This window comes from Theobroma cacao, chromosome 2 (assembly GCF_000208745.1).
Source record: "Theobroma cacao cultivar B97-61/B2 chromosome 2, Criollo_cocoa_genome_V2, whole genome shotgun sequence".
NCBI classification, from domain to species: domain Eukaryota; kingdom Viridiplantae; phylum Streptophyta; class Magnoliopsida; order Malvales; family Malvaceae; genus Theobroma; species Theobroma cacao.
In genome coordinates this window covers 8349246-8471141 of record NC_030851.1, presented here as the reverse complement: position 1 = coordinate 8471141, position 121896 = coordinate 8349246, and the positions used below count along the sequence as shown (strand labels likewise).

General features: G+C 35.6%; 21 protein-coding genes, 1 long non-coding RNA gene, 1 other non-coding gene and 2 pseudogenes across 28 annotated transcripts; 13 read left to right on the top strand and 12 right to left on the bottom strand.

The window, feature by feature from the left end:
* Positions 360 to 5321, top strand: LOC18608498 (serine carboxypeptidase-like 35). The gene is made up of 8 exons (XM_007043224.2): positions 360 to 815; positions 2265 to 2372; positions 2505 to 2693; positions 2835 to 2923; positions 3055 to 3336; positions 3434 to 3570; positions 4766 to 4858; positions 4941 to 5321. Exons 1-8 carry the CDS (start codon positions 542 to 544, stop codon positions 5197 to 5199), a joined length of 1431 nt encoding a protein of 476 aa, XP_007043286.2. The 5' UTR covers positions 360 to 541; the 3' UTR covers positions 5200 to 5321.
* On the top strand, positions 7463 to 10428 carry LOC18608497. The gene is made up of 4 exons (XM_007043223.2): positions 7463 to 7595; positions 7786 to 7880; positions 7985 to 8244; positions 9101 to 10428. Exons 1-4 carry the CDS (start codon positions 7566 to 7568, stop codon positions 9910 to 9912), a joined length of 1197 nt encoding a protein of 398 aa, XP_007043285.2. The 5' UTR covers positions 7463 to 7565; the 3' UTR covers positions 9913 to 10428.
* On the top strand, positions 12487 to 15327 carry LOC18608496 (serine carboxypeptidase-like 34). Its single transcript, XM_018114878.1, has 10 exons — positions 12487 to 12766; positions 13172 to 13276; positions 13464 to 13553; positions 13667 to 13759; positions 13849 to 13937; positions 14036 to 14317; positions 14393 to 14532; positions 14674 to 14769; positions 14876 to 14981; positions 15178 to 15327. The coding sequence occupies exons 1-10, from the start codon at positions 12487 to 12489 to the stop codon at positions 15325 to 15327; spliced, it is 1431 nt and encodes a 476-aa protein (XP_017970367.1).
* Positions 16600 to 19069, top strand: LOC18608495 (annotated as a pseudogene).
* On the top strand, positions 21195 to 25600 carry LOC18608494 (serine carboxypeptidase-like 34). The gene is made up of 10 exons (XM_007043219.2): positions 21195 to 21646; positions 22683 to 22790; positions 22965 to 23060; positions 23144 to 23236; positions 23412 to 23500; positions 23950 to 24240; positions 24362 to 24498; positions 24704 to 24796; positions 25050 to 25155; positions 25253 to 25600. The coding sequence occupies exons 1-10, from the start codon at positions 21346 to 21348 to the stop codon at positions 25400 to 25402; spliced, it is 1464 nt and encodes a 487-aa protein (XP_007043281.2). The 5' UTR covers positions 21195 to 21345; the 3' UTR covers positions 25403 to 25600.
* Positions 26434 to 26506, bottom strand: TRNAE-CUC. Its single transcript has one exon. It is a non-coding gene; the product is annotated as a tRNA-Glu (tRNA).
* LOC18608493 (porphobilinogen deaminase, chloroplastic) lies at positions 27393 to 30796 on the bottom strand. Its single transcript, XM_007043217.2, has 5 exons — positions 30384 to 30796; positions 29221 to 29626; positions 28684 to 28890; positions 27857 to 28034; positions 27393 to 27744 (listed from the first exon to the last, which is right to left on the bottom strand). Exons 1-5 carry the CDS (start codon positions 30593 to 30595, stop codon positions 27632 to 27634), a joined length of 1116 nt encoding a protein of 371 aa, XP_007043279.2. The 5' UTR covers positions 30596 to 30796; the 3' UTR covers positions 27393 to 27631.
* On the bottom strand, positions 33185 to 34042 carry LOC18608491 (nicotinamidase 3). The gene has a single exon (XM_007043215.2). It carries the CDS (start codon positions 34002 to 34004, stop codon positions 33384 to 33386), a length of 621 nt encoding a protein of 206 aa, XP_007043277.2. The 5' UTR covers positions 34005 to 34042; the 3' UTR covers positions 33185 to 33383.
* Positions 34290 to 38870, top strand: LOC18608490 (thioredoxin-like protein YLS8). 2 transcript variants are annotated; one of them, XM_018115824.1, is made up of 2 exons: positions 34290 to 34517; positions 38294 to 38870. In XM_018115824.1, exons 1-2 carry the CDS (start codon positions 34398 to 34400, stop codon positions 38600 to 38602), a joined length of 429 nt encoding a protein of 142 aa, XP_017971313.1. In that variant the 5' UTR covers positions 34290 to 34397; the 3' UTR covers positions 38603 to 38870. The 2 variants fall into 2 exon arrangements, with proteins under 2 accessions (XP_017971313.1, XP_007043276.1); XM_007043214.2 differs by lacking the exon at positions 34290 to 34517 and adding an exon at positions 35482 to 35778.
* LOC18608489 (LRR receptor-like serine/threonine-protein kinase GSO2) lies at positions 39336 to 41426 on the bottom strand. Its single transcript, XM_007043212.2, has 2 exons — positions 41150 to 41426; positions 39336 to 41065 (listed from the first exon to the last, which is right to left on the bottom strand). The coding sequence occupies exons 1-2, from the start codon at positions 41424 to 41426 to the stop codon at positions 39336 to 39338; spliced, it is 2007 nt and encodes a 668-aa protein (XP_007043274.2).
* LOC18608488 (LRR receptor-like serine/threonine-protein kinase GSO1) lies at positions 42299 to 44490 on the top strand. The gene is made up of 2 exons (XM_018114877.1): positions 42299 to 42611; positions 42710 to 44490. Exons 1-2 carry the CDS (start codon positions 42299 to 42301, stop codon positions 44488 to 44490), a joined length of 2094 nt encoding a protein of 697 aa, XP_017970366.1.
* Positions 44827 to 46923, bottom strand: LOC18608487. Its single transcript, XM_007043210.2, has 4 exons — positions 46444 to 46923; positions 46086 to 46342; positions 45661 to 45844; positions 44827 to 45563 (listed from the first exon to the last, which is right to left on the bottom strand). Exons 1-4 carry the CDS (start codon positions 46798 to 46800, stop codon positions 44940 to 44942), a joined length of 1422 nt encoding a protein of 473 aa, XP_007043272.2. The 5' UTR covers positions 46801 to 46923; the 3' UTR covers positions 44827 to 44939.
* Positions 46920 to 48817, top strand: LOC18608486 (annotated as a pseudogene).
* Positions 49940 to 54452, top strand: LOC18608485 (probable succinyl-CoA ligase [ADP-forming] subunit alpha, mitochondrial). The gene is made up of 7 exons (XM_018115798.1): positions 49940 to 50345; positions 50701 to 50910; positions 51191 to 51361; positions 52103 to 52226; positions 52552 to 52613; positions 53711 to 53792; positions 54070 to 54452. The coding sequence occupies exons 1-7, from the start codon at positions 50079 to 50081 to the stop codon at positions 54207 to 54209; spliced, it is 1056 nt and encodes a 351-aa protein (XP_017971287.1). The 5' UTR covers positions 49940 to 50078; the 3' UTR covers positions 54210 to 54452.
* LOC18608484 (lysine-specific demethylase JMJ25) lies at positions 55086 to 68432 on the top strand. 3 transcript variants are annotated; one of them, XM_018115733.1, is made up of 15 exons: positions 55086 to 56726; positions 56833 to 56948; positions 57289 to 57388; positions 57484 to 57628; positions 58392 to 58455; positions 58567 to 59320; positions 59789 to 60118; positions 63575 to 63632; positions 63721 to 63800; positions 63926 to 64426; positions 65183 to 65255; positions 65344 to 65429; positions 66386 to 66505; positions 67213 to 67274; positions 68051 to 68432. In XM_018115733.1, exons 1-15 carry the CDS (start codon positions 55659 to 55661, stop codon positions 68076 to 68078), a joined length of 3585 nt encoding a protein of 1194 aa, XP_017971222.1. In that variant the 5' UTR covers positions 55086 to 55658; the 3' UTR covers positions 68079 to 68432. The 3 variants fall into 3 exon arrangements, with proteins under 3 accessions (XP_017971222.1, XP_017971223.1, XP_007043268.2); XM_018115734.1 differs by lacking the exon at positions 67213 to 67274 and having other exon boundaries at positions 68051 to 68425; XM_007043206.2 differs by lacking the exons at positions 63575 to 63632; positions 63721 to 63800.
* LOC18608483 (protein TRANSPARENT TESTA 16) lies at positions 71330 to 75223 on the top strand. Of its 2 annotated transcripts, XM_007043203.2 has the most exons (8): positions 71330 to 71443; positions 71771 to 71990; positions 73342 to 73408; positions 73499 to 73663; positions 73901 to 73942; positions 74047 to 74088; positions 74284 to 74494; positions 74897 to 75223. In XM_007043203.2, the coding sequence occupies exons 2-7, from the start codon at positions 71803 to 71805 to the stop codon at positions 74479 to 74481; spliced, it is 702 nt and encodes a 233-aa protein (XP_007043265.2). In that variant the 5' UTR covers positions 71330 to 71443; positions 71771 to 71802; the 3' UTR covers positions 74482 to 74494; positions 74897 to 75223. The 2 variants fall into 2 exon arrangements, with proteins under 2 accessions (XP_007043265.2, XP_017971303.1); XM_018115814.1 differs by lacking the exon at positions 71330 to 71443 and having other exon boundaries at positions 71652 to 71990.
* Positions 75490 to 77306, bottom strand: LOC18608482 (pentatricopeptide repeat-containing protein At5g08305). The gene has a single exon (XM_007043202.2). The coding sequence runs from the start codon at positions 77145 to 77147 to the stop codon at positions 75555 to 75557; it is 1593 nt and encodes a 530-aa protein (XP_007043264.2). The 5' UTR covers positions 77148 to 77306; the 3' UTR covers positions 75490 to 75554.
* LOC18608481 (E3 ubiquitin ligase BIG BROTHER-related) lies at positions 77451 to 81224 on the bottom strand. 2 transcript variants are annotated; one of them, XM_018115802.1, is made up of 7 exons: positions 80752 to 81224; positions 80281 to 80635; positions 80151 to 80191; positions 78400 to 78441; positions 78203 to 78324; positions 78018 to 78126; positions 77518 to 77754 (listed from the first exon to the last, which is right to left on the bottom strand). In XM_018115802.1, exons 1-7 carry the CDS (start codon positions 80953 to 80955, stop codon positions 77713 to 77715), a joined length of 915 nt encoding a protein of 304 aa, XP_017971291.1. In that variant the 5' UTR covers positions 80956 to 81224; the 3' UTR covers positions 77518 to 77712. The 2 variants fall into 2 exon arrangements, with proteins under 2 accessions (XP_017971290.1, XP_017971291.1); XM_018115801.1 differs by having other exon boundaries at positions 77451 to 77754; positions 78203 to 78441; positions 80752 to 80955.
* LOC108660629 lies at positions 82068 to 83042 on the bottom strand. Its single transcript, XM_018114876.1, is given in 5 exon segments — positions 82068 to 82246; positions 82249 to 82320; positions 82467 to 82539; positions 82542 to 82744; positions 82838 to 83042. Coding segments are annotated over 5 exon segments (732 nt in total).
* Positions 96499 to 99719, bottom strand: LOC18608480 (putative pentatricopeptide repeat-containing protein At5g08310, mitochondrial). Its single transcript, XM_018115749.1, has one exon. It carries the CDS (start codon positions 99649 to 99651, stop codon positions 97099 to 97101), a length of 2553 nt encoding a protein of 850 aa, XP_017971238.1. The 5' UTR covers positions 99652 to 99719; the 3' UTR covers positions 96499 to 97098.
* On the bottom strand, positions 108090 to 109972 carry LOC18608478 (sugar transport protein 11). Its single transcript, XM_007043198.2, has 3 exons — positions 109525 to 109972; positions 108830 to 109429; positions 108090 to 108720 (listed from the first exon to the last, which is right to left on the bottom strand). Exons 1-3 carry the CDS (start codon positions 109900 to 109902, stop codon positions 108340 to 108342), a joined length of 1359 nt encoding a protein of 452 aa, XP_007043260.2. The 5' UTR covers positions 109903 to 109972; the 3' UTR covers positions 108090 to 108339.
* LOC18608477 (sugar transport protein 4) lies at positions 112365 to 114246 on the top strand. The gene is made up of 4 exons (XM_018114875.1): positions 112365 to 112497; positions 112628 to 112953; positions 113047 to 113676; positions 113791 to 114246. Exons 1-4 carry the CDS (start codon positions 112365 to 112367, stop codon positions 114244 to 114246), a joined length of 1545 nt encoding a protein of 514 aa, XP_017970364.1.
* LOC108660949 lies at positions 116555 to 117587 on the bottom strand. The gene is made up of 2 exons (XR_001926715.1): positions 117330 to 117587; positions 116555 to 117260 (listed from the first exon to the last, which is right to left on the bottom strand). It is a non-coding gene; the product is annotated as an uncharacterized LOC108660949 (long non-coding RNA).
* LOC18608476 (sugar transport protein 10) lies at positions 117258 to 119378 on the top strand. Its single transcript, XM_018115769.1, has 4 exons — positions 117258 to 117481; positions 117598 to 117923; positions 118020 to 118649; positions 118756 to 119378. Exons 1-4 carry the CDS (start codon positions 117346 to 117348, stop codon positions 119215 to 119217), a joined length of 1554 nt encoding a protein of 517 aa, XP_017971258.1. The 5' UTR covers positions 117258 to 117345; the 3' UTR covers positions 119218 to 119378.
* On the bottom strand, positions 119900 to 120970 carry LOC18608475 (thioredoxin X, chloroplastic). Its single transcript, XM_007043194.2, has 2 exons — positions 120504 to 120970; positions 119900 to 120353 (listed from the first exon to the last, which is right to left on the bottom strand). Exons 1-2 carry the CDS (start codon positions 120837 to 120839, stop codon positions 120147 to 120149), a joined length of 543 nt encoding a protein of 180 aa, XP_007043256.1. The 5' UTR covers positions 120840 to 120970; the 3' UTR covers positions 119900 to 120146.

The window sequence follows — 121896 nt, the reverse complement described above, 5'->3', positions numbered from 1 at the left end:
TCTAACCAGCTAGCTAATACTGTTGCTTCATCTTCATCGTTTCATATATATATATATATATAAATATATATATATATATATATATATATGTAGATGATATAACTCAAACAATGCATTTTTCAATTAGTAATTACTCAATTAAACCGAATGTTAATCATTCAACCATGGCTTTCACTGCCCTCACTCAAAAGAAATATTTAAAAGAAATTAATACCATTAGTAAATAAAAATAAAAAAGTGAAAAAGACAAAAGGAAAAAGAAGAAAAAAAAGGGTAGACAATAGTTGTATAGTATTATTGTACCAACCAAACATAAATAATTAGTGCTGCCCAGGGCAACATGCTAATGGGCTCAGGATCTTTTCACCATGCCGCTCCCAATTACATTCCTATTCCTATATAAAAAGCCCACGCCCTTTTTCTACTGTCTCCACCCGCAACCTCTTTGGTTTTTTTCTTCTCTGTTTCTTTTTTACTACTCCCAGTCTCTCTTCATTCCTTCCCTGGCTTGCTGGTGCCAAGCAAGCAAGCAAAGGTTTCAATGGCAAAGCTAAGCACCCGCTTTTTCCTATGCTATCTTCTACTCATTCTCGTTCCCATCTTCGCCCAAAGCAGACAACCTTACGGTGAAGAAGAAGTGCGGCAGAAAGAGGTTGACAGAGTCACGAACTTGCCTGGACAGCCACCCGTGAACTTTAGGCACTATGCAGGGTACGTGAAACTCCGACCTCAAAACCAGAAAGCCTTGTTCTACTGGTTTTTTGAAGCCCAAGATGGAGCCGCTCTCAAGCCACTTGTTCTTTGGCTCAATGGAGGTTGGCATCTTCTCTTTTTATACCTCTTCAAACTTCTGTTAGTTATATCTGTTTCTCTTTTTCCATAATTCACTTGCTTTAGTCGAATTTGAGCTAGTTAATTTATTTTTTCCTTTTTATTAATGATAATAAAAGACACTTAGTGGGTGCAAAGAGTCAAAAACAAAAACGAGAACAGAAATCGAAGTACATTTGTCCCGTAAAGGACTTTGATAGGAGCAGAAGAGCAGAGTGCTCAGAAATTTTTTTCGCAGTAAAAGAGGAGAATATTTGCTGTCATCACTTTTTAACGGCTAAGTGAAGAGAAAAAAAGGCAAATTTCTATTAAGGGAATGGATGTGTAACTCTGTACACTGACCACTGCACTGTTTTTCCAAGGCTATAATCATTCATTCATTACTCTGCCTAATTACGAAGTAACAACTCAAAATCATTTCTTTGCTTTGGGTTTTGACCCATACTTGCATATCTTCTTTTCCTTTGGGTATTTCTCTATTTATTTATTTATTTCAGACTTTCAGTTTCTCAATTGGTCACATCAGTGAAGATTTTTCCCTTTCAAAATTGGGCATGATTTTCATTGATTAGATTTTTTTTTTCTTTTACTGAATGACGGTAAGATCAACCTATTCGAGTTTATTATCAACAACTACTGCCAAGTACGGAGAAGCTAGGTCACAAAGTTCAATAAACTACTGCCAAAATTTTCCCAATCAGTGCCAGTGCCGCCTAAGTCAATTTAATTTTTAGAAAAAGCGCAACTTAGTACACCAATACAAGTTTGAATTTGCCAATTTCAAAGACTATAGTAGCATGGGCAACAGGGCATTGGACGCACATCCGTTACTTACTTGGACCCTACCTATTGCCAGGCCACACAAGCCCTCCACCTTTTGAGACGTTGACTGGATAGGCATCTAATGTGTTTGCATCAAGAAATATGAACCGTCGGATCAACGTACCTTATGCTTTTTATCATTCCTTCTTCTGCCCCTTCCATGGCCAGACCCTTCTTCCTTTCTGTGAAATTGCTTCTTGTCTTTTTGTCTGAAGAGAACAAATTCGGGGACCCATGCGTGCAACATGTGACTGACAATGCTGTCGTGTACAAAAATTCTCGTGGGGAACTTTGGGACCCAACTGGCCAACTCTAATGCATTGCCCAACGACTGTGACAATCACTTTAATTTTGTTTTCTTTTCAAAAGCACAGTTATGATAGTTTGAAAATCCAACATATATATGTTACTTTTTCCTTTTTGGCTGGGAAGAAACATCCCTTGCTTTTCACACGGCTCATCAGTAGTTTCTTGTAGGTTAATTGAATTCGAATCAATCAAAATTTGACATAGTTTAAAATGGTTATTAATTTATTTATACTTCCCTATAAAATTGTATCCTTTTTATGGCAAGATACGATTGATATCCAAATTGACAATGTTGTAATTAGGACCTGGCTGCTCATCAGTGGCCTATGGAGCTGCACAAGAACTTGGTCCATTCCTTGTTCGAAGCAAAGGAACTCGGCTTACCTTTAACAAATTCTCTTGGAACAAAGGTAGCCAATTTGCGAATTTGTCATTCAATATTCTCCATCCTCTTAGTAGCAATATGTATGTATATTTATATATGTACATATATCTTCTCTTTCTCTATTCAAATGCTCACTCCTCATCATTGCTATGGTTAGTTGCAAATATGCTGTTTTTGGAGGCACCAGTTGGCGTTGGATTTTCGTATACCAACAATTCTGAAGATTTACGTACACTTGGTGATCAAATTACAGCTGCTGACTCTTACTCATTCTTAATTAATTGGTTCAAAAGGTTTCCAAACTTCAAATCCCATGATTTTTACATTGCTGGAGAGAGCTATGCTGGTATGGTACCACCTTTTCACTTTCTGAGAAATGTCCTGTCATTTTCAGTAGATTACTGGTATCCGCTATATTAATATTTTTGTTGACTCTTTAGCATACGTGAACATGCACTTCATTTCTCTTTTCCTCTGCCTCTGTCAGGTCACTATGTTCCCCAGCTGGCTGAACTCATTTATGAGAAACACAAAGGATCTAGCAAAGACTCGTATATTAATCTCAAGGGATTCATGGTATAAAATGTCCATGTATAATTGTATATGTTCTTGTTCTGCTGGTAATTGAATGCTATTTGTGAGCTTGAAATATTTCAAGATGAACCCGTAAGAAATGAACTGCAATGTTTCTTTTGGTTAAAACCCAGATTGGAAATGCTGCCATCAATGATCAAACAGACACCTTAGGCCTCGTTGATTATGCTTGGAGTCATGCGATCATCTCAGACCAACTTTACAATAAGATAAACAAGGACTGTGGTTTTAAACAAAGTAGTAACCAAACAGCCGACTGCGCTCAACATTTGGGAGGGTTCATGGAAGCTTATTCTGACATTGACATATACAGCATCTACACTCCTGTTTGCCTTAATTCTCCCGGAAGAACCTATCCTAAACTCCTAGTTGCTCCTCGTCTCCTAACACAACATGTAAGTCCCAAAACATTTTGTTATCTTGTGGATATATTTGTATGTATATGTGGTTTTGTCTATGCAAGCTTTTGCTAATTTTCTTCTTTTTAATTAGGACCTCTGGCACAAGCTACCATCAGGCTACGATCCATGCACAGAAGACTACGTGGAGAAATATTTCAACCAAAAAGATGTTCAGACTGCCCTGCATGCTAATGTCACCAAGCTTCCTTATCCCTACACTACATGCAGGTAAAACTAAACTACACATCATTCCTTTTTTACTCAATCTATACATGTTACTATGGAAGTAATCTGGTTTACAGTTTCTTAGTTTGCTTTCAGAAATATGTCAAATTAATCTCCAGTACATGGAAATTCCAAAATTAATGCTACTGTAGAAAGTTAGCATTATAGATATAGTATTTAATACTCGCTCTGCTTAATTTATGTAAAAAACAAAAATGGCTCCGCCGTTGTTTACACTGAGAGAGAGGGAATGGTAGCCAGAGAATCCAGGAACTATCGAGCATTTAATGTGAGCATGTGTCAGATCATCGAAGTAGAGCTTTCTTTCTGTTACACTGCCACAAAATTTAAATGAAAGACAGGACAGCAATAGGATTTTTGACCTTTCCTTTTCACTTTCGTTTATGGCACCCAAACTACTCCTTTCAATCATTCAAGCAGTTACATGGTAAAGGAAAGCATCAAAAAACACAACAAAGAGAAATGCCAGGGCATAAAGTTATACGTGTGGTCAATTGGGAGGGTAGAATTTCCGAATTTTACCTTGGGTTTTCCTTGCTCTTTATCCCAAAATTTTGGCACCCTCAGCATTTTTATTTGACATTTTGGGTAGTAACAATGCCTCTTGAACTCCTATCAAACTTGACATTTTATTCAATTACCCGTTACTCTATTTATATCTAGACCCAAAGTTGGGAAGATTATGACACCAGAAACTTTTTTGTTCACTTACTTTCTTCTTGGGGCACTTTTATTTATTTATTTATATTGATATTATAGCATATCCCCAATATTGCAACTTGCTAACAACTAAACAATCATCTCACAAATAAATTCATGCCCAGCATTGACATTGAATGTCTCAACTGGGTACCATCTAGCAGACCCCAGCAATAATATCAAAGTAATAGATTCCTTAAGGCAGAGGCCAATATAATTGTATATTTAAAGGTTCTTCAGCTCAAGCTGTTTATGGCTTCATTTGAATGGTCCCGAAGCTCTATGACTATCTACGTGGTCCATCATCCATGTCGCAGTAATCACTGAAATGCTTTCATATGGAGACTGGAGTACCTTTCTTTTGTTTTTCTTTATGTCTCCTCTTGAACACAGGCAGTAGCATGCATGGTTGGTCTTGTATGTATATATATAAAGAGAGAAAGTATTAACTTTTCTATTGCTAAATATATATTCGCAGTGGTGCAATCAGGGATTGGAATGACTCTCCCGATACAGTGTTGCCCACCATTCAAAAACTCCTAAAAGCTGGCTTGCGTATTTGGATTTACAGGTACATGTACAAACATATTCTTTCTGCTTCTAAAATTTAATCAAGTTTTGGTGTGATCTTACATATAATTACTATGTTGCAGTGGGGATACTGATGGGAGGGTGCCAGTGACATCAACGAGGTACAGCATAAACAAAATGGGGTTGAAAGTAAAAGAAGAGTGGAGGGCATGGTTCCATAAAAGCCAAGTGGCTGGATGGGTAGAGACCTACGAAGGAGGCCTGACGTTAGCCACGGTACGCGGTGCGGGCCATCAAGTCCCGGTCTTCGCTCCTGATCAGTCCCTTTCTCTCTTCACCCATTTTCTCAATGCCAACACCTTGCCATCTTCACGCTTCTAGCTACCTCGCTCCTGTTACTGCTGCTTAGACTATAGCCAATAGGGCAGTATCCATTATATGTTCAACAAAGTTTGGACAGTTCTATAAGAATTTTTAGCTAGTAATTTTCTGCCTTCACTACAGCTTTCTAAATGAATTTCTCTCTCTCTCTCTCTCTCTATATATATATATATATATATATATATATATACATATATCTTGCCTTACATCAAACACAAGATCAAGTAAGCCTAGAATCTAGACGGTTCGATTTTTCCTCTTTTTGGGTGAATAATTTAAAGAAAAAAAAGGAAATCAATTAAATGAATAAAAATATTTAAAATAATGTAAGGCATTGTTCCATCGCTTTCTTGAATCCTGATCCAGGGTGGGCAGATCCTGTCTTCCAGAACAGGGTAGACAGTGCCAAGTGCAATGCCATTTTTTAGCAAGCTGCTGCCTAAAGCGATTGAGGGGATTTCAGAATAGTAATTTCTAATATTGAAAAATGTGTAGCCTTATCCAAATAATGAGAATGTTTCCCCAAAGCCAAACTTCTATGACACAAATTGCATGCATATTATTGTCATGCGTGATACAGCAAAGTATTTTCTCATGAACAATCCCAAAGCAATGAGGTTATTTTAACATTGGGAAACTTCATCACCTCAAAAGATACCAAAGATAGTGACACTACTCTATTGCAATTGTCGAGCATGTTATCTATTGGCTATCGGGTTGGCTAACCCTTGTCTCTTTTTCGGATTTTTATGCATTTGTTATTCCTCTTGCCTACCCGGCTGAAGCTTTTCCTTGGCTAATGTCATCATCTTATCATTTCATTTTTCTTCATGTTCACCTGTATATCTTGTGGTGGCATGATAAACTTTCTCAATTTCTTAATTTCAATTACCAAATGACCATATAATATGTACTCCTTGTAGAAGGGGAATTTTTTTAATTCAATTACAAGATACCATATGTCTTAAATTAGTAGATTGAAAAAAATTTTCAAAAACGAATCATTATCATCATTTGAACTTGAAGACATAATTTAAATTAATCATATAATTAATTATTTGTCTAATGAAATGTTCTTTCTTCATTCACTTATGAATGTCTTCTCTTCCCTTCTTGCTTCTTTTTTTTTCATTGCTTTTCTCTTTCTGTTTTGAGAATACTCTTCTTATTGTGGAAGTGAAACACCTATAGATCTAGCTTTTGTCGTTTCACCATTCTCTACTAGCTCTTCAAAGAAAGAAACTTCAACATACCTCACCTCATGTCACTTGAATGGTGTTCTAAAGGTTGGAATGAGTATTTTCTTACCCTTTCAATAACTTTTGATGTATTAGTGACGTGAGGAAGAAATGATGTTATGCGTGTGTAAGAACTTGTTCCTTATGAGGACATGATAAGCACCTATACAATGAATATGCTTAGTTTTTCCTTTTTAAGTAATCAACGATGCAATAAACATGTTGGAGGAGGGATGTGGGGGCATCTCTATTAATTTTGATATGGTATATAGTGTTAATCTTCATTCATGATAATATACACACACACTTAAATGAAGAAAATTATGAAGATCATCAACAAATGCTTGTAATAATAAACCAATTTTTCTTTGTTCAATTCTCTCTTACAAAGGTACAAAGGTAACATTACATTTTTATACAAAGATTTTAACGTTTGATAGAAATAAATTTTATAAGATAGGTTTGAAATTCCAGCAAAAAGTATATACATGAAATTAAGTCACTCATTATAGATCTTTTAAATAAAATTAATTAATCTTTAATTGATCAAAGTAAACATAAAAGGTATATTAATACTTTTGTAAAAGAGAAAGATTATGCAAACTAAAACAACTTTGACTTTAATATCTCTTATGGAGGTTTCAAATCCATGAAGAGTTAAATAATTTCAAATATCACTTGTTACGGATTTATATTTTTAACTTAAAAAATATATACATTAAAAAAACTTTTATTTATAAATCCAAAACTATCTCATCTTTTTTCAATGGAATCCGTGACACTTGTGTATGGTTAATTTAAATTTTAATTTTAATTGTTGAATATTAATGGAGATTTACTTACAATTGGATGCAGGTGAATTGACCATAACAAATCTGTAAAAGAAGCCCTGAGCCTATGGCAAGCCCAAGCTTCCTTAATGAAGCAGAAAAGCCATGTCATCGGACCCAGCAGAATCCAACCCAAAGAAAGCGCAAACCTAAAGGCCCCAAAAGTGGTAAGGGGGACTTTCTCCGTTTCGACATTTTTCTGCTTTCGCGTTTCAAATCCGGAAACGGTGCACAGTCAAGGAAGCCGAGCAAAAGCTTAAGAGTCTCAGAGGGAGTTTTGTTGGCAGCTGCTTTCTCAATGTCTTTTCTTTTTAACAAATTCCAAGATGTAAGTTCTTTTTCTCTCCTACTATCAATTCGTTACCTTCTCCATTTCAGCGATCTTTCATTTTAGGACCTCAAGTAGCTTAACAGATTGCATTCAAGTTATGTATGACTTTGGGTAACAATGAATCAACGGTGGAGTTCAATTGAGGCCATTTTATGCGTAAAATAGGTGTTCTGCATTGTTGTTGCAGGCTGTGAGAGCCCTTGCAAAGAGTCCCACTTTTGCTAGGGACCCAAGGAAACTCCAATTTGAAGCCGACATCAATCGCCTTTTCATGTACACCAGGTTGGTGGTCTCCGATACCTATACCCCTTTTCTCATTCCTTGTCATTTTAGTCCTATATGTTGATTGGTTGAAAATTTTAAATTGTTGTTTGTGCAATATTCAGTTTCAATCGTTTGGGGAAGAATGCGGATGAGGCAGATGCAGAGGAGATCATTGACATGGCTAGTAAAGCCTCTGTTGCTGACCAACAGAAGCAAGTTCAAGAAAACGTTCACTTTCAAGTTCAAAACTTCTGCACTGCTATGGATGAAATTCTTCTTCCTGATATCAGTGAGCCACAGAAATCGCAATCAGATGCTACACCTTCCCGAAGTGGTCTTAGCTTTGCTGTTGGAAGGAATGGCCCACCTTCTAAACATCCTGGTTGGTAGATTTCTGGTTTATCTGTTTTCTGAGTTTTCACGCTATATGGTTTGTAAATTATTTGAGTCTTATGGAGTAATCAAGCTATATTTTCAAGGAAATTGGGCTTTAACTGTTTTTGGCAGTTGCTTTGCTCTACATCACATTGTATTGCAGCTGTAATTTGATTATTTTGATTTGGAAGTTAAAACGTGAATTAGTTTTAAACCTTCACTGCAACTTTTCATATGGCTACTGAGGTGCATGATATTGCAGCTGTCAAGGAAATTGGGCTTTCACTGTTTTTAGCAGTTACTTTGCTCTACATCACATTGTATTGCAGTGGTAATTTGATGATTTTGATTCGAAAATTAAAATGTAATTAGTTTTAGACCTTCAACGTCTTTATCAGTTGCAATGCAATTTTTGATATGGCAGCCTTCACTGAGGTCCATGTAGGTAGTAGTCAGTGCTCATAGTCATAGAAATACAATTTTTTTTTCTGTGTTTCTTTTGCGATAAGGCTTTGTTTGTTAGTTGTTGTTTTAAGATAATTGTGATGGGTACAAAATAAGTAGATTATGCATTGATCTAGAACTATTATGAACAGATAATTGCTAGAATATATGATACTAATGAATTGCAGAAAACTGAGCTAAACTTTATTATTGTTGCTAAGTTTGTGATAGATCTGTACAAAAATGAAACAGCAACAATTAGTTGGAATATGAATCTTTTCATCCTTCACTTGACTTTGATCATATATGCCTTTGGTCCCTAACTTCTATTTTCTACCAGTAATAGTGGAGTTAAATGGAAGACCCTGCCACTGATAATCTCCTTCTCAGCCCTAACTATTGATGATTTTTCAGTGCAGCTGTTCCTGAGACAAGGCCATTAAAACGCACTGAACTCTCACAGAGGTTGAAGGATTCCATTGGCTACACGCTTGATGTCAAACCATCTCAAATACCCCACAATGAAGCTGGACAAGGTTTATTTTTGAATGGTGAAGCTAATGTTGGAGCCGTCATTGCAATGTACCCTGGTGTTATATACTCCCCAGCTAGTTACCGATACATTCCTGGATACCCAAGAGTTGATGCGCAAAACACATATCTGATCACAAGATATGATGGGACTGTAATAAATGCCCAACCATGGGGTTATGGGGGTGAAACACGTGAATTGTGGGATGGCTCAACAATGCTAGATTTGAGGCCCAATGCAGAAGTGACAGAGAAAGGTTTGGACCGGTTCTGGAGAGTGCTTAGTAATCCTTTGAATAACTCACAAGTGGGGAGTGGTGGTGAGATTTTGGAGCGTAGAAACCCTCTAGCTTTGGCTCATTTTGCCAATCACCCTGCTAAAGGAATGGTCCCAAATGTGATGGTTTGCCCTTACGACTTCCCACTGAATGAAAAAGACATGAGAGCTTATATTCCAAATGTATCATTTGGAAATACAGAAGAAGCAAATATGAGGAGATTTGGCAGCTTTTGGTTCAGATCATGGGGTTCGAGAAATAGTGGGTCAGATGCTCCTGTTTTAAAGACACTTGTTCTGGTGGCTACTATGGCACTTTGTGATGAAGAAGTGCTGCTGAACTACAGGTTAAGCAACTCAAAGCGAAGACCATTGTGGTATACTCCTGTGGATGAAGAGGAGGATAGAAGGAGATGGAGCTAAATTAACAGAGCTGAGGTATTGAAGGTTAGACAGCTGAAGGAAAGACCAGTCATTGAAGATTGGATAGAATTGTTTTGAACCATTGAAGATTGGACAACTTTGAATGCATGTGCAATGCAGTCCTGGAAAGGAATTTTTCTTCGATTTTTATTACAATCCCTTGAGAAACTGAATCCTTAGCCTAAGTTAAGGTAGTTATGATGTAAAGCTGTATAATGCTGTACCCGTTTGTTATCATATTTAGGGAGGATAGAAGAGCCAAGGTGCGGACTGATTTTGGTAACTATACTTTTAAATCAAATTATGAGTCAATAGAAAAAAAAACGAAAGAAAAGAAAGGGAAATATTCCCCGTTTTCTGGTATCAGACCGGAAAGGGCTTTGTTGAGACAGTGAAAGTAAATGTTTCACGTCAAATGAAGGTTGTTGCTTTGCATCCAGTGCAGTGCATTGTAGTTCAGTAGTTGTAGAACTTCACTTTGATGGAGGAGATATATCAAGTTCTCTTGTGGCCTCAGATTCTTTGTTTGCCCGGTTTTGAGTACTGTAATAAACAGGAACTACTTGGTGATTCCGCCATATTTTCCTTTTCTATTTAGATGGTGATCGATATGGAAACTCTTTTTGTGGTGCAAAAGTAAAAAGTTATCTGTTGTTTTACAAATTTACAAGGATTTGCATTATTTGCAGTCGACCGTAGAGAAAACAAAGAAACTATTGAATGATTGAAGAGAACACAAACCGGTTTTACCAAGTCCTCAACCATTTTCCGGTTCCTATTCCTGTATTATTCCAAGCTGAGGTTGCATCTGCAATAAAGCCAAAAGAAAAAAACATGAAATTCTGGGTTATGATGTCCATACGTCCAATGGTTTCCCTTTGTCCAGCTCTTAAAAGCCAAATGGATTTTTCAGCGTTACCGAGCTACCATTACAGCTTCCACTAGTTAATTACATTTGATAAATAACTTTGCCGGCTTCATTGGCAGCGTAGCAACATAGCCAAAAACACTGTTTCTCTCAAAAGCTTTCGTTAATATCTAAATTTTCGAATCCTCTGAGCACCATTATGATGGGAAATGAAAATTCTGATTAAAGTGACTTGGCAATTGTATAATACAAGCAAATAACCAAAAGTGTCACTATCTTGCTAGTTAATTATTGTTCCAAGTATTTAAAATGATGATCAAATATATGATTTGTTGGTTCCGACAATATCATAGTAACGAGTAGTGCTAGCTTATGCACGAACAAGGCACAATCTTTTACTTGTTCAATCCTTCAGTGCCGTCCAAGTACAGTACAGGGATTGCTTGTTCTTTGTTGGAAGAAAACTTTCATTTTCCATCACTATTGTTTCCAACTCACGAGTCTTGACTGGTGGCTAACTGACAGGAGATGAGAGAGTGAGGGAAGTGGAAATTGGAAAGACTTGTACAGGATGCGACAATAAGAGTGCATATAACTCACAGAAGAAATTCTTTTCCCTTTGCTCCAAAATCAGGCAGGACTATATTGCTCACACCTCTGTTTTAAAGCAATATATAACATGTTATGTCCAATTATGGACATGAAATTTTCTGTAAGGTGTCATATAGGACATTTTCAATAATTGTGAGACACAATTTTATGTTAAAAATGGAAAAGAAAAAAGAGTTCTTTAAATAAAGTGGACAATTAGTTCATAGTTATGCATTTAGAAAAAAAAAAAAAAAAGGTTCATAGTTGGACTTAAGTGCAAAATGAACCATGAATAGATTTTTTAAGTCTTGGTTGATCTTGAAATTAATTAAATTAATCATTTACAATTAATATATTATAAAGATAATTGACACTTGGACTTGTTGAAAAACCAACAATTATGTTTGTTAGAGACATACAAAAACAACAAATAACGATCTCTCATTCCTTTTTCGATATTTTCTAAATTTCTTTTATATTATTTTGTTGCAAAATATTTTTATAAAAGTTCGATAATCTTATCATACACCAATAGATGCTCAATGGTAATTTTGTTTTGTATTCTTGAGATTTATCTCTTGCAATCCTTTTACTTATTATAAGTAAAGACAAATAAAATCCTAAAGACGGTAACATTTGATACAGTCTTGAAACCATTTCATTATTTTACAATCATGTGCTCTAACATATCATTAATCCAATAGTGCTGATTAAAGAGACTTGATTACTATTAAGTTATGAGAAGGGAGGTACAGCAATCAATGCTCTTAGGATATATCTCCAGTACTCTTAACCATTGTTCTTAGGATTTTATATCTGATGCATATGACAATAACAGTAAATCAAGAATAAGATTATGTAAGATGAATCATTGGTTATCATGTTTTTATTTAATCATGAGAGTGAAAGGCAAACTAGCATATTAAGTGAAAGGTTGCATCTCTAATATCTAACAGATACGATCTTGCAGGCTTTGGTTACATTAACTGATGTTTTACACTAAACATCACATCAAATTTTGAAACTACCCTTTTGTCATGAACCTCTGATCTTTCCCTATATAAAGGATTGGCATTAAAACCCTCCCGACAGCCAGATCGTGAACCATCATAACAATGGCCTTATCAAAATTTGCCCTGTGCCTTTGGCTTTGTACTAGCATGTTTCTTGTCTGCACACAAATCTTCTCATTGGAACTTGACCCCCAAACTAGGGCACTTCAAGAGGCTGACCGGGTTATATCGCTTCCCAGCCAGCCTCCGATGCAAGTGCTGTTTCAGCAATATTCAGGGTACGTGACGGTTGATAAGAGTAATGAGAAGGCTCTTTTCTATTGGTTTTTTGAAGCCACCAGCAAGCCAGCACAAAAACCCCTTATTTTGTGGCTTAATGGAGGTATTGTACATTATTATACGGGATTAATTTGTTTTAGCCCTCTCCTGGTTTATTTGGAATTTCCTTTATATGTTTTGTGTTTGAGAGAATGCTTGGTTTTGCTGAAAATGAGACCTAATTAAGTGAATTTAATTAACTTGTGGCATTCTAAGTATACAAGTATAATAAAAAAATTTTCATTTATTATCAATTCGTTTTAAATTGCAATAATTCAATATGATGTCAAAACAGGTAAGGTCCTGATTCCTTGCTCTAAAACATATGACAAATTTATTATCCCAATGTGTAATGAGGAGTATTAAAATATTGATAAAAGAAATAACATATTAATTAAATTGAATATTATTGACATGTAAAAATAATTAATTTTAAATTGAATATTCATTCTTAAATTTAATTTTGCAGGTCCAGGATGTTCTTCTGTTGGATCCGGAGCGGCACAAGAGATTGGACCGTTTTTAGTAAAAGAAGGCCCAACGCTTAAATTTAACAAATACGCTTGGAACAAAGGCATGTATCTCATTGTATTTAGTTATTCTTATAATATCCCCTTTAATTTGAAGTTAAAATAAGAAATTAAGTGCTATGAAGAAAGAAAGAATGCAAGTTCTAACCCTCCTGAGCACCATATTTCAGTTCATGGCACAAAAGTGAGCAATGCCTAATCCCTTGTCGTTTCATGTTGTATCATGAACAGCTGCAAATTTGTTATTCTTGGATTCTCCTGCTGGTGTTGGATTTTCATATTCAAACAAGAGTCTTAATGTTCAAGGAGACAACATTACAGGTATACATATGTTCGAGGAGAATTGATATATGGAATCCTTTTTCCCTTTTGTTTGAAGCAATGCTCACCCTGGCTGTGCTTTCTCTTTGTTTTAACCCTCCAATGGTCTCTAGCTCTGGACTCGTACGCATTTCTCCAAAACTGGTTCAAGAGGTTTCCACAATACAAATCCCACGAATTCTACATTGCAGGTGAAAGCTATGCAGGTAATGCTAATTACGTATTGTCAGGATTCTTAAGATTTTCTTTATTTCGGTTCAACCTTTTTCACCCTCTCTTTCCCCTGTTTTGTCAGGGCACTATGTACCCCAACTTGCTGATGTAATATTTGATGAGAACAAAAAATCAGCCAAAGAAAATTACATTAATCTCAAAGGTTTCATAGTAAGTTGTGTCTTATCCAACTTTTACTTTATAGAATTGTGGGTGATTGATTCGTTAATTTTCTTAACCTCCAAATCTAATGGACTTGATGCCCGCAGATTGGGAATCCATTTTTGGACTATGAAACCGACCGAAGGGGAATGTATGACTATGCATGGGGACATGGACTCATCTCCGACGCTCTTTACCAGTCAATCAAAGCCAAATGCGATTTTAGCAGTCAAATCCTAACTCAAGAATGCTGGGATCAAATATTCAAGTACAATTCATTGTACGAAATGATCGATATGTTTAGCTTGTACACTCCAACCTGCGCCTTGAATGCCCCCTCTTCCTCTGGAAAAAAACTTGCAGCCCGTTCTAATACCGTACGTGTTTCGGTTTTTCTCAATTGAAACTCATCATTTCAATTGCTTGGAGGGTTTTTAAATCAAATCTTTTTTCTTGGATGCCAGGGACTTTTCCATATGATACCAAGTGCAGGCCATGATCCATGTACAGCAAACTATGCAACAAAATACTTTAATCGTCCGGATGTTCAACAAGCATTGCATGCAAATGTAACCAATATATCTCGTCCGTATATCCTCTGCAAGTTGGTTCACTCACTCAACCCTCTAAATTTTTATCTTCATTTCAATTTTTTATGATCATCGATTGTCGTTTGTGAAAATTCCTTCTATTTTTTTGTTTGTGTAAGGATTCTGATCCCTTGTTCTGTGAAACTTTGTCCCAGTTCTGAGGTGGGTAATGCATGGAAGAACTCAACCTTTTCACTTCTTCCAACTATTACAAAGCTCATCAATGGAGGCCTTCGTGTATGGCTCTTTAGGTAATAACCATATACATAGCATTTCGTTTGAACATGGATGTACTGTACTATACATAATGAAAATGATTTAATCTTTCTTGTCCTGTGTTTTTTCCCCTGAATTTAGTGGAGACACGGATGGTAGACTTCCGGTAACCTCAACAAGGTACACATTGAATAAGCTTGGACTAAACATAATTGAAGATTGGACGCCTTGGTACAGCCATAGGGAGGTAATCCATTTCCAAATTTAACTCATTGACATAGCAATATCAATGCTAATGGAAGCATTATGATCATTGCTCATTTGAAATTATAGTGTGTTGAACAGTTGCATAGCTAGGAGCAATAAACTTGTTCTAATTTTCATTTAATCCTTCGCTCTTTTTATTCCTAAGTGTTGTGTTGGGTATAATACATGTGTTACAGGTTGGAGGATGGACTGTTACATATGAAGGATTAACTTTCATAACTGTCAGAGGAGCAGGCCACCAAGTTCCCATGTTTGCTCCGCAGCAATCTCTTCAAATCATCACACACTTCCTGGCCAACAAGAAGCTGCCATCTCTTGCTTTTTAATCTGCACAAACCATGTCTAGTTGGGTCTTTCCGTTGAATTTCGTTAGCAGTAACTTTGATAGGTGTACTTTATGTAGAGGAAGACTCTTGCTTTAATCATTGTTGATCAAAGGTTTCAGTTTTCAAAGCGTTGATGCAGTGCTCTGATCGCTTTTCTATTCGTTTCTTTCTTTTTCTCTTTATTTCATAAACGCACTATTGGCCTAATTGTCTTTTAGACCACAACCAACCTAATGTATCAAACTCGGGTGAGAACAAAAACTGTCATCACTGAAGCATGAACAAGCATCCGAATCACAAAGCAGTTGTTCTATACTTCTTTGTGGATAAAAGATTGCTGGACAGGAATTTGGGAGAGGGAGAAGGCCTAATTGAGCTCTATTATTGGGCCCCTAGACATAGAAATGGCCCCAAATGGTAGGGTTGATCCAATTTTTTAAGACTTTCAAGCACAAATAGTGTATGTGAAGATCCAACCATTAATTTATCATTCTGAATTAAAAGAAATGTGCATATCCAATTCTCATTTTTTTCTGAACAAAAGAAAAAAGGGGTCCTTACTCCCTAGCAATCGTAGAGCTGCCCTCTCCGTCTCGCTCATAGAAGCCAACAATGCCAAATGTATTCTTTGGGTATTAGGAGTACATTTGTACATGTTGGTCATTGCATCTTGCTTTAAATTTGCCGGCTTCCCCCGCAGCAAATGAAGCCAAAAACATTTCTCTCTCTCTCTCTCTCCCTCTAAAGCTTCTCTTATTGTCTAGAGTTTCAGAGCACTAATTTGATAACCAAGGAATATTCTAATTCGGCTAGAAGCAAATTAAAAAGAAATATTGACCTGTGGACTCCTTAATTCGCCGTCCAAGTGGATGAATTTTTGAATGTACCTTCATTTTCGTCATCTTGTTTCCAATTTTCTCCTTTTTTTTTTTGTTTTTGTTTCTGTGGCAAAATGTTCCAAAAATTATATATAAATGAATGAATATTATAAAATTGAAATTAAATTAAAAGATGTAGAGCAGCAATGATAGGCCATGAATTTTTATCTCATTCTTGTCTCCACCCCTGCATTATCTAGCAGGCATTGTTTACATCAATGTTGAGTTGGATTGTAAACACATCACATCAAATTTTTGAATCCATCTTCTTGTCACCAACCTATGATCTTTTTTCTATATAAGGGTTTGGCACTTAAACCCTCTTGACAGCGAGAGTGAACACCGTCATAAAAATGGCCTTACCTAATCTTGCTTTGTGCCTTTCCCTATGTATATGTGTGCTGTGCTGTGCTCAGGAGTATTCTCAAGGGAACTTGACCCCGAAATTAAGGCTCACGAAGAGGCTGACCGTATTATATCACTTCCCAGCCACCCTCCAGTGATGTTTGAGCAGTAAGCAGGGTATGCGACTGTTGATGAGAGTTACGGCAAGGCTCTTTTCTACTGGTTTTTTGAAGCCACTCGCAAGCCTGCAAAGAAACCTCTCATTTTATGGCTCCATGGAGGTATATGTATTAGTAATAAATATATTGAGTATAAGATTGAATTATTTTATAATTTACTCTCCTGTTGTAGCAGCAGGCAATTGTTTTCTGGATCAACGAGCGATCTATTGTATGTGATGTTGTTTTTCAGGTCCCTGGTGTTCTTCTATTGCATACGGGAAGGCACAGGAGCTCGGACCATTTTGGGTGAAAGAAGGTCCAACATAAAAAATTCAACAGATACTCTTTGAACAAAGGCATGGCTTCTTGCATTCAACTTCTTCTTCTTAATCAATATAGTTAGTTCCCTTTAACTTCAACTGTATCTCATCTCAGCACATGAACATATAGTTCATGGGATGCTATACTCTTGCTAAGCACAATTTAAAATTGCAGTTGGCACAATCTGCGGATTATATACCTAACTCTTAATGTTTCATGTTGTAATTATGAGCCGCTGCAAATTTGTTGTTCTTGGATTCTCCTGCTGGTGTAGGATTTTCATATTCAAATAAGACTCTTGATTTTCAAGGGGATAACAGTACTGGTAAACATGTGGAGAAATGATATATAGCGTATATAGGATACTTTCTTTGCGGATAAGCTGATCACGCTTTAATTTTCTTGTTTTATCGTCGACCTCCATTGTTTTCCAGCCCTGGATTCATTCACATTTCTCCAAAACTGGTTCAAGAGGTTTCCACAGTACAAGTCCTCCGAATTCTACATTGCAGGGGAAAGCTATGCCGGTAGCTCATGCATATAATAATTATGAACTGTTGTCTTTTTCTCCGTTGTTGTTGCCGTTTGACTTAGTCCCCCTCTTTTCCCATGTTTATGGACACTATGTACCCCAGCTTGCTGAGGATATATTTGATGAGAACAAAAAATCGACCAAGGAAAATTATATAAATCTCAAAGGTTTCATAGTAAGTGTATTACTTATTTGTATTTAGCAAAGTGATGGGTCCTGGATCAACCTTGAATCTTATACACATATGCAGATAGGGAATGCACTTATGGACGAGGAAACAGATCAAATTGGGATGATCGATTATGCATGGGGACATGCACTCATCTCTGACGCCCTGTACAAAGCCATCAAGGTCAAGTGCAATTTCAGCACACCCAACCTAACTGATGAATGCCGGAATGAAATGCTCAAGTACTTCCAATTGTACCAACTCATCGACATGTATAGCTTAAATTCTCCAATTTGTACAGTGGATCCTCCCTTTGCTGCCGAAGCTCTAATGTCCCGAATCAATAGTGCAGCCCTTTCCAACATTGTATGTGTTAATTAATCTTCATTATTAATTACTATTTCATGTTGCTTTCAGGGTTCTGAATTTGAAAAATTCTTCAATCTTTCTCTTTGATTGACAGGGGATTTTGGACAAGATACCAAGTGCAGGCACCTACGATCCATGTACGACGAATCACGTCATGACATATATATTTTAACCATCCAGATGTTCAACAAGCATTGCATGCTAATGTAACCAAAATACCAGCGCCATGGCTCCCTAGCAAGCTGCGTCCCTTCAACATTTTCGTTCTCACACTTAATTTCTATACGACTGATCATTTGATTTTGTTATATATCTTGAATTAAATAATTTATCATTTTTCTCTCTTCAGCTCTGATGTTAATAATGCATGGAAAGATTGGCGCTTTTCGCTTCTTCCAGTCCTCAAAAACGTCATTGATGGAGGCATTCGTGTGTGGATTTATAGGCAACTAATAATTTGTAAAAAATCATCATATTTAATATGAAAACGTTACTATAAATATTATTTTAACGAATCTTAAAACAGTATTTTAAAAACATTCATTAGCAAATCTCATAAATCTATAGTAATGGTATATGTATTTCTTTCTTTCTTGTGATCTGAAAATTATTGAAGATTGGACTCCTTGGAACAACCATAAAGAGGTAAGTAATTACCCATTTAAAAAAAAAAATTAACACTTTGATATATATAGTAGTGTTGAGGCATGCACGCATGCATGCATATAATAGAAGCACGTATTTAAGGTAAACAAGATCTTATTTGAGAGTAAATGAGGATGCGCAGGTTGGAGGTTGGACAATTAGATATGAAGGATTGAGCTCCATCACAGTAAGAGAAGCAGGCTACCATGCAAGTTCCGACCTATGCTCCTCAACGTTCTCTTCAATCCCAACGAGAAGCTGCCATCCGTTGCTTTTTAGTCAGCTTATGACTCTTCATTCAAAAATTTACGTTGCTTTTTAAAAAGTCAGATACTCAAATTAGCTTGTGCTTTTAGGCCTTAATTTAAACATGGTTCCTTGATCTAACACAAAATTTGTGCAGATCTGAGCCTATTTACTTGCCTTATCATGCCCTTTTACATGCTCCAGCCCGACCCCTAATTCTTTTAAAATGGCCAAAAAGAGGGGAAATGGGATAAATAAATGTGGGAAACAACAAAATGGAAGTGGGTAAAATCCTTTCTTCAATGAGGAAAATTTATTAACAAAAGAAACCTGGTGCATGATTACACGCTTTGCACGTGAAAATTAATTATTAAGATGTTTTTCAAAGTTATATATAATTTTAAAATGTAAATAAGTAATTTATTAATTTAGAAGTGATTTAATAAGTACAAATTTTTTGGTACAATTGATAATTGCAACATTAAAAGTAGACATATATCGAAAATTATAAGAAGTTCAGTTCCATAAAAAATTCACATCTAACTCAATTACTAATTAAACATTTTCATTAATTAATGAAATCGTGATGGAATAACGTTAGATAATTTGCCTGTCAATTAAATTCACTTCACGTTTTGAATAGATTATTACTCATAATATTCTTCTCAATCCATAACTCTTTAATTGTTGAATTTAATAAGGACTTAATGTTTTAATTGTTTAAATTAAATCAACGAAAAGCTAATAATGAATTTATATAAATGTAACGTATATATTTACTTTTTTATTAAATTTAGAAGAAAGGGGATTCAAACCCTAATCTTAATAAATTATGCACCAACTAATAAACTAAATACTCGGATACTGTGTACATACTTTTTATAACAAGAAAATATAGAAATATATATAACCAAACTTGATATGCCCTCCTTGATGCTCATATATCTTTCATTTGGTAATAACTCTTTCCATTTAATTTTGGATTCTACAATTTTAGTCCAACTTCTACATATTTTGTTCATTCACCACTTGAAAATAAGCACAAATAAGTAGTAAAAATCTAGTAGGATTAGAATTGCATTAGAATGCCATGACATTTAGAGACTAATCAAACCCTAGTTTTGGATAATATATACTACTAATAAACTCTAACTTCACACTTATTTGATGAATTTTAGGGGTTATCCAACGAATAATTAGAATTAGAACAAAAATGTTTAAGATAGAGTTATCCAAACAAACATTATCTAAAAAAAAATATTTTGATGACAACAATTCAATGTAATTTAAACTTTTTTTATCTTGAAAATAGATCTTATCTAATTAGAAATTATAATAAAAAATTAATTTAAAAATATAATGAATAAATATATCTATTTTCATCAATTAAAAATTTTATAAACATTTGTGTTTATATGTATATTGTGGAATTATGGATATGATATAGACCATAAATTATTGATAGATTATAGATTAGAATAACTCTCACTTTAGTTTTATTTAGGTTATTCATATATATCGGCTTTTATATTATGTCGTTCATAATATTACATTTATATCTCATTATTTATCAATAAAGTTATTCATTAATTTAGGTAATCTTTATCGAATATTTACTTTGTTTTGTTTTTTTTATTTATTCAGTAAAAACAACTTACATTTTACAAATATAATTTCGACCAACAAAAATTAAAAATGTATACATTTATGTTAATTTTTCTTTTAATTTGGAAAATCGAATTTTGTTATTTTTTCAATAAAAATATCATATATATACCATTGAACTTAAAGCTTCGAATGCATTAAAAGATTATTAGAAGTCGTTTTCTTTTAATTTGCATTAAAAAAGTATTCTTTCCAAGTTTATAAAAATTGCAAAATATATATTGCAAAAATTGAAATGAAGAGTTCAATGTACATATATATTATATTGCCATATTTAGTTTTAGCTTCTAAGAAAACGGGAGAGCCTGAAAGGTTAACACAGTGGCGAAAGGCTGTCAAAAGTTTGAAACAGAAGCCATTGACCGGCCGTGGCTTTCCTCCTTCACTCCCATCCATTTAGGCGCTTTTCATAAATCTCCTAAATTCCCGTCTAAGCGACTAATATTTAGGCACGCATGCATTTATACTTCACTTCTTGAAAAGCGGAATAATTAATAACAAATACCCAAAAGATACTGCCTAATAAATCATTTCAAATTAATATCTATATCTGATTACAGATGACTCCTATCTGTCGTTGAACACTTGAATATCTTCCTCTATATATACACACTCCTTCACACAACATAGCACAGATAAATATAAATATATCCAGCAAGAGATCAAGTACTGGCCGAGGAGTCTCCAATGGCTTCCAATGCAGCTGCTTCTTTGACCTTTCTTTTTCTTTTGCTCAGTGTTAACCTGGCTATAGCCAGAGTAAGTGTTGCTGACTGTTTTTCGAATGGTACGGAGTTGAGCCAAGAGGTTTTGGCTCGACAAGAAGCCGACAGGGTCACCAAGCTTCCAGGTCAACCTCCGGTGGAGTTCAAGCACTATGCAGGCTACGTTACTGTGAATGAGAGTCATGGAAGAGCCCTGTTCTATTGGTTTTTTGAAGCCTCGAGCAAACCAGAGAAAAAGCCTCTCCTCCTCTGGCTCAATGGAGGTAACTCTTAAATCCCAGAGTTCTCCTGGAATTTGCTTTGGATTTCAATTATTGTCTCTTCCAGTTTTGCTCCTATTCTGAACATCTGACGCAGATATATTTTGTTTATCATTAATTAGTTACCCAAGTAGGTGGGAAAAATAAAATCAAGTTGCCTATGCGTTATCGTTGGTTTTTGCATTTATCACCACTCCTTGGCCCATAACTTTCTTTCACACCATTGCTGCATGAAAATATCTTTTTTATTTTTTCTCTTATCTTCACATTGGTCAGAATTGTCATCTTCAGCCTTTTTCCTACGGTTTTGTCCCTTCTTCTGTTTGGAAGAAAGTTGTTTTTCCCCTTTTCCTTTTCTATGCTAACTAATCGAGTAGTATTATTCCTTCATTTATTTGGATTTTTTTTCCTTCCGAATTTGTCAATTTCTATTCAACTTTTCCATCCACTCAAGATTGTATTCGTATTGAGCTAGAATGAATTAAAGCAACATGCGTAGTTGGCTAAGTTCAAAATTGCAATAAAATAATGAGAAGAATATGTAGGTGTAACCCCCACGTCTTTCCACAAGCTGTCAAACCAAATAATCATGGATTTCGTGAATGTCGAGTAGATTCAACAACCCTGTAATAACAATCGTGACTTCTCCCAATTTAAGGCCACCAATATTGGTTTACTTGTTCGTCTTCTAGCACCCACAACTTATTGCTCTTTGTCATCTCATAATGATTGTTTCAATATTTTATTTTATTTTTATGAGAGTGTAGTTTAAACAGTATTATTGCTACCCACTGAATAAATTTGTGCATGTATGGAATGTAAAGTAAGTATTGAATTCTTTCATTAAATGAGTCAAAAAGTATGGAAAAGATATTCCATTGTTTGACCGAAGATAGTTTTTTAAAGTTAAAAATTGATAACCTTAATGCACAGAATTTGGTGCATGCACGTGCGTATGTTGGAAACTGTAAATTCGTTGACATAATAGCTAGATATGTTAAAGCAGATCAACTTTTTTCTTTTTTTTTTTTGGTCCAAGGTCCTGGATGTTCATCAGTTGGATATGGAGAAGCAGAGGAGCTGGGGCCTTTCTTCCCTCAGAATGACACAAAAACGCTAAAGCTCAACCCCCATAGATGGAACAAAGGTATACATTCACATGCCATTTAGTGCCAAGTTAATTCACATCAGATCAACCCAGTTTGACAGTGGTTTCAATCATTTGAGACATGAAAATAGTTTATGTTGTTTAATAAAATTATAATCAGAAGAGAGAAAAAAAAATCAGAACTAATTTCTATGCTCTTGTTTTCTCATCCAGCTGCCAACTTACTGTTTGTTGAATCTCCCTTTGGTGTTGGGTTTTCTTATACCAACACTAGCAATGATTTCAATACACTTGGTGATGCAATCACAGGTAAATCTTATCCTTTTAACGCAACAAAGTTTCTAAGATAATCTCCTATCTTGATCACTCCCTTTTTTTTCTTGGATGATTAGCTAAGGATTCATATGCATTTCTTATCAACTGGTTCAAAAGATTCCCACAGTTCAAATCCCATGACTTCTACATTTCTGGAGAAAGCTATGCTGGTATGACAAAGTTGCCCTACGCAGCTATTTTGCCTTGCGCAGTTTATTTCTCTATTCTCTTTTACTTTCTTAGTTTTTCTATGATTCTTTCGGCCTCCGTTGTGTGATTCCATCTCCATTAGTTCCAATACTTCCTTCACTAAAATGTTTATAAGGTTTTTAATGAATTATTCAGGGCACTATGTTCCACAGCTAGCCGAGGTTATTTTTGACAGCAACAAGAAGGCTTCCAAGGAAGATCACATAAATCTAAAGGGATTTGCTGTAAGGGTTTAATTGCACTAGCATTCTATTCAGTAATTAGAATCTTTTGGATACGTTCAGCATGCCTTTTGTTATGCACAATCCATCTGTCATTTGATAGCTTGCCTTTTGCCTTACTTTTTGACTACAAAAGAAGATTTGACTTTTAATATATACGCTACTTGACTCTTTTGTTGTGGTTAATCATTAATTACTTGTTTACTAGTATTTTCTTTTATTTAGCTTAAACCTTAATCTACAGAACTTGGGGTTTCCCAGCTTTTGCTTGATTAACAAAGCTACAGCCTTTTACAGGCTTTCAAAAATCATTTCTGTTCTACCGATGGAAGCATGAATAAAACATTTCCGATGGAGATTAACTGTCTGATTGTTGATTCTGGCAATTCTATTAAATAAAGAATGTATAAAGTTATGCTTAACAACCTAGTTCGCCTTCAACTTTGATGCAGATTGGGAATGCACTGTTGGACGACGTAACAAATAGTAGAGGAATGATAGAGTATGCGTGGGATCATGCAGTCATATCTGATCGAGTTTACGACAATATAATAAGCAAATGTAACTTCAGCGTGGAAGAGTTATCTGATGATTGCAACGACGCGTTCGATGAATACTATGCTGTGTACAGACTCATTGACATGTACAGCTTGTATACTCCCACCTGTGTAGATAGTAACTCCAGCAGTAGCAGACAACGACATTTGATTAAAGGCATCTCTCCTCAGATGTTGTCTAAATTTGTAAGTTCTTCACAGAATTTGGTGGATTTCCAGCAAAGAAATCAGCATTAATTGCTTGTAATATGTCCCAATTCAAATTCAAGCTATCTAGTCTAAACCAGTTAAAATGATTTTTGTGCAGGATGGGTGGCACAAGAGACTAGCAGGATACGACCCTTGTATATCAGACTACACAGAGGTTTACTTGAATAGGCCTGATGTTCAAGCAGCACTTCACGTCAATGTTACCAAAAAGTCCCATAAATGGACTCATTGCAGGTATTAAATCCATTTCTATTTACCCAGAAATCAAATTTAAGCCTTAAGTTTTGTGGGAGCATTGTGTGCAGAGCTGCCCCTTTTCTATTGAGGAGCTGATCTTGTCCACTATTAGTGAAGATTGATGAGTGATTTGGACATAATCAACATTAATCATGTGAAAGTACACTCAGTATGATGTTTTTTTCTTTTGGGGTGTGTACAGTAACGCTATCTTAATTTGGAACGATTCACCAGCATCTATGCTTCCTACAATTAAAAAGCTTGCAGCTGGAGGCATTCGCATATGGGTTTACAGGTAAATTCTTAGCAATAGCCATTTTAAACTTAAAAGCCACAAATTTCCATAAATTCAACTAGGCAACTTGTTGAAGAGATCTTATGGCCAATCATCTTGTGAGACTCCCCATTTTGGTCTCTATAACTCCCACGTCTGGGTCATATAAACCATAAACTACACGAGATTAAATAATTTACAAAGTTTGAATTTTTCTTAAATTGAACTGACAATTTGATTCCGTATGTTGTATGGAAAAAATGTGTATTTGCAGTGGAGATACTGACGGGAGAGTTCCAGTTACCGCAACTAGATATGCCCTGAAAAAGCTTGGGTTAAAAACAGTTAAAGAATGGACAGCTTGGTACACCAGCAAACAGGTTATGCTTTGTCCTCTGTCGTTCTACACTCTCAGGTGTTTTTTCACATGATGATAAAGTTAAAAGAAAATTTGGTTTTTGCATTCCAATTTCACAGGTTGGTGGGTGGACGATTGAGTATGATGGGCTTACATTTGTCACCATTAGAGGAGCTGGTCATGAAGTTCCATCTTTTAAACCCAAGGAGGCTCTTCAGCTAATTGAGCATTTCATGGCCAACAAGAAATTGCCCCAAAAACCCTTTTAGTCATTATTGCAATGTATTTTCCTTGCAAGGAACTGTTTTTTTTTATTTTAAAAATTTTGATCAGTTATTTTGTTACAAAACAATAGCTGCAGCAGCACATCTGTTAAGATACTTGGCATGAAATTTGTACAGCATTGATTCTTCTATTGCTATGATCAGATTGAAACATCAAAGTAATAATAAACAGATTAGACTGAATTGTAGCTCCCGCAAGTCCTATCATGCAATAAGTGAGTAATTTAACAGACTTGCTAACAAGAACCCAGAAGTTGATTGGTTGATAAATTAAATCTGTATGCAAACAACTTTGAATAGAAGATGAAACTTTATCTAAATTTTCTTTTGGTAATTGTTGATTAGATCTCTTAGTCCATGAATTTTTTATTTTAGGATATATGAAAGTCTAAGTTTTGCTCATTAGATGTCTATGCTCATAAGTTCTCTTTGATAAAGATAAAAAGTTTTATCAGAAAAATTTTATTTGATAAAGATGAGAAGTTTTTTTCAAAAAAGTTAAAATGTTTCACAGCTCAATATAAAAAATTGTGTTGATCAATGTAAAATGTCTTACGCTGAAAAAACGTAAAATATTGATAAATGTGTTGTCCTCTCTCTTATGAGATTGATCTCATAAACCAATAAAACATCCTTAATTTTTTCTTCATCACTCTCTCTTATTTTCATTCACTTAACAAACTTAACAATTTAACAAAAAAAAATATATAAAAAGGGTTAAATATTATTTATATATATTAATTTTTTTTTAGATATCTTTTATAATTGATGAATGTTGATATTTTTACAATATTATAATAAAAAGATTTAAAAAATCAGTCATGAAAAATATTTTCTATATGATGATCCACTGAATATTTTTGACTATTTATCAAAACAAAAAAAAAAGTTACATTTTTTTAAAAAAATGAGTATATTTTTTATTATTTATCAAAATAAGAACCAGTGTTAAATTTTTCACTGGAAAGATTTTTTTTATTTATTGGTTATCAGATAGAACCTGAAATAAAATTATTTTCCGTTGCCGGGACTTGAACCCGGGTCTCTCGGGTGAGAGCCGAGTATCCTAACCAACTAGACTACAACGGATGCTGAAAGTAAGGAATTCATAATTCGTTAAACAGCAAAGTTAGCTTGACGCTCATGCATTCCCACCTTAGAAAAATAACCTTTACTGCACCATCAAAACGAGCTAGGAATTTTAGGTTATTCAGTGGACACATGACATAAAGTCATTTGGAAATTGAATGGAACATTTGAGTTGCAGACCCATATGTGTTCTGTAATGGAGGCACAAACAAAAATAAAGCAACCATCCGCTGATTTAAGCAGGTATGCATTAACAAATGGCTTCAGACTATACAAAACTCCACATCTTTCCACTTCAGCTTGAGCTTGCTTTTTCTCCTCTCTTGGCTTCTATTTCTGTCACAGATATATATCCCACCACATTTGACACCACCTCATACACTATAATGCAATGCTATATATTCTCTTTCTACCAAAAAAGTGCAATATATTCTCAGTTCTCCATATGATGCCTATGTATTATGCATTGCTTACACATCATTCTAGCCACTAATTCCACAAGATGTACCAGCTTCACATTTACCAGGCAATGTAGACAAGTTCTGAGCATATTGTCAGGCTTCTGAAACAGCCCATCTGTTTGGAAACTACAATCCATCTAGTGTATGATCTAAGTAACAAGAATATACTTCAATTGTACAGTAGAATATTGCAACTCCATTTGGTTGATACTTTTATTTTTTTCTTCTTTCAAAAAAAAAAAGAATACAAATTAAAAAGAGAAAAACAAAAGATAAAAAGCAAAAGGTGAATAGGAAAAGACAAAAGTATTGACTGCATGGAACTTGAAGAAACTCACAGAAATCAGCAGTAAAATATCCATAGCTATGGTGTATATATGCTCGTCTATTGTTAACTAGCCCATGCGTGCTCATGTGCACAGAGATAAGTTGACAGAATTTTTCTGCTTTTCATTAATATAAAATTATACAAAAAGATCTAACCTTCTCACATCATTGATCAAAAATTTATCTTCTAACTCACACAATTAACAAAACAATTGCTATTCCTAGAATTACAACAAACAAAGGCTCAAGAGAATGAATAAACTTGATGGACAAATCCTAAAAGTTAAACCAAAGGCCTTGAGCTTTCCTCTTCTACCCCACATTATTGTTAAATTACTCAAAAATCAAAGAACCCTGGACCTGCCCTAGAAAGAAGTTCCTTCCCAGCATCCTTCCCCATCATTACCATATCTTCAAAAGCATATTGGCCTTTTCTAGAAGTTTCAAGCACTGAAATAAAGAGAGGGAGAGAAGAAATGACAAAGTTACAAGGAAAAACAAACAATCATAGCAGAAAGAAAAAAATACAGATTTTGAAAATGTTTGAGTGCAACGGACATACCTCTTTTTCCATCAGGAGAAGCCACCAATCCTTTAAATACGCAATTACCATCCTCATCCTTGTAAGCATTGCCAGCAATAGGTGTACGGCAAGATCCATCCAATGTCTCCAGAAAGGCCCTCTCACATGCAACAGTCAGTCGTGTTTCCTCATGATTTAATGAGGCTAGGTAATTAGCCTATAAATTAGAACCAACCAAATCAAAGGAAGAAAAACGATAGGAGATCAAATGAGATTTTCAAAAACCACTACTTAAGTGATTGTTCAAATACAAATAAAATTTTCATGATTACATCAAAAATGGAAGACGTAAATCACTGGGAAAATTTAATTCGTAAACAGATCCAGAACTTATTCAATTGGGTAAAAGACGCTTTAGATGAGCATCTGAGCCAAGGCCCAGATAGGCTGTGTAAAATTAACAGCAGGTTCATCTAATCTACAATGAAATAAAAAACTCTTGCATCAGTATTTTCTGTTCTACAACATTATGTACCTCAAGCTTCTGATTTTCTGGTTCTACAGCATTTCTATTCTCAATTATCAGGTCTTAAAATTCAATTTAATCTCTTCCAACGGAGGAAAAATCAATTTGGCCCACACTTTCATCAAATATAAAATTTTTTGAGCCAAATGGTTTTCTTCTTTTTTTTTTTTGTTTCCCATAAATTTTGTTATTTAGTTTTGATGCCATCACTTGTTAGCCGGATAATCATGAGTTCCGTCTTTGCTCTGTTATTAAGCTCTGTGGGCAGAGGTCACAAAATAACTCCAGGATGTGATGGAAATTTTAGGTCAGGCATTAATCGAGTAAAGGTAAAACATACCATTTTTTCATCATTGCTTCGACATGCAATTCCAATTGCACCCTGGGCAACAGCTGGAAGCATTTCATCAATTGAAAGAACAGAAGTCACATTTTCTGTCATGCTCAAGCGTCTGAGTCCAGCTAATGCCAGTAAAGTTGCTTGGACCACCCCTTCATTAAGTTTTCTTAATCGTGTTTGTACATTGCCTCGGAAATTCTCCTCCACCTTCAAAAGGGACAAACTATAAGTATTAATAAGAAGCAGCAGAAATTTATACAACTAATTCAGAATAAAAATTAAGCAATTTGTATGTTTGAATTCTAAGACAACATCCTTCATTCACCATAGCTGCAACATTTACACTTTAAATGCAATGCAGCACTACTATAGCCTACTTTTTAGAAACAGGATCATTTTCACATTTCAAGGCAATTGTTGGTCACAAGATAAAAGATAACTTACAGACAGAAAGTTAGATTTCTAATAAAGTGTATCTTAAATAACTCTGCTAATTTTTCTAACAATATATTAAAATGACAAAGCAAAGTAACTTACCTTGAGCGATGGATATCTGTGGAGTATTTGTGACTTTCTTCTGAGTGATGCAGTACCAACAACACTCCCAGCAGGAAGCTCAGCCAAGGAAGATGCACTCAAGGAAATAAATGCATCACGAACATCCTCACGCGGAAGGTTGCAAGGTAGAATTGTCTTCTCCGGTAAATAAGTAGGAACATCCTTCATTGAGTGGACAGCAATGTCAATATCACCATTTATTAAAGCCTCATCTATTTCTTTTGTGAACAAGCCTTTCCCACCAATGTCTGCAAGTGGCTGACTCAGTATCTTATCACCAGTTGTTTTTATTATAACAATTTTAATAGCCCCTTCTTCAGCTAGTTCCGGATGGGAAGCCATAAGTTTGTCACGTGTCTCATGAGCTTGAGCGAGTGCTAATGGGCTGTCCTACACATTAAAAGAACATAAATAGCCAGAAGAGGTTCAAGATATCTTTCACAAAACGTAAAAAAGTTGTCAAGTTAAAACCGATGAATACAACAACATCATAACAATCTGAATTGAATTGTAGCAATCTTAAAATGATAAATTATCAGCCAAATGAACTAAGACCATCTATTCACTTGAATGCCCTGAGAAAGACATGAAATATCTTAAAAGAACAACTGAAACTAACAAATGTTCAATAACAAAAACGTCAATGACTGATGGAATGAATCAGAGTCGAGCTACATTTATACATCAAAATGAACATTAAGGAGGAAGTAAGCATGCATAACACTACAAAAACTACGCAAATTAGATTAGGTCTTTACATAATAAGCCAAGATCAAAGCTAGATTTTACATAACCAATTAAGCCCAGAAGAAAACCACCGAACTATTCAACAAATTCAAAATGAACATTAAGGAGGAAGTAAGCATGTCTAACACTACAAAAACTACGCAACTTAGATTAGTTCTTTACACAATTAGCCAAAATCAAAGCTAGATTTTACATAACAAGTTAAACCCAGAAGAAAACCACCCAAGTATTCAACAAATTCTTTTTTTTAATAAAAAGGACCACTTTGCAGCATCTTAAGCCAAACTCATTTCAATTCAACAAACAAAGGCATCATTGATCCACATTATGAAGCAACAATTCAGAGGCACATTTAAAAAAGAAAAGAGAAAGAAAAAACAAAGCGAAGAAAGGACCTTCCTCTAGTGCCAATTCTGAGAAGAGCAACTTCAGTCTTGGCAACAGAAGCTTTTATAACCCCAAAACTCTGCTTCTTCTTAGAATCAGGAAGAGCTCTAGTGTTGAGATGTTGGAGAGGGAAGCCAAGTACAGAGACCGAGCCACCACCACAAAAATGGACTAGGCCGCCGCCGTGGGTTGTACAGAAAGAAGAAGAAAGCATCTCCATTGGCAGTTAGAGAAGTCAATAGAGGAAGGAAGGAAGGAAGGAGGGGGAGAGAAGAAGAAGAAGAAGAAATTGAAAGTGAGACAGACAGATTGAATTGGCTTCGAAGGGATTGTTTGTTATTGTCTGTTAAAAAATAAGAGAGTTGGGTGAGAGTAGATATTGGATAGGATATTGGGATTACAAAGATTTTGATCCGCTACGGTTTGCTTCCCCTACAGTTCTTTACAAGTTCTTTTGACTTTTTCATTTTTTATTTTCAGCCCCTAAGAGAAAGTAAATTTTGGCAGGCGGTATATTTTTAGGCTCTTTTTTTATTTTCTTTTGTATTAGTGTGGTTTTACCTAAGCATACACAGAACAAAATACTTGATGCATCCCCTCTATTCAAAATGAAAACCGAAGAAGATGGGATCTGTCGACCCATCCTTTCAGGCCCATCTCCTGTCTGAACTGCTTGGCAACCCAGTCTGCAGCCTTCTTAGCTTAGCGCTACGCTCCACCAGAGATAGCTTTGCCTCCTGGTCCATGGATCCGGTTCTTCAATTCCTCAAAAGTCCTCTAGTGTAAGGGCTTACCTTCTTTAGATGCTTTCCTTATTTTTTCCTCCCTTACTTCTGGGGAACAATTTTTGAGTCAGACTCAAAAATTACTTTGTCATACTTGTACAGGACAACTAAGAAGGCTCCTCCTTTTAATGCCAAAGCTTTATCCCTTATCAAATCCCTTCCTTCCAATAAGCTACGCCATCCCCGCAAGGCCATCGCCCCTCTTCTTGCCCCCAAGACTGATCAAAGAGGAAAACATAGCCCTTCGACAGCTTTAGCCCACAATTGCTCTGGATCCTTTAACAACCTTCAGCACTGGTTAGCTAGTAGAGCCTTTTTGAAGGGAACCAAGTCCTTTAATCCCATACCACCATCCTTCTTTGCCTTTGTAAGACTGTTCCAACTCTTCCAATGAATGCTGCCATCTTGTTCCTTCCGTCAACACCAAATATTTCCACGGCTGGGTTGAGTCTGCGCATATCTTCTTAGGCAAGCTGAAGCAAGCCATAGTATATGTTGGTATTACACATGCCACTGCCTTGATCTAAGCTTCTCTTCCTCCATAAGATCAAAGTAGATGTTTTTGAAGCATTCGATCTCTTACATAAGCCATAGCTTACTTTCTGATTTCCCCTAGAAGGAGGAAGAAATACCAAGATAAGTCCCCTGCTTTCTGCTACCTGAATTTTCTGCTTTTGGGATACCAAGGCACTTTGCTATGTCCTTTCTTTTCTAGCCTTCTGTATTGGCACTAAATACAATGCTGGACTTCTCTAGATTCAATATTTGCCCTGATGCCTTGCTATGTTCCTGTACAATACTCAACATTCTTTGACAAGTCAAGACCTTTAATGTTGTGATTTTGAATTTCAATAAGGACCATTCTAGAAATGACATTAACAGCAAAAAGAAACAAATATGGAGAGAGAGGATCAGCTTGCCTAAAATCTATAGAAGGAAGAAATTAACTGGAAGGCTTGTGATTTATGATCAAGAATAAGACACAGTTGTCACATATAAGCATAACAGCCTTTAAAAAATTCCCACTCAACCCTATGTGCCTTATTCATATCCACCGTCATGGCAATGTCATTCTTCCTTCCTTTCTTTTCAGTCTCAGATAGTGGAATACCTCTTGCGATACCACTATGTTATCGTGAATCTATCTTTCCCAAACAAAAGCACATTAATTCTGTTATCAAATTTCCCAGGAAAGGTTTCATTCTGTTCACCATCGCTTTGGGGATCAGTTTATAGGTAACGTTGCAAAACTGTGAACACTTTCAGGGGCTTTGGTCTTTGGAATCACCACAATTTCCTTCAAAAATTGTGCCACTATGAAAAAAGCTTTAACAGCTTTCAGAACATCTTCCTTCACTACCTTCCCGAATATTTTTGAAAGAAAAACCATTAAATCCATCAGGGCCCGAGCCCTTATACTAAGGACTGCCTCAAATATTTGTTTTTCAGTCATTTCCATAGTCAGGTTTTCATTCACCTCCTTAGTAACTGAGCTTGGGACATAGCTTACTACATTTCACCAATCTCTGTGACCATTGGATTGAAACAGACCCTTGTAAAATTGAACAAAACTTCCAATAATCTCGCTCTCCTCATCAATCCATTCCCCATTCTCATCTTTCAAGCGTAGAATCTTATTAAATTGTCTTCTCTGCCTAGTCACTTGGTGAAAAAACTGTGTTTTGATCCCCAAAAGTTAACCAATTCAGCCTTGATCTTTGAAAGATCAACCAATATTGCTCTTCTCTCTCACGAACCTCCCTTAATCTTTTTTTTTTTTTGTCCAAGTTCTTGTCCAGTGCCAAAAGGAATCGTCCCGCCCTGCGCTAATGTTGGACAAACTTGAGGGTTTGATTGGGATATCATATGCTCCAATTTGATGCACGTCTTCAAGATAAAAGAACAAAGCTTTATGCTTATTACGCTTTAACATTAAAGTGCCCTTTCAGCCAATGTTTTATTTCGTTTTGAAAAAAAAAATTCAGCAGAAGTAGTCATTCTTATGAATTATGACAAACCAAAACTCGAGTTAAAAAAATCATCATTCAAACAAAATACACCTAACAAAAGACATAGATATAAGAAAAGACAGGGAAAAAAAATTAAGGAAGATTACAGAAGTGAAACCGATTGTTTTGCCACAAAAAAAAAAAAAAAAAAAAAAAAAGAAAATGAAACCGGCTATTATACAATTTCTTGGTCATGGGAAACAAAGTCACTTTGTCAGTTTATCTCATTCCCAAAAAGCCCCTGCTGAAGCCCCTTGCAGTCGACGAGGTAAGCAAACCCGTAAGCCATGTTCTTCAAAGTAGCCTCATGCAACTCCAAATCCGAGGTAGCCGTAGCATCCGTTGAGAAAAACACCCTAAACCCTTTCACAAACGCTTCACGAGCCGTCGTTTCGCAACACAGATTCGTCATCACACCGGTAACTACAACCTCCTCCACTCCTTTCTCCAGCAACATCTCCTGCAGGCGCGTGTTCTGGAACGCACTGTACGTGTTTTTCTCCACCACCTCGTTGGCTCTGGCTAGCTGTCCGATCTCCGGGATTAGCTCGGAATCAACGGTGCCGTCAAAGATGAGATCGTTGTCCCACCACTCCCCGAGCATGCCGTAGTCCGCAGGGGACTTGTGGCAGTGGCGAGTGAAGAAAACGGGGATTGAAGCTTGTCGGCAGAGGTTGATGGTGGTGATTGCATTGTTGAGAATAGGTTTGGCCATAGAGGAAAAATAGTTTTGCATGTCGATTACTAATAGAGCAGATGTTTTGGGGTTTGGGTCTCGCTTTCTGATTTCGTATTTCTTGTATGAGGAGCATTTTAAGGAGGACGCCATTGACATATGGAAAAATTTGATCTAAAGAAGAGGAAGGGGGGGCCGGGGGGGGAGGGAAGGGGGGAAGCAGTGTCTTCGCTTCTTTGTCACTTCAAATAACATTTTGATAAAAGAAATACATTATTTAACTAATAAAACAAAACTGGGGACCGGGCTCAGAAGTGATCAATAAGTTAGACATGTGGCACCATTTTAGTGGCGGGTAGCTTCATTTGCAGTCTGCACTGCCGAAGACTCAGGACCTTTCCAGAGCCTTCATCGCCATCCTATAAATAATTGAACTATTAGCAGTAGTGAGACACATCCTTCAACCTTGCCCTGTTAGATTGCCGTTGGGCCACAAGGGAAAAGAAGTTAAAAAAAACTTAAACGCGAAAGAGAGAGAGTGGGGGAGAAGAGATGTCTTACTTGTTACCGCACCTGCACTCAGGGTGGGCTGTCGATCAAGCCATCCTGGCCGAGGAAGAACGTGTTGTCATCATCCGTTTCGGCCATGATTGGGACGACACCTGCATGCAGGTAGGCACCCCAGAAGATTCTAAACACGTTTATTTTTCCTAAATCATGTGACAAAATTAATTTCTCTTAGCAGTATTCTGGGTTTTGATAATTTTTACCTTTGTTGATGTGGCATTTTTGTGACTGGAATTCAAGATATAACAGGCCTGCATGCGTTTCTGTAAGTCACGCTTGTGTTGGTTCTTCAAGTTGTTTTTATTGCGGAATTCAGATGAAAGATTCTTCAAGGTGTTTTTATTGCAGAATTCAGATGAATAAATAGAGATAAATATTGTAGGCATTTCTATTGTTACTTTAATTTGGTGCATACATTATCGTTGGAATTCTTGCTGATGCCAAATTGCGAAAACAAGAGATGAGGTGGGGTGGGTGTTGGTGTATAAATATAAATTTTTTTACCACAAATGCAGCACGTCTTTTGGTTAGAAATGTGAGGCGGTGATATATAATTTTATTTTTAGGGTTTTAGCCTCATATAAAGTTGGATTTAAGTTTTGATAGGTGGGATTTGGTATTAAAGTAGATTTAATTTTTTATTTATGTGAAATTTGTACAAGAGATAAACGAATATATATATTAATATAAGAGTTTTTTTTTATTCTTTATGAGCACAATGTCAATATAACGAGATGGATAAAATATCAAGGATGGGTTTTGAAAATCTTTTATCACTTATTAAATATGTTCTTTAATTAAGAATGAATTCGTAGTTTATAAATTTATTTAAATTTTATTTTTAAAATTTAAAATTGCATGAATTGAGTTTAAATTCAGAATTCCAACAAGTGAAAATTACAAATGTTAAAACTTTCTTAATTAATTACTTTTTTTTTTCTAATTATCTTCATTCATAACCCTGGTGGACTGATATCTCCTGCAATAAGGTTTATGGTAAACATATTGTGCTTGCCCATTCGAGAAGATCCAAACGCTGCGTTTTGATAGGTTTTATTCGTAATTTTAGTTAGCAAATATGCTCGATTGCGCCGGCTTGCGTGTCAACGCATTGGGCTAACTCTACCGACATTTCAAAATGTTTGGTTTATAAACTAGGGTTTCAGACCCAAAATTAGAGGGCAAAAGCATTTCATCGGTGAAAAGGAAATTTAGATTTTGGAGAGAGAGGGGAAACGAAGTAACGATGTCGTATCTGCTACCACATCTGCACTCCGGATGGGCTGTAGATCAGGCCATCCTGGCGGAGGAAGAGCGTCTCGTTGTCATCCGATTCGGCCACGACTGGGACGAAACCTGCATGCAGGTACACTGCATCGTTCTCCTCTCTGTCAATCGCTTTTAATTCGAATTGTTCTTTAATTAGGGAAATTTCCTACTATTTCTGGATCTTTCTTGTTCAGAGAAAAACAAGTGCCATTTTTATTTTTGATTTCAGTTTCATTACTAGAATTAGAAAAAGTATTCAATAAATCCTATGTTCCCTATATGTTTGAAAATTTTCATCGAATTTAGTATGATTGGAATTCGATGAGAATTGACTCTGCTAGTGAACTGATTGTTTCTAGTATTTTGTGATAGGCAATTAGTCAAGTTGGATATTGTTTAACAAAATTTTAGTCAAGCACAAGACTTTCACAGGTGCGATAGGTCTTTCTACCATACTAGTAGGATGGATACCTTCAATTGCTTTAATTTGCCCTTTTAAACCTTTGTTAAATTTTAAACAACGGCCTTGCATTGGTCTTCAATCGCCTGGTGCTGCTAGTGAGCACCCTTCTTTGCTTTCTTTGAAATGTGGTAACAGAGATGACTTTGTTAGGGAAAGATGCTTGAAAAGTGCACATCTCTTTGCTGTCGTTCTCCTGCTTATGCAAAATGTACTGTTCTTAGTTCTTAAAATATGTCTGCTGCCGCTGTTATGTTTATTAAGTTGAAAGAACCTTTAAATTGAAAAAAGCCCGGTTTTATTTTTTTTAATTTTGTTAGGTGAACTTGTGCATAGTGGCCATTAAGCTAATTTCTTTTAAGAGTTTTTTTTTTTTTATGTAGAATGTTAGATATTTATCAAGTAGCTTTTCTTGCATTTTTCCCCAATTTTAATCTCTCTCTCATGAATTGAATTACACGAGAATTTCAATGCAACATAAATCATTTTATAAATAAATTAATTCTTAGTTATGGTTAGATCAAATAAAAAATATTTTGACATAAAACCAAAATTGATATTATCATTTGACATTTCAATATGAACATGGCTTGAAGTTGAACTGTCATCTTCTCATTGAGCAAATGGTTTAGTTGAGTAGGAAGTTAGAATCTTCTCTAAGTTAGCAAAAAGGAAAGATAGATAGAGCTTTTGATAATGACTCACTGTTTTTCCGTCATCTTATTGAGCCCAATGGTTTAGCTGAGTAGATAGTTAGCATCCTTTTCAAGTGAGCAAAAAGGAATGACACAGAGCTTTTGATAATGACTTACTGGTTTATATTCTGAAGCATTGTTTCAATCACCAAATTAAAATTTCCACCCCTTCACTGAAATGTATGACAATGAAGTAGTCACTAAGTTCTATTTTCACTTACCAGTAACTTACTAGCTTTCTCTTCAATTTGTTTGTGCCCTCTGGTCAAATACTTAAAGACTGAACTTACATTAATTTACTTGGATGAGAGTTACATTTTGTGGCTGTTTTTTTTTTTTTCTTTGGATAAGCCAAATTTGTATTACCCAAAGAAGCAGTAAAATCGCTACAAGTAGAACAAACTGTGAAGACAACAATAATACAGGCAGCATGCTGTGAAGATAACATTCTACAAACTAATCAAACATAGAACTGTTCGGCCCCCATGTAATGCATAGGTCCCTATAAACAGATTCTGAAGCAATATTCTTCATGTCACAAAGTCTCAAACGAACAGCATCTGCAATGCTGTCATAAATCTGTGAGCGGGTTCTTGCATTGAGCCCATATACCCTGTTGTTTCTCCCTCGAAAGATGATATGCATAAACAGTCCAGGCTACATGCAAAATGACAGTTATGAGTGTTTTCGCTTTTAACCTTCTAACTGCCTATTGCAGCTTTCTCTCCTGGCTGCAACTTGTCAGCAAATTTTACGGGGCAGCAGCGCCTGCTGCCAAATGTTGTTAGAATAATTTCATGTAATAAACAAGTGATACTCTAGTGTCCAGCTCTTGTTGGTAAAACATACAATTCCCGCTGACGGACATCCCCTATGAAAGAAGCCTATCTTAGTAGGAAGTCTAGCAAGCACAGCCAGCCAAGCAATCAAAGCATGCTTGGGATTATAAAATTCAAACCATATAAGCCTGTGCCAATCAAACTTCACAATCTCATTCTAGACATCTCCCATTATTCTGCTTAATGAATCTAGAAGCAACTTGTCTAAGTTGCAGTAATTTTTTCCTGCTCAAGCTGCACCCTTGGGAAATGGGGACCTGCTATAAATTTATTCCCTTGTGTAATAATGGCTTTAAATGGATTTTTTTGGTTGTGCCTGTTGACATGATAGAGAATAGGTTTTTTGTTTTGCTAATATTCAGGTTACCTTTAGATGTGTGTAAGTGTGTGCATGGCCTTTTATTAGATTTTTTTATAGCATTCTGCCCTTTGTTTTTTTTTTTCCTTCTTCGGAGACCTGCATATCAGGAAATTGCATTTTGTGTCATTATTTATTTATTTATTCAATATGAAATGAATGCTTTGCTATTGACTTGCTTCTTCTTCCTCTGGAATGAAAAGAGTGTTATTGTTATACTTAATTTGTGGTCAATTAGTTAATTTGATTTGTGTTTTCAGATGGATGAAGTGCTTGCTTCAGTTGCCGAAACGATAAAGAACTTTGCTGTGATTTATCTTGTGGACATAACAGAAGTGCCTGATTTTAACACAATGTATGAGCTGTACGATCCTTCCACGGTCATGTTCTTCTTCAGAAACAAGCATATTATGATTGATCTTGGCACTGGAAATAACAACAAGATTAACTGGGCTCTCAAGGACAAGCAGGAGTTCATAGACATTGTTGAGACTGTATACCGTGGGGCAAGGAAGGGTCGTGGTCTAGTAATTGCTCCAAAAGATTACTCTACTAAGTACCGCTACTGAGTATTCTTGCAAGCTGTAGTGGATCAGATAGATATATGATCTACTTTTGCAAACTTGATGCAGAGTATTTCATTAGAAATTATCTGGATGTGAATGTCATTGGCAATGATTGCATGTATTTGGAAGATGAAAATTTGAAGCATTTCTTGTGTTTGTGATGCATGTTACCGGTATAGCATCTTGTGCTTGTACTACAGACATTCGAGCGCTGCACTGCTACCGAAAGGTATGGTATGTGAAAGCATGAAATTAAATATCAATTCTAATATATATTAGTTCCCATAAGAAACAAAAAACAGATGATTGTTGGTTGTAATCTCTGAGAATTATTATCATTTTTTCAAAGAAAGTCATGGCCAATTGTATGCTAAAATAAGAATGAAATCCTTCTAATCTATTTTGTGAATTTCAATCTCAAGTGATTGAAGCAACAATATATAGAAATTTATCATTAATTCACCTTTCCACAAAAAAAAACTCTATGTACAGACCATGTTCATTCCACGTAACAAACGTATTTAGACCTAGTCATAGCATTTACACATTTAAAATTTTAAGATTATGAATGAAACTGAGATGTTAATAAAAAGCAGTGGACTATCGGTGAATTCAATAATTAACAAATATTCACATGCATATCATTAGTAGTATATCACGGATAAATTTAAAAATAAATAGCATGTATAACAAGATGCAAAACATTGTCTCCATGGAGGCCCAACCAATTTTTATTCTATGGAAAGAGAATGAAATTTATAACAAGAATAAAAACAATGCAATGAAACAGGAAACTGCACGTGGTGGCCGTATTTGACAAGACATAGGATGGTTTCTGTGTATGTGCACCACATTTCCTTTCAAGTGGGATGCCACAAAGACCGGGATTGCCTACATAACTGTCATTCGCAAACGTATCAAACTGTTTTCCTTGTGGTATCGCGCCTGATAGGTTGTTCAAAGAAACGTCGAAAAACGAAAGGAATGAAAGAGCAGTTAATTCTTGGGATAATTCACCAAAGAGCTTGTTATGGGAAAGATCCAACGCTTCCAGCGCTTCTAAGTTTCCCAGGGATGCCGGTATTTGACCCGTGAGAAGATTATGGGACATATTCAACACTATGATTGCTTTCAGTTGTGTAATTTGGAGGGGAATTGAACCAGTCAATCTATTGCAGGACAAATCTAAACAGGTCATAATATAAAGATGGTATGATATCATTTCAGCACCCCTCTGATCCACCGCTGTCCAAGAAGTGATGTTGTCAATGCATTCGGGAATGTTACCAGAAAGATAGTTGTTAGAAAGGTCTAATAAACTCAAACGTCTCATTCGGCACAGTTGCTGCGGTATTTGCCCTTGCAAACGGTTCCCTCTAAGAATGAGTACTCTTAATTGAGGGAATGCGGACGATTGTGAGAAACTCCTCGACAGGCTATCTTGGAAGTTCCCGGTGAAGTCATTCCTGCCAAGATCTAGTACCATAAGCTTGGGCAAACTTGAATTTTTGAGAAGTGCGTCTCCTCCCAAGTTGTTGTTGCTCAAACACAAATACTCAAGGGAACTCATATTACTTGTCATAAGGTAGGGAATCTCTCCACGTAATTTGTTGCCTGATAACTTCAGAACGAGAAATCGTTTGAATCTACCGAAGGATGGGGGTATGCCACCTCTGAAGACATTTAAGGATGCGTCTAGGACAAGCAACTCTGGAAAAATCACGTTGATATCTTCAGGTAATGGCCCGTAGAAGCTATTGTTGGAGATGTCTAGCGAAGTAAGCTGTGAACTCAAGTTCCGAAAGGTCTTAGGGAATGGCCCACTCACACTGTTGCCTCCAATCCGTAATTCTGAAATGGTATTCTTCATCAGCCAAGAAGGAAATTTCTCTATGATTAAATTGTCCGATAGATCTAGGAACTCCAGCTGGTTCTGTGTGGAGAGGAAGCTGGGGATATTTCGTAGGTTACAACCAGCTAAATTCAGCACAGTTATGTTGAGAGATGGGAACCAAGTCGGGGACTCTGTTTCCAGTTTCAAGTGGGCATTGTCTGAAATGTCAAGCTGACGGAGCCTTGACAAATTGGCAAAAATGGAAAACGAAACCCTGCCTTTGAATTGATTTCTAGAGATTGTAAGTGTCTCAATATTTGTTAGGTTGTGGACTAGAAAGGAAGGAAAGGAACCACTGAATTGATTGTCAGAGAGGTCTAGACATTTGAGTGAAGTCATATTACTCAACCATGTAAAAATGTTATCTTGGAGATGGTTATCATACAGGATTAGTTCCGTTAAGGTCAGGCTATCACAGAAGCATTCTGAAATATGACCTAGTAACCTGTTTTTGGACAAATCTAAGGAATAAAGAGAAGGCAATGCCCCCTTCCCCCAGCAGAGATACGAAGCGTTTTCTATTAAGTTGTCATGCAGATTCAGCTTTTGAAGGTGCTTGAGTTTTTGAAGCTCTGCAAAGTGCAGACCATAAAATTAGTACATACATATTGAGAAAGTTCCAATTATAAGTCATAGAGTGAAGTATCAGTGTTTACCATCAAGTGAAGTGAATCCCTTGATACGATTCCCTGGCAGTTCAAGTTCTTTCAAGCCCTTAAACTGCGCAAATAGGGTAGCATTTGGATACCAATTTTCAAGCAAGCTTTGATCCCTTTGGTAGTGAAAGAAGATGCGTCTGATACGAGCGGTGGATGCATCGCATTCAACACCCTCCCACTGGCAACAATCTTCTCCGTACCAGCTTGAGAAAGCAGTTCCCTCTGGGCTGTTTATTGAAGCTTTAATTTGTAGGAGAGCATCCTTTTCTTCCATCATGCAACCTCGGCAATTAAGGACTATACACAGAAGCAAGAGTAATAAGAAGCACCTATAGACGACAGTGATCTCCATGATGAGAATGAAATTGTTGAACATCCTAAGCAGGCACAATCTCTCTTTGAATTTTAATAAACAGACTTGCTCTTTCTTCTCGCCAACTAAAGTTTCTCGTGTTTATGAAGTCAATTGCGCTAGCTATTTGCTCTAACACTGAACTTCTGGCTGTCTGTGTCAGATGGAGATGGTCAAGAGAGGAAAGTGAAGAAAACGGAAACAAGAAGTTAGAAAAATATGTCCCTTTGAACCAGAAGAAGAACGCGTTTTTCCATCCAATCAACACTGAAAATTGGTCTACTGCAAAATAGGAGGTAATTGCTGGACCTGTGAGTTCGACTTGGGATATTAACAATTCCACGTAAATTTATTACAACCAAAGGGACAACAGCAAAGAAATTCACTTGACTAAGGGAAATTTCCCGTGCATTTTGTCAGATTGTATCATAATCAGAAGGGTCAATAGCAAAGGTTTAACTTTTGACTTGGGAAGTTTTTCTCGGAAGTGATCTACGACAGCTGTTATTGGAGTATGAAAGTAGGACTAGAAATTTTGTCTTGATTTGAGAAAGGAGTAGAAGTTTTAGTTCCTGGACTGTTGTTTGAACAATTAGGGTGCTTTCCAAATTTCTTTAGTCACAAGTTTTCCATAGAGCTAGGCACATTCAATAAGGTTCCGTATGCGTAATAATACAGAGTTGGAACTTCCTAAAAGAGAAAACAAGTTACTGATTTTTGTTGTTAGAATAATTTGGCATGTCAATATGAACAATTTCTCACCTGATAGTGGCATTTTGTTTTTGTTTATGACGATGATAATCTGTTGCAACCTTGGATGCAGCCTAGGTTGTTTGGATGAGGAGAAGAGGGCTCTTCAGGACATAAGAGAATCTATGGGCTATGCATGTGAATATTTTTATCCAGACAGACACTCCGTTGACTGTTGCAGGTGGGATGGGGTTCATTGTAGCCCCACAAGCTCTCATGTGATCAGAATTTTCTTTTACCATGAGAAGCAAGATGACGATCAATGGTTTCCAGATATGAGTTTGTTTTCTCAACTCAAGCAATTGCAGGAATTGCATCTCGAAGGGAATCATATTGGTGGACTGACAAATCCCGAAGGTGAGGTTTTCAGTCCTGCTTTAGTTTAAGTCTTTGCTGCCGTTGAATTAATAGCTATTTATGATAATTTCTTAAGACTATCTTGGCTTGTCATGCAGCAATCTGTGAACTCGTTTACTTAGAATCGCTGGATCTTTCAGATAACTCAATTGAAGATGTTGTGCCAACCTGTTGGGGCAATATGCCATCACTCAGAGCTCTGAAATTGTCAAAGAACCGATTTCAGGGAAACCTTACCTCCTTTCTTGCTAATCTATCAAATATTGAGTTAATTGGCGTTTCCCATAACCCATTTGAAGGCCTGCTGCCATTTTCCATTTTTGCAAATTTTACGAAACTTAGTCATCTAGATCTTTCGTACAATTACCAATTAGAAGTTGAAACTGAAACTACAATTTGGCATCCTTCTTTCCAAGTGCAACATTTGTTTTTGGCAGGATGCAACCTCAATCGTCAGAGTGGTCACATAATTCCTAGATTCCTTTCTACCCAACATAAGTTGCAAAACCTAGATTTATCCAGCAACTTACTGGTTGGAAACTTCCCCACTTGGATGCTTCATAATGTTTCTTCTGTATTAAGCCTGAGAGGCAATTCCTTCGTTGGTCAATTTCCTCTAGGCCGCCAAAATAAATCTACACTTACTAGCCTAGATATCTCTGACAATCATTTGGATGGGCACCTGCCTACAAATATCATTCTAGTCCTCCCTGAGCTGTATAAATTCAATGCATCCTCCAATCAATTTTCTGGTAATATTCTCCCTTCTTTAGGTGAGCTGAAAAATCTACAAAGCTTGGACTTGTCTAACAATCTCCTCTCCGGAGTAGTCCCAGTTGGTCTGACCCAGAATTCCCCATTATGGTACTTGAATCTGTCAAACAATAGTTTGCATGGCGAGCCGCTTCCAGAAAATTGCGGTATGCCGAAACTGACATGGTTGCTGCTTCACAATAATCTCTTTGTGGGGAATATGCCAGCTTGCTTGTCAAACTGTTCGTCTTTGAAGCTGATAGATGTACGACATAACCAACTGTCAGGGACCATCTCAAATCTACCAGTTTTCATGCAATTAGGAGCACTTCTTCTAGGAGCAAATCAGTTCAGAGGACATCTTCCCAAGCAATTATGCCAAATGCAAATGTTGCAGTTCTTAGATTTCTCAAAAAATAAATTTTCAGGGAATATTCCTTCTTGCCTCAATAACAATTCAGTCTGGAGAAAGAAGTTCCAAGCAAACTCATGGGTTCCAATTGATTTCACCACCAAGGGGAATTCATATTCGTACCAAGGTATCCCCCTTACTCTCATGACTGGGATTGATTTTTCAGTTAATGAATTGGCTGGCGCCATTCCATACGAGATTGGTGAATTATCAGAACTGCACTCTTTGAACCTGTCACAAAACCTATTAACAGGTCATATTCCAACATCCTTCAAAAATCTCACCAATTTGGAGAGTCTGGATCTCTCCCACAACAACCTAACAGGACAGATACCTCCTGAAATTGTCCAGATCAATACTCTCTCAACTTTTTCTGTTGCCTTCAACAACCTCTCAGGAAGGATCCCATTTAATGAACAACTTTCAACATTCTCTGAAAGTAGCTTCCAAGGCAACCAAAAACTCTGCGGAGATCAATTACTAAGAAAATGCTCAGGAAATGACAACGAAGATGACGGAGGAAAAGAAAATCCAAATGAAAGAGCAGAGGACAGCGTCCTGGATAATCACTTGTTGTTCTATTCACTAGTGTTTATATCATATGCTGTCGGATTCTGGAGTGTCATTGCACCACTTTGCATCAGTTCAAACTGGCGAAGAAAATACTTTGCCACAGTAGACGGATGGATTGAATATCTTTCTGACAAGTTATGATCCTTACTTTGCACCAAATGTTGTTCCAAATTACAGTATCTGGAACTCCTCAATAATGAAATACATTTCTTTTTTGTATATCTGATATCTTGATTAAAATTTACCCTGGCCATCACTCTGCCTAGAACCACAGCGATTATGGTTAGCTTTGGAGTTTGAATGGTTTTTTCAGAAGACTCAGATTGAGCAGGGATCTCTATTCTTTCTTCTCCTTATTGGAGACTGATTTTGTTCTGATCTTTCTATTCTTTTACCATTCACATTAAAGATGAACAAGGAATGAAAAGTTAACTACAGGTTTCGGTGCTGGCTGAGTAAAAATTGTATACAAATCAATAATTATAAACTTTTTATTTAGCTATGAAATTTTGTCATTATGCAAATGAACTTCACATCCATTTTATATACTATAAATCAATGAAAGTTTCCTCCTGTTCAGTGTAACTTTCTCACCTATTCCTAATAGTTTCTATTACCTCCACCACTGCAGATCCGATCAAATACCATGTAATTCCTGCTAAAATAACCTGTAGCCAAGAGCTATTAACCATTGTTAGTGCCAAAGAACCGCCTATATGTTCTGTTATTTCACCAACCACTCTGTCTCCAACTTGTTGCCGAACTATAACAGCAGCAATTATTGCGGCCACCATTGGAATTCCCCATTCGACCGGGTTTCTCTTCCTCCTATCTTTATAAAATATTTTGTCGTCTGTTTCCTTCCTCTCATTAGTTTGCAAAGGCTTTGATGAAACTTTAGAGCTAGAGCTGTTATGAATTGAAGCTGGAAGAGCTTGTCTTGATGGCATCCAATACTCATCGTGATGCAAATAACTTGATGGGATACGAGTTCCAACGGTTCTTGAACTCTCTCTTGCTTGTTTTCTAGCAGCAGCAGCATCGCGGAGCTTGTTAATGTTTGGTGCTGATGACTTTGGAGGAACATGTGTCAAGCTAAGTTGAGATTCTGCTACTGGTGTTCCTGCATTGGGTGACTGCCAGTACCACCAGTTTGAAATTGATTTGATCGCATGAATTGCTGACATCCTTGCTTCTCTACGGAGGTCTGCCTCCTGAAATTCACTTGCAGAGTTACTTGTGGCATTTGACAGCAAAATCGATTCAAAAAGATTCATTACTTTAAGAGATAGTATCTATTTAGGCCCATACCTTGGATTCTTTGGTAGCAGCTTTGTCTATGGCATCAACAAATCTCGTTTGAAATTTCTTCACATCAACAAATATGTTTGAAACACGTGCTCCCACGGTGTTGCCTACACCAACTCTAACATTGCCTCGCGGTTGCTTGGACATTAAAAATTCCAGCGCTGCGAGGTCCGACCTCTCCACAATGCTGTTGTTTAATTAGTTCAGAGAAACAACAACGAAAACTGAAAACTGCATTTGAAAAAGCTTTAACAGAAAAGAGAATTAATGAACAAATACATGTTAATCCATATCAATCCCATGAGGTAACAATAGTGCCACTTTCATTGTCAATTATCTTTCTTATAAGTACTAAAACTTAGAATAACTGCAAAATTTTGGAGGCAGAGTAAATAGATAAATTCATATTCTAAAAGCAAGATCCTTACGAAATGCAATCAACAGGGCAAGCTTCTATCGCCTCCAGGATTTTGTGTTCAGAATCAGCCCATTGAGCCACAACTCGTGCTCTTCCATATAGAGATTCAATAGCAAACGTCTTTTCCGCAAACAAGGCACATTTTAAGCAACCAACGCACTTGACTTCATCTACAAACACTGCTCGTTGCTCACTTTCTGATCCACGCCACACTGAATATAAAGGTTTCCCTGTATAGCCCCTCAGCTCTGCCATCTTTGCTTGTTCCTGCACTTCACATCGATCCCCAATCAATTATTTATCAAGAAAACTATGTCGCATTAAAATAGGCAAGATGTGAAGAAAAAGCCGCAAATTAAGTAATTAACCTTGTCATAAGCCAAACGTGAACCTGGATCAGATAAAACTGAATAAGCTTCATTAAGAATGATGGCCATGTCATGCCCTGCTGGCCCAGCAATGTCAGGGTGGCAGCGCTTTTGTAAAGCGCGATAAGCTGTTTTAATCTGTGAATGATTTGAGGAACTATCGATGCCTAGAAGATCATAAAGATCAAAATCCATGATGGAAGAAGATGGCGAAGCTGAAGCTTTGCATGTAAAGGAGTGATGATATATTGGCAACTTCTTAGAAGTTGAGGTGCTGAAAGTGTAAGGTTTTGGGGTTGAGCTTTTGGTTATGATTGAAGTTGCAGGTGTGTATAAAGGGAGGCATGTTGCAGTCATTTTTCTTTTTGTTTTCCTCTCCAAAGAAGAAGGATAAGAGAGAAAGATGAAGATTGTATCCGAAAAAGAGAAGATATTTGTGCGCAGAGGTAGAGAGGATAAGATATTTTTGGTCTGAAATGTCAACGTTAGAAGTTTCAAAATCTCCAATGTTGTTGGGACTTCTAAAAGTGCAAGGGATCCTCTTCGGTTGCCAGTTTAACACTCCACCTCGACCCGCTTCGAATTGGACCCACCCTCGCCAACGAATGGCAAAATTGATCACCTGGACCCGGTGGGTCTGATCTTTCGTTTGGAACAATAAGGATCAAGATGGGTTGATTAGGCTTTCTTCAAAGAAAAAAACAAATAAACGGAGACTGGACATTGGAGTACTACTAATTAGAAGTACTTCCAAAGTTCTGGTTTATCAATTAAAGGAAACCGCAGCATGGCTGGATAAACTATTGTTCAGTGCGTTATGGGGATTAAGATTTAAGATATAATTGGAAAAGAGACATTTAGCAGTTTTTCTAAGCATTTTGCTCAGAACAGAAAATACTTGTCTTCCAACACTGAGATCAATGCTATCATTCAATTGCATATCCAAAAACTGGATGAGGGAAAATGTTTTGAGCAAAAATTCTGGATAAAAACTTTGATTTTCTCCCTCCATTTTTGCAACAAAGTTGTCGATGCACTTCTCGTGTTCGACGGCATATAAATTAATAAAAAACACACTTGATTTTGCATAAAGAGAAAACAAGAGAGGTGAAACAAAGGCATCGAATTATATGTACTGGTTTTGAGAAGTTTAAAGGGCTTTTCCTATTGTTTTGAAAGATAGCTGGAGGAGGCTTTGTAGCTCAGGGTAGGGGAAGGAACTATGAAGGCACTGTTACTGCCTTGGTCATGGTTACTAATTGTATGGTTGCTGCCATGGGTGGTCTCCTCTTTGGTTAGAACCTTGGAAAATCGGGTTTGGATCATTTCGTTGGTTATACCATCATTTTCTTTTAATACCTATTCAGGATTTGAATTGAAACTTTGGTAATCTTTGCATGAGGGGTGACCTCGGTTGAACAACTCTTGCATACAAAACAATGAATGATAAAACCAGATATGAAAGCGAGTATTGCATATTTGATGGGCAGCTACTGACCCTGTTCACCTCTTCCCTCTACCTTGCTGCTTTGGTAGCTTTCTTCTTTGTTTCAATGGTAACTAGTCTTTTTGGACGGAAAGCTTCCATGTGCTTTGGAGTCCTTGCTTTCCTTGTTGGCTCAATTCTCAATGGTATCGCCATGAATACTGAACTCCTAATCATAGGCCGCTTGCTGCTTGGTGTGGATGTTGGATTTGCTAATCAGGTAAATATTTGCTCGTCTTTCCACTAGATCATTTCTCCCAAAATATTCAAATATGACTTGTTTATTTATCCATTGGCAGTCTGTTCCTGTTTATTTATCGGAAATGCCAGCTAAGATTAGAGGAGCCACTCAACATGGGTTTCCAAATGGCCATTACAGCAGCATCTCTAGCAGCAGTACTCATTAATTGCGGCACAGCAAAGATGGAGGGTGGATGGGGATGGAGACTTTCTTTAGCCCTTGCAGCCATTCCTGCAATAATGACGACCATTGTATCTCTTTTCTTACCAGATACTCCCAATTCCATTCTCGAGAGAGGTCACACTGAGAAAGCAAAAGAAATGCTAAAAAAAATCCGTGGCATAGAAAATGTTGACAGGGAATTCCAACACCTCGTTGATGCCAGTGAAGCCGCAAAGAAGGTGCAACAGCCATGGAGGAACATCAACCTTGGCATGCTTCCCACATGAAGTTTGGACTCTTCTTTTTCTTGGCTGGCTTTGTGGTTATAATGACTATCTTCTTTAAACTCTTCTTGCCCGAGACAAACAATGTCCCAATTGAACAGATGAACACAATGTGGAAGGCACATCAGTTTTGGGGAAAATATATCCCGGATGATGCGGTAAGCGATTTGATCATTTGTATGGAAAAAGCCTTGTATCGATCAATCACTGATATACACTACAGACACATTGTTATCTTGATTAAATATAAGAATTTGTTACATTGAAAAATCATATAATAGAAAGATATAGAGGCTTGATTTGCTGAACTGATTGAAGATGTTGTGATCTGCTGTGGTTGAACTGCAGTTGACTTTGGTTTCTGATTTGAATTACTCTGCTAAACTTGCTCTGACTTGGTCTGCTGAATTTGCTGCATATTCTTTACATGATCTGCTAATCATGTTCTGATTTGATAGGCTGTGTCTGCTGCTGTGCTTCTGTTAAGTCTGGTCAGTTGCTGAGCTTCTGTTAAAGCTTGGTCTGGTGCTAAGCCTGCTGCTGAGCTTGTTGCGTACCCTGCAGCGCTCATTGGCAGTAGCAACTGCAACAGCAACAGGCCGATCATCAATGTGTCATACAACCATAGCAGAGATAATCAAAATTGAATTGTAATGCAAAAGCAGGAGAACCAAAAATAACAGTTACTTAGTTTTTCATTTTAGCATGTTCAAAATCATGTTTAATTGTCAGGTTTATCTGCTCCCCTCTTTACTTTCCTAATAATAAGTAAAGTTCAAGAAGAAACAAAAGAAAAAAAAAATAAAAAAACTCTTTTAGAAGCATTCAATTGGCATAACCCTATTTATATACCTTGATTGATGCACAAAAATTGCTAGAAAAAAAAAAGGGAGTATCATAGTCATAGGCTCATAGAGATAGTGCATGTGTAGATAATATTTAAAATTTTGAACTCATTTGATAGGAAAGAAAATAAGAGAAGAGAATGATAAATTATCCATATGTAGATATTTTCAAATACGAATTCCTCTACAAAGAAGAATATTCAATCTACTAATATTAGCTGTTTACTTTTAAAATTTATTATTGACTATTTTCATTCTTTTTTTTTTGTATGTCCATCCCTAATGATTTGGGAAGAAAAAAGATTATTCTTTATTTAATTTTTATTTTTTGATCAAAAAAAGTTTATTTCCCCTTGGATATTTAATAGGACCAAGTGGATACTAATAGCTTTCGGGTCATAGCTCAATTTAGACCCAAAACACGGCCCATGAAAGTCCATTACCAAAAATTAAAAAAAAAAGTATGGAAAAATAATTACAGAGCAAAAATGGGAAGAGAAAGCTGACCAAAATAGAGAGAGGGCTCTTGTACGCAATATTTTGGTCCGGCATTCGTATTTTGCTTTTTGCAGCGAAAGAGGCAAGGGAGATCCAATACTGAATCAGCAGCAGCGGCAATGGCTAGACAAGCCTCACGACTCATCAAATCCTTGTCTTCCAAGATTTCTCCTCGCAACCCTCAAATATCCCCACTCAGTCCCTTCTCCTCCACTTCCTCTTCCTCTTCCTCTTCTTCTTTGACTCTATCACGGTCTTTTTCGGCGGCTCCAGCGCCTCAACCTGCGGTGTTCGTGGACAAGAATACTCGCGTCATTTGCCAAGGCATCACTGGAAAGAATGGAACTTTCCACACCGAGCAAGCCATTGAATACGGCACTAAGATGGTACTTTATATTCCTATTAAACTTTTACCTTATTTAATTTTCATGGATTTTTCGTTACTGTTTTCTTTTTTTAATTTTCTGAATCTGTTATTGGGTCTCTTGTGTAGTTTTCTTTACTACAATACTTGATGGGGAATTGTGAAAATGCAGGAAAAAAAAGACCTTTACATGATTTTTTATATATGTCAGAGACCTGGGTTTCTGTTAGTTTTGTAATATATTATGTGAATTCTGAAATGATAAGGTTACAATTATTTCCTTCTGTCTGTATGAATTTTGGAGATGATCCGATGTTGCTTGTTAATTATAGTTATCTTTTTCAGTCCTTAATTTTGTCGCATTTCTTGTTTGATAGGTTGGTGGAGTTACACCAAAGAAGGGTGGCACAGAGCATTTAGGACTTCCTGTTTTCAACACAGTTGCCGAAGCAAAGGCTGAAACCAAGGCCAATGCTTCTGTCATTTATGTGCCTCCCCCTTTTGCTGCGGCTGCTATCATGGAGGCTATGGAAGCTGAATTGGATCTTGTTGTGTGCATCACGGAAGGAATTCCTCAACATGACATGGTAAATGAATTGAAGGCAACTTAGAAGGAAAGCTGTTTGTTTAATTGTGTGTATAAATTTATAATTCTGCTTCCTTGTCTCTGGAAATGGATTTGTATTGTTTTTTTGGTCATTTTAGAAGTGATTTCAGTCATCTTATTTCCATTAGGTGCACTTCCAAGAGAATGTTGGCAGTATGCACCCGTGACCCAAATTACAGTTTATATCCTCCTTCCATGTTGTGATTGAAATTAATTTTATTGATCTTTTTGAGATTAAGGCTGTTATCTTTGTACTGCAGGTCCGTGTGAAGGCGGCCCTTAATCAGCAATCAAAAACCAGGCTGATTGGTCCAAACTGCCCTGGTATCATTAAACCTGGGGAATGCAAGATTGGAATTATGCCTGGATATATTCACAAACCAGGTCGCGTAGGAATTGTTTCTCGATCGGGCACTTTAACATATGAAGCAGTAAGACACTTCTTTTGTTGGATATTATATTGTCTGTTTCCTTCCTTACTTTCATACTTTCATATATGTTTAATAGTTTCCTTGTTAGTATCTATATGCCTGATGATACATCTTCACATGCTTGTTTTCTAATCCCCTTCTGACTCCTATCATTATCTAGGCATTTTGCTATTGTGAACCTTTATCTTTCTGCCTAACAGAATATGTAGGCATTTCAATAGCAGCCACCGCATGTAGTTCTTTCACTATTTTTAAATCTCATAGTTTGAACTATAATTTTACAAGATGGGGCTTTGTTCTTCTGGCATAGGTTGGCACCAACTACATGTCTCTCTATTTTTTTTGGTCTATGTACCGTTCACATGACCCTTTCTGTTTAATATATCTATATTACAGAAAACTTGGAGTGGGTTCTCATATTTAAAATTTTCTATTTCGTAAAGAATATGTGTCAAAAAAGAAAGTTTAGAAGTGATCAATTTGATTTGATGAAAGTAGTTGAGAAGTATAAATAGAATTGGCTCTCTTAATATGAGTTGGATCTGAATTTAATCTGTCCCAATAGTCAGTAAATGTATACATAGGCTGATAGCTATCGAATTTGAATTATCGTAGAACTCAAGAAACTCATATAAAGCAGTTTCTTACAATAAAATAACACCATTTTGGCATATGCTGATGGCATGATTTACTCTCTTTTAGTAAGTTGTCAATAAAAATATTTGTCATTTTATCTCGTAGGTTTTCCAAACAACTGCAGTTGGTCTGGGGCAATCAACCTGTGTAGGAATTGGTGGGGATCCTTTTAATGGAACCAACTTCGTTGATTGTGTGACAAAATTCCTTGACGATCCTCAAACAGAAGGTAATGTTTTTCTGATTTAGATCATAAGTGGGAGTTTCTCTTGGACTACTTTTATTATCAGTATATTGTGACTATTATTAATTCTACTGTAGTTATTAAATTAAATGGTCTTTGTTACTATGTGGCTGTATCTTGTCCATTATGGGTTTGGCATCTTGTATGTTTATCTAAACCATAGCTAGTTCTCTATTGTTTTTTTTTTTTTGGTCTTTTGCACTTCCTCTTTTAAGTTGAAGTATATGGTGAAAGTTAATGATGTAAAGATTTTCTTTAAACTGATTATAAATAGGAATGCATACCATCTAATTATTTCAATTGCATTCAGGTATCGTTATAATTGGTGAGATAGGGGGCACTGCAGAAGAAGATGCTGCTGCACTAATAAAGGTAATATTAATACTTTAGCATGAAGTAACCGAGGACTCCTTGTTCCAGAATTTGATCTAAGTACTTACTAGTTACTGCTTGTACGTAGGTTGGGAAAAAAAAGTAAACTTTTCATGCAGATTCTCACTTGATTTAGTAAGATTGCATTTACTTTGCAGAGTTGGTTAATAATTTATAGTTAATAGCACTTGTGCAACTAACAAATTTGGCTTCTCTCATTCTCCTCAATTGGGATAAAATTGAAGCGTAAGATAGCCAGTTATCTTCTATGTAAATGTAATATCTGCTGAATTATATTTTAGCTCATAATTGTCTTGGAAATAGTCCTATTTTGCATAAATGATGACATCTAAACTTTTTAATAGGATTTAGGATTCATGTTTTCTACAGTCTAGTTCTCTTAAAGAAAATCATGTTAAGCATTGATTTTAATCCTACCTTCTTAGCCAAAAGTAAATTACCTTCAGGTAAAGGAAATATAAACGAAGAAATATCTAGTTGGAAGAGAATACAAATATCTAGAGCAATTATAACCCTTGTATGGTGCACGTATATGCTTAAGGTCTGCAACATGGTGGGGATCTGGTATCTGTTTAATTAGTAAAATTTTATTTATTTCTTGACTGTAACTTATGGCAATATTATACCTTGGACTGCATCTTACACTTTTGTTTGAAACCTGCCTTAGTGTTATGTATCTGATTGGATTTCTCACACATAATTTGATTCAGTGATGACTGTATAACTCTGTGATATGTGGATCCACAGATGAATATATGTTTGTGCTCATATATGCGTGTATGATGAATACATTATTTAGCCCCTCTATCCTTATGGTCCTATGTGTTCGTTCTTCTCTGAATATTTGCTAAATTGGTTTTGCTCCATCCTGCTTTAGTTAATTTTTACTTCCATAGATTTAATGGGCATGTTTGCAAATTTATATGCTTGCTTCATAGAGCAATATCGTAATTGGTAACATTCAACCTTGTTCATTACATTTCTACTGCACTTGTATAAAACTACAAATTGCTGGAGAATATCTTTGTTTCTCAGTAGAGAATTTAACATCTGGTTTTGTTTAATAAATGAAACAGGAAAGTGGCACTAAAAAGCCTATTGTAGCCTTCATTGCTGGACTTACTGCTCCTCCAGGACGGCGTATGGGTCACGCTGGAGGTACAAAATTGCTTCCATGTTTTGCTTATTAGATTTATGATTGCATTTACAACTACTTGTATGCTCACTTGCATAAGCTAAAATAAGGTAATTCAAAGACCTTTTTATACTGGAAAAAGGAGAATGTTCTACCCATAATAATAAAGGTATCATGTTTTGAGAATTTAGAAAAAAGGTAAATTGTTGTCTTTGTTCTTAATGTCTGTATGTATCAAAATTAAGAGGATACGCAATTGAAATTGTCAATTTGTGATGCTCCTTGTTTTTGTACAAACAGCTATAGTATCTGGGGGAAAGGGCACGGCGCAGGACAAAATCAAGACACTAAGGGAGGCTGGAGTGACGGTTGTTGAATCACCTGCAAAGATTGGTGTAGCAATGCTTAATGTCTTCAAGGAAAGAGGTCTCGTGAATTAGTTTTTTCTTTCCAAAGAGAAGAGAAAATTCCTGAATTAGTTTCAGGTGGACTTGTCTTACACAATATTTTCATTGTTTTGTCCAAAATTGAGGGAAAATGTTTTACCCTCATTGAATGTGCCATTGTTTCGAAAACCAGTTTTGGCATAAAAAGAAGAGCTAAACTTTGATAGTTGCTGGGAAGTTTGAGGGGGAAATATTCATTTCATCCGTTCCTTTCCTCTGTCTGGTTAACTCTTTTCATATTCTGAATAGGAAGTGGGGTGAAGTTGTTCACAAAGTAGAACACTCGCCCGGCAATTCCGTGTTCTGCAGAAAGTCGCAGCCATAGCTAGCGAAGTGGATGATCATGCCTTTCCTGGTCTTGAACGAAACCCTTTGCGGACTATGCGCTCGGTTTACCATAACTTAATCAACAACCCATTTTACTGTAAGATCAAATAATAAAAAATTATTAAATAAGTTAACAGATTAATAATTTTTACATTTCATTTTAATTCGTTCAGTTTATCTTTACAAATTTCTCATTCAATTAATTTTGGATATATAACGAAATAAAAAGTTAGATGCATCATTTTTAAGTGATAAGTTTTATTATTACATGATATGATGTTATTAGAATGATATGTTAATATATTATGCGACAAATGTCGTAATATAAAAGTGATAGTCAATAAAAATGAATTATTTGATTTATAATAAAATTATAAGAGTTTAATCAACTTTTTCAAAATAATTTAAAAACTTATTTAATCATTTAGCTTATTTTCTAATATTATATTGAATTTATTTTGAAAGAATTGTTAGCGATTAGACAACATGCACTCAAACGTTAGCAAATTAAATACACAGTTGAAATTTAAAACGCGTGCGAAATTTTATTTAGTTGAGCGTAAGTTACAATCTCGCAGTCGGAATCCGGGGCACACTTGGACAACTTCCGGATTCTTCGATTCTTATTGCATCGAAGTGCGAGAACTCCAAACTTTTTTAATGTCTGTCTGGTCTGGACTGAAGTGGGCAGTTCCAATTTCCAGCTCATGGGTTTCCATTTTCTCCAACACTGCGCCGTCCTACTTTGCAATCACTTCATTTCAAATCAAACTTCATCAAAATCAACGGGCGAATTTTGCTTTCCCTCCCAAATTTTGATTTTTCATGTTTTTAACCCACACTTAAAGCAAAAAAAACGCCCTAACCCTAATTCTACCGTACATATTTATTTTGAAACTTTCTATTATTGGCGGTTGGCGCCAGTTTGCCGAGCTCTACAGTACTCAATCTTCTTTTATTACTAAAACATCTTACTTCATTTAGAAACTCACATAAAAAGAAAAAAAAAAGAGAATGTTCTTCGTTCTCTCTCTCTCTCTCTCTTTCTGAAAGACTCTAATTGGTGATTGAGGCTTAATCTTCGTCTTATAACTTTAAAGATCATTTTGTTTGTGGATGGCACGCCCGAGGAAGAGGCTGAAGCCGGAGCGAGCCCCTGGCAGCTGCGAAGGAGTGCCGCAAAGCGATGGTGAAGTTATGGGAAGTAAAGAAAATTGCGCTTCTGCGGAGGACCAAGTTGAAGGGATAAATGGGAAGGGACAAGAGGAGGAAGACAGTGAAATGGATGGGGACAAAGCAGGGGAAGTAGAAGGAAAAGAGGAGGGGATTGAAAGGAAGGATAAGAAATGTGGGGATTTAGAAGGGGATGGGGAAGGGGTTGCTTTAAAGAAGCCTACCAAAAGAGGTAGAAAGGTAAAGCAAGCGACTGTTTCTTTGAAAAGGGGCACAATGGAGATTGTGAAAGAGGAAAATGTTGAGGGAAGTTCGGATTTTGTGGCTGAAAAAAAGGAAGAAGTTGGAGAGAAATTGAAGGAAAATGGTGTTCAACCGAAAGGTGAGAAAAAGCTGAGTTTTGTTGAGAATCTAGAGATATCAAATGGAGAAGATGGAGTTAGTATCAAAGAGGAAGTTGATTCGGGTGCTGATGGTAATGGGCAAGGAAATAGTGGGGATGTTTTGAAGAGGAGATTGAGAGCAGTTGCTAAGAAGGTTAGTTATGCCGATGTTCAAGAATCTGAAGATGAAGGGTTTTCGGCAAAGAAGCGTAGTCGAAAGGGTAGGCAGAAGGAGAAGGTTCTTAAATCTGAAGGTCAAGAATATGGTAATAATGAGAACGAAGATATTGAAATACCTACAAAGAAGAGAGGAAGAAGGGGTAGGCAAAAGAGAAAAGTTTCCGAAAGTGAAGACAATGAAGGGAAAGATGTAAAGAAGGAGGGGGGTAAAGTAGAGCAAGGCGGTGATTTAGGTGCAGATGATGGAAAGAAGAGGAGTCGAAGAGGGGCAAAGAACGATGGAAAGAAGATGGATAAAGAAGTTTTAGGAAATGGGAAAAGTCTGGAAAAACTAGAGGAGGAATCTTTGGGAATGAGCACTAAACCAAAATATTCGCTTAGGGCCTCGAGAGTTCGCAAGGCAAGAGAGGAGTCTGTGCCATATTCAAAGAAGCGAAATTTTGCTAAGGTAACAAATTACCCTTTTTAATTGTTGCGTTATTGTTATGATATCTTTTTCATTTTGGTTACGTGATGGATTGAAGTGTTGCCGTGCTTCTTTTTGCTTTCAACAGTGGATTGCAGAAGAATCATTAATGTGCCATCAGTGCCAGAGGAATGATAAAGGCCGGGTTGTGAGGTGCAAACTTTGCAAGCGGAAACGATATTGCATCCCCTGCTTAACAAATTGGTACTCTTTTTGGAGCATTAAGTTTGTCTATTCTTCCCTTAAAAAATAGTGTCTTCTTAGATTTGATTCTGCTAGTTAGTTTCTACTTTATCTCATTAATATGGCTTAAAATAATACTACTTTTCCTCTTAAGATATTTATATTGCTGATAATCCATGTCCTAAATTTCTTTTATCAAGACTGGTTTCTATCAAATTGACCATGCAATGCTTTTTTGAATTGCATGCAATTTCTAATTTACCATGAACTTTGATACTTTTCAATCTGATTGTTGCCATCTTAATCATGAGTATGCTGTTTCCTTTTCAACTGATCATGTATATTATTTTCCTCGGACTAGGTATCCCAAGATGTCAGAGGATGCTATTGCTGATGCCTGCCCAGTTTGTCGGGATAATTGCACTTGCAAGGCATGCTTGCGCATGACTGGACTTCTCAAAGTTAGTTTTGAAATTCATGGCTCTACTGCGTCTTTTGATGCATATATATATATGTAATACTCGATTTATGATATTGTATACTTGATGAGTTGCAGAAATTGGGAAAGACACTAAAGTTGGAGTTCAGTGATGATGAAAAGGTTCAGCACTCTAGATACTTACTTCAGGCACTTCTTCCGTACATTAAACAATTTAGTCAAGAGCAAATGAAAGAGAAGGTCATTGAGTCAAAAATTCAAGGTATCTATATCTCTATGTGAACGACATGTTTACCTGCAATTTAGTGATGTTCTCATGCAAACTAAATGGGGTCTAATCTGGAGGCATGTTTACAATTTAACAATTTAATGTTGAAATTCATTTTTAAGAAAATCATAAATTCTTTTGAGAGAAGGATTGTAAAAATGATGTCAAAAATCTGTTTCTCATGTTGATGTAGTTATTAAAGATGGCTCTTTGTTTTGTTTGAAGGTTACTCTATGTCTTTATAGGGAAGAAGCTTGACAAAAGAAAATTCCAGATACCATGCTGGCAGAATTTGTTGTTAACATGGCAAAGTTTTGAATCAAGCTGACAGAATTTGTTGTTAAGATGGCAAAGTTTTGAATTGGCTTCTTATTGGTATAAGATATTAATTTTGAGTGTTCTTGATTTTAAGGGATCTGCCTGTGAGGTATCTTCATGGCATGGCAGCTGGCCCTTTTAAACCTACTAGTCTGCCTTCAGTAAATTAGAGCATCATATGAAAGTTTTGAACCTGTTATTACAATTTCAATTTTCACCTTAGTTTGGTGGTAGTATACTGGTTGGTTTATTAAGAATTATTTATACCACCATCATTTCAAAAATGTGATTTCTTGAGCCCTATCAAAATCAGGACACTGAACTGGTGATCAGGATTGTAAACTTCTTGTTATCTAATACGTACATGTCATGTTACTACATCGGTATTTGCTGATTGTTTCTAATAATCATATCTAACACTCATTTATTGGATGAGTAGGGATGCTCCCCGAACAAATACAGCTTAAGCAGGCAGTTTGTCTTGAAGATGAGCGTGTATATTGGTAGGTTCCTGTTGTTATCATAGTGATGGTGAAATTAAAGTGAGGATCATTTTGTTTGTTGTTTGAACTCTATTTTTATCAAGTTCCTGATGCCAAGACATGTTTTTGCAGTAACAACTGCAGAACTTCAATTGTCGACTTTCATAGAAGTTGTTCTAATTGTAACTATGATCTCTGCCTTACGTGTTGCCATGAAATCCGCGATGGACATTTGCAGGGTGGACAAAAGGAAGTAATTATGGAATATGCTGATAGGGGTTTTTCTTACTTGCATGGAGCGCTTCAGTGCTCTATGTCTTCAGAAGTTGGGAAGTCTTTGGATTCCCCCAAGGAAACTAATTCTAAAGAACATAAAGCTGCAACTTCTAGGTGGAAGGCAAATGAAAATGGTAGCATTCCTTGTGCCCCGAAGGATTTGAATGGGTGTGGTAATGGCCTTTTGGAGTTAAGGTGTATGTTTACAGAAAATGCTATTTTTGAGTTAACAGAAAAGGCTGAGAAAATAGCCAAAGCTCTCAATCTTGGGAATGTTCTTGAAGTTTCTAACCAACAGTGCCCTTGTTACAATTCAATGGGAGAAGTTGACACTGGCAATGGTAAGTTAAGGAAAGCAGCTTTTCGTGAAGATGCCACTGACAATTATTTATATTGTCCAAAAGCTAAAGATATTCAGACTGGTGATTTGAAACATTTCCAAAGGCATTGGGCTAATGGTGAGCCTGTTATTGTCAGTGATGTACTTGAGAATACATCTGGTTTGAGTTGGGAGCCAATGGTTATGTGGCGTGCTTTTCGTCAGATTACACATACTAAACATGACCAACAGTTGGAAGTTAAGGCCATTGATTGCTTAGATTGGTCTGAGGTCAGTTTGGTTATCAAGTGTACTAGTTCTTATTAGCATATGATGTTAAACTTGATTATGTACTATTTATTGTACCAAGGTGTGTAAATTAAACTGACTACTGCAGAAGTCAACTTAATCTGTGATCTCACTGCAAATGACTTTCTTATTATAATATGTTTTGACTGCAGGTGTCATGTTTGAAATAAATTTTTTTTTCTTCATGACTTCCAATTGTTTTTAATTTAGTATCATGTAGAGTACAGAGTACAGACATGTCCACATCTCAATATCTTTTGTAACTTGAAGCTAAGAGAATGGGATAATATGTCCATATTTATACTTTGTTGATTTTGTGATATCATTGCCATTTTTGAATCTCAGCTTCCTGGAATTCTGGCTTGTATAGTGAAGTATGCTTCTCTTTTCTCAATTGCTTGTTGGCTGGATTACCCTGGTTCTAAAATCATCTTTCTTGATGAAATGCAGGTGATGGTCAATATTCACCAATTCTTTAAGGGGTATACAGATGGTCCATTTGATACAAAATCATGGCCGCAGATACTGAAGCTGAAAGATTGGCCTCCCTCTAATGAATTTGAGAAGCTCCTTCCACGTCATCATGTGGAGTTTCTTCGTTGTTTGCCTTTTAAAGAATATACCCATTCTCTAAGTGGCATTCTTAATATGGCTACCAAATTACCAGAGAAATCTCTAAAGCCAGATATGGGGCCAAAGTCATATATTGCTTATGGAGTTGCTGAAGAGCTTGGGCGTGGAGACTCTGTAACCAGGCTTCATTGTGATATGTCTGATGCGGTATATGCTTTTTCCTTTAGTTTTATTAATAACAACTTTAATGCTTCATGGATTATTTATTCAGTCGGAAGAAGAAAATTTATTAGGGTGGATAACCAGAAGGAACTTTCTTTTTGTGCTTAATTTCTTGAGTTATTGATATATCTATATGACCATGTGCCAATGAGATTAAAGTTAGGTGTCAAAACTAATAAACTTTAATGGCTGTGCCTGTTTTTGTGATTGCAAGTATATTTATGCACAATTTTAAAAAGTATATTTATGCACATTGTTAGAATTTTGAGATACCTTGAGAGATTGTTGCATGCTAAAACAAAAGGAGGAAGATAATCACACTTTCATTAACAAGGATAACGGCTTTTATAATCTTATAAAAGATAATGCTGAATAAAAACAAACAAATAAAATTAAAAGAAAATAAATAGCACTACTTGAGATTGCCGCATTACTAAGTTTGTGGGTTGTTCTTTACATTTGTATTAACTGTCAAAACATGACTAACATGAAAACAGAATAAGGAAACCAAATAACCACCAAGTAAAAGACAGTAATTAGCACACGGCCTTACTTTTCCAAATTGAAAACTAATTTTTCGCACTAAGGAGTATTGCAAGCAAGGCTTAACTTCATCACACTTTCTTAGGGTTAGCTTTCAATACTCCCAATTTGGATCTCAGTAATTCTAACTTATCCTTCAGTGTCATATGTTCTTGAATCACTCCCATGCTTAGCTTTGTGTATATTATCTTTGTAAGTCTCCTAGGGATAAATTACTCCATTGTCGTCTTGGCCAAAAGAGACAACATGTTGTTGAAGGACACTTATGCCATTAATCTTATGTCCAGATGTTTCATTGGGATGTTCCTCATGGGCTTTCATTGCTTTAGCCAAACAGGGCTTTGGTAATTTTCTTCCAGGTCATCTCGAATCTTTTTTACATTTATCAACAATGGAAGATCTTCAACGAGACTATCAACGATCATTCGTTTGATAGACTTGGAATTGACATGCCCAAGTCTTTTGTGCCAAAACTTGCCTTCATTGATTACACAATGAATATGCCTTGTGCCCCACGTTTAACCAATCAAGAGGAAAACATTCTTTTTTTTCATTTGAATTGACAGCAGCTCAACACCAAAGGAGTCAAAGATTGTGCACACTTTCTCTTTGAATAGCAGAGTATAATTTTCTTCAACAAGTTGGTCAACACTCAATAGGTTTTGATTAGTTTCAGGTACAAAATGAGTGTTTGAAATAGATTTAATACTTGAGGGAGTTTGCACTCCAATTGTGCCATGCCCAAAAATTTCGAGTTATTCACCATTACCAATCTCTACTTGAGACTTGTAATTTTCGTTCAAGGAAAGAAAATTATTTGTGTTTCTGTTCATATGATTGGAACACACATTGTCAATAAGCCAAACATTAGAGCTTCTTGACCTCTCTAGTTTCTTGGCTATGAATAACACCTTATCTGCTTCATGTTCCTTGGCTACTGTAGCTTTTTCTTCTCTTCAATCGGCTTTGTGTTGCATGCTTTCTCCATATGCCCAAGTTGATTACGAGACCTACATGTAACATTTGGTCTATACTAGCAAAAATGCTTAGTATGGTTGCATCTTCTAAAGTAAGAACAAGGAAGGTATTGAGCTCTTTGATTATCTTGTTTCTTGTCATTATATTTCTTCTCCCTTACTCGTTCTAGTTAAGTATTTTCTACATGATCTTCTTGCTTCAAAGCCCTTTGCTTTTTAGCTTGAAGAGCATTTACGAGCTTCGTCATGGTCAATGTGGACATATCTTTGGAGTCTTTCAGAGAAGATATATTGGCTTTAAATTTTTCTAATTGGCTTACAAGGAATTTGTTAACTATTCTTCTCTTTAATAAATCTTTTTTAAGTAATCTCAATTGATTGACTACTTTCAAAACCTTCTCAGAGTAGTCTTTCACACTTTCCTCATCTTTCATCTTCAATATTTCGAATTCCCTAAGTAGATTTATGACTTATATTTGACCAGTCCTATCACTGTTATGAAGCTCAACTTTCAACTTGTCCAATGTTTTTATGGCAGACCCACAATCCATTATACGAGTAAAAATTGAGTCAAAAGCAATAGAATGAATACAAGATAAGGTTTTATATCTCTTTGCAATTTTTTTGATATGTTGCTTTAACGATTGTTAGGTTTGCTTGTCTCATCTTAGGAGGATTTCCACCAACTTTATCGACCTCTCAAAGATCAAACGTATGAAGATATATCTTCATTTTTATTGCCCATATCGGATAATTTTCTCATAAAAACAGGTAGAGCAGTATTTCGAAAATAGTAAAAGGTAAGGAAGATAAGTTAACGGGGTTTTTAAAGTGATTTGCATCAACAGTCTCTTAATATAACAACTCTAATACCATGTTAGAATTTTGAGATATTTAAGAGATTGTTTAGTGTTAAAACAAGAGGAAGATAACACATTTTCATTAACAAGGATAGTGGCTTTTATAACTTAACGAAAGATAATGTTGAAAAAAAAATAATAATAATAATAAAAAAAAACACTACTTGGGATTGCCACACCACTAAGTTTGTGGGCTGTTCATTACGTTTTCATTAATTGCCAAAAAATGGCAAACATGAAAATAGAATAAAGAAACCAAATAACCACCAAGTAAAAACATGTAATTAGTGCATAACACTACTAACTCTAAATTGAAAACTAACTTTTTGCACTAAGAAGTAATGCAGGCAGGGCCTAACTCCATAGCACATATATACCCAAATTTGCTCAAGTTTTATTGAATGATGAAACTGATGTTTGTGGTAATTATCATAAAGTTGAACATATAAAATAGATGTATAACTTTTGTAATGCTTTCTTTTAGTATGTAGGTGTCTTTCGATTGTAGTTAACAATAACTTTGACACAGTTTGGATCAAAAGGTCATTATCGCATTAGTTTATTTTCTTGGTCCAAAGTATTAACATTAACATCAGAAGGCATTCAAAGAGGAAAATTTGCAGCTTTGAGTGATAGCTTATTCTTTCAGTTTTATGGTTAGATTAGATCCTGTCTTTACTTGTTCATGCCTGATGCTTAATTCTTAAACAATTCCTGTTCCTTTTATGCCTTTCAAATACATGATCAGAGCCAACATAACTTCCTCTAACAATGATTTTGTATGCATTTGCATATCTCCTTAATTTTTGCCTTTTCCTTTTTCATCTTTGTGGGCTTTGGCTTGGAGAATGGGTATGTGGGTTGTAAGGGCATTGCATTGGCAATTTGACTGCAAAAACTAGCAGGTAGATTTTGGGATGTTATAACTCAAGAAAGAGATCAATGAATTGTGTGTGAGTATTGAGTCCTATATTATTTTTTGGCTAATGAGGTGTTGCTACATTCTGCTAACATAACTCAACAGGAAATGTCTTAACATACCTCTATATCTACATTTGTAGGTGAGGCTGAGGCACACCCTAGTTGGTGTAGCCACATTCTTGACAGTTGATGTTTCAAGTTCAGATACTCATTCCCCTAATAAGTAACATATTCAAAATTAAGGATTGTATGCTTTAAGTTTTTATTGTTTGTGTGTTTACTTCAGGACTTCAGGTGCTATTTAAGCATCTTTTCTTCATTAGATGTGGAAACCTGAGCTTTACGTTACTGTGCAAGTACACTGAAGTTGGTAGTGGCTGTGGTTCTGTTTACCTCTCCATCTGCACTGTGAAATATCAAACTAAAAGTTATGTAATTTTCCTCATTTTTTAGTTCTTAAAGTATGTTTTTGTTTTGAAATTGATGTTTAGGTGAATGTTTTGACACACACAGCTGAGGTGAAGCTTACACCTAAAGAGCTTGCTAGCATTGACAATTTAAAACAAAGGCACCATCTGCAAGACCAGTGGGAACTTTTTGGAATGGGTTCGAAGGTGGGCACGAATATGCCTGGTGATGATTCTTTTGACATCTCTATTTGCGACAAGCAGTCTAGTGACAGAAGTGGTGATCAAGAAGGTGATGTTATTGTCCAACAAGATTGTCAAGATGGTTATTCTAGCCTGAATGGCAATAATATGGGGAGAGAATTTGAAATGGAAAAGAGTGGGAAGGCAAAAGTGGATCAGGAAAAATGCATGGAGAATGGCAGATTGTATGAAACTTCTAGGAATAAGATTGAAGAAGTGGAAGCTGTTGAGGGAGGTGCTATCTGGGACATTTTCCGGAGGCAAGATGTTCCCAAGCTGCAGGATTACCTTAAAAAGCATTTCGGGGAGTTTAGATATGTTCATTGTTGCCCAGTATCACAGGTAATTTATTTTTTAAATTGTACATGGTGCCCGGAGCTTTTTGTTTTGTTTCTTTTTTTTATTGAATTGATAATCTATTCAGTAATGAGCTGCAATACTTTATCTTAATTATTTGAGTGCTTTTATATATGTTGGGCATCAACTGAATCCGCTTTCCACATTGTATTTATCTATAAGTTTTCTGCTCAGAGATTAGTGGAATTGAAATCATTCTGCTATACTTCAATGGTATCTTTTAATTCAAATAAACTCCATGAAGTTGTTGCGGATGCTTGGATTGACAACTGAAAATATAAACTTTTCTTTTGATTGGATACTTTTTGATGATTACAACTCCCTTTTTTCCCTTTTCTTTATTTTTGAAAATGAACTAATCTCAGAGCTATAGCAAATAGATGGATATTAATTGCTATTTAAGATGTGTCTATTATGGTTCCTTGGGCATGATGAAAGAAATAAATCCTTTTTTTAGTGTGTGCATGCACACATGTACAAGAAAAGCAATGGGATGTAAAGTAACAACAATTGGAGAAATTAGTAACTCCTTGCAGATCTCATGTATTGTCCTTTATTGAGCTGGGTAAAGAATATAATCAAATGGGATTCACAGAGCAGACTTTGTGAAGACTATTTGATATTAGCATATTTATATGCCATAAAATTAAATACATTAATTGTTTTAGGCAATCGGTTTTTACTTTCCTGTCTTTGATGGGCCATTTGTACTATACAATTTATTGTCTCTTGGTGATATAGGTTTTTCATCCAATACATGATCAGACCTTTTTTCTGACTCTGGATCATAAGGCAAAGCTTAAGAAGGAATATGGTATGTTAAAACATATAGTACATACTATTGGAGCAATCATACAAAACATAAGTCCTTGATAATTGTTGTGTAAAATGCTGGCATGCAGGAATTGAACCGTGGACTTTTGTTCAGAAACTTGGGGAGGCTGTTTTTATACCTGCAGGTTGTCCTCATCAAGTCCGGAACATTAAGGTAACACAAATTACATGTTGCAATCTTTTGTTGTACCTTAGTTTGAAAAAGATTATGTACCTCAAATGTTTTCAAAATTAATGTTGTATTTTAATTGTGTACCAAATCTCTTCAATATGAAGTCTACTATTTCTTTTTTGTAAAGTTGTCAACATGAGGCCTGTAAAATTCAATCGAGACCTTCATGTAAAAGGGATTGCCAACTTGAATCATTGTCTTTAATGGTTTTATCAATATGAGGTGTATATGTGTGTGTGTGTGTGTAACATGAGGCATGTAAAATTCCATTGAGACCTTCAAGTAAAAGGGATGGCCAAGTTGAATCATGTCTTCAATGTTTTTATTGGCGTGCCTCTCATCTAGTATATGCTTCTGCAGTTTGAGAAGGAATTGGGTTCTACTTCAATTGTTATCTTACAATCACCTAAAGTTGCACTTCGCAAATTTAAAGATATTATTACCTATGGAGTTCCTTCTTTGTCTCATTGATATCCCGTTTTAATTTTGTAATGGTGTATGCTCATTTGAGCAAATGTGTCAATCAGGAAACCTTGCTGCAAATAGTTCTAATCATTAACATGGTGATTATAAGAACATTGTCCTATGAATCCTTCTCTCTAATCAATTTGAATTGTGTCATGCTTGTGAGTGGTTGGACATATTAATAGGGAAGCAACATCGGATATTTCTGAAACTCTTAAATAATTCTATTTCTTGGTGTCTTGTCTGATATCCTGGACGGATTCTTTTATGTTTGGTCATACTGTCTGTGTCAGAAAAAAACCTTGTTCGGCCACCATGAAATTTTTATAATTTCGCTTAGCAGTCATAATGTCTTCAATGCTGTGAATTCCTTCCTTTAGTAATCATGCATGAATTTGATTTCTTTTGGTGATGAATTAATATGCATTGGCTTATCTCTCTGATGCTCTTACCTTTATCTTTATATTTGACAGTCATGCATAAAGGTTGCACTTGATTTTGTTTCACCTGAAAATGTTGGTGAGTGTGTTCGCTTGACAGAAGAATTTCGTGTACTTCCTCAAGATCATAGGGCAAGAGAGGATAAATTGGAGGTATGTGCATAGTTCTTGAGCATTGGAATATTGATGCTATAATTTCTTTGTATTTCTTTTAGCTCCTATAGTGAGAGGGCCTGTGGGTAGCTTTACTGGTATCTTGCCTGTTAGAGACTTTCAGTTGTCTAGCTGATATTGGAATATTATACCTATGCAGTGTGAATCCACAATTGATATTATATCATTGTTACTTAGACCTATGCAAGCATTAGTTTTCTGCTCCCATGATCAATGAATACAGGTGGAACCTAAGCACTGCAGCACCGCATACTCTGAATTGAAAGATTCCATCACCTGTGCGTGATCATTGTGACCTTGCCTGATCTCTGTTGCATTTGCTTTTTCACATAGTCATGGTGATAGAACATGTTTTGTACTTTAATAATTCTGATCTGGTTTGGCTCTCCTTCCCATGTGAATTACAGTCCATGAATTGGTTTGTACCTGATTTTATTCACTCATCTGCATCTGCAATATTTGTTAATAGTTCTTGCTGACATTGGCCTTTGTTCATTTCATTCCGTCCAATGTAGTAATTTTAGTTTGATTGAGGTTGGTGCACTGCTAAACTAGTGATTAGGAGGTTAGCATGTCATACAAATGTTTTATAGTTTGAGCCTTTTTTTCTCCCTTAAATTACTTACAAAAACTTGAGTGTATTAAACTTTTGAATGTTGTTTCCTTATAACTGTCATCTGTAACAGGTGAAGAAAATGACTGTTCATGCAATCTGTGAGGCTGTGAATTACTTGGATCCAAATGCAAAGTGAGGCACTAAAAAAGCTTGTGTCCGGTGTTTGATTCTGAATTTTAGTACTAGTTATTTTATTTGCTCTGAAACTCTGCAGTAACTTTTTTTTTTTCTTCTTGAAATGATAATAAGATATGACCCCGAATTTCTTCTTTAATATACTGCTTGACTTTAGAGTTTGGGAAGTAAATGTGAAATGTTGGTCCTTTCATGCATTTTTTATGTGAAAGGAGTACAAAAGCAATTCTGCAATTGGTTTCATGAGGTGGGATTTGAAAGTGCCTTCAATAACTGCTTGTTTAATTGCATCATGTATTGGGCACAGTGGGTTGATTAAATTTTCTGGCCTACCATATATATCTGCTGGAAGCCCCCCAACTCTATTTCCTACAAACACTTGTTTCTGCATCTATCTGTTTGTTTACTGACAATAATCTCGATTCATGTGGAGATGTCTTTGCTATTTATGCTAGTTACCTTACATCTGATGATTTTGTAGAATGAACATAAAACTGATAAATTGGTTGGATTGATTTACTAATTGAGTTTCTATTCCAGTACCCAAAACCATCATTCACTATCCTGTTTCTGCTTTATTATTTGAAATTTAGATTTTTGCAAAGAAAAATGCATACATATAGTCCAAATTGGTTGAACACTTTCCTGCACATTTTTAGCATGTCATATTGTTTTGTTACTGATGCATGATAAAAAATAGTAATTTTTTTTTTTATTTCATTGCTGATAATTGATTGAAGTAACTCAAATAGTTGTTAAATTGTTTGATTCAGGATTGAGCTTGCTAATAAAGTTGAATGAGTTGCAACTTTGTTCCTGCTTCTTAGCTGGAGGTTACACTTGCAAAGTGGGCACATCTTTTGGAGTTCCATTTCTCAGAACATGACTTTGTTTATCTGCAGCATCTAGTAAGAGGTAGGACATGGCTTATAACCAAAAAGAAGATGTAGAACATGGGAACTATCTTCCTGTTTCTGTATATATACCCCTAAATCTGACTTGCTTTTTGGGCTCTCAGCTAGAGCCTGGTAATGTATGTAGGTTCAAGTGCTATTGATAAGTGTTGTAGGCAAGCACATGCTGTTTTTGTAGCTACTGATGTTTCCACCACGTATTTATATTAAGAGTACTGGCTTTAGCTCACTAAAGTTAGGTCTACCAAAAATGACAACTATTGTGCTCTTCAAAACCATATTATGTGTTTTTCAGAGTTATTATATATAAGTTGAACTTATGGCACGTTTGATTTGCAGGAGAGAATAAATATTTTGTGAAAATAGAATAAGATAGAAATAAAATGAAAATGTTATTGTTTAATTTGGTTGATAAAATAAAATAAGGTATAAATTATTATTATAACTTCTTGTAATGTTTAGGTAATAAAAATAATTTTAAAATAACAAAGAAATAAAAGATAAAAAGACAAATATATTTTTTATTATAATATATAATTTTTTATTTTATTTTATTTTAAATATTAATATTTTATTTATAATTTAAGTGTTATTATGATTAAAATATTAAAAATTTTAATTAATTTTTATATTTAAAATATTATTTTTTATAATATACAATATGTACTATTTTAAACTTGTAAGGGATATTTTAATTTTTATTATTTTTTAAAACTATTTCTAAGCTAAGGAATGGTTAATACTTGGGCAAGAGTTGACATTAGTTATTCCTTAATTTTAGATGATTTTGAGTAATAGCCATTCCTCCTTGAAGCATGTGATAACCAAATAAAGAAACAAATTCCTTAAGAATGGAGGGGAAATGGTTTTTGTCATTCTTTCAACCAAACATGCCATTACAGGCAATATAAGAGGGCATGGACATATTTTCCTTGGAATCTGCTATTCTTCCGTCTCAGCAAACTCTGTTTTATCCACCTATGCAGTAATATAATAGAAGAAGAAATTTACCACGAAGTAATTTACTTGGTGACCAATAAATGTGTTGAATCTATTTAATTTATTCAGATTTTAAGACTTAAGAGTGAATTTATATTATTCAAAATTTAAAGATTTATGAGGGAATTAACAAATCATAAGGAGGTGAAATTCTGAATGATAATATGATAAAAAATAGATTACCAAAATGGATTTGGGTGCATATTGATGCGAAAAGAAGTAAATTTGGTCAAACTAATCCAATCAGAATGGTAATTAACCTCATATAATTAAGCCCAAAGGAGAAAATTTTACCAGGGTTCTGTGCATCTCTTTGGCTACCCCTTTGCTTTATTTACTGGAAATTGGTAATCATCATGAAACATGATGCAAATTTAGATCTCTGCAAGGGCCACGTGAATCTGAGGCCTAAATGAGGGCTGAAGTGGACCTAAAACCGCTTCTGCGACGCTTCCCATTTATGGAAAGCCCCCATGTTCTCATTTCGTTTTTCTTCAGTTTCCACTGGACCTTCGCTGAAAGAGTCTTCCACATTTCTTATTTCAAACTTTATATAAAATAAATAAATAAATAAAGACCCCCACTTCAATAGTTCTAAAAATAATTAAATAATTGTATTCGACTTGCTGAGGATTTCAACTCAACCGGTTCTAAAAGAGAGGTTGTTTCAGTGAATATGGCTGGTAACTGCAGTTCAAGTGGGATATTATGATGCTGACTAGCAATGACATGCTAGACAAACTTTGGGGGACCAATGCCCAGCCTTAGCATATCCTCCTTTAGAAAACCTAATATGCGTTGTCTGGCTAGGGCTTGTTACTAAAAATAGACTGGGACAAATTCTGATTACACAACACAACCCTTATCGGCTCAACAAGAATCCCAAAGCCATCATCAAAAAGCCAAGCATTTTCATTTTCTAACCAAGACATTAATATCACTGCTCCACTTTATAAAATGACTCATGGGGTTAACTGCAAATTTTAGAAAGAAACAGCATTTTCTACATGTTTCACACTATACTTGTTGTATATATGAAGCTGGTAATTATACATGTCTATGCACTCTGAGGATTTGATATAAAAACACACTTTGGAAAGTCGGAATTCGGAAACACAGTTAAAGAACAGTTTCTGATGATGATAATAGTTGAACTGAAACTGCCTTTTTTCTCAGCTCCAAAATTAATGACTTTCTATCTGCTTGGTATTCGATCATTATTTGGTGGGAATTAAAATGGGAAGAGGCCTTATTGGCAATTCTTTAAGGCATCTTAAATGTATAAGTGTGAGAAAGCAGATGATCATATTCCCTGGTTGTTCATTGCATCAAAGTTTGGTGTTTCAGCACAATGACTTTTGATATACTTTCCAAATTGCGTGTTGTGAATACTTGCTGCATTTCCATTTCTTGCAGTCAAAAAGTAAAGGATAGACCAGATGGAAGGGTTTTGATTAGTGCTTCCAAAGGGAACCATTTACAGCAAAAAATAGAGCTTTAGGTGATGGGGAAAAAAGGGGATCTAACCTTTTCATCCTTACGGTTTAATAAGCGTAAAAGAAAAGGAAATCACCCTCATCTTTACCTCTATTTTTTCCTCAAGTTGCTGTGATGCTTAAGGACCATGCCATGAACTATGCATACAAGTCTTTCTCATCGATTGTTACAGTTTGTCGTTTCCCATTAGGGGTCTCTAGGATTTTGGCGGACCCCCCCTCTTGAATTTCCCTCTTCAGATTGCCATAGTTTTCTCCCCATTGTAAAGAACTTTCCAAATTTGGTAAATTTCAGGTTGCTTGGCAGATGAGATCAGAGAGTGGTTAAGAGTCACAGCAACCTTTTGTCTATGTTTCCGCATAGGACAATAAAGGAATACTTATTGCAATTCAATTACTGATAATGCCACTCCCATCCTAGCATGAAACGAAGTCGTTCTAGGTATTGACGATCCGATGTGCTGCGGTGAAACATTGAGACCATGAACCCCCCCTGGTCTGTGATGCAAGCAAGGAGTTTGTCTTTTACAAAAAACAAGGCAGCAGTGGGAAGAGCTAGCCTGCCTTGGCTCTGTCTCTTACTATATATCTTTTTTTATAAATGGGAAATGAAGCATGTATGAGATAGGTGCAATTTTGTAGTTTTGCTGAAAGAGATGGGGATTTTAGAAATGGTAAAGTAGCATCCTTATAGAATAAATTCCTTGTTCCTACACGCTTCACCAAAACAGCTGCAGTTTTACGAGGCAAGGAATAGGTAAACACAGTCATCTTTCTTTCTCTTTCTCTTTCTCTCTATTCTCTCTTCCCTTCCTGTTTTATGAACTACAAACTACAAAGTTCTTATTTTAGGTTGCAGAAGCTTTTAGTTTCCATTTTATCATCACATTTCTTTGTGTCTACTACTCCATATTTGAACTTGTTCTTTATTAAGAGAGCTTTTATTTATTTTTAAACCCTTTTCTTATTTTTTTTCTCTCCTTCTTTTTCCATTATTATTTGTGACCTAAACGCTTTGCACCTTTTGTGGTTTTTAGAAGTGAAAAAAGAGTATAATTCCCTGATTTCATGTTTCCCTAACTAGAGATAGACAAAGATTAAGGGTGTTGGGTAAATATGGGACGTGGAAAGATACCGATCAAGAGGATTGAGAACCAGACAACTCGACAAGTCACCTTTTCAAAGCGGCGAGCTGGGCTTTTGAAGAAGACCCACGAGCTTTCTGTGCTTTGCGATGCTCAGATTGGGCTCATCATCTTCTCTAGCACTGGCAAGATGTGCCAGTACTGCAGTGAGCCTTTCCGGTCTCTACCTTATTCTCCTTACTCTTTTCTCGTATTGACTTTCTTTTTGTAGGGTTTGCATGAATATTACATGTATTGCTTAGAAGAAAGCTAACTTTTTTCATGATCCGATGACTTGGTCTGAGTTTTATTTGAGGCTGCTGCTGCTGCTCTCTCTCTCTCTCTGTCTTCGCCATAGAATGCATGACAGAATTTGATTTGACCAAGATTTGGTTTCGATTTTCTCCCCCATGGTTCTCACAGACTAGGGTTTCTTCCATGCCTAAGCCAACTTTCTGATGGTTATGCTCCAGTATCATGATCTGCTGTTCTCTACCTGATAATACCTGCTTTTCATAATTCACTGATTACAGTCTTGTTACAATTATACACACTGATTTTTCTCGCATTTTTTAAATAATACTTACTTTTTTTTTTCAAAAAGAAAGAATCTGAGATTCATATCCTTAATTGAAGAATATCTCTATGGCTATATAGCATCCTCAAGAGAGATTCAATAATAGAATTGCATGGCCTCTTAAAAATTGTTAAGAATGTAACAGTATTAAAATTAGCTACCTCTTGTCTAGCACAAGCTAGGCAAAGTAATTTAAACTGAATTATTATTATTATTATTATTATTTTAAAGTAATTCAAATTGATTTATACCATGTGGGATATGTTCATTATTGCATATATATTGATTTATACCATATGTTCATTATTGATTGGGAAGTATATATTGATTTCTGAGGATTAATGATGAAATCATTTAGTAGTTCATAACTATCTTGGTACACTTTCCATTAGTTAGGAGTTTAAGACGCCAACATGCATAATGTATATATGATATAGGCTATATAGGAATTAAATGCTGCCTACAACATCCATAGCATTTTAAACTTTTTAATCTGACTTAATTTTTCATGCACATCCTCCTGAAATGATGTGAATTATGAACTTGCTGAGACACAAACATTTTAAAACCTTCTATAAGCATCTGATCAAATTTACTAACACTGCATAACATGCTAAATTATGAGCATGAAGCTAGACATGCAGGGATCAGCAATTAGATGCCTATTCCATGAGCTAGAGCCTTTCGGGGCAAGCAAATTCCAGGAACAACAACTTTTTATTAAAAAGATATAAATCAAATAGAACAATTTTTGTTTTTCATAATAATGGCTAAGGTCAACTAGGCAGGAGATGTTTTAGACAGAATTACTGTCCAAGGCAGTTATCAAGCCTCATATTGATATACTAGCAAGACCTTTATAGTGACTGAAATTAGTGTGCTAACTTAGGCCTTAATGTTTTTCCTTTTTTAATCACTAAGTATTCCTATCCCTTTCTGGCTATTTTGTCACAGAATGGAGCAAATCATAGAAAGGTACCAGAAAGTCACAGGGACTCGCATTCCTGAGCATGACAACCGAGTAAGAGTCATTCAGGACTTACGATTATTATTAGGCCCTTAAAGTTTGATTTGGTATGTTCTTGTCTTACCCTTTTCATTTTCTACATAGGAACATTTGTACAATGAATTGGCAGTGTTGAGGAAAGAAACCCGTCGTCTTCAATTGAGCATGCGCCGCTACACGGGTGAGGACATGAGCTCTATACCATTTGAAGAGCTGGATCAACTTGAACAAGAACTTGAACGTTCTGTCAACAAGGTCCGAGAGCGAAAGGTATACTGTTTATCATCTTCCATTATGTACTTAAATTTCCCACTCTTCCAACCAAAATCTCAATGATATTTAACTAAAGGAATAACTGAGAATTAATGATCAAAGTTTAGAAACAGTAACTCTCTTTGACTCTTTTCATTCAACTAAGAATATTTCTTGAGAACTGATTCTTTGGTCGTTTTGTTACTATACGGCAACATTTATGTTTTTCCATTTGTTTGGATTGGAATATTGCAGAATGAGCTCTTGCAACAACAGCTGGATAATCTACGAAGAAAGGTGATACAATGACACTTTTTTTCTTCATGCACACTGACAGAAGCGCCTGCACTCACATTCAAAGTAATTCGAATGCTAATTTATTTTTGACTTTCGATGTCTAGGAGCGAATACTAGAGGAAGAAAACAGCAACATGTACCGCTGGGTAAGTAAAGAATTCATGTGAATTAATACTAATTACCTTATACAACGAAACCATTAATTTTGTAGATTATCCATGATGTTAAAGTTCTGATGAAATAGAGGAAAGGTTAGGGACAAGAGTTATTAAATGGGACTTTTATTAGGTGATAAAAAAGAAAAAATACTATTTGAGTTGGTTTGCCTGGTGACCACGCAGATTCAGGAACACCGGGCAGCAATAGAGTATCAACAGGGAGGAATAGAAGCGAAGCCGGTGGAGCATCAGCAAGTTCTGGATCAATTCCCCTTCTATGGAGAACCCAGTAGTGTGCTCCAGCTTGCAACCATTCCTCAACAGTTTCACTCATATCAGCTCCAGCTTGCTCAGCCCAACCTTCAAGATTCAAACGTCTAGCATTGCAGCAAAGGTATAATCATCACCATTTAGTCATCATATTTCTTACATGGACAGTGCAGTAGTCTAATCAATGCTAGTTTTTCTTACTGTTCTCAAGTTAAAACTTCAGAGTTTATTAATTAGAACAAAATCAGTTGGCTTGTTGAAAACTTTAAACAAGTGTAACTAGTTTAAAGTGATACAAACAGGCAGTTGCTCAATATATGAACTGCAACTACATTTCCCTAAACAAAAAAAATGATTCAATGAAATTGTATGAAGCGATTGTTAATAGAAGTTGCTAAAGAAAGTGCATCAAGTGACAATTAATTGTCCGAATATTAGTCAACCAAATCCATCTCTTTTCAGTTGTTTGCAACTTGTATTCAGTGTCAGGACATCTTGTGACAGCCTTTTAATTACAACTCTGCAGCATGAGCAGGTTTTCTGAGAAGAGTTTCCTGGATGAAAGAGGATATAGTATACTCGGACAGGGTCAGCAACTCAGCATTGGAATCAAGTCTTATGTTCATAAATCTACTAGAAAGTTATTTCTGATATGTTTGTTTTACGGAGTGTGTTATGCTTTCATGTTTCTGAAGTTAAACGTCCAACTCAAGATTAATAACCTTTCTGTGTGTTTTTCTGAATTTTTTTTCCCTTTTTCATGTACTATGCTATTGACAGAAGTATGAATTACTAAAAGTTAATAAATGTTTGCAGTGGACTTTCTGAGAGGAAGAGAGAACACATTCAATGACATTCTATACTACTTTGGTAACTCTAGTAGTTGAATCAACAACTAAAAATTGGAATCTCACCCCTCCCATCCGCCAATATTAAGATGACATTGTACAACCTTAGGCTCTCCTAATTGTTAGAGAAAGCAAAGTTCTGTGGTTTAAGTTTAATCATGCAATTATGGATGATTGTCTGACCTTCACCAGAAGATTACGGGCTAAATGCGATGGAAAGGATTGATCTCTCTATGTATAATCCATATCACTGAATTATCAAAAGAAAATCAGAGGCAACCTCTGAAAATCTAATTATATTCCTTTGTCAAAATTTATTGAAAAGAAAGCATGCACTCAACTACATTTCATTTCATACAAAAGATATTCTTGATTATCCTTATGAACATCAAGTTTCATTTGGCTTACGATAAATTTTAGCATTGTATAAATGTCTTCTGAATTAGGATGTGTTTCATCATGAGCTACAAAGCTATGAAGAGCTCCAGGCATCTCCACACAACTAAATCCAGCAGACTTCTTCAGTCCTCTTCTTTCCATGGACTCTCTCATTCTTCTTGCTTCATTCCATTGCTGGACAGCTGCATAAACATTTGACAAGCCAATATATCTACCATCATGATCCGGGTCTAACTCAATTAGCTTCCTTCCTACTATTTCTGCAAGATCAGATTTTCCATATATTAAGCACCCATTTAGCAGAGCACCCAGTAATGACGCTGTCGGCTCCATGGGCATTTCGCATAGAAACTGGTACGCCTCCGCTACCTGCCCTGCTCGAGCCAGGACATCCACCATGCAAGCGTAATGCTCACTCTTAGGAGTCATCCCATGTTTGCCAAGACACTCAAAGAAATACCAAGCTTCCTTCACTGATCCACCATGAGCACAAGCACTCAACAAGCACAAGTAAGTAATCTCATCCGGGACAATCCCAACCACTTGCATTTCCGCAAACAATTCAAGCGACTCTTTAACCAATCCATGAGTTGCAAGCCCTCCAATCATTGCATTCCACAACAACACATCACTCTTACAATTAGAAACCCCACGAAAGACATCCAAAGCTTCCTCTATTGCCCCACATTTAGCGTACATATCAACAAGAGAAGTACGCAAAACTAAAGTCATTGGTAATCCATTGTCCATCACATAACAATGCATTAACCTTCCTTGATGGAGTGCACCCAGATGAGCACAAGCGCACAACACGCTCACCATAGTTACCTCATTAGCCTTGGGACCCCATACCCGCATTCCCTCGAAAACAGCCAACGCCTCCTTATAATCCCCACTCTTAGCATACCCATCAATCAAACAAGTCCACGAAACAACATCCCTCTGAGGCATCCAATCGAAAACCTGACGCGCCAAAGCCATATCCCCACACTTAGCATAACCATCCAACATAGCATTCCACGAAACAATATTTTTCCTAGGCAACTCATCAAACACCCGACGCGCGTAAACTATGTCACGGCAAGAGGCGTACATATGAATCAACGAATTGTTTATGAACTTATCTAACTCGAACCCATTTTTTAAAGCGTGGCAATGAATCGCACCACCAAGTTCCGGCTTTAAAAGACGAGCAGATGTCTTGACCAGAAAAGGGTAAGTTAAATGATCAGGGAAGACTCCAGCTCTTAACATATTAATGAAAGCCGAAATTGATTTGTTTGGATTTTTACTGTTGGAGAAACCTCGGATGATGGAGTTCCAATTAAAGACTCTAGGAGTGGGTAGCCTGGAAAAAACCCGATATGCGTAATCGACGTTGCCTGTATCGGAGAGAGCAGCGAAGGAAAGAAGTTTTGTTGATATAGGGTCATGATGAGAGAGGCCGAAAGTTATTACTAGTGCATGAATTTGCTTTAGTTCAGAGAATGATTTGCACTTTCCCAGATTGGTAATAAGAGCTTGGAACATTCCACATTTACAGGAACTGGAACTTAATTTGAAACTCTAAAGACCTTACCTTTGCTACATGAGATCCATGGATCTACTATATATCGACCTTTAGATGTCCAAGACATAAAGAAGGGGCCCAAGGCCCATCAGCTGAAGCACCCCTTGGGAGAAAGATTTTTAGAAACCCTGGCTTGGCTTGAATTAATCTCTTGGAAAGAAAGCAGTATTTGTCTATTTTAATTCACTCTTTCGACCAAAAGAAATGACAAGCATTATGGTTTAAAGACTAGCATTTTTGTGATATTTCCTTGACCGCAAATATAAACACCATGGAGATGCAGTTCCAATATCTTTGTAGAAATTGATAATCAGGCGAGGAAGATTGTCATTTCTCTAAAAAGCCCGGCCAGTGACCATAAGACAGACACTAAAATTAATTCCAAAGGGTTTAACAGAGAATGGATACAGGCAGGAAGATTTGGTGATACAAGTCTTTTCCCATAAAGACATGGTGCATTTCTGCGTATTAAAACAAGCAGGTGCCTTGTGGCTTGAGGAAGAAGATTGTCCAAAAATACTATCTCTATCCCGAGGTAGAGACCTCAGCACTACAAACAGGACAGACCTGCAATGACAACAGCAATACATTATTTGGCACCCAAGGCATTGCAAATTATATGTCTATAAAAGGTTCTGGAAACATATTATTAAGGTCATGTACAATATAACAATAGTACAGGAAAGAAAAACTAAAGTGGTCAGATGTATTTTGATGAAAACATTAGCAGAAAGTTACTTTAAATATCCTCACAAACCAATGATACTTAATAAACACTATATGACACAAAATAATTGAAGGCAGTAAGATCCAAGTGTAAATAAGCATACCTTGTTTATTTTCAACCAATTATTTATGCACTCAGGATGATATGAATGCTTGCAAGAAAGCACTGTCAAGGAGTCACCATCCTCATAGTCTACACGGCATATGACACACCTGAAAACAAGGATACAAATTTATTTATCAAGTGAAAAAAGTTCAGGCATAAAAATGCTATGGCATTCAAACTTACGAATCATTGCTTCCAGTCTGACTGCTTCCTGCCTTGTATGTTACTGAAGGCAAGGAGGCAATTGAATCAGCCGAAAGCCCTCTGCTCTCAGTTCCAACTACTTCACCAAGTGCAAGGAGTTCCTGAATGATAGAAGCATGTTTACTAAGAATGCTTAAGCAAAGAGTTAAAGCAGTAGAATCTACAGCCCAGCTTACCTCATATGAAAGCTCATCAGGATCAACTTCCTCCCATGTATCCTGCAAATGCACGTCACCAAAGACTCAGGCTTGAAATAAAGTGAAATAATAAGCCCCAGCACTGCTTTAAAAAACCTTTTGTTCTTTCCTGCATGCCAAATGTCAAGGTAATTGTACATGCATTTGCTATTTCATTAAAATTCCTAGTAAAATCTCATTAAGAGCAGTGTAAACAGGACAAGCTTCTATTGAACAATGAACTAGATATCTACCAATCACTATGGGCACCAAAAAAAAAAAAACATATAATCCAACAGTGAGTTTCCAAGAAAATATGTTGAGAACTATAACATATAACAACCACAAATTTTGATCCAATCACAACATGATCCTTGATTTTCAAGCTGTGCACAGCTATTGTTCTCAGCATTGAAACTACAAAAAAAGGTTGACTGTTTTAAATACTCAACACAGACCTTTGAGTTCAATATATCACCAGACCATTCCCAATAAGAGAAGTTCTAAATGTAAAAGAACCATTTCATGTAGAATATATAAACCACTGCCCCATGCAACAGGGTAAAACAGAAACCAGACATGATATTATCAACCACAAAAATGGAGAGAGAGGCATAACCCTCTGCCTCAGACATAGAGAAAAGAAAGGATTGCTGAACGTAAAACCCTGCTTTTAACAATTTAAAGATGAAACAAATGGATGATTTACACTTTTCTAATTGAAGAAATGAGGTGATTATCAAGAGAGGGAAACAAGTGCTAAATTTAGCATGTGCATTTCACCTAAATACCCAAAAGCTAAAAAATGAGATAATTTGATGGCCATTGTGATTTAATGATGGCAAGAGTAGAACCCCAATGTAGGCACATCCCAGGCATCAGATTGGAAATAACTTGCTAAGATTTTTGCTTTAGCGCCATTCCAATAAAAACTCTTATTAATAATATATTAGCTACCCATGCACAAATACAATTTTGTTAGCTATAACGATACATATTTGTGAAGATTCAAAATTTTCCAAGTGAAGATCTCTGTTATAAAGGAAGTGAAAACCCAACATGCTTCCTGATATATTATTACAGTTTTCTACCTTGCAGGCACATAAGATGAATGCAAAATAAGAATAGACGACCATCTAAGTATATACAAACACACATGCAAGCATGTACAACTGGTACATGTCACATACATCAGTTCATGTATTTTATTTAATAGTGAAGGAATAAAATAAAATCAGACAAATAGAGAAAAACAGATGACCAGATTCAAAGAGGCAAACTACTAACTCTTTCCATTACAAAGATAGGTATTATGCACCACGTGAAACAAAAGCACCCTTCCTATAGGTAGGAGGACACAACTTACTTACCGGTTAAGATGCTCTTGGAAACAAATGTGGCAAAAACTCTAACCATAATACACTTATATGAAGACCAAAGTCCAGATTAAGTAAAAGCCATCCATTTTAAAATCAGTTCCAAGAGCAATACCCCATAAATGACAACTTTAAATCACTGCTCCAATAAACAAATTCAGCTACAGAGGCATGCAAGCAAAGAAGGCGACATAGAGGACACTGAATTGAGATATCAATAAAATAGAAGACACTGAATTGAGATATCAATAACATAGAAGACACTGAATTGCAAACTATTTATCTGATCGAAAATTTTATTCCTTGAATGAACTAGAAAATTCATATATATGCACGCAAAATTGGGTTGAGAATCATGTTTACAGGAATTCAAACCTGAGAGTTACCACCATGATCCTCTAAGGTAACAATTCCTCCTGCAAAATAGTAAAACTTTAATAAACACGCTTGACATTGGCATAAATTTAAAACAATTAACAAGAATCTCATAGTTATAAACACTCACTATCATTTAACCCAGCTAAGGCCAACAATCTAGCAGCCATTTCTCTTTCTTCAGCATCCTGAAGCGCTCTAGCATACGCCTCATCACTTGAAAAAACAGCCGGGTTGAATTCAACATTAGGGTTGTAATCCTCCTCCCCATTCTCAGCATGAGCATGCACATCAAACGCATCCACATCATCATCAGCAGCAGTGCCATCATATTCCTCCTCATCCTCTTCCTCATCCCCATCAGTATCATCATGATCATGGGGATCCCCGAAATCATCATCGTCATCATGTAAATAGCTTCCAGCCTCCCAACTTCCATAATCACTCCCATCATTGTTCATCCTGAGCATCATATATGCCCTTTCCTACAACAAATGTATAATAAATAACGGAGAAAAAAAATAATTTTATAAATAAGTCACACAAAAACAACAAATTTTAAAGTAATAAACCAAGACATGAATATTAAAAAAAAAAAAACCTGTTCTTGTAGGGTTCGAGCAAGAGCCAGGTCAGCATCGACCTGACTGAGATTAGTGAAAGGAGTTCTGGTCGATGACTGACGTGTATCCTCTTCTTCTTCTTCTTCTTCTTCTTCTCTTTCTACATGTTCACTTTCATTGTTCAAATTATCATTATCGTTACCGTTAGGGTTTGGTTCTTGTTCTTTCGGTTCGCTCGACATGTTTGCGTTCCTCTCTAACCGAACGCTGCCGATTTCACTTTGCTGTTCCACGTCGTTGTTCTTCCGAAGATAGATTTTTAGATCGGAAAAAAAAGAGAGAGAAAGAGAGAGAGAGAGAGAGAGCGGTGGGTTTATTGGAAATGTAAAGAGGAGAGATCGGGGTGGGTTCGATCGAATCGGGGAATAATTCAAGAATGTAAAAAAGATAAAAAGAGGAGAGAGACACGAATGATTGGAGAGAGAGAGGGAGGGAAGAGAAAGAGGCGTCGTTGGGCGGAGGAGTCTTTCTTTTCTTCGATGGAAAAACTTGAATTTTTCTTTTCTTTTTTTTTTTAATTTTGCTTTGAAATATGAGAATTAAAAAAGAAAAGAAAAGAGAGAGGTTGCGAATTGCTATGCTAGTTACTACTGTTCCAGAGGCCGGGATCTTGTCGAGTCAATCTTACGAGGAATTCTGATATTTGTCCAAGACGTTTAGGTACGCACCCAATGGTAGCTTGCCACGTAAACAAGGAGCGCCGACTTGACTTGGTGGAACTCTTTTGTTTGGGTAGGCTTGTGGGGGTTGTTTCAGGCCCTTCAAACAAGGACAAATATCAGAATCACCCCATTTCCGTCTCCTTTACTTGATGGAAAAACATTATATTTCAATTTCAATTTAAAAAAAGAAAAAGGAAAAACACGATATTTCAAACAAAAAAAAAAAACTCAGATTAAAACTATTTTCCACATATATGTAAAATTAAATTTAATTAAAGAGTATTGTCTTAGTTAATTAATAAGAATAATAACTTTGGGCCTGAACCAGGCCAGAAAGTTATGGGGCCCTGTTTGAGAGAGAACAAGGCACAGCAATCCAACTCTCAAAGTTAATCTACAAAAATGAATGCGCTGATGCGATTAAATTCCGGGTCCCAAGTTATCAGCTACCACAAAATAATCACATCAGCGACTTCAATTTTTTATCATTTAAATGGCATAATCCAGGTCAGCTTCAGATAGGTTGGTAAATGACATGAGTACCATTCGATTGTAATAAGTTGGAGAACGAGGAAGGAAGCTACAAAATAACTGCATCATGCAGTTATTTCTATGGTTCCATTCCTCTGTATTTATGTAACTAGTTTGCTAGTAGATTGGCACCAGCGATCACGACATAATCAGAGATTTGGCCAATCTGAGATAATAGATACAGCATAGTCTTGAAGTCGATCGGTGACGATAACTTCTTGATCCCTTGCAGCCAAACTGGAGATTACTTCGTCCATTGCTTTCTCTTTTTGTGCCTTCTTAAGACAGGATAGGCAAGCCCATTGCTAGCATGGCAAAACAATTGAATCCAAAGCACCCGCAACCGGAACTTTACTTGCATCCAAGTATTTTCGAGTCAACTCCCCGAATACTAAAGCTGCATAAATGAAGGGAAATAAACACTTGGGTTAAATAATTCAGTATTCATTTATTTAGTTTCAGCCTGTATGGCTCAAAGCCATAATGTGATTAATTAGAACCTTGGAGAGGAGCATGACCTATGATCTTAAAAATGCAACCCTGAATTCTGGGACTCGCTGAAAGGGATAAAAAAAAGGCAAACTAGAAGCCAAACTCCGTTGCAACAAAGCGTCGTTGACATCCCCATAAATCTTGAGTTTATACGTAAACCATAATAACTCTTGTACCAACTTCTCAGCCATCACCTCTCCATAGTTGTAATCTTGTCCATCGCTGCTAGCTAATCCCAATTGCATCCTTTGCAAACACCTTGTGTTATTGTCAAACCAAGACAATGCTGCGTTGAATCACATTATTAAGCCCTTTGTGCATGACGCGATGCAGGAGCCGAAAGGGATAGCCTTGAAGGCGCGCATGTGCCATGAGTCACTTTCCTTTCTTGATGCCACGCTTTGTAGGCAACAGTATACAAGGGTGGATGTACGTGCCAAGGATCAAACTAGAGCCATTCTATTGACATGGAGAAGCTTGGTGTGGTCATCCCTCGCGTTATCTTCCAAGATCTTGTCAGCCATTGCAATGGTAAATTGGTAGTTTTTGTTAGAATTTATACTCAAAAAGATGAAGAAGAACATACGAAGTGTTGGTGTATTTTCAAAATAAAAGAATTGTCTCTTAACATGAAAAGCTATTTTAACTCAAAAGTTACGAGACAATTAGAAAAACACCACAAATCACAAATTATGTCTTATAAAATAAATGATTGTCCTTTCATAAAGTGATATGAAAAATTATCTTTTTATATTGTAATTCAAAAGTTGTGTCTTATGAATGAATAGTTGTAATTTCAAAAAGTAATTATTAAAAAATCCCTTTATCCAAAGGTTATGTCTTAATGCAAATATGTTTTTTAAACAAAGAAGTGCCTTGATGAAAGGGTTGTGTCCTTGAAAAAGAGATACTTGCAAGCCTATATAAAGGACTTGCTACTAACCATTTTGATACATCAAAACAAAAACAAAACAAAAGCAAAAAAATCAAGATTAAGAAAAGTGTTGTATTCTAAAAATTAATATAAACACTTAAGTTCCCATCAACTGCAAATGCGTTCAAATTTCTTATAATCTACTTCCTACAAAAAGTAGGCTCTAAGGCTAAACAACTTTGTAAACCCTTAGGTGTATCTAGTGGTTTACTCTCGTAAAATGCAAGACGAAATTAAACGTTGGTTTCATTGTATTCCTAAGGCTATTTGCATTATTCTCCTTTATATATAGAGTGGTAAGGGCGAAATAAATCTTAAAGATAGCGTCTATTAAAAAGGCTCGCATTGAAGTCAATTTTGTCAGTTCTTTAAATTCCATCTAAATCTCGTTTGCACCAACAATTTTAAGACTTATTTTTTATGGTGTTAGAATTTAAAATGGCTTCACTTAAAGAGATGGTTATCAACATTGTCAAGCTAAATCGCTTTGAAAAAGGAAACTTTATTCGGTGGCAGAAAAAGATGCATTTTCTTTTTACAACTTTCAAGGTCGCTTATGTTTTAGATACACCAAGATTAAATGAAAAAGGTGATAAAGAATTCGTGAATCAAACTCGTTTGAGGCAAAAATGGGATAATGATGACTACATATGCATAGAACATATTCTTAATGGAATGTCGGATGCATTGTTGATGCGTACCAAAATGAAGCTAGTGCAAAACAACTTTGGGACAAATTGGAAGCAAGATACATGGCCAAAGATGCAAGTAGCAAGAAAATTCTGGTTAGTCATTTCAATAACTATAAAATGATTGATAATTGTTATGTTATGGAGCAATTACATGAGCTTGAACGCATTTTAAATTGTTTTAAGCAATATAGTCTTAAAATGGATGAAGCTATTATGGTATTTTCTATAATTGATAAGTTTTCCCCTTTATGGAGTGACACTAAAAAAACTTTAAAACATAAATAAGAAGAAATACCTTTCGAGGACGTGGGTAATCATCTTTGAATAGAAGAAGATTATCGCAAACAAAAAGAAGTCAAGTAAGATGAAAAAGCAAAATATTATAATGTAAAGAATCTTGAGACTTCGAAGGTCCATGTGATAAAACATAAACTGTCAAACAAGCCAGTCTCGCACAACACAAGAAAACATTCTGTTGGTATGAATAACAAAAGTCATGAGATCAAAAGGACCAAAAAAGGGCTATGTTCTCATTGTAACAAACTTGGACACTTCAAGGTAGAATGTAAACTTTTGAAATACAAGACACGAGGTGTGAACAACAAGAAGTTTGTGGCTATGATTTTCGAAGTCAATATTCTCCAATATGATGGAGCATAGAGGATTAACATTGGTGCAACTAATCATGTTCATAAAGACAAAAGTTTTTTCAAGACTTTGGAAGCGATTAATGAAAGAACCGTGTTGTACATGGAAAATTCCTCCACTACACAAGTGAAAGGAAAGGGTACCGTGGAACACATGTTTATTTTTAGAAAAATACTTGTACTAAACAATGTCTATTATGTAGTAAAAATTAGAAAGAATCTTGTGTCGGGTGGTTTATTGAATAAGTATGGCTTCAAATTAGTATTTGAAGTGGATAAGTTCGTCTTTATAAAAAGTGGACAATATGTGAGAAATGGATACTTATGTGAAAACATGTTCAAACTTAATATTAATAAAAATGTTACTAGTTCTACTTGTATTGATACCTTATTTAATGTTCATGGTAGTAAAGCAACATTGTTTAATTTATGGAAAAATAGATTAGGTCATGTTCATTAAAAAAGAATGCATGTTATGGCTAAATTAGAGTTGATACCTAATATTGATGAAAATAATTATATGTGCAAAACATGCATGGTTACTAAAATCACAATAAGCTTATTTCCTAAGGTAGAAAGAAACTCCAAATTACTTGCATTAATACATTTCGATATTTGTGATATACATAGTACTCCATCTATTGGTGGAAAGAAATACTTCGTAATATTTATAGATGACATCTATAGATTTTGCAACATTTACTTATTGCATGCTAAAGATGAAGTAATGGAGAAATTTAGAATCTATAAAAATGAAATCAAATTGCATTGTGAATTGCTTATCAAATGTTTATAAAGTGATAGAGGAGGTGAGTATTATGATCCAACGTATTTCGAGTCCACTGATATTATTTATTAGATTACGGCTCTATGCCCATCAGAACAAATTAGTATAGCAGAACGTAAGAATTGAATTCTTACGAAAATAGTCAATGCTTTGCTTTCTAATTAGGGTTTGGGAAAAAGGATTTTGGGGTGAAGCCTTATTAACGGCTTGTCATATACTAAATAGAATTCTAAACAAAAGGAGTAAAACTACACCTTATGAGGTATGGAAAGGAAAAAAGCCAAACCTTAATTATTTATAAGTTAAGGGATGTCAAGCCATAATAATAGTTCCAAAACAAAAGAAAAGGAAATTGGGTGAAAAAGAAATTGAATGTATATTTATGGGATATGATAAACATAGTAAAGCATATCGTTACATGGTGATAAATTCTAATGATTCATTTTCCACTAACACAATCATAAAATCAAAACATGTTATCTTTGATAAAACAATGTTCAATTCAATTCCAAGACCCAAAAAACTAGTAATGGAAAGTGATAAACTTTCGAAAAATGGTGAAAAAACTATTGAGCTTTAAAGAAGTAAAAAAAATTAGAAAAGTAAAGACATATGGATCCAATTTCCTCATGTACTTAGTAGAAGGTACAAAAGAAGAAACATGTGAATATTTATTTTACTACTTTAATGTAGAAGGTGAAGGTGATCTTCAAACTTATGTGGAGGCACTGAAGCCTTGAGATGCTTCATTTTGGAGAAAAGCAATAAAAGATGAAATAGCTCGATAATGGGAAACAAAACTTGGAAATTGGTAGACCTTCCACCAAGTTTCAAACCAATAGGTTGTAAATGAATTTTTAAAAAGAAAATAAAAGTTGATGGTACTGTAGAAAAGTTTAAAGCAAAGCAAGTGGCCAAGGGCTTTAAACAAAAGGAAGGTACTAGTTATTTTGATATGTATGCATAGATAGCGAGAATAGCTACAATTAAAGTGCTTATAGCACTTGCATCTATACATAAAATGGTAATTCACCAAATGAATGTTAAAAAGGCATTCCCAAATGGTGAATTAGATATAGAGGTGTATATGGAACAACCTGAAGGGTTTGTCTTTCCTAGTCAATAAAGGAAAGTATGTAAGCTTGTAAAGTCCTTGTGTGGATTAAAACAAGCGTCTAAATAATGGCATCAAAAGTTTGATGAAGTTATACTAACTAATGGTTATAAGATTAATCAATCTGAAAATTATGTCTATAGTAAGTTTCATAATGGTAAATGTGTCATCATTTGTCTATACGTGGATGACATGTTAATCTTTGGTACTGATTTGGAATAAATAGAGGATACAAAGGTTTTTTTTTTTAATTTTGACATGAAAAATATGGGTGTGGTGAACGTTATTCTAGGTATAAGAATAATGAGAGAAAATAATGGCCTAACATTGTCCCAATCTCATTACGTTGAAAAGATTGTAATGAAGTATGGTAAGTCAAATTGTATGTTAAAATCTACGTCTTATAATTCTAATCTAAAGCTAGTATCCAATAAAGACAAGCCAATAGCACAAAATGAATATGCAAGGGTGATTGGACGCCTAATGTATGTTATGGTGTGTACAAGGCTAGACATTGCTTTTGTGATTAGAATGTTAAGTCGGTTTACAAGTAATCTAAGTAAAGAACATTGGTATGCTATTCATAGAGTTCTCAAGTACTTAAAAGGTGCAATGAATTATGACATTTGTTATTCAAGTTTTCTTTTTGTTTTAGAAGTGCAAACAGATGCTAGTTAGAACTCAAATAGAATGGATCATACTTTTACAACTGGTTGGGTTTTACAATCGGTGGGGGGTGCTGTTTCTTGGGGTTTTAAGAAACAATCTTGTTAAGCGGACTCCACCATGGCGATTGAATATATAGCTTTAGCATTTACCACCCAAAAAGCGAAATGATTGAAAGATTTACTTTATGAAATTTCGTTGTGGCCTAAACCAATGGCACCAATCTTGATACATTGCAACAATGAAGCAACTATATCAAAAACATATAATCAAGCATACAATGAAAAGAGTTTATATAGTAGACTTCAGCATAGCATTGTAAGACAAAAAATTAATGATGGTATAATCATTATAAGTTATGTAAAGTCTTGTGAAACTTTAGCGGATTTGTTTACTAAATGTCTGAAAAAGGACTTGGTGATGAAGACCTCAAGAGGGATGGATCTCAAGCCTATCAACTAAATCTCTAATTATAGGAGCTTAACTCAATGCTTGTAGCCAACCTGTAAGTTTTGGTACTGACCATTTTACCACATGTATGATTGCAAGTACTAATTTATATTTTCCATCCTAAGGTGTATAACGCTTCATTCTCGTAATGTGTAAAGTAAGATTGAACAAAAATTCTTAATAGACCCGTAACATGTATATGTTGAAGTAATATAATTACGGGACACTTCCAATGGAGGCTACCTATGTGAGTGGAAATGTAGTCACTTCTAAGAGCTAAAGGATTGACTATAACAGCACTCAAGAATGGATGCAAAACACAAGGTTATAAAACATGTTGGCAAAACTAGATACAAAATGAGCAAGGAAGCTTGTGTGTGTTTAATGACCCGACTAATCAAATGAATGATCGATGGTTCAAGGTTTGGTCAACCACTCAATCGAAACTAAAAGCAACCACACTTACTAAGTGAAGGTTTCAAATTTACAGGATACCTTCATTCATACACAAGATTCCCAAAGTTATTGGTATTAGGAAATTTTGGAAATGGTGGGGGATTGTTGGTGTATTTTCAAAATAAAAGAATTGTCTTTGAACATGAAAAGCTATCTTAGCTCAAAGGTTATGAGATAATTGGAAAAATACCATAAATTAAAACTTATGTCTTATGGAATGACTAATTATCTTTTCATAAGGAGTTATGAAAAGTTATCTTTTCATATTGTAGCTCAAAAGTTGTGTCTTATGAATGAATGGTTGTAATTTCAAAAGGTAATTATTGAAACATGCCTTTATCCAAAAGTTGTGCCTTAATACAAAGATATCTTTTAAACAAAGAGGTACCTTGTTGAAAGGGTTACTTCATTGAAGAAGAGACATATGCAAGCCTATATAAAAGATTTGCTACTAATCATTTTGATACATCAAAACAAAAACAAAACAAAAGCAAGAAAAGTATTGTGTTCTGAAACTTAACATAAACATTTAAGTTCTCATCAACTGCAAAAGCATCCAAATTTCTTATAATCTACTTATTGTAGAAAGTAGGTTGGCAAGCCAAATAACTTTGCAAACCCACAAATGTATCTAGTAGCTTACTCTTATAAAGTGCAAGACAAAGTTAGATGTTAGCTTCATTGTAACTTTAATGCTATTCACATTATTCTCTTTTGCATACTAAGTGGTTGGGATGAAATAAGTTTTAAAGATAACGTATATTGAAAAGACTGACCTTGAAGTCAATTTTGTTGGTTCCTTGAATTTCATCTAAACCCCGTTTGCACCAACACAAAAAAATAATAAAGACTTAATAGTTAACAACACAAAGAAATAAGAAAAAGTTTTGAATGTGAAAATTGGTTCGAGGCACTCTATGGAAAGTGCTGATTACATAGTAGATTTTTGTTGTTACCCTAGTGCAAATAGTAATCAATGACGTCTTACTCCTAAGATATAATAAACCACTCAAGGATCTTCTAATGTGCACTCAAATAGAAAATTCAACAAACTCGTAAATCTCTCGACTGCTTTTAAAGAAATTTTAGAATGAAGAAAAATAGATTTTTTAAAAACACGGAATGCTTCAAAATAAATTTTTTAGAAAGATGAGATGGGTATTTATAGATAATGAACCATCACCAACGTGCCTCTTCATTCAGACACATCTATTCAAAATTGAACAATATGTCTTTATAAAGCTACATGCCTTTCTACAATCAAAGGTCATACCTCTCCCAATAGACACATTAAAGTTTGAATCAGCAAAAATAAAATAAGAGTTTAAATAAAAAGCCAACAAGCCCCCACATTTAAGGAATACAAGAATAATTTTTTACAATGTATTCAGTGAAGGTGTCCTGTAGACTTGAACCTCATTTAGTATGAGAAAATCTATTCAAAAGAATTGTAGTGAACTTGCATCTTGAATTAGGATCTTTTAGCCGAGCTTCAATTTATCATACATATCGTACGAGATTTTATTGAGTTCTAAACGAGATCGCGCTTTAATGATTTTGCGCTCATATCTTGCTTCTTGAGTGCTTTAGAGAAAAACCCAATTTCATAGGTTGTAACCTCACAACCATACTCAAATAGGTGAGTTTTTCAAAGACAGGTGTGATAGAAGCATGTCCTACATAATTTTCTGCGAACTTATTCAGAGCATGTATTCTTCCTAACCACTACATTAAATACTATAAAATCACAATGGGACTATAAAACTTTTAAAAGATGGTACTTCTTCAATCACTAAACGGCTTGTTTTTACTACATTGAACCTTCATCTTAGGATCTCTGATTAGAAAGGTTGGGTTACCATTAGCAGTAATTTTTAATTAATGGGCTTTAGTCTTATCCCTCTTAAGGATGGCAATGGGTACCTTGTTACAAGATATTCGCAAATACCCAACCTGGTTATATAAAGTTAAGATACCCTATAACCGAGTTTGGGACAAGTTCAAGTGATGATTTCACTATCCATATCAGGTTTGGGTAGGGTTTGGGTACCACCCTTTAGATACCCACTACCCGAACCCGATTATCATTTATAAATATAATAATATTATTATTATTTCAATAATTTAAGTAAAAATATACAATTTTTACCAACTTTACAAGCAATTCTTTGGTTAAAAACTAACAAATATATAAAAAGTATGATTACTCTAATTATTAATGTGATGACATGTATATATTTAAATTAAAAAAAGTATTAGATTATTAATTATATTTAAATAATATGAATATCATATCATATTATAAAAGAATATAATTACTATTATATGTATATATATATACTTTTAATATAAACATATTTACTTTCTATTTTGTGTTAACATTACAAAAATTATAACTTATAAAATTATTAATTATAATATATATACTATTATTTATATAAACTTATAATATATATACTTAAAAGAGCTTTTGATATTAGAATAGTTTTGGAACTTAACTATTTTTTTTTAATTTCCTGAAATCAAGGACAAATTCATATATTTAATTAAATTAATTAATGAAACTAATTTTATTAATTGACTTGTAATGTCTTTTAATATGTATACTTTATATACATTGAGTTCATTTATAAGAAATATAATTGCTATTATATATACACTAAAAGTATTTTAGTATATATACATTTTAAATATAAACATATTTACTTTGCATTTTGTGTTAACATTACAAAAATTTTAACTTATAAAATTATTAATTATGTTTGAGATATTTGTTTTTGATTATTTAAATTTAAATTTTATTATTTGTGTGTTTTTATTAATTTAATTATTAGTAAATTATATGAAATATGTAAGAGAAATATTATTGTATATGGATACGGGTACGGATTTGAGTTTGGGTAATTAGGTACCCCTAATCCCTCTTGCATATTCAATGACTTGCTTTCTAACTAGTCATTTCATTAATGGATCCACAATATTCTTCAAAAAATGAAAATAATCCAACGTGATTACTTCATTTATAATTAAACTCATAATTATTTTCTGCTTCAAATGAAGATGTTCTTTTTGCTCATTTGAGTTCTTTTGTTTACATTTCACAATAGCTGTTTAATTATCACAATAAAGGCAGATTGCAAGAATTGGTTTTTCCATAATTGGAATATCCAGTAATAAATGTTTAAGCCATTCCTCTTGTTGTGTCGTCGCATCTAGATCTATCATCTCAAATTCCATGAAAGATCAAGAAATACATGTTTGCTTAAAGGATTTCCATGCAACAACAACTCCACTTAATGTGAAAACATATTCTGTGGTAGCTTTAGTTTCATCCGAATCAAAGATCTAGTTTGCATTGTTGTAACCTTCGAGCACAATGAGATAACCTAAATAATGTATACGCAATGATATGGTACCCTTTAGAAATCTCAGTATCCTTTCAATATTGTCCAATGATTTATATCAGGATTACTGGTATATCTACTTAGCCTTCCCATTGTTTGTGTTATATCAGGTCTCATAGCATTTGAGAGATACATGAGTGTACTAATAATTTGAGAGTACAATAATGGAAAAACAAGCTCTTCAACATTTTCCTTAATCTCACATTCAGATCATAAGACGTATTCACGGGTTTACAATCAAATTTATTGAATTTTTTAATATTTTCTCGATACAATGTGATTGTGTAAATAAAACTTTGTAAAATCCTAACTCCGAAAATAACATCTGTCTGTCCTAAATCTTTCATGTCAATGTTATTCAACAAGAAATATTTAGTCTTCTTAATAATACTCAAATTGCTACCAAAGATGAGAATATCATCGACATACAAACATAATTTGACACATCCAAGGTTAGTAACTTTAATATAAACACATTTATCAAAGTCATTTCTCAAAAATCCATTTGACAAGATGACATGATCAAATTTCTCATGCTATTACTTTGGGGCTTGCTTTAATCCATATAAGGATTTCATTAATTAACAAACCTTATGCTCCTAACCCAGTATGACAAATCCTTTCAGTTGTTCCATATATATTTCTTCTTTTAAATCACCATTTAGAAAGGCGATTTTAACTTCCGTTTGATGAATCTCCAACTTATATATAGATGCCAAAGCTAAAAGCACTTTGATTATCATCATTTTTGCTATTGGAGAATAAGTGTTGAAATAATCAAACCTTTCTTTTTTAGAACAATCTCTTGCAATTAATCTTGCCTTGAATTTTTCTATGGACACATCTAGTTGAAGTTTCTTTTTAAATATCCACTTACAGCCAATAGGTTTACACCCCTTAGGCAATTTGGTCAAAACCCAAGTTTTATTATTTATTAGAGACTCCATTTCAACATTTATGACATCTTTTCAAAAAGTAAAGTTTACATATGATGTGGCCTCCTTGAACGTTTGAGGATCATCTTCCATTAGATAGGTTTAAAAATCGTTTTCAAACTTTTTCTCTACTTTTTGCTCTTTTGCTTCTTTAGTACCTTTCTTCTTCCTCTTATTCTATCATTAAAGTGCGTTCAGAAAATATTGATTTATTCACCTTAATTTTTCAAGGGTAAAATATCTTTAAAAAATACAACATTTCTCAATTCTATGATAGTGGTGACACTTATATCAATAATTTCGGATTTTATTACTAAAATCTTGTGGATGACACTATCTTGGGATTAGCCCACAAGAACTCCATCAATGGTTTTAGGTCTTAGTTTTTTTCTTATAATTACTCGAATTTTTACTTTTGCCAAGCACCCCCACATTCTTAAATACTTTAAATTGGGTTTCTCCCATTTCCATAATTTTTACGGAGTTTTGTCTAATTTCTTTTAAAAAAACTCTATTTAGAATGTGATATGCAAATAAAAGTGCTTCATTTCATAAGTTTTTTGGAGTTCGAAACTTGAGAGCATGCAATTGATCATATTCAATAAAGTTTGATTTTTCCTTTTTGCCACAACGTTTGATTAAGGTATATAAGAGGAATACCTTATGGATAATTTCATTCTCATTTCAAAAGTTTGAAAACTCTATAGAATCATATTCTCCTCCTTTATCTGAATGAAGAAATTTGATTCTTTTTTCTTTCTGATTTTCAACTTCATTTTTATATGCAGTAAACATAACCAAAGCCTAATCTTTTGTTCAAATAGGAAAAATATAACAATATGTAGAAAAATCATTTATGAAAGTAATAAAGCATCTCTTACCATTCTTAGAGTAAACTAGAATGTCACAAGTATTGTTATGTATTAACTCTAAGATTGCAGATTTTTTAGTTACAGATTTAAAAGGCTTTCTAGGTAATTTAAATTGCATACAAATTTTACATTTTTCGTGTATGTTTATGTCAGATTTAGAAATAAGATCCAAATTCATTATTCTTTTAATGGACGTATTATTAATATGCCTTAAACAACTATGCCAAATATTAGAAGAAAAAACAACATTGTGAAAAGCAAAATGTTTATTACTTACGTTACAATGACAAATAACATTTGACACATTTAACTTGAAGAAACCCTCAGATACATATTGTTTACCGAAAAAAGACTCATTTCTACTAATTACAACTTTGTTGGACTCAAATAGTAATTTATAACCATCTATAATAAAAAGAGAGCCACTAATTAAATTCCTGCTAATGTTGGGCCCATGTTGCACTTTATGAAGAGACAAAGTCTTCTTAAAAGTTAGTAATAAATATATCCTTCCTTCTCCTTGCACTTGTGCAATCGCAAAATTACTGATGTTCATGTATTTTTCATTAATGATTTGATATTTTAAAGATATAGATTGATTAGTATAAACATGGATATTAGCACCGGTAACAATCCATCAATCGATAGACTCACATAGTAAATTGACCACAAGAATGTTTGAGACAAACCTTTTGTCATCCTCACTAGTCATAACATTGACTTGTGAGACTGGTGTCTCAAATGTTTTCTAGCCTTTATGAAGTTAACAAACTCTTGCTAAATGCCTTGATTTTCTACAAACAAAACAACATTTTTTTTTTCTTGTTAACATTATATGGTTGTTTACAAAAATTATCATTTGAAAATTTTCTTTTTTTCGAGTTTGAATTTTTCCCTTTTACAATGTTTACTTTGTCCTCAAACTCATTGGACAATTTATCCTTATCTCTCTAATTTTCTTAAATTTGAAAAGAGACAATTAAACTATCTATAGTCAAAGTCTCATGTATGTGTTTTAGGGTCACAACAAAAGATTTCTATTTTGGAGGAAAATTTTCAAGCAAAGCACCCACATAAAATTTTTCACACATTTCAACTTTCCTTTGTTCAACTCATGAATAACAACTTGAAAAAGATGTGCTCGTTCCACAACAGATTTATGATCAATCATTTTGAAGTTCATATATTTTTCTATAATATAGTTGTCAAGACCGTCATCCTTTTTACTATATATTTTTTTCTAATACTTCTCATAATTCACGTGCAGTTTTGGTAGTGCAAAAGATATCGTAAAAATTACTAGACAAAGTAGACAAAATATGAACATGACAAAGATAATCCTTATTTAATTGTGTTTGTGTGCTTGTGTTCTTAAGTACGTTATAATCAGAGTTTTGATTTGAAGGACAAACAGGATTAGGATTTTCATTTTAAGAATCAACGAATTAGAGATAATATAAAAAAATCCTAAGGTTGTTAACCAATAACGCATTTGATTTTACCATTTACAAAAGTTTTACTTTGGGAATTTCTTTGGCTTGGTAAAAATTTGTTCTTCAATAGAAACAATTTAAAAAAAAATGCAAAAAAAAAATGTACTTTGAAATTATTGGGATCTATACTTGAAAAAATAAAGAAGAACCCACGAAAAAATAATAGACTTAATAGTTAACAACAACAAAAAATAAGAAAAAGTTTTGAATGTGAAAACCAATTCAAGACATGTTATGAAAAGCGCTGATTTCATAGTAGGTGTCTGTCGCTACCTCAATGCAAATAGCAATTGATGATGTCCTACTCCCAAAATACAACAAGCCACTCAAGGATCTTCTAATGTACACTCAAATAAAAATCTGACGAACTCGTAAATCTCTCGACTGTTCTTGAAATAATTTCAGAAGGAAGAATAATAGAGGTTTTGGAAATTTATAATGCTTAGAATGAATTTTTCAAAAAGAGATGATAGGTATTTATAGAAGTGGATCATCACCAATGTATCTCTTTATTCATACACACCTATTCAAAAGTGAACAAATGTGTTATTCTGAAGATACATGTCTTTCAACAATCAAATGTCATACCTCTTCCAATAGACATTAAATTTTAAATCATCAAAAATAAAATAAAAAATCAATAGTTACGAAGCCCGTATCTCGTCGAGTAAGGCCAAAATCTGCATCCATAGACATAATTAATTAAATGGGACATTTTCATTTTGCCTTTACCTGTAAACTCTAATCAAGGAATCACCGTGTTACAAATAATTGATAATTAACATTACCATTTGTCATTTGAAAGAGTGAAGAACTAATGGGCTGTAAAAAACAGGCGAAAGTTCTGTTTCATAAACTCATTGTGGCACACCCAAGAAAGCTTTGAAACTTTTGCATGCAGGCCACTTGTCCCTAGGGTGGTCAAGGATGTGTTACCATTAGTATAGTTTTACAGGGCAATGACGCTGGTTTTTCTCATCATTAGATTGCAAACAGGGAGTAGCTTGGATTTCTGAAACAGAATATGAGCAGGTCATTAAGCTGGCACTAAAATTAATTTGCCCCTATTTAATTTCTTAAATTTATAGGAAAAAATTACTATCGAGACAATGAAGCACAGAAGTTTGTCCAAACAGAAAATGACAAACGGAGGTGGAAAGGGGTTCTTTGTGAATTATTTGGGGTCTGTCTAGAGGCCAGGACGGGGTGCTCTCACTGCTCAGTGTGAAGAAGAGGCTGAGCTCATGATACAGATGGGTGCATCTATGCTCGTAAAGTTCCCCATGCCAAGATCAAATGTTTCTCTGTTGGTTTAAACGACAGATAAGTGGCATCTCCTCCATTTTGTTGGTCTTGGACCTTCTTTATTGTACTCATTTACTGACTCCTTATCAGCATTGTCCTTACCTTCTTCTCTTCCTCTTTTCTTCCTATCAAAATCAGGTAACTTACTCCTGGTTTGTATCTCAAATATAGTTATGATACTTATATTTGTTTAATATTAACTTGAATATCGATGAGGGGCAAAAATCATTCAGGTGATCATCACTTTTGTTATGAACAAAAAAAAAAACCAAAAACTCTGAACAATTAAAAGGTCTCTCAATCAGTCAATTACCTACTGGTTGAGTCATTGGTGACACAACATTCCGAGTATTTAAACCTACCATTGACAGTAAAACTTAACCCCATTTGGGAGGAAGGAACATAATAATGGCCCAAAAAAAAGTAATAAGTTCAAAAAGATCTTTCTGAAAATTTAAGGTTCCAAGTGGTGGATTTGGAGTTGTAGACTTACATGTGTTAGTGCTTTAGCCAGGGCATTAACTGATGTTACCATCAATCCTTTCGTGAAGTATCAAATCCAATGATGAACCAGAAGATGACAATGGTTCTGCTGATGATCCGACAGACGATAAGGACCAGGTAGATAGTCTGGAGAAGAGCTCAGAGAGCACGGAAAATGTTCCATCAAAACCCTAAGAACCCACACGGTCAGCCAAGTCATTAGCATGACCATGAACCTCAACTGATCTGTGGCTTCCACGTCTCGGTGTTCGCAGCTTTTGAGCTTGATGCCACCGGAACAGTTAAGTTCCAATCCACAATGGTGCGTGAAAAATGGAAGAAATTTACCTCATTTCATTATGCTGCATCTGATAACATGACTACAATCTCATTGACTCCAGATCAAATAGTGGGCCTATTCATATCGAGGGTAACATCTGGAATCCTGCCCTCTGCTATAAGATCTTTTATGCTAGAGAATGTTCTGGCATCTTCAGACAATTTACAAATTGCATCTCTTATGATAAGAAAGTTCTTATCTAGTGGATCTGGTAAATTTCCTCCATCAACCATCTCTTTTAACATGTCAAAAACAGAGGGTAAGTTTGTGTCTGATAGAAAAGCACTTATTAGTGCTATATAGACATAGCTGTCAGGTTTCATATTCTTCTCTTTCATCTCATTGAAATGAACTAAAGCTGCAGAGGACCTACCGCATTTACAAAGTCCATTAATGAGAGCATGATAAGCAATTCTGTTGGGAGCACATCCCTGTCTCCCCATTTCATTCCATAGCTTTAGAGCATCATCAGGTCTTCCAAGATTACATAATCCATCAACTAAAGTTGCATAAGTAATCACATTTGCCTCCCTCTCTTTTCCGAACATCTTGGAAAGGCAAAGCATAGCTTGGTCAATCTCACCATTTTTGCACCATCCATCTATCAAATAATTATAAGTAACTACAGAGGGCACAAGCCCCTTCAACATCATCTCATTCAAAAGATGCTCAGCTTCTGCAACTCTTTGAACCTTGCAAAGAGCTTTTATTACTATGTTATAAGAAATCACATCAGGACAATACCCACGAGCACAAATATGTTGGAATAGCTCCAAACCCGCATCCACTGATTTAATCTTGATCAAACCATTCATAGCAGCAGAATATGTAATTATATCAGGGAGAAAACCTTCTTGTACCATGTCAGTGAGAAATTTGCAACCTTCCACTGCCTTCCCATGTTTACACAATTCTTTCACAAGCAAGGTAGAATGCTTTACCCATGGTTCATGGCCATAAAAACGCATCTTCCTCAAGAAATCAAGTGCTCCTTCAACATCCTCTCTCCGACAAAGGCACCCAAATATGCAGTTGTGGGTAAACTGGGTTGGTTCAAGTCCCACTTCCTTCATCTCTCGCAAAAGCTCATAACTCTCTTCCAGTCTATCTAACTTACACAGCCCATCAATCAAATTATTATAAAGTAATAAAGTTTTATTACAACCAAACTGAACCATTTTTCTGAATAGAGTTAGTGCCAGATCCAGCTTACCAGCATCAAGCAAGCCATTAATAACAAAAGTAAATGAATTAGTATTAAGGGTAATTATTTCCTTTTCATCCCTAAAGTACTTAACAATGACACTATCACCATTGCTGCTGTACCCCATTATTGCTTGAAGAAGATCGTAAGCTATATCTATTGAGCCACTACGAACAAGACCTTCCAAAACAGAATTGTAAAGCAGGTTCTTCGTTTGTGAATTCATATCTTCCCAGCATTCTTCAAGCAATCGATCCAACTCTCCTCCTTTAGAAAAAGAAGATATCAACTTTGTGAATATCCCAATATCAGTACCAATCCCCAACTCTTTCATTTCTGAATATAAAGACAATGCTTTGTCAAGATCATTACGTTTACAGAGCCCTCCAATCATCACATCAAAAAGTGAAACACTAGGGCAAAAACCCAATTTTCTCATTTTATCAAACAAGCAAATAGCTTTATCCATTCTAGACACCCTCACAAATCCATGAATCAAAACAAAAAATGTCTTCTCGTTCAACCTCACATTACACTCTTCCATACTATCAATCAATTCAATCGCCTTATCCACTTCACCCCACTTACTAAAGGCAACAACCAAGATAGAAAAAACATGTTCATCCAACCAACCCCTCTCAAATATCTCATTGAACACACTCAAAGCTTTATCAAACTTCCCAGCATTGCAATAAACCTGCAAAACTGGGGTCAGCGTGTATTTATGCAATTCCAACCCCAAACCTCTCATCTCTTTCAATCTTATCTCAACCAAATCAATCAAACCAGACTTGGACAAAGCTTCCAACAAACAATTATAGCTATAACTATTCGGTATGCAAATACCTGATCTTTTAACCTGATCAAACAAGTTATTAGCTTCATCAACCAATCCAACACACCCCAAACACCTAATTAAAAACCCCAAAGCCCCAGGATTCATAGAACAATGGGAATTCACGACATCCAAAGCCAAAGCTTTCAGTAAAGCATTTTGTCGAGCACGTGATAGAATTGAGGCCATGGCATTGTAAGAATAAATATTATGCTTATAACCACGTTGATTTGAAGCCCAAGTGAAAAACAGGTGAGCTATTCTCCAGCTCCTGAGGTTATTTACTACGGCTTCGACAACTTTATGGGTGAGTAGTGGTACGAGGTTTTGGAGCTCTGGGTTATTTGGTGAAAAAGGTTGTTTGATTAAGATAGAAATGAAGGCATTTGAGATGTTAATCTGATCTGATGAGAGAAAATTGTCGTTTTGGTGTTTAGTGCAAATGGGTCTTTGTTGATACGAGGAATAAAACAGGTTTTTGTAGGAGACTATGAAAATAGAATTTGGTTTAATTGGTTTGGTTGATTTGCAAAGAATTTGAAGGGATTTTATGATTGTTGACAATGCCATAACCATGAGAAATGAACAATGTCTTGGTTCAGACTAACGAAGCAAAGTCGCTAGTCTCCTCGTGGCTTTTTCAAGTTTGCCCGCTACTCGGTACAAGAAGACAGAACCAGTTCCGATCGTAACGTTTCATGCTTTCGCTTCGGCAATATTGTCATTATTCTTTTTTTTTTAATCTAATCGATAAAAAATATCATTGTACTTTTTTTAAAAAAAATATCAAATACATTTTTTAAATTTTTAAAACTTTATCAAATAAAATTAAAAAAGTATAAATAACAAATATGATAATATTTTAATTTGTTTGTAAAATTTAAAATCTTTAGTAATATAAAATTTAAATATGTACTTTATATAAGCTTTTAAAATTTCTCATTCAATTTGGAGATTTTCTCTAACCCAATAACCTATCAACGCTTTTATTTGGTGAAAAGACCTAGGCAGTCGCTATACTCTCTCATTTTATTCAATTTAGTCTCTATACTCAAAATCGAAATAATTTAGTTTCTTGATTTTGAAAATTTCTCTAATTTAATCCATCCCTTGACGGCATTTATTTTAACCATTAAAGGTGATGACATCAGTTCTGACATGGCAAACATTGCTGACTTGGCAAACATTGTGTAATTGACCGAATGACATGGCACTCCCATGTCATTCGACATGAAACTTGGCATGGCATTGCCATGTGGCAAACAGAAGGAAAAAAAATTTCTAACCCAAAAAACCAAAGGGACTAAAGTGGAGATAAATTTACAATATAAGGACTAATGTGAATAAAAATTCAATGTATGAGGATGAAATTGAACAAAAAAATATATTATGCTAATAAAAGAAATGCCACGTGGCAGTTTTGATCAGATGGTGTGGGGGAGATATTTGGCTTTTAGGGTTCATTTCTCGTTAACCTCGATAATTTTCCCTAAACAGTGGCTTAACCCTAAACCTACCGTTATCCTCGCCAGAGCCGTTAACCTTTGAAATTCTGACCACCTAAAATCGAGAGAAAACAGTAAACCAAGAGTAAAACCCAACCTAAACACTAAACCAAGATTGAAATCTAGCCTAAACACTAAACCTAAACCCTAAACCCAACCTAAACAGTAAATTAAGAGTGAAAAATTGAGAAACTTTGAAACCAACAAACCCACGTAAAAGCATTAAACCCAGCCTAAAACAGACAAACCTTGAAAGATTCCAAGCCTGAAATTGACAAAACTTGAAAGCTTTCATGCCTGAATGCTTGAATTCAAAGACGCTTGAAAGCTGATGGGTGCAAGCTTGGGAGAAAGAAGAAAATTGAGATGAGGAAAAGGAAAAGGAAAAGGCTACTGGTCTAGAAAAGAGAGGTACAGATTCATTTTGTTGATGATGAATAGTATTAGGTTCTGTTTTTAATGTTGACTGAGATTCCGTCTTGTTGTTTCATTTTTTAATGCTGATGTATTTGTTTATACTATTAGGTTATGTTTTTAATGTATGCTGATTTGGCTTTGGTTTTTTAATTTGTTATTGTTGCTAATGTATTAGATAAGATAAAAAAATATATAGGAAAAAGTAATGCACCAAAATTCTCTTTGATTCAGTTTCTAACTTTGGCAAATTAGATTACTTTATGTGGGTACTTTAAGGTGGTTAGGGCACATAAATAGGAGTATGATGTTGTTGGTAATAAATTATCCATTTTGAACACATGTTTCACAGGAAATCTCAAAGTGTGTAGAGAACATTACAATATGACCCTCCAAACATATTGGTAAATGGAATTGACATATGAGGATGTGATTTGAACAAAATTGATTGAATTCACTAAATCAAATAATTTAAATTCAATTTAACTAAGTTATGTTCAATCGAGAAGAGTAAAAAAACAATATAATATGGAACCTCAATCATTTAGTTAATATTTAGATATTTCTCAATAACACATTTAAATTGTCATGGACCTTTGTTGATATGTGACAGTAATTTCTATGCCAAATATTAAAAAACAGTTTTTAGTTTTAGAGCTGTGTTCTCTAAATTCATAGCTTGCATGCTAAGTTGGTTCTCATCTTTGTTTTTTCTTGATAGATGATGCTTTTAGTTAGTGTTCCTGATATGATGAATTAAAAGGACTTTTAGTTACTGTGATATTTATAACACATAAGTTTTTTTTTTTCTAGACTTCATGGCACTTACATGTGTAGTATTTGTTTGGATCGGTTTACTTGTAGCTTTCAATTGGCCATGCCTAAGTCTATATATTGTTGAGTTGTAGTATATTCCTGTGTCTATTATTTTGATTAATTTTTTTTTGCATTATTACTCAACATTCTATTCTCCATACAGTTAATGGCACATACAATTTTAATGTTCAATTCGTGGTCAGATACTAGATTTGTTTTTGTTTTAATGTATGCTGATTGAGTTTTCAAATTTTATCATATAGATAACAATTGCTTTTAATTATGCTTTCATCATGGGGGGATCTTAGTTCATGAACCCAAGTTTGCATATAAGAATGGGAAGAGGAAGCTGGTTGATATACTAGATATCGATACCATCTGTTATTAGACTTTATTACAGATGGTAAAGTCTTCAAAATATGATATAGGATTGATTAAAGGCTTATATTATAAAGACAGGAATGGTTTGAGAGCAATTTTAGGTGATAAAAGTGTGACTAGTTTGTCCGGATTACTTAAGGAGAAGGGTCTTTTTTCTATTTATGTTGAGATGGGGAAAATACTCAACATGGTACTCCAATGCCTGAAGCACTCAATGAGGATATGGAGTTTCTATCATCAGATACTGAACTTAGAGATGAAGAAGGTTTAAATGAATATTATTTTGATATAACATGGTTAAGTGATGAAGGGGAGGGTGAGTTGGCAATGGTTAGGGAGAAAATAAGAGAATTTAAGGCAAGCAAAGATAAGTTGCTAGCTGTTGCATCAGAAAAATTAAATGAGGAAGGGCTATCTGAATAAACAGCTGCAGGTCCATCTAAAGCTATTGGAGGCCAATTTGAAGCTGTTGGTGGCTCATCTGAAGTTGCTAGAGGCTAATTTGAAGTTGCTGGTGGGTCATCTAAAACTGTTGGAGGCCCATTTAAAGCTGTTGAAGGCCCATCTAAAGTTGTTGGAGGTCAATTTAAAGCTGCTGATGGCCTTTCTGAAGTTACTAGAGGCCAATCTGAAGTTATGGGAAATGATGGAGGCTTGGCTGTTGGACCATCAAGGGCAAAACATCATAGTGATTATATTGACTCTAACGACACAAGGAGTTATATTTCTACAAGCTCTAGGTTTGAAGCTGATGTGGCACAAATGGTCAATCGAGTGAGAAGTTTTGTACTTCGAATCAGTCGATATCGAACTTCTTTGTAGGTCAATCTTTCAAGGATCCGAGACACTTCAAAGTTGTTTTGTGTGAGTATAGTATGGTTAAGTGGTTTTCTTTCATTTTGAAGAAAAATGACAAGGTCAGAGTTATAGCTAAATGTGATAGAATTGGTTACGAGTGGGAGATAGTAGCTTCGAAGCACAGGAATGATAACTCCTTCAAAGTGAAAACCTATCTCGGAACACACAATTGTCTGCTTATAATTAAGAACAAGAAAGTGATAGCAAGGGTTTTGGCTAGGAAGTTGAAAGATGATATTATCAAGATGCCATTCCTAAGGGCAAGACAAATCAGAGTGTTGGTGAGAAAACAGCTAGGTGTGGCAATTGGTTTGACAAAGGCTAACAGAGTCAAGTTGAGAATGATAAAGGAAGTGCGAGATAATTATGTAGAGGAGTTCAAAAGATTAAAACAGTATGCTGATGAGCTTTTAGAGACAAATGAGGGGTCAACAATTAAAATAGATGTGGATAGGTCTGTACCAAATGAGGTAGCAGTTTTCCATCGAATGTTTATCTGTTTTGGGGCATTAAAGAATAATTTTTTAAAAGGTTGCAGACATATATTTGGATTGGATGGTTGTTTCTTGAAGGGTTTAGTGAAAGAACAGCTTCTGGTTGCTGTGGGTCAAGATGGGAATAACCAAATGTTCCCTTTTGCATAGGCAGTGGTCAATGGTGTCAAGAACAAAGACCATTGGAAATGTTTTTTGGAGCTATTATGTGCTGATATGGGTATCGAAGATGGAATAGGATGGACCATCATAAGCGACATGCAAAAGGTATTTTTTTTATAAAATAGTAAATAAGACTATTAAAATATTTAAATATAATTTGATGTTATGTACTATATGTATGTTTTGTATCTTTTGTATGAATCTTTTAATAATCAGATGCTGGAAATTATGATATGAATTTAGTGTTTAGCTTTTACATTGAAATAAACACATGCTGCAAATTATCTAAGCATTTTGTTCCACCATAAAGATCATAAATTTCAACTCCTAAACTCATGCATAATTTGCCATCTATGCATGATCTTTCAAAACAGTATGATGATTGTCCATAGATTTAAAGGAGGAAAAGTAGGATTGCAAAGCAATCCAACAGTTCAAGAATAACTCGAACTCTTTTTATGTTCTGTTTAAAAGACTCACTTTTGAAAATGACTTTTTTAAACAGAAAATAAAAAGAGTTTGAGTTTTAATGAACTACTCTATTACCTTGCAATCTTACTATTCCTCCATTAAATCTTTCATTTACTCATAACTTTGTCCACTTTGTCTACTATAATATGATATATGATATATGTATGAAATTTCCTAGATATTTAAGATCGACAAAAAGAACCCCTTTTCTGCTAAACTTGTATAGTTATTAGGATTATTAATAGGGCTTTTGACATTGTCAAAAGTAAGTCTGAATTTTTTCATAGTCTTAACTTTTAAGGTCTCCAGTAATAGCTGACTTAGTGTTAGAGCAAAACAAAACTAAATTGCCTTAATTAGCTATAAAGATTAGGGGTTAGAATGCGGCCTAAGGATTACACAATATGGGGTCATGCTATTTGATCCCACCTTCACCTGACAAAAACCACATCAACTATTTTCATTGAGATGCCTAAACCCTCAGAATATTTTTGTATTCCAACAATAGCCTGCTTTTTCCTTTCACCTTGGAACTTATACTAAGTCAACTTTTGTTATCGTTTTGACTACTATTGTAACTTCATGTTGATATTGCCATATGTAATTCGTAAAGCTTTTATAGTATAATGTTTGCACTTTTTTTCTATAGTATGATATTTAATTAAGATTGAAAAAGTTGTAAATAAGGCATGCAATAAATTAATCTTTAATGTATATCTTCTCATCATTTACCATATTTATTTTGTTATTGTAAGGGCTTTTAAGTGCTATCAATGAGCTTCTTCCCTTTGTTGAACAACAAAATTGTGCATGACATATTTACACGAGGTGGGGGAAGAAGTTCAGAGATGAAGACTTAAAGCTCCAATTTTGGCACTATGCTAAATCTCCAAACCAGCTAGAGTTCAAGAAGCAAATAGAATTTCTATGCTCCATGAATAAGGCTGCATACAATCACTTGCTTAAAAATTGGGATGTCGTGCATTGGTGTCAAGCATTCTTCTCCAATTTCTCCAACTACAATGTTATTGACAACAATATGTGTGCGAACTTTAATGGAGTAATTATAGAAGCAAGATGTTAAGCAGTCATAAGTATGCTTGAGGATATTAGACTTTATGTCATAAGGCGATTGGTTCAGAACAAGGAATATGGCACGAAGTGGAATACTAAGTATGGCCCTCGTATACTCACCAAATTAGAGAAGTCTATGGGGTCGGCAGCAAAATGGGAAATGAATTAGAATAGGGCCTATTTGTATGAAGTCTTTTGGGAAAATCCTGAAAAGCTGGTGAAGGAGAGTTACACGATATCTTTGCAGCATATGACATGTAGTTGCTGAGTTTGGGACATCAGTGGATTGTCATGCCAGCATGCCATCAACGCTATCTATTATGAAGGAGTGGACCTTACAAAGTATGTAGCATATTATTTTAAAGAAACTGAATACCTTAAGGCTTATGAACAATTGCTTCATCCTATCAGAGGCCCAATGTTTTAGCATCAACAAAATGTGGAGGTTGTCTTACCTCCATATGTAAAGAGATCTGCTAGACGATCAAAAAAGGAAAGGTAAAGAGAAAAAGGTGAAGGGCCAAAGAAAACAATGTCAAGGGTCGGAAGGATAATGAAATGCTTGATTTGTCATCAAGAAGGACACAATAGGTCAAATTGTCTTATGTGACATGTAAGTGTTATCTATTATGTATCTTGTTACTTGATTTAGTTATTATTTATATTACTGGTTACTTACTTTTTTTTAATTTTTATGTCTAGAGTCAAACAAACACATAAAAAAATCAAAGTCAAAAAAGTAAATCTTCTGCTAGTAGAGCGAGTGAAGCTGCTACTGGTGCACCAAGTGAAGCTGCTATTGGTGCAAGTCAACTTCCTAGTAGTGCAAGTGAAGGTGTTGCTAGGTCCACTACATCTACGGCTATCAAGAAGAGGAAAAAAATGAGGGTTACTAAAAGAAACCAATCTGTTGCTGCAACTACGAAGGGTTTTATTTCAAAATATGTTGTTGTCCTAAGACGAAAATTGAAGCATGCAAGCCCTAAAGGGAAGGGGACAGCAGCCTATAGACTCCAAACCCAATCTACTTCAGCACCTACAGCTCCTCCACAACAGATTTCTATTATAAATGTGAGTGACAATTTAATCTTTGTTCATGTCTTGTTGTTTTATGATTTTGCTGCTTGGTTATTTGATGAACCAGTGTGCATGCTTCTTTCAATAGGCTAGAAGGCCAAATCAATTAGTTGTTGCAACTGGCCATGGGGATTCAAGGTCATTCATATCCAGTAGGCTGCTATTGGTTAGAAAAATTATGACTTGCAATATGATCATATTGCTTTAGCATTATTTTTGCAATTCTAACATTGATTTTGTTCATATTGCCACAGAAATTGCACACCAGGAGCAACCCAGTAGATCGAATTTGGTTGCTGATTTGCCCACTCAAGAAAGCATTAAGAATGCTTGAGAATTTGCTGTGGTTTATATGCTGTCTTGTTACAATTAAATGGTATACTTGTTTTTGTTACTAGGTACTTAAATGTTGTGTAAATGTTGCTGCCTTGATTTTGTCTATAATAACTGGCTTTCTTTGGTAATTGTCATATATTGTACAAGGGCTTTAGCTGATTTTGGTTGGCATATATTGTACAAGGGCTCTATTTGATTTTGGTCAAACTACTGTTAGCTTACAATCCTCTTGTAAAGGTTTTTGTACACTGTTTTGCATATATATATATATATATATAAAGTTGCCTTTCTTTCCTAAAAAGATTGATGTTCTTGCTGTCTCTCTTTTCATATTATAATTATAATTATATTTATATAATTTCCTTAAGAAGGTGCTGTTAATGGGAGTGATTTCCTTCATTTTAGGCTTGCTTGTAGGTACTATTCTTGTTATGGTTAGTGGTCTTTGGAGCTCCTATGAGCTAGAACAGTTCTTTTTTATAAAAGCTTTTTATGATTTGTAGTGTTACCTGGGCTTCAAAATGTTGGAAAGATTGGATCGTTGATTTTGCATGATGGTTCCTCTTGGTTTTCATTTTGTTGATATTCACTTTTTCTTGAGATTGAGTTACAGATATTTTGTTAGTCTCCACCAATTTTGTATAATTTGTTGTGTATAGGGGAGTTGGTTTTTTTCTAAAGGGCCCTGTGATTGATTTTGATTTTTGAGGTGTGGTTGTGACTAGCAAGGTGTTTTTTGTGCTAAAAGTCTAACCATCTTGGTGTAGGCTTGAAACAACATTGTAATCTTTGCTTAAATGGAATTTAGATTTTTACCTTTTAAAAAAAATTATTTCTCAAATTACCTTTGAAAGAAATGATCATAAAGCTAATATATGACTCCACTTACGTTTGTTTTTAGTCTAATATATTTATTATTGAAATGATAGTAACAAGAAAAACACTTAATAATCTGAAAAGTGAGTTAATTATAATTTTTTGGGCTCAATTTAATCTCTAAATTTTCGTTCAATTTCGTCCTCATACATTGAATTTTTATTCATATTAGTCCCTGTATTTTAAATTTTTTTCCACTTTAGTCCCTCTGGTTTTTTGGGTAGGAAAATTTTTACCCTTCTGTCTACCGCGTGGCAGTGCCACGTCATTCAGTCAATCACACATACATTGCCAAGTCGGCAAAGTTTGTCACGTTAACGTTGACGTCATCACCTTTAATGATAAAAATGGATGTCGTTAGGGAGAAGAACGAAATTGAAAAAATTTTCAAAATCAAAAGATTAAATTACTTCGATTTTGAGTAGAAAGATTAAATTAAACAAAATAGGAAAGGGACTACCTAGATCTTTTTACCTTTTTATTTATATGAGTTGCCCCCTCTATATTATTAGGGAAGAAGAGCAAACAGACAATCTAGGGTAACCCATTAATTATTTCTTGGCCTGAAGAGTTGAAGTCAATACAAATCGCTATTGTCTCAGTTCGTAAAGAAACAAATTCTAAAACCAGAGGGCTAATCAAATGTGCCTGTTCTTGTTGAAGTGGATCTCCGTGCTTGCTCACTTTTCCTTTGGGTTTCAATTGTGCTATATTTTTGCTCAGCAAACAGCCTCGTCTCTCGAAGCTTGATTGCCAATGGCGGCTTCATCGGGGATGTACTTTCCCCAGAACCAATGCTTCTAACAAACTCTGTTCATCTCTTCAATTGGGACGTTCTTCGTCTCAGGCAAGAACAAGTGAATGAAGACAGTCATGGTTATAACAAAGACAGCGAAGAAAAAGAAGAGGCCAAACTTCATGTGGCAAAGCAAGGAGAGGAAAGTTTGAGCAATGAAGAAGGTGAAGAGCATGTTAACTGAGACATTAATTGCTTGTCCAGCTGATCTGATTTCTAGAGGGCAGATCTCAGTAGGTACCAGCCACCCCGATGGCCCCCAAGACCATGCAAATGCTGCAACGTACACACAGATTAAGAACACCAGCAAATTGGCATCGGTTTTCGACAAAGTCCCCTCACCATTGACCCCAAACTTCAAGGCTACCATGATTCCAACTGCAACCTGTGGCAATCATAAAAATGCAAACATCAATTTCAATCGCAAATTCTATACAGAAAGAAAATTAAAAGTGTGTTGGCCATTGAATGGTAAGGTAAATAAAGCTAGCTACCTGGCTAATAATCATTTGGGCGCCGCCTTCAAGCAATAAAACCCTTCTTCCAAACCTATCGACCGAGAAGATGGAAACAACCGTGGCAAGCACATTCACTAAACCGGTTATAACTGCGGACATAAGTGACGCGTCATCACCGAAGCCTAAGGTCTTGAAGAGAACAGGCGCATAAAACATGATAACATTGATGCCAGTAAGCTGCTGGAAGAACGGGATAAGAGTGCAAAGAGCGAGTTGGGGCCTATATCTTTTCTCTAGGATGTTCCTCCAGGGGTGTTCCACTTTCTTTGCAGCTTCGCTGGCATCAACGAGGTCTTGGAATTCGTCATCAACATCCTGAGTGCCACGAACCCTTTGTAACATTCGTTTTGCCACTGCAGTGTCAGGCAAGAGGACAGCTCCGATAACCATCATTATCGCAGGAATAGCTGCAAGAGCTAAAGAAAGTCTCCATCCCCATCCACCCTCGATCTTTGCTGTGCCATAGTTAATAAGACCAGCTGCCAGAATCCCAATGGTAGCGGCCATTTGGAAACCAATGTTCAAAGCTCCTCTAATCTTTGCTGGTGCCATTTCTGATAGATAAACTGGAACAGACTGCCATGGATAAATAAGACAAGTTAATTTTTTGAGACAGATCGAAATCATATGTTCCATTAAAGAAGGCGAAATTAATAGTAGCAAATATTTACCTGGTTAGCAAATCCAACACCCACACCAAGCAACAAGCGGCCAATGATCAACAATCCAACATTCATGGCAACACCATTAAGGATTGAGCCAATAAGGAAAACAAGGCCCCCAATAAACATGGAAGGTTTCCGACCAAAGGTCCTTGTCACCGCAGCAGCAAAAAAGGAGGCTACCAAAGCGGCAAAGTAGAGTGATGAGGTGAACAATGTTAGTAGCTGGCTATCAAATTTGCAATACTCGCTTTCATGAGCGGCCTCATCTTTCTGTTTTTCTAAAACTGATGGGAAGAACTTCTTCAGAAACGATTCCATTGAAGTCACGCCTCCTGAGATTCCAATATCATATCCGAAGAGGAGACCTCCCATTGCAGCAACCATACAAGTGATCACCACGAAGGCGGTGACACGGCCTTCATATTACTTCCCCTGCCTTGAGCAACAAAACCTCCTCCAGCCATCTTCAAATTTTGACGATTTAGTCTTAAAAGTTTTTTCTTCTTCAGAATATTGATGTCTCTGATCTGAAATGAACCTCGGATTATAAAGGTTAGCAAATGCCTCTTAGGCCTGTACAGGCGGAGGATTTCTTGATGAATTCATTACAAATATAGGGCTCAACTATATTTCTATATTACAGTCAGGCCTTTGATGACATTATCCACTGTTTTTTAATTCTATCGTTCCGTTTTTCCCTTTGTAGTGTTAGTAATGGTGATAGCAAATTAAAGCTATATATAGCTGGATGAGCCTTTGCACAGGACAGTAAATATTAATTTATGGATAAAGATATATCAGCTGGGCTTAGAAATAGAAAATAACATCAACTACCTAGAAGTATTTTGAATTAGTTATATGCAAAAACAAAAATATTGATAAGGATCCAGAGCCTAAAACATTAAAGTCTAAATTTGGGTATGACATCCTGTATGGGTTTGATCACTTGAATTTTCTGCCAAACCTTTCTTTGTGACTGCAAGCTTCATAGCAGTACTATTTATTTCTAAAAAACTTTGCGTTTTCAAGTACTGGAGTCTGGAAAAAAGATGCATCAAACATTATCTAAGCAGTTATTGACTCGTTTCGAACCCTATAAGCAATGATTTTCACCCATGAAAAGAGAAACACAGCGGTGTAAGGTTTTAAGGATGGAAGCTTAACATTTTCATTAAAAGAAAGAAAAAGAGAAAACCATAGCTCTGTCTGAATTGAGAAGCTTTTGCTGTTTGGAATTTATTTCGACAAAGAGCAAGACAGATCTCATGTACTCTCCCACAAGGACTTCACCCACCACTCAGTCGTTATTGCAGGGACATTAAGCCTGCACGTACGACATGTTGTGAAGCCCTTGAGGGAGAGTGAATGCGAGTTGCCTTGTTATATTTTGTATCTATCGCTTGCTTCTGCTAACTCCTGAGTCTGAAAAATTTAGGGCAGAAAGGACTTGTTTATATAGCCTCAGAAGCATAACCTCTGATCAGTTGGATATGACAGATTCTGATAAGATTAGAGAATAAGTCTGGTTGTCCTTTATAATTTTCACGTGGCTGCTTGAGCCTGATCTTATAGGTAAACTATAAGCACCTACTAAATCAAGTAGTAATGTATTCATGATCATATGTCCATTGATCCCTTAGGTATCCACTTGCATGAGTAAAATTTTGGTATTTTACCTGCCTCTAATCGAGATAGCTAAGAGCTAAAAGAATCCACAGATTTGATAGTGTAAAGTGAATAATTAATATTCTTGCTAACCAAGCAGTCTGATAATGTGATGCTTCTTCGATTATGTTTCTACTTGTCTCTTGAATGAACTTAAGAGGTAGGCCATGACAGGGGAGGCTGTGCTTCTCCAAAAGGAGGAATATAGAACTGGATGAGAATCCTAATCTTTAGTACTACATAATTAATCTAAGTTGATATTCCATTGAAGCTAATAGTGATATACCGAAAAATACTACAAGTTTCTAGAACTAGAAACCATATATAGAATCATATATGATAATATGCTAAACCTAAGTTTTATGTACAAAGAAAGCAACAAGTGTTACCTATGGAAGAAACAAATAACCATTTAACCAGATCTAATCTAGTCATTGTATGGCCGCAGTTTAGCCCAATAAAATTCAAACAACCGTATTCTAATTAACAGTTTTAATGGGGCTCATGGTATTAGAAATGGAATCCAATTTTGACCCAAAACTACTACTGTAATATTTCTTTAATTATGTCTGATTATGCAGCTGGAGAGCAACATTAGCAAAATCAACAAGCATATTTTATCATTGATCAGCTGATAATTCAGCTCAGTTCCTTAAACGGGTTAGTCTCTTTCCCTTGGATCTTCTCACTTTTCCTTAATTTTTCTTCTTACAAATTCTTTATCAAGTTATTACTCCCTACCTTGTAAGCTTTCAGTTTCTAGTTTCTTTAGCTCAGAAGGAAAAAAGAAATGCAAGTTTCCACTGTGTGTTGCTATTTAGGCACGTTACCAAGTCCAAAGTTTCCAAAATGGCCTAGCGAACTAAAATGCGGTCAAGACTAACGGTATGCCAAAACCAGTCTCAGAACATTCAAATTTCCAAAAAAAGGCATAACAGAAAAAGAAATCAGTGGATGGGAAGTTATTCAAAATATATATATATAAAGCTGAGTTCTACTAGTTATCCAGATACTATAAAGTAGGGATTAAAAAAACAGAAAGAAAAAATGCACAAGGTCGTAAACTTAAAGGATCCGCATGCAAAAAATAAACCTTGTAAATAGTTCGACAAAACTCGCTGTTTAATCACTTGTTTGATTTTCTAGGATAGGTCTAAAGATTCACATTAGTTCTGCTAGAGATGGCTGGGGGTGTTTATATTGATGATACTGGAGTGAAACATTATGAGGCTAGAGTCACTTTCTTTGTTTTAGTGACTTGCATGGTAGCGGCCACAGGTGGTCTCATCTTTGGTTATGACCTTGGAATTTCAGGTAAAAAAACATAAACCTCTTTGTTGATGTAGTCAAATCTACCAAGAATTTTGGAGCTGTTTAGATGGTATAGGATGATGACCTATTAAGTAATAACATTCTTTTGATTGCAATTCCATAATTTCTGCAGGAGGGGTGACCTCAATGGAAGAATTTCTCAAGTTGTTCTTCCCATCAGTTTATAAGAACCAGAAAAATAAAACTGGTCATGAGAATAATTGGTGCAAATTCGACAGCCAGCTTCTGACACTGTTTACCTCTTCCCTTTATCTTGCTGCTTTGGTAGCTTCCTTCTTTGCCTCTGCAATGACGAGGAAATTTGGTCGAAGATTGTCCATGTTATTAGGAGGTTTTATTTTTTTCCTTGGCGCTATCATTAATGGTGCTGCTAGGAATATTGAAATGCTTATCGTTGGACGTGTGCTTCTTGGTGTAGGCGTTGGATTTGCTAATCAGGTAAACTTTTGCTATTCCTTTCACCTTTTTTTACATCTTCCTGTCTAACTTCTCATCAGAAGACTCAAGCATGACTGTGTTTATTTATGGCAGTCCGTTCCCGTTTATCTATCAGAAATGGCACCTGCAAAGCTTAGAGGAGCACTCAACATTGGCTTTCAGATGGCAATTACAATTGGGATTCTAATTGCAAATCTAGTGAATTATGGCTCGAACAAGATCAAGGGTGGATGGGGTTGGAGACTTTCCTTGGGCCTTGCAGCTGTCCCTGCAACAATAATGACTGTTGGGTCATTTTTCTTGCCAGACACTCCCAATTCCCTCATTGACAGAGGCCACACTGATAGGGCCAAAAAAATGCTGCAAAAAATTCGTGGCACTAACAATGTGGATGAGGAGTTCGAAGATCTTGTTAGTGCTAGTGAGGCTGCAAAGGAAGTAAAACACCCTTGGAGGAACATCACCAAGAGAAGATACAGGCCTCAACTTGCCATCACCTTCCTCATTCCGTTTTTCCAGCAGCTCACTGGCATTAACGTGATTATGTTCTATGCCCCCGTCCTGTTTAAGACTATTGGATTTGGTGATGACGCCTCTCTCATGTCTGCAGTTATAACCGGTGGAGTCAATGTCCTAGCCACGTTTGTTTCTGTCTTCTCAGTTGACAGGTTCGGTAGAAGGGTTTTGTTCCTTGAAGGTGGCGTCCAAATGGTTGTGTCTCAGGTAACTAGACTACTAAAACTTTTTGCCCACTTCTGTCCCAAAATCTCCATTCTAAAGCAACCGATAACTGAGTTCCCTTTCCTTTTTAACATCAACTTATTTGTTCCATTGTAGATTGCTGTCGGTGTCATTTTGGGGTTGAAATTTGGTACCGATGGTGAAGGATCCTTATCAAAAGGCTACGCTGACTTTGTTCTCTTCTTGATTTGCGCGTATGTGGCAGCATTTGCATGGTCATGGGGTCCCTTGGGATGGCTAGTACCAAGTGAAATCTGCCCTCTAGAGATCCGATCCGCAGGGCAAGCCATCAATGTTTCTGTCAACATGTTCTTCACTTTCATCATTGCTCAACTTTTTCTCTCCATGCTTTGCCACATGAAATTCGGCCTTTTCTTCTTCTTCGCTGCATTCGTTGTTACAATGACTATTTTCATATTTTACTTTTTGCCTGAGACAAAGAGCGTACCGATCGAGGAGATGAATAGAGCGTGGAAGGCACATTGGTTTTGGGGAAAATACATTCCTAGTGATGCTGTTCATGGCCACGGCCATTGCTCACCTAATGTTTGAAGGATTTGGCTTAAGGTTTTTGGCCCCTGTCACAATATCACAGGCTGAGGTTTCAGCTTGGAATGGCTCAAAATGAGAGGATGGAAAGCAACGAAAGCAAAAAAAATTAAGCAAAAAATGAAGAGAGAGAAGAAGGATTTAATTCTAAAACTATTTCTTTCAGGCAAGCTGTTTGCCTAACCATCTTCGGTTGCAAAGGAAAATGGCAAGTGGAATGTGACGTTGGCTGCCCTCTTCCTTGTGCAAATCTGTTTGCAGCTTGATTGTGTCTTGTACTTGTTTTGTACCTTAACACTAAAGTACAGTTGAAGGTTCATTCTCACTCAAAATTCCGAACCATTAACTATTTCCTTGAGCCAAAGAAACAAGAAATTTACTACGCTAAGCACATAAAAAGCTTAAAATTAGTGAACCCTAGCATCTTTTTCTTCTTTTTCCAATGTAGTTTACTGTGAGAGAGGGGAGATGGCTATGTCTCAGCCAGTCAGCACTCAGACAAGGATGGAAGGAAGGAAGGGAGGAAGGAGAGTACTCTGTTGTACGCTTAAAATGCTAATGTATGTAATTGTTACTTTCATGTATTAGGAAGGACTACTTTGTCTTTCACATGTAAATTTCTCTTGTATGTATATATTTGTTAAGGAGAAATACAAGACTCATTTGAAGGTATCAGAGCGACTTGGAATGTCAACAAGTGTTGCATTCACATCTATCCCTGCATGCGCAATGTCAACGGAATCAAGTATCTCTCGTATTTCTACAACAATATCTACCACGCATACGATGCCCACCCAAAACCCCATATTTCTTCCTCCTATCCTATCTCACTGCTTCCTCCCAAACGTTATCTTCCTATTCGAGTTTTGACTCTTTTCTCGACCATTGTGCTCACCATATCAATTTGTCGCGTCTTCCTCACCTTTCTTGGACCCCCTTAGTCGGAGCATCTCTCCGATCACCATTTTCAGTTCGCATAAATTCTAAAAAAGTTCTTGTAAATTCGTTTATCCAATTAAAATGTTTAATTTTTATTGTATTTAAATAAATTTTTTAATTTTTATTTTAGTTCAAAAAACACTTTTGACCGAACGAGAATATAACCATTAAACCTAATATGAGTTGTCCCTTTTTTCTCATATGACAAATAACATGACTAATTGACATAATCACATGACAAAGCACAACCAATCGCCTATCGTCAATTGCCAATCACTAGTCATCATCATTTATCAATACTGAATCACAAAAAAGAATCATTTTTCAATTCATCTCCTTCACCTATTTTCTTTAATAAGAGTAATTTTTTGAAAGTCTTTTCCGATCCTTTTTCTCTAAAATCTTAAAAAAAATGAAAGGTCTAAAAATCCCACATCTAGGTTTTGTTTTTAAGATCTGAAAAGGGAAAAGGAATTGTCATGAGAAACCAAAAAATAGGATTCTTTTATGTTTACATATATATAAACCCGACCCTAAATTAAATCTTTATATAATTATTATGGTGCCTAGTTACGTAAAATTCTAAATTAATAAACCTGCACTCTTTAAAAATAAATTCTTAATAAAACTAATTGAAATTTCAATGCTAATAGTTAAATATGAAAAAAGTTTTAAAAGTTCCGTTATCCAATAATAAGATGAAATTTCAATGAATCACATATCATAAAGATATTCATTATAACATACAAATCGCTTGCTTCACTATTGCTCACTAATTATTTATTATCTTGCCATGTAAGGTTATAAAATTTGGCAAATCTCTATGCAAATGCAACACTACTCATGGAATGAAAAAGGAAAAATAATGGGGATAAAAGGACACAAAAGATTTGGATGCGATGCGAGACCTCTCCTAATTTAAGCCTAAACAGCTGGCTCCATGCTATTATACATATATTCCTAATCTTCTTCTTCACATAAAGCAATAAGCACCTAGCTTGGTATAAGTGGCCCATACGCTTTTATGTTCATACATGGGAATATGAGTGCCAAATATAGTGAATGCAAAGCTAGTTGAGATCATATTTTGGGATGGATGGAAAATTACTAATTAATTACTAACGAGTCAAAATAAACAAAGATGATAATTATTTGAATTTCCAAAAACTTGCCCATGGAATGGAAAATACCAACACAAGTCATAAGTAGATGAACTTTTCTTTCTTTCTTTTTCTTTTTTTTTTTTTTGATTTTTTACAAAGACAAATTAGATATTAATATATTACAGAATAAATGATTTGGTATTTACAAATAATCAGAATGACAACTAATTACTGGATTAATATAGCAAAAGCTAAATACTAATAAAGAGTGAAACAACAATGACAACATAACAACATTAACAGAGGAGATGACTGTGTTATGTGTCAAAACCTATAGCAGTTGATGCTTTAGAGGCTTACCTTCAAGATCCATACATATATGGGGAAATGATAAATACATGGAAAACAAACCAACTAAAATACAACAGAAAAGATCTTAACATAACGTTTGGTGGATTCCGACTTGCACCACTTAGACCTAAGTTTAAATTAGTTTCCTTATATAGTCCAAAACTCTTCTCATGACCAGCCAAAATTATCTTAGCCATATATACCCCGGGCAAACCACTTAAATTGGTAGATTTTATGGATAAGGATTTCCATTGCTACAAAAGAAAAAAAAAATGATGACTATGGATAGAGACTAGGTAGAATCCAGTGGTAATCGCAATGCTAGGGTCTGAAAATAGCATTTCCAAAGGTATGAATTTAATAAAAGAGGGAAAGCCAGTTAAATGTTGAAAAATATGTCCTATTTTTGCAGCAATGTTGTTAGAAATAAGCACGTTTTTAGGGCCCTAGCAGGCCACTTGATCACATATATAAAACCAGGCATTTCATCTAGGATTTAGCAGTGGGAGGTCAGAGAGTTACATTTCCTTTTCTTCCTTGGTGGTATGCGGGACCTTTGCGGGCAAATTCCTTTGAAAGATCCTCAACTATCACCGTAAAAACATCCCCAGTATATCACCAAACCTGGAAGGGAAAAACAAAAGTCCTTAGACACTACTTTTCTTGAGTTGCATAAAGGACAGAGTGAGTTACCTGCGTGGATTGAGAGATGGCAGGAGGAGGATTTGTTGCTCAACAAGGTGGAGGGGCCAGCTATGAAGGTCGTGTCACCGCCTTTGTGGTGTGCACCTGTCTGATTGCCGCCACTGGCGGTCTCCTCTTCGGTTATGACCTTGGAATCTCAGGTTCAGACTATGATTGCCTGTCTTGTTATGATCTTTTCATCTTAATTAGTGGAGCATGTAATTTTGTGTTTCTTTTCCAAGACTCTGACTTGGTATTCTTTTTCAAATCTCTGCAGGAGGGGTGACCTCAATGGAACCGTTTCTGAAAAAGTTCTTCCCTTCGGTTTTTGCAAAACAGAATGATGCAGCCAAACACGAAAGTGAGTATTGCAAATTTGATAGCCAGCTGCTCACATTGTTCACCTCTTCCCTCTACCTTGCTGCTTTGGTAGCTTCCTTCTTTGCTTCAGTTGTAACAAGGATCTTTGGCCGAAAAGTTTCCATGTTCGTTGGAGGCCTTGCTTTTCTCGTCGGTTCCATCTTAAATGGTGTTGCTATGAACGTTGCAGTCCTAATTATTGGCCGTTTGTTGCTTGGTGTGGGTGTTGGATTTGCTAATCAGGTAAAACTTGTTGCTCTTCCGGCTACTTGTTTATTTCATCCTCCTACCTCCTTTCTATCTTAAGGGACTTATAGATGATTTGTTCATCCACGACAGTCTGTTCCAGTTTACCTATCCGAAATGGCACCAGCAAAGATTAGAGGAGCTTTGAACATTGGTTTCCAAATGGCCATTACAATTGGAATTCTAGTCGCAGGCCTTATTAACTATGGTACAGCAAAGATCGAAGGTGGATGGGGATGGAGAGTTTCTCTGGCTCTTGCAGTCGTTCCTGCCTTAGTGATGACCCTTGGAGCGATCGTGCTACCAGACACTCCCAATTCTATTCTTGAGAGAGGCCATTCTGAGAAGGCAAGACAAATGTTGCAAAAAGTTCGAGGCACCCAAAACGTTGATGATGAGTTTCAAGACCTTGTTGATGCGAGTGAAGCTGCCAAGAAGGTGGATCACCCGTGGAGGAACATTCTCCAACCAAGATACAGGCCTCAACTTGTCCTCTGCATTCTCATTCCATTCTTCCAACAACTCACTGGCATTAATGTGATCATGTTTTATGCACCTGTTCTCTTCAAGACCTTGGGTTTTGGTGATGACGCGTCACTCATGTCCGCGGTTATCTCTGGCACTGTGAATGTCCTCGCCACAATTGTTTCCATTTATTCTGCTGATAGGTACGGAAGAAGGATTTTGTTCCTTGAAGGTGGCGTTCAAATGATTATTAGCCAGGTAATTGAATGCCTTTTATCATCATACATAAGCTCCTCAAGACTCTTATTTTTTGGGTAGAATTTTTTGTTGACATTGTGACTTTTTTTTCTCTATTTTGCTATAGTTTGCGGTTGGAATCACGATAGCCTTGAAGTTTGGGCTCAATGGTGAGGGGACCTTGTCAAAATCTGATGCCAACTTCCTGCTTTTCTTAATCTGTGTGTACGTAGCAGCATTCGCATGGTCCTGGGGGCCATTGGGATGGTTGGTACCTAGTGAGATTTGCCCTCTAGAGATCCGATCAGCTGGACAAGCCATCAACGTTGCAGTTAACATGATCTTCACCTTCATCATTGCTCAAGTTTTCCTCTCCATGCTTTGCCACATGAAGTTTGGCCTCTTCTTTTTCTTCGCTGCCTTTGTTATAATCATGACTATCGTCATTTACTTCTTCTTGCCTGAGACAAAGAACGTCCCGATTGAAGAGATGAACAAAGTATGGAAGCAACACTGGTTCTGGGCCAAGTACATCCCAGATGAGGCTGTCATTGGTGCCAACCGCAAAGTTGAGCAAAGGGATGCTTGAAGCAAGATCCAACACATGTGCTTTGCTAATTATTTAGGTTAAGGTTCTGGTTGTGACCATCAGGAAAGGAAAATAACATGAAGCAACAGCAGAACAACAAAAACAAAGCTCTGTACCCTTTCACCTTTACTATGACACACCGAAACTTGACCAAACTTTAAGTCTTTCTGAAAACTGTCGTTATCTCCTGACCAGACAATCGTACAACTCAATTAAAGATTATAAGTTTCTTACACACACAAAAAGAGGTTATTAAAATGGACTAAAGAAGAATGTGAGATACACCTAAAAAAAAAAACAAGGGATTACTTATAATAACAGAGTGTCAACCAGTGGCTTAAAACCAAGAAAATCACAGCCCAACTTCCTTTCGAGTTGAGCACCACCCACCAAAAAGAGGAGGTGGCTCTGCACCTCTAAACAGAATTTACAGAAAACTAGTTGTTATTGCAACATTAGGCTGTAACAGAGCGTTTAGGGACAACCATAACAAGTTTTCCTACCAATCCTACTGATTACCATTAATCAAAAGCTCATATTTGATAACCTATCCTTCTATAACTCTACACACCACAAATTACCACTCCTTCCAAATAGTTTTTTTCAATCTTAAATAGTAAATAATACTAGTACTAATTTCGACACATGATCCATCGATAACCTGTAAGAAACTTATCAGATATAAATATCAAATACTAGTATAAATTTGTAATCAGAACACAATTATCCACCCCCAAAAAACATATAATAAATCTAGACAGGTGGAGAAGCCCACACATCCACACTGAACTGTACTCAGATTGTATCTCATGAAATTTCTAGGCATCTTTTATAGCTCAAAAAACTATACAAGTATTATTTAAACACCAATACGAAAATATAGAATAAAAACAAAAGGAAGTTAAAATAAAAGCAGGAGAGAATATCTGCTAAGCTACAGATATTGTCTCCAACAGAGCATCGAGATACTCTTTAAGCTTGGGCTTTGTAATCGCACCTTCTCTCCTACTTTCTGGCACTTCCTGCCCATCCTTGAACAGAATCAAGCTAGGCAATCCATAAACTTTGTACTCTTCAATCAGCTTTGGATTTGCATCATGATCTATTTTTACAACCACTAATCTGTCTCCATATTCCTAACAATTATTCAAGAAAAAAATACCCTCCGTTTAAAGAGAGATTAGAAAAACATAAATCATGTTTAAGTTCTTCATACTCATTCAATGGGTTTAAGTTCTCGATTAAAGGAATAAATACGTAATTGGATGATAAGTACATAAAGGAACCTGAGCGATTGATTCCATGGCGGGAGAGATTAAGCGGCAGGGCCCACACCAAGTGGCAACGAACTCAACGAGAACCGGACGTTTGGATTCCAGCACCGTGCTTTGGAACTCGCTCTCTTTTATTTCCTTAATGGCACCGCACTGTATCGAAAACTTAGGAACCGTAGAGGAACTAACCGACCGTAGAAGCGGTAGACGGTTTCTTCGAAGGCCGTTGATTGAAGGATTGAAAGAGAATGTTGCGGAGTAGAGTTTAGATGGGGAAGAAACTGAGCGGACCGGAGGGAGAGTTGACCGGACCACCAAAGACGATGAGCTCGAGAGAACGGTGTCCATGTTGAGGATTGGTTAAGTAAGATGAGATGAGAAGGAGATGTTGAGAGAGACTTCTTCAGAGCATTGCGCCTGTTTTTTTTTTTTTTTCCCCTAAGATTTGGCGTAAGGAATTTCGTGTGTGTGGTTGTGATGGAGAAATGAGTGCGTCTACTTCCGGCTTGCCTGGGACCCCAACGATTAATCGTAGCCACTGGCCACATTGAAGACTTTTCACGTGAATACCACGTGACTCATTGCCACCTCACTCTTGTGGATTGTACCCTTTTTTCTTTTTCTTTTTTTTAACAAGAAAAACATTACTACTAAACACATATGGAGCTTCTCATGGAACCAGTTAATATGATTAGCCTGTTTTCCTTCTACATATATTGATGATATTATATGGCTCATAAAACAAGATAAGGTATGCTTTTGGTCCTATAATTTAAATTTATTCTCATATATTATTTAAGTTAGTTCCTACAAAGTTCCAATAAAAAAATCTATAAAATTAGATTTTTTTTTTTTTGGAATAGTATTTTAAGTAGATTTTTTTACAAAAAAAATATCTTACTTTTGTTTTTGTTGCTTTAAAATTGTTAAATTATGCAATTAGTGTCTATACTTTACAAAAAATATAGATTTAGTCTCTATATATAATTTGTGTAAATTAAGTCCCTACACTTTGTCGATTTGTTAATTTCAATCCCTAACTTTAACATTATTAAATTTCTCCGTTAAGTATTTAGATATGGCAATTTGATTAAGCTAATGTGACATTTCTTGCTAACATGGCATTAATTATGTGTTGACATGGCACAATCATGTTGATATGGCTTTGTTAATAGACAAACCCTAAAAACACCTTAACCCTAAGACAAAGAGAATACACTAAACACATACAAACAAAAATAATTCAAAGAGAAAGAAAACTTTTAAGCGTTAAATTGTTACAAGTTTGAGACTTGAATCGTCATAATAAGCTATAGGTTTTTGAAGATTTATCAATATAAGGTTAAGATTTGTCCGGTTTCAAGAGATGGCCAATAGTTGACACAGTTAACAAAGATAAAGAGTG

What these genes read in the sequence shown, in the direction of transcription:
- LOC18608482 (XM_007043202.2), bottom strand. Translation starts at nt 77,147, where the DNA reads ATGTTCCAAGCTCTTATTACCAATCTGGGAAAGTGCAAATCATTCTCT.
- LOC18608485 (XM_018115798.1), top strand. Translation starts at nt 50,079, where the DNA reads ATGGCTAGACAAGCCTCACGACTCATCAAATCCTTGTCTTCCAAGATT. An exon ending in GAATTCCTCAACATGACATG is followed by an intron (nt 50,911 to 51,190) that starts GTAAATGAATTG and finishes TTTGTACTGCAG; the next exon opens with GTCCGTGTGAAGGCGGCCCT. An exon ending in GCGTATGGGTCACGCTGGAG is followed by an intron (nt 53,793 to 54,069) that starts GTACAAAATTGC and finishes TTGTACAAACAG; the next exon opens with CTATAGTATCTGGGGGAAAG.
- LOC18608478 (XM_007043198.2), bottom strand. Translation starts at nt 109,902, where the DNA reads ATGGTTGCTGCAATGGGAGGTCTCCTCTTCGGATATGATATTGGAATC. An exon ending in GTGTTGGATTTGCTAACCAG is followed by an intron (nt 109,430 to 109,524) that starts GTAAATATTTGC and finishes TATCCATGGCAG; the next exon opens with TCTGTTCCAGTTTATCTATC. An exon ending in CCCAAATGATTATTAGCCAG is followed by an intron (nt 108,721 to 108,829) that starts GTAGCTAGCTTT and finishes TGATTGCCACAG; the next exon opens with GTTGCAGTTGGAATCATGGT.
- LOC18608477 (XM_018114875.1), top strand. Translation starts at nt 112,365, where the DNA reads ATGGCTGGGGGTGTTTATATTGATGATACTGGAGTGAAACATTATGAG. An exon ending in TTATGACCTTGGAATTTCAG is followed by an intron (nt 112,498 to 112,627) that starts GTAAAAAAACAT and finishes TAATTTCTGCAG; the next exon opens with GAGGGGTGACCTCAATGGAA. An exon ending in TCCAAATGGTTGTGTCTCAG is followed by an intron (nt 113,677 to 113,790) that starts GTAACTAGACTA and finishes GTTCCATTGTAG; the next exon opens with ATTGCTGTCGGTGTCATTTT.
- LOC18608490 (XM_018115824.1), top strand. Translation starts at nt 34,398, where the DNA reads ATGTCTTACTTGTTACCGCACCTGCACTCAGGGTGGGCTGTCGATCAA. An exon ending in GGGACGACACCTGCATGCAG is followed by an intron (nt 34,518 to 38,293) that starts GTAGGCACCCCA and finishes TTGTGTTTTCAG; the next exon opens with ATGGATGAAGTGCTTGCTTC.
- LOC18608476 (XM_018115769.1), top strand. Translation starts at nt 117,346, where the DNA reads ATGGCAGGAGGAGGATTTGTTGCTCAACAAGGTGGAGGGGCCAGCTAT. An exon ending in GTGTTGGATTTGCTAATCAG is followed by an intron (nt 117,924 to 118,019) that starts GTAAAACTTGTT and finishes CATCCACGACAG; the next exon opens with TCTGTTCCAGTTTACCTATC. An exon ending in TTCAAATGATTATTAGCCAG is followed by an intron (nt 118,650 to 118,755) that starts GTAATTGAATGC and finishes ATTTTGCTATAG; the next exon opens with TTTGCGGTTGGAATCACGAT.
- LOC18608494 (XM_007043219.2), top strand. Translation starts at nt 21,346, where the DNA reads ATGGCTTCCAATGCAGCTGCTTCTTTGACCTTTCTTTTTCTTTTGCTC. An exon ending in CCTCCTCTGGCTCAATGGAG is followed by an intron (nt 21,647 to 22,682) that starts GTAACTCTTAAA and finishes TTTTGGTCCAAG; the next exon opens with GTCCTGGATGTTCATCAGTT. An exon ending in ATTCGCATATGGGTTTACAG is followed by an intron (nt 24,797 to 25,049) that starts GTAAATTCTTAG and finishes GTGTATTTGCAG; the next exon opens with TGGAGATACTGACGGGAGAG.
- LOC18608487 (XM_007043210.2), bottom strand. Translation starts at nt 46,800, where the DNA reads ATGACTGCAACATGCCTCCCTTTATACACACCTGCAACTTCAATCATA. An exon ending in CACGTTTGGCTTATGACAAG is followed by an intron (nt 46,343 to 46,443) that starts GTTAATTACTTA and finishes TGTGAAGTGCAG; the next exon opens with GAACAAGCAAAGATGGCAGA. An exon ending in TGCCCTGTTGATTGCATTTC is followed by an intron (nt 45,845 to 46,085) that starts GTAAGGATCTTG and finishes ATTAAACAACAG; the next exon opens with CATTGTGGAGAGGTCGGACC.
- LOC18608484 (XM_018115733.1), top strand. Translation starts at nt 55,659, where the DNA reads ATGGCACGCCCGAGGAAGAGGCTGAAGCCGGAGCGAGCCCCTGGCAGC. An exon ending in ATTGTGATATGTCTGATGCG is followed by an intron (nt 60,119 to 63,574) that starts GTATATGCTTTT and finishes CTACATTTGTAG; the next exon opens with GTGAGGCTGAGGCACACCCT. An exon ending in TACTGTGCAAGTACACTGAA is followed by an intron (nt 63,801 to 63,925) that starts GTTGGTAGTGGC and finishes ATTGATGTTTAG; the next exon opens with GTGAATGTTTTGACACACAC.
- LOC18608488 (XM_018114877.1), top strand. Translation starts at nt 42,299, where the DNA reads ATGATAATCTGTTGCAACCTTGGATGCAGCCTAGGTTGTTTGGATGAG. An exon ending in TGGACTGACAAATCCCGAAG is followed by an intron (nt 42,612 to 42,709) that starts GTGAGGTTTTCA and finishes CTTGTCATGCAG; the next exon opens with CAATCTGTGAACTCGTTTAC.
- LOC18608497 (XM_007043223.2), top strand. Translation starts at nt 7,566, where the DNA reads ATGTCTTTTCTTTTTAACAAATTCCAAGAT. An exon ending in TTTTTAACAAATTCCAAGAT is followed by an intron (nt 7,596 to 7,785) that starts GTAAGTTCTTTT and finishes TTGTTGTTGCAG; the next exon opens with GCTGTGAGAGCCCTTGCAAA. An exon ending in CGCCTTTTCATGTACACCAG is followed by an intron (nt 7,881 to 7,984) that starts GTTGGTGGTCTC and finishes TGCAATATTCAG; the next exon opens with TTTCAATCGTTTGGGGAAGA.
- LOC18608491 (XM_007043215.2), bottom strand. Translation starts at nt 34,004, where the DNA reads ATGTCAATGGCGTCCTCCTTAAAATGCTCCTCATACAAGAAATACGAA.
- LOC18608480 (XM_018115749.1), bottom strand. Translation starts at nt 99,651, where the DNA reads ATGGTTATGGCATTGTCAACAATCATAAAATCCCTTCAAATTCTTTGC.
- LOC18608493 (XM_007043217.2), bottom strand. Translation starts at nt 30,595, where the DNA reads ATGGAGATGCTTTCTTCTTCTTTCTGTACAACCCACGGCGGCGGCCTA. An exon ending in AGAATTGGCACTAGAGGAAG is followed by an intron (nt 29,627 to 30,383) that starts GTCCTTTCTTCG and finishes TGTGTAGGACAG; the next exon opens with CCCATTAGCACTCGCTCAAG. An exon ending in ACAGATATCCATCGCTCAAG is followed by an intron (nt 28,891 to 29,220) that starts GTAAGTTACTTT and finishes TCCCTTTTGAAG; the next exon opens with GTGGAGGAGAATTTCCGAGG.
- LOC18608481 (XM_018115801.1), bottom strand. Translation starts at nt 80,955, where the DNA reads ATGTCGAGCGAACCGAAAGAACAAGAACCAAACCCTAACGGTAACGAT. An exon ending in CTTAGCTGGGTTAAATGATA is followed by an intron (nt 80,192 to 80,280) that starts GTGAGTGTTTAT and finishes ACTATTTTGCAG; the next exon opens with GAGGAATTGTTACCTTAGAG. An exon ending in ATCATGGTGGTAACTCTCAG is followed by an intron (nt 78,442 to 80,150) that starts GTTTGAATTCCT and finishes GTGCATTTGCAG; the next exon opens with GATACATGGGAGGAAGTTGA.
- LOC18608496 (XM_018114878.1), top strand. Translation starts at nt 12,487, where the DNA reads ATGGCCTTATCAAAATTTGCCCTGTGCCTTTGGCTTTGTACTAGCATG. An exon ending in TTAATCTCAAAGGTTTCATA is followed by an intron (nt 13,938 to 14,035) that starts GTAAGTTGTGTC and finishes TGATGCCCGCAG; the next exon opens with ATTGGGAATCCATTTTTGGA. An exon ending in CTTCGTGTATGGCTCTTTAG is followed by an intron (nt 14,770 to 14,875) that starts GTAATAACCATA and finishes CCCTGAATTTAG; the next exon opens with TGGAGACACGGATGGTAGAC.
- LOC18608483 (XM_007043203.2), top strand. Translation starts at nt 71,803, where the DNA reads ATGGGACGTGGAAAGATACCGATCAAGAGGATTGAGAACCAGACAACT. An exon ending in TACTGCAGTGAGCCTTTCCG is followed by an intron (nt 71,991 to 73,341) that starts GTCTCTACCTTA and finishes ATTTTGTCACAG; the next exon opens with AATGGAGCAAATCATAGAAA. An exon ending in ACAAGGTCCGAGAGCGAAAG is followed by an intron (nt 73,664 to 73,900) that starts GTATACTGTTTA and finishes GGAATATTGCAG; the next exon opens with AATGAGCTCTTGCAACAACA.
- LOC18608498 (XM_007043224.2), top strand. Translation starts at nt 542, where the DNA reads ATGGCAAAGCTAAGCACCCGCTTTTTCCTATGCTATCTTCTACTCATT. An exon ending in TGTTCTTTGGCTCAATGGAG is followed by an intron (nt 816 to 2,264) that starts GTTGGCATCTTC and finishes TGTTGTAATTAG; the next exon opens with GACCTGGCTGCTCATCAGTG. An exon ending in TATCCCTACACTACATGCAG is followed by an intron (nt 3,571 to 4,765) that starts GTAAAACTAAAC and finishes ATATATTCGCAG; the next exon opens with TGGTGCAATCAGGGATTGGA.
- LOC18608489 (XM_007043212.2), bottom strand. Translation starts at nt 41,426, where the DNA reads ATGGAAGAAAAGGATGCTCTCCTACAAATTAAAGCTTCAATAAACAGC. An exon ending in GGGATTCACTTCACTTGATG is followed by an intron (nt 41,066 to 41,149) that starts GTAAACACTGAT and finishes TGCACTTTGCAG; the next exon opens with AGCTTCAAAAACTCAAGCAC.
- LOC18608475 (XM_007043194.2), bottom strand. Translation starts at nt 120,839, where the DNA reads ATGGACACCGTTCTCTCGAGCTCATCGTCTTTGGTGGTCCGGTCAACT. An exon ending in CCATGGAATCAATCGCTCAG is followed by an intron (nt 120,354 to 120,503) that starts GTTCCTTTATGT and finishes AATAATTGTTAG; the next exon opens with GAATATGGAGACAGATTAGT.